The sequence below is a fragment of the Terrapene carolina genome, unplaced genomic scaffold (genome assembly GCF_002925995.2).
Source record: "Terrapene carolina triunguis isolate 2854851 unplaced genomic scaffold, T_m_triunguis-2.0 Scaffold53, whole genome shotgun sequence".
Classification (NCBI taxonomy): domain Eukaryota; kingdom Metazoa; phylum Chordata; order Testudines; family Emydidae; genus Terrapene; species Terrapene triunguis.
Window position 1 is genome coordinate 14,983,711 of NW_020664404.1, and position 144,179 is coordinate 15,127,889.

The window sequence follows — 144,179 nt, forward strand, 5'->3', positions numbered from 1 at the left end:
AATGTATTTATCTTCAACCAGCCCCAGTGAGGTAGTGGAGTGCTACTATCCTCACTCACTTTACAGATGGGGAACTGAGGCACAGAGACGCTAAACAACTTGCCCAAAGTCCCACAGGAAGTCTGTGGTGGAGCCGGGAGTTGAACGTGGATCTCCCAAGTCTCAAGCTAGTGCCTAACTACTGGACCATCACTTTTCTTATAATAGAAACTAAGTAGGTAATTTCGAGGAAATTTTATTTGGGGAAAAATTCATATTCATATTAGTATAGATCAGTTGTGCCATACTCTACCTTGTAATGCTAAAAATTATATTGTTATTGAATGGAGCTGCAGAGAGCTACATGATCATTATGGCATGATTTCTTGACATGGCTGTAATTAGAAAATTGCCCACACCAGAACTCCAGATCTGAGCATCTCTGAACTTTGAAAAGTCATGAGTCTGGATTCACACCCCAACTTTCCTGATAGCTGGACTGAAATCCAAGATCTGAATTAAACCTAACTTTGGGACAGTATAGATACAGGCTCAAACACTGCAGGTCAGGCACTTCTATAATGGTGAAGTTTGCACCTTGACTTTGCCTCAGTGGGGAATGTATGTTTCTTCTTCTTACCTCTTTCTTACTTACTGGTCACAGAGGGGAAGGTTCTTGCCCTCTCCCTTTCTCTTTGGATGCCTGGGGGAACAGGCCTGTAAATTCAAGATTCCCCTCTCTTTTTCCTTGCCATACAGTGATGAGAGTTCTCCTGTGATAAGACATCAGGTTGCTATGATCAAACCTACTGACTTCACAAGAGCTATGTGTGGTGCTCTAAAGAACTGAGCGTGACTTTAGAGCCACAGGCTAAGTATCACTCAATTAGATAATAAAATGTATTTAGAATAGATATACATTATAGGTTTAATAAATATGTATTAGCCTCTTTTTGGTGTAAAATACCTTATCTCTTCATTTAGCAGCCACCGCTTTGATTAGATTTAGTTATTTCTATTTTTCCATGCACATTTATGGTTTCCACCAGCATAGTTTGTGTGCACCTTCTTGCCCCTGATGGAGATCAGTTTCAAAACAAGAGTGCTTTCTCCTAAATGTAATTGTTTTCCTCTGTGGCTTTCATAGTAAAGGTGAATGAGAAAGATTCAGCATCTAAAAGAAGATACAGACCATTGTGAATGTTTTTATTTATTTGTTAAATACTTATAATATTTTAGATTATATTATTTTATATTAAATATCAAAATATGTTTGAATTATACTGACACTTGGACCTAAAAGTACATTACGTCCTGTATGGAAAATAATTCTACAAAGAATACTTTGTAGAAATGTATAAACTTTCCATAGGTGCTTTGAATTAGCTTATATAATTTAATATAGAAGCATAGTACTCTGGTACAATCATTTAAAAACTATAAAAAGGATCACTTGCTTAAATTCTGTAACAAAATTTCTATAGAATACAGAATATTATTAAGTATCTGTAGAACCCACTCAATTTTATAGAAATCTTCCATATGGGATTGATGGAATCAACTTCTAATTTGTATATGTCCATCCAGTTTAAATACCACTAAACTTTATTTTTTTAATATGGTATAATACATACCTAAAGTGATTTAAGAAACCTTGTGCCAAATTTCCAGACCTGAGTTAATATTTACAACCAAACTTAAGACCCTTCTGAAAGAGGGTTTATACAAACTGGGGCTTGGGGGGAGGGGAATAATTGCATTAGGAGGAGGTTATTGTTTCCTGTAACAAATTGCATTGCAAAATTTTATGACAAAATCACATACAATGCTCTGTGTTGGTATGATGGGCTACATCAGCAAGTCAGTGAAGTTGGAAGTGAATTACAGTAGGTAAAATCTCCCCCTTACTGGCAGCGCTACATAAATGTTGTCTGTAAAACAGTGCAGTGCTGGCCGCACATCAGTGTCAAGTATTCTGGCACCACAGGACAGAATGGCTGAGGGCAGTCAGCCGCACCATGCAGAGAAAAGCACACAGCTATTCCTTTGGAAGAGATCAAAGTTCCTTCTTAGTATGTCGTAGAGGACAGTATATGCACTGTCCTAGGTGAAGGAGCTTGTTCTTGTCCTTTAGCTGGCAGGCCAGCCCCTTAGGATGATGGTACACTGACAGACGCACATTCTATACTCCTTCTAGAGTACTGAGTTGAAACAGGGCCTTTCAGTTGTATGGGAGAAATGGGGGAAGCCTCTTCATGTGCTGTTTTCTCTATGTACATCCACACAACAGTGGGCAGGGTTTAGTCCTGTAGGTTTGTTATAAAATTACCAGCTTCGCACCCTTGGGAACTTGGTATTGGTTCTACAATAAGAAGATAATTTCTCATCTGGAAGTTAAATGAAAAGTGAGGGAAGAAATCATAACAAAAATGACTATTTTTACAAGGATTGAGGACCAGCTGATGTGGAGTTCCACAACCTGGTATCGTTCCACTATGTTCCCCTTCTGCCCCAATGTCATCCTCTCTGTCTTAAAGATTAACTCAAGCTGCTTCTGAGTGAGTTGCAGCATAGTGCCTCATTGTTGCTGCTGAGTTGCTATATTCTGAGATATATCTGAAAAACTGCCCATCTCTGTCTCTCACACACTCTCTCTGGAATTAAAAGCTTCTGGATGGGCATTAGAACACACATCAGTTCAGTTGCAAGGCACCAAAATAAGGCTAAACTCAGAAGCATCACGGGGCTGATGATAGGTGTGGATGTTGCTGTGGGATGCCTGGATGCTGTGGGGCAACTAGAGATTGGCTGGAAGTAAAGTTAGTAGTTAGGGGAGGAAGGGATGGGCATCCCCAAACTAACACTTTCCCACATACCAAACTATCATGCTTGGTCCTAGCAACAAGCAGTCTGTGCCCCCCTCCAAACAGCTGAAATAATGTTCCATGCCCTCAGTGACAAAAATGACTAACATGACCCCCAACACACCCTCTTTGGGGTTCCGCAGGGGTCTGTTTTGGGACCGGCTCTGTTCAATATCTTCATCAACGACTTCGATATTGGCATAGAAAGTACGCTTATTAAGTTTGCAGATGATACCAAACTGGGAGGGATTGCAACTGCTTTGGAGGACGGGGTCATAATTCAAAATGATCTGGACAAATTGGAGAAATGGTCTGAGTTAAACAGGATGAAGTTTAACAAAGACAAATGCAAAGTGCTCCACTTAGGAAGGAACAATCAATTTCACACATACAGAATGGGAAGAGACTGTCTAGGAAGGAGTACGGCAGAAAGGGATCTAGGGGTTATAGTTGACCACAAGCTAAATATGAGTCAACAGTGTGATGCTGTTGCAAAAAAAGCAAACATGATTCTGGGATGCATTAACAGGTGTGTTGTGAGCAAGACACGAGAAGTCATTCTTCCGCTCTACTCTGCGCTGGTTAGGCCTCAACTGGAGTATTGTGTCCAGTTCTGGGCATCACATTTCAAGAAAGATGTGGAGAAATTGGAGAGGGTCCAGAGAAGAGCAACTAGAATGATTAAAGGTCTTGAGAACATGACCTATGAAGGAAGGCTGAAAGAATTGGGTTTGTTTAGTCTGGAAAAGAGAAGACTGAGAGGGGACATGATAGCAGTTTTCAGGTATCTAAAAGGGTGTCATAAGGAGGAGGGAGAAAACTTGTTCACCTTAGCTTCTAAGGATAGAACAAGAAGCAATGGGCTTAAACTGCAGAAAGGGAGGTTTAGGTTGGACATTAGGAAAAAGTTCCTAACTGTCAGGGTGGTTAAACACTGGAATAAACTGCCTAGGGAGGTTGTGGAATCTCCATCTCTGGAGATATTTAAGAGTAGGTTAGATAAATGTCTGTCAGGGATGGTCTAGACAGTATTTGGTCCTGCCATGAGGGCAGGGGACTGGACTTGATGACCTCTCGAGGTCCCTTCCAGTCCTAGAATCTATGAATCTATGGTCAATAGCAATTCTTGTTCTGCTGTAAGGGATAATAAAGTGATTCAAATGCAATCTAAGTGGCTGTGAGTAAATCTAACAGAAAATTGAAGGACAAAACCCTAATGAACGGCACTATTATCATTTTACACCCACCAGAAAATCCGCAAATCGGGGTTCATGCAGGCTCACTTTACACAGCTTGTCATTCTGCCGTAAGAGGAAAAGAAATACTTTGCACATCAGCTCTAAAAGCAAGTGCATTTGGAGCATGAATAGGGTAAATTAATATGTTATGACTAGAGCTGTGCAGAATTTCAAGGCAAAATGAACAATAACTGGAAATGTACCTATTTTTTGAGTCCATGGGGCTATCATAAAAATCTATTTACTGCTGAAGAGTATCACATCTGCAGAAACATAATTGAAGCTGGACAAGAAGCTTTTTTACTCTTTGGATTTCTGTGAAATTATAGTGAAGATGCAAATCCCAATTTGCCCATAGCTGGAGGTTCTGGTTTCAGACCCATCTCTAGTTTAAGACACGATTAATCAGAGGAAACTTGGAAAGTGTAATATATTCCATATACTGACAGGCCATTATTCAATAACCAAACATGGAACCACCTCCCTTCCTCTCAGCTCTAGTATGTACTTAGCTGAACATACGTTGTGTTTTGCTGTTCCTTTGGGCCTAGAAATCATCTTTACCCCAATAGTGACCTCAATATTTCCTTTTGATTAACTGTTGTATATAAAATACACACACACACGCTACTAACTTGCTTTATTCTCTGAAAAATTGCTGGTGCCACCCTCCTATCCAGAATGCACAACTGCCTTCTTCTTCTTCTTCTTCTAAGAGTTGGCTGAATTATTTCATACTTTGAAATTTCAAGAAAAGGGGGAAAATTGAATTGTTTCTGATTTCCACACACATACACCCTTTAGTGCATTCTCTCAATTCTCCCCTCCCCCACCCAATGGAGAAGAAAACTGCTAAGAGAAGCTTCTCTATGTAGTTCTTGTAGGTTTCAGTTTTGCTCTGTTCAGGTCAATGGTAAAACCCCCCATTGATTTCAGTGGCACAGGACTGGGCCCATACATCCAAGTCCTGTGTTAGTTAGGATGCATCCTGAAGTCGGGAGTTAAAATAAGGGGAAAGCATGGGACAACACAGCTTCACTCCTCTGGTAAAAATAGAGTGTAGAGATCCCTCTTCTTGGCTGATATGGTGAGGACATATGAGGCAAGGGAATCTAAAGACACAACAGGAAAAGCTGGTGCCTGATTTTGGAGTTTATGGGGTTCCTAGTCTTCCCAAGGTATTGCAGGTGGGGCAGCAGCACCTATCATGGAAGAAGAGATGTCTTACCAGAATTATCTAATCCACTTTTCTCCTCTAACAGACAATCAATCTGTCTCTTCCACCAATTTATTTTCTCTCCATTTAAATAAGTGACATTAAGATCAATGGCAACATCTATGTACGGACGTGGGGACTAAAACCTGTAGCTTCAGAGCCTGGACCAGCTAATATTTCCCACAGGAGGAAGCACTTCCTCAGGAACTCTGAGTGACAGTACCCTGAGGCCAACCATCCTATTTAACCCTGGAGGATGCCCCAGGAAGTTTTCTGGCCAACAACACAGACTTTGAGTCTGCTGTGACTCCAGACCTCACCTCGTGTCCTGACCTTTGATCTCCGATCCTAGCCTGACTCTTGGCTGATCTCCAGTCTCTACCTCTTGAATGACTCTGACCCTGATTCCAGCCTGGTACTACCTCTTATCTCCAGTCTCTGACCCAGGCTTGATTTTGACCCCGACTCTTTCTTACTTAATCAGTCTCTAGCAATTCCTCAGACCCCTGCTCAAAGACTGCTGTCCCTGATGTGTGGACCCCAATCCAGCTGTGACTGCTAGGCCAGACTGCCCACTCCCCAGTCCCTTACAGTTTGCGCAGCTCCAATTCTGAACCCCTCCTCGGGCACATCTTAACAGGGATATGGAAAAGAAGTGTCTACCATCACCAACTGGACCCAATGAGGTACCAGATTTGGAGGAGTGGATTGCACAACTCCAAACCAAGAGTCATCTGCTGAGGTCCCAAATGTTGCAACTCCTAATGGAAAACCAGATACTCAGCTTGCAGCTACCATGGTCCCAAGAAGAGAATTCCATGCTCCAGGATTGAGTTGGGCCACTGTCCTCTGAACAGGGCCTCATAGTACCCTCACAATCTGAATGTTTTGATGAGAACCACCAGAAGTTCAGGGGGTTCCTGAACCAATCTCCTTTTCCTGCTATGACCTCAAATGTATCCTACTGACCAGGCTCCATGGTGGAACTAGTGATCAGTTTGCTAGCTGAAGAAGAGCTGGACTGGGCCTCCCCCAGGCTGGACTAGGACAGCCCAGTGTTAGTGGGCTGGAATGTCTTCCTGAAAGCATTTTCCACAATTTTTTATGACCCTCATTGCACTTGTTCAGTGGAAGCCACATTACAAAGGCTCCAGCAAGGGCAATGCCCAGCTGCCTCATACGCTGCCCAGTTCTGTTGACTCGCGGACGACATTGAGTGGAATGAGGCAGCTTAACTGCATCATTTTTGATGTAGACTCAGTGAGGAAGTAAGGGATGAGCTAGCCCTCACTGAGACCATGACCCACTTGGATGCTTTCACTAACTTCTCTTCTGCACTGACAACCGTCTGTGTGAGTGAAAGGAGGAGAGGAGGGGCATCCTGCCACCGTTTCACCCACACTCTACACCAAAACCCCCAGGGCCCCACCATGAACCAATGCAGGCTAATTTGGGCCACTGATGCTTGACCCTGGAAGAAAAGGAGTGGCAATGGCACAATAACCTATGCTTTTATTGTGTAGCACCAGGATGTGCCATTGCTCTTGCCGGTTGTGGACCTTGACCCACAAGGAATTGGGAAATGAGTAAGCCCGGACTGTGGGCGGGAAGGGGGGCAGTCAGAGCAGCATCAGGGCACTACACTATGGAACTTCCCCCCAGCCCTGGAAAGAAATTTGATCTAGGAGTTGCAGGTCCTCCCACACTTACAAGTATGAAAAAAGTTATGTTCCATGGATGGGGCCAAGATGATTCCCCCTCAGTGGGCACTGGTTAATTCCAGGGCTATAGATAACTTCATAGATGCTAAAGCTGCTCAAACGCTACACATCTCCCTCCATTGAAAGCCTACATCAGTTCTCATGGAGACAATACATGGGTCCCTCCTGATCTTGGGGCCAGTAATGCAGGAAACAGAACTCCTAAAGGCTGTAATCCAGGAAAGTGTTACATTGGGAAGTGTTACAGTTCAGTGTGATCCATTCTCCACACTTCCTCCTAATTCTCAGCATCACTTGGCTGGAGCAGCATGATTCTTGCATCTCCTCCTGTGAAAAGAGGATCATCTTCCCTTCTGAACGTTGCCAGTTGGTCCGCATGTGTGCAGCTGGTCCCATCCCTCTGGTGCTGGCTCTTTCAGCCGATCAGAAGCAACAGTGCCTGTGGGGGAACACCAGATGGTGTTGGCTAGCCAAAAGGAGTCACTCCCAAGCCTGAGCCCCCATATCCTTGGAAAGTATTGGAAATATGGGGACATTTTTTAAATGAAAAATGCAGACACAGTACAGCATGACTATGACTGCCCCATAGACCTGCAACTGAGAGTGAAGGTCCATATGGATGTATTTATGTGATGTCCAAACCATAACTAGCAGCCCTTCTTGCGTACATCCAGGGAAACCTGGCCCAGGGCTTCATCCAGCACTCCACCTTCCCTCTCCGGTCCTTTTCATTAAGAAGGACTGAAAACTTCACTGTTGCGTAGACTATCAGGCCGTAAACCAAGTGACAGTCCAAAATCAATATCCCCCACCCTTAATCTCAGAGTTACTAGATTGTATGCGGTCTACCGGAATTTTAATCAAACTGGACCTTCAGAGTACTGACAGGGTGCATCAGGGCAGGAGAGGAATGGAAGACTGCCTTTTGAACCTGCTATGGACACTTTGAATATTTAGTAATGCCATTCAGGCTGACCAAAGATCCTGTGACCTTTCAAAACTTTGTGAGCAATGTATTTAGAGATATTCTGGATCTGTATGTAGTCCTCTATCTTCATGACATACTTGAGTTTTCCTGAGCACCATTGTTTCCACATTTTTTCTATCTGGAAAGACTATGGAAGTATGGTGTGTTTGTGAAATTGGAAAAAATGTGCCTTTGACCTGTCCTCCACAAAATTCTTGGGTTGCATTCTTTCCCTAAAGGGTGTCAAGATGGATCCCAGAAGGCAGAGGCCATTTGCAGGTGGGAGTGCCCAGGACCCCCGGGGAGTTACAGAACGCCTCTGGGCTTTGTGAATTTTTACCAACAGTTCATTCCAGTCCACTCAGGGCATATAACCTTGGTGAACAACCTCCTCCATGAAGCTGTCAAATTTGTTTGGATACCTGAAGTTCACCGCTCCCATTGTAGCACATCTGGCCCTAGCCCAGGCAATGCCTCCTATGTAGCTATTGGAGCCATAGTATCTCAGAAGCATGGTCAAAGTGTTGCACCCCCGTGTCTACTACTGCTGAAAACTTAGCCCTGCCAAATAGAAATATGAGATGTTAGATAAGGAACTACTCATAATTAAATCAGCCTTTGAAGAGTGGCCCATCATCTTGAGGGAATCTGACACCCAGGTAAAGTCTTTTCTGACCATAAGAACCTTGAATACTGAGTGAGGCTCAAGTCTTGAATCAAAGACAGCCCAGGTGGACATTATTCTTCTCTTGGTTTTATTTTGTCATCACCTATTGCCCGGGAACTGGGAGTGGGAAAGGTGATGCCCTATTCCAGAAGAGAGAATACTATCAAGAGGGTGAGGAGACCTAACTAAGAACCACCCTGTCTCCTAAAATGTCAAAACTTCCTTAGTGCTAGAATACACCAAGTCCTGCTTGATCTAATCCCATCCACTTTATGGGGTGACCTGTTAGTCCAGGAGATGATGGAAGAGCCTGAGTAAACAAGATCTAGAATAAAAATAGACTGTTCCACACAGGATGGGATTACCTACCTTGATGGGTGCATGTATGTTCCACCAAGGCACCCCTAGCTAGAAGTGCTTCATCTCTGTCTTGGCACTTAGTTGCAGGCCACTTTGGCTGCCTTAATACTTTTTGCATGGCTTCCTGTTTCTTCAGTGGCCCTGTATCTGAGCCAAAGTCCACATTCACTCTTGAAACTTGTGTGCATGCATGCACGCCCCATGCTAAGCTCCCCAAAGCCTTAATATCCCTGAAGACCCCACCTGGACCCTGGGCCTCTATCACCCTGGCCTTTGTACTGGAACTCTTTGAGTCTGATGGCCACACAGTAGTCTTGAATGTTGTAGACCAACTGACCAAAACACAGCCTGCCCTCTGCTGCAACAATAGCTCAACTTCTAGTGGTTCATGTGATCTGTCTTCATGGGCTTCCAGACCATATCACCTCAGACCAAGGCCAGCAGTTCTGGCATGAACTACTCTGGCTAATTGTTTGTGCTTTTATCTCCTCCATGTACCACCATCAGGTAGATGGGCAGAGAGTGAACCAAGAATTAGAGCAATACATATGGTGCTTTTGTCAACTATCACCAAGATAACTGGTTCCCCCTCCTTCCTTATGCCAAGTTCTCATACAATAATGCCGACCACACCTCCGTGGGGCAGAGTCCCTTCTTCGCAAATTATGGAGTCCACTCTCACTTCCACCCAGCCTTGCCCACAGCATCCCTGAACCCAGCAGCTGCTGACTGGATCCAATGAATTCACCATATACAGGAGGAACTTAAGACATGAATTGGGACTACAAGCGATATGCAGACGGTCAATGCCTGGAAGCCCAAGCTCTCACTGTAGGTCAAAAGGTCTAGATCGCAGCAAAACACCTCCGTACAAACAGGCTGTCCCTTGAGTTAGACTACCAGTTCTTTGCACCATTCCAGATTTGTCAGCAAATCAACCCTATCAGCAAATCAACCCTTGCTTTAAATTGCAGCTCCCTCGATCCCTTAAGGTATATCCTGTTTTCCATGTATCCCTCCTGAAGCCTTGCATAGAGGACCCCTTTCCTGATTGGTTCCAACAGCCTCCCATGCCAGTCCAGGTCCAAGGGCATGAGGTATTTATAGTCCTTGCTATCCTCATCTCTAAAGTACAGAGTGGGAGACTCTACTACCTAATTGAGTGGGAGAGCTATAGGCCTGAAGAATGATCCTGGGAACCCACTGCTAATGTCCATGTCCATGCCCCATACCTGGTAACAAGGTTTCATCAACAACACCTGGATAAACCAGGCCCAGTGCCCGCCAGGAGGAAGGATGTGCTTGGAGAGGGGAGTAATGTAAGGATATAGGGATTAGAAGCTGGGTCTGCAGAGCTTGGGATGGCTGACTTTCCTACAGTGCCACCCGAAGGCCATGCAGAGTCACAGCCAGGGAGAATAAGCAACAGGTGCCACAAGTACTTCTGTTCTTTTTACAGGAAATATCATCCAAGGGACCCAGACTTGACAGTACCCTGCAGCCTTCTGATTGGCCAACCATCCTATTTAACTCTGGAGGGTGCCCCCAGAAGTTGTCTGGGCAGCAAGACAGACTTTGCACCTACTGCGACTCCAGACCTCACCTCATCTCCTGATCTCTGGTCTCCGATCCCATCATGACCCTGACTCTTACCTCCTGACTCTAGCCTGCTACTACCTCTGATCTCTGGTCTCTGATCACAGCCTGATTTTGACCCTAACTCTTGCTTATTGAACCCAGCTATAGCAATTCCTCCAAGCCCTGCACAGAGACTACTGTCGCTGACATGTGGACCTCAGCTCAGCTGTGACCGCTAGGCAATACTGCCAATGTCCTGCTCCCTTACAGTAAGACAAAACTGATGAGCTCTCCATTTTATTTTTGATCTACTTTAAGCACTGACAGGTAAGATTTCCTTCAAAGTCAATGGGAGTTTTTCTTGAGCAAAGTGTTCAGACTTGATACAAACAAAATCTTTCTCTAGTGACTTAAATTTGCTTTGCGATACGTAGCACCAACACAAAATCTTTAAAATCCTGGAGACTAGAAGTTAAGGGGAAAACATCCTGTATTCCTTGCTAATTCCATATTGCTTATACTCCAACTTTATGCTTTCATTTCCCTTTCCAGTAGATACTGAAAAGTAATGTGTACCCCAACTTCATCAAATTGACTATGAAACTCAACACTGACCTCTTATGCCAACAGATGTGGTTCTCTCGTTCCATGCCTTTGGGAAGTTATTCTGCCTTAATGTTGCCGTGGTTGCCTTTACAGTTTTACATCTAAATGTAAGTTTGATGAATTTGGAGTATATAGTGCTACTCCATGCCACTATAACAGTCCCTCCATATGAGTCATCAGCAGGATTTGAATGCTGCAATTTCTGATCTACCAGTCCCGTCTTTAGCATTTGAGCCACAGGAGTAACCTTAATGTAGAACAGCCACTAATGTGCACTTGACACATACTTCCCTATGGATTACACAGTTATTTGCTGAATAGAAGCAGAAAAATGGAGATTAGGGATCCTGGATTCTATCCCTCGATATGGGAGCGGAATACAGTGTAGTGGTTACAGATATGATAACCAAATCATGCACATTTTGGAACAAAGACTCTGAAAAGCAACATGGCTGAGTAAATAAAATTTGGGTCTGGATTCTGTTTGCAGCTGTTCCTGAAGTGACTCTGTGTAATCTTATTGTTAACATACTTGTGTAACGGGTGGGTAGATGCAGCAATGGCACATACTTGACTCCCTTCTAGGTTGGGGTTCATAGTCTTGGTCAGTATGAGGGTGGTGAAATATAAATGAGGGTGGTGAAATGAGTGCACAGAAATATAAATGGGAGAAAAGAGATTTGAACTTCTGGCCTGACAGTCCAGAGAATTTCCCTGAAGTGACAGCAGTAGTTGGTGAGGTTCTCTGGCACGTCAAAGTTCTACATGTTAATCTGTATGACAACAGCAGTTCTGTCTTCAATGCAGGCTTGTTTTGGTGCATATATTTGCAGCTATTTTCAAATGTTCAAAATAAACTCTGTGCAAAAATGCTATCTATCTACATATAATACTCTGGAAATTGTCACATGTGAAGCAAAGCCCAGAGGGCTTCAAATTTCTTGGAAAAGAAGTCCAAAAATAAACGGAGGCATTCCATTGAAAATTTAAAAACACAGTGATTTTGGAACTCTTAGTACTTTCTCTGTATATACTCACAAATCATCAAATCATGTTGAAAAATTCAAATGCTACACAAAGTTTACATTCTTTGTTTTGCTTTTTGCCATTTTATGATTTTTTTTTTAATGAAGTGAAGGTGTAAAACTCTTTCTAAATTGAAACCTTTGCTGCAACCTTAATTAGTGTGTTGCAACCAGTTCCACCCTAATATAAGGCCATGTCATCCTGTGATGTCAATGAAAAATCTCCATTGCTTAAAAACTGATTGCACAGTATTATCCATAGATGTATGAAATGCGTAAATGTGTTCCAGGTGGTAAAAATGTATTCCATGCAATTTGCTATGGTATTTTATCTGAAGGAAAACTACACTAAAATCTTTTAAAACTATTAAGGTTTTTTTTCTTCTTCTTCCTGTTAACTGCCCTTCGGTTTTAAAAAAAGCATTATTAGCTTAAAAAAAGAGAAAGAGAGAGAGAGGGGAAAAAAAAAAAAAGATTAGCTTGCAGCAGACTTTCCTGGATTGCTAACATTTGCTTTCTCATCAAAATATAAAAAGCACAGTAATTTTTTTTTGCCTGAATAGCATACCTACTGGAACAAACCTTCATGGTTTCTTCAATCCTCTGTAATTCATGCATTTAATCCTTTTATTGGCCAACTGCCAGTAAATGGGGATGCGGGAGGGGTGGAATCAACAGTGAAACTATATGCTGATGCCTTTGAACAGTCCAAGTTGAAGGCAGACTACATTTATTATAATTGCCTGTATTTGGACTTACCCAGAAAATTTGCTTTTTATTTTTTTCTACACTGTACCTCTGTCAAAGAGAAACCCATTCATGTATTTTTTCTTCTCTTCATTTTACAGTACAGCCATTTCTGATGTAAAGACATTATTTTGAAAAAAAATCCATACAGCATACGATTCCTCCTGTTCAGTAATTTATGAGTGGCAAAGTAAATGAAATAATGTTTTTATAAATACTAATTTATTTAATAAAAATACAAAAATATAATATACATATATAAAAATATCCTGATGAATCAACACAGACATTCTTTAACTCAATAAATATGGCAGTAATATTAATTCCTTTTTTTAAGGTATACTTTTTTCAGATTATGTTACAACACAGGTGCACAATCTCCCAGCTAGTAATAAATGTGATGCAAAGCAATTAAAAAAAAAAGTATAAGTTTTCCATCTATTTATTATTAAAGGCACAAAAAGCCTTTTTTTAGTGTCTTCTCATTGTCGGTGAGAATCTTCCTTCAGGGGTTTTTAGGCAGAGAGGGTGAAGTACAGATTTTATTTTTATATTTAAATCAATCATATTAATTTACGTTGACTTATTTATTAAGCAAACTCTTACTAAGACAACACCTATTTTTTGTATTTTTTTCCAAGTAAGAGAGTGTAGGCCACTTTATCTATTAACATAGACATTACCTCCACTAACACTGACCAAGTCACAGATTACTTTCTCAGTCTCCGTCACTGTCATCTCCACCATACATGTCTGCCAGCTTTTTAAATCGAGGTCCCCAGTCACTGAGGTAATCATAATCTTGGTTGCCATCCATAGTAAGTGATTCCAAAGAGCTAAGTGAATTTGCTATAGAATCATTCCCTTCATAGGCGTATGTCGCTAGTGAATCGTAAGGGGGTGCGGTTGGGTCTAAATCATTTTCCTTTAGCTTTCGTTGAATAAAATCTTGGACATCAATGTTTTCCCACAGAGGTGCAGTCCTCCTTATCTGAAATATAGTTTCTGGGATAACATCTCTTCTCATCTTACTTTCTTCTCTTGCTTCTGGATTCCTTAGTGTTCCAATGTCAAAAGCCTGGGTATCCTCTTCCCCACCTCCTTCATCGTTGTAAGTCACAATATTGTCCCGGACATCATCCTTTGAGATGATCAAGGGCTCTTTCTTTCTCTGCCTCTTCAATGCTGCAAACAGCACAACTAAAACTGAAAACAAATAGATGATGAGCTGCAGTGTAGCCTAAATAATGAGATGGACAAGATAGTTAGCACTGAAATGGAGTTAATGCATATTTGCAATGGACAAATAATTTTATAACTGAGAGAGGATGTTTGGAAAATAGGGAAAAGCTACTATTGAACAATAATAAAGTGAATGTTGATTCAGATATAAGAATTACAAATACCTAATTTTAAAGTTAGGTTAAAGTTAAGGAAATGTATTATTGATTAGGATTTGCATTTTCAGTGTCAAGCAAAATCCTGTTCCTAATGTTTGTCATTTTGTGGTTCCACACTGGAGAGGAGGTTTCTTTGACCATAGTCCCTAATAATGTTTAGTTTGTTTCATTTCTGTTTTGTGCTGCTTGCCATGCAGACATTAGGGGTAACATTTTCATAAGTGAGGGTATGGCTACACCTGTGCTTCTGTAGTACTATAGTATAGTACAGCAATGGAATCACTGTAGTAAATGCACCCCCTTGAGAGGCAGTAGGTAGGTTGATAGAAGAACAAATGGATGTAAACTGGCCATGAACAAATTCAGGATGGAAATTAGAAGAAAGTTTCTAACAATCAGAGGAGTGAGGTTCTGGAACAACCTCCCAATAGGAGTTGTGGGGTCAAACAACTTAATTTAGTTTTAGGAGAAAGCTGGACAATTATGAGTGTGATTGTATAATGGATTGCTTGTGATGGTAGGGGTCAGGGATCAACAGCTCTGGGACTCACATCCAGTTTGACTTACATTCCCAAAATCTCATGCTTCAGGGTTTCAGCCAGCCATCTGCAGGGGTCAGGAAGGGATTTTTTCCTCCAATATATTATGGGAGGTTTTATTATTTTTTTAATCTCCTTCCTCTGAAGCATCAAAGATGCCCATTGCTGGAGATGGAACATTGGATGTGGAGGGAAGTGCTCTGAGGTGGCACCAAGCATTTTCTCTCTCACATGCTTGATTGGCTGGTTCTTGCTCATATGCTCTGTGTCTAACTATGTCTAATCACCATATGTAGAGTTGAGAAGGAATTTTCCCCAAGGTCAGAATGGCAGGGGCCTTAGAGGTTTTTCACCTTCCTCTGCAGCATGTAAGTGCAAGTGACTTTCCTGCATTATCTAGGTATAACTCATGTAATCATTTCCCTGTTATTGTGGGGGCCTCAGGCACTGGTGCACCTTGGTCCCTCCTGTTCTCTGCCTTTGGCACATCATAATCTAGTCTCCTGTGGGCTATAATGCTTTGGTCTCATTTCAGTTGTTGGGTTTGATGTGCAGGTGCTGGGTGGTGGTGGAGGCCTGTGATATACAGGAGGAAAGACTAGATGATCTGGTGGTCCGTTCTGGCATTAAACTCTATGACCTAGTGTTGTCTATACCGGTGCTTAAGTCAGCTTAACTAAGTCTCTCCGGGGCACCTACATTTTTAGTGTAGGTCAAGCTTTATGTTCCTAAGGCCCCATTTTCAAAAGTGACAGGCATGCTATAATACAGCTTCTGCTGGCATAGCTATGTTGGTCAGGGGTATGAATAGGTGCCATCTCTGACAGGTATAGCTGTGCTGACAAAAGACACAAAAAGGCTGTTATACTGGCAAAGATCACACTTTTTGCTGGTATAGCTTATTTCACTTTGGAGATGGGGACTGAAAAAAGCTACACCAGTAAAAGTGTGGTTACTCTGGTGTAGCTGTGTCCACACTGGGAGCGTTTTGTTGGGATAGTATGCTGGTATACCTATACCGGCAAAGCTCTCCTTGTTTATACATGGCCTAAGTCCCATTGACTTTCAGTGAGACTTAGGGCTTGTCTTCACAATGGAGCTAAATTGGTGCTGCTGCAATCGATGCAACGGCATCAATTTAGAGGGTCTAGTGAAGACATGCTCAATTGACGGGAGAGCGCTCTCCCATCGATTTCTGTACTCCTGCGCAATGAGAGGCTGAAGCAATGTCGGCAGGAGAGCATTTCCCATCAATGTAGCGTAGTGTGGACCCTGCAGTAAGTGGAACCGAGCTACGTCAACTTGAGTTAGGCTAATGTAACTCAAATTGCTTAGCTTACATCGACCGGCAGCTGTAATGTAGACCAGCCCTTAGGGTCCTAGGTGCCTAATTCACTTTTGAAAATAGGACTTAGGAGCCTAAGTCACTTAGACTTAAAAAAAAATTGCCCTAAGAACCTACAGTCATGAATACCAAAACTTTTATTGACTTCAGTGGCTTCAGGACTTGGAATCTAGGTCTGTACTAACAGCCACTTATTTAAACAACTGATCCTGCTGCAAGAAATACTAGTATAGCAATTTTCACCTTTGGATGAAGTGATTGAAGCCGAAGTGTGAGCCTCTACAGCAGGAGCTAAAGGACTAAGACCAGTAGCTAGGAGTTACAGCACAGTTAAGTCATCTGTGGATCAGATGTAGAAATGGATGCCTAACTCATGCTAAGAAATAGGTTTCACTTGTGCTCAGCGATATGAGCCAACTTATACATGAGCACTGGTGAGCAATAACTTGAACACTGGTGACTAAAGGGAAGAGAGGGCATGCTGAGGACAGAGAGAACATGAACAGGAGCTATATGCTTAAATGTGATTCACTGAATGGCGATGGTTCTACAGTTCTGTTCTACATAGTTTCTTTGTGTGTGCAGCAGCCATTTTTAGATTTTTTTTTCAGTTTTCCCCTGTTGTCAGCCAGGAATACTGGCTTACTCAAGTATGCTTAAGTACGTCACTGAAAAGATCCAGAGGCATTTATGAGGGCAGACCCCTTATTGATATGCTTCCAAAGGTTGCCGTGAATTAGTATCTTTCACAGTCAGGTGCTCAGTGCCTCTTACATAAGCTGTGCATGGCATTCATGCTGATTTACCAGCTTCCTGTGCCTCCTTCCTCAGCACTTTCTCCAGTTGTCAAACCTAGCAGCCGCCCTCCTCATCTCCCCAACCCTCCCTCACCAGTCTTCATCCTAAATCCCTGCATATCTCCTGATGTCCTTGAGGTTGTCCCTTCACTCTCTCCCTGTTCTTCTCCCTTCCACGCCCACCAGTCACCTGCCCCACCCCCTTCCACTTGCAAATGTTTGAAAGTTAGTATATATATAGCTCCTCCATTATATTTTCTATCGAGATGTTTTTAAAATATAGAAAATATAAATGACTTAATAACTGGTGTAATTGTTAATTTTTAATTATTAGGAGCCAGATTCTGTCATCTGTACTCCTGTTGAGTGGTACATTACTCAACTTCATTAAATGGGGGACTACTTGTCAAGTAAGATAATACTCTGCCTGAGTAAGGGTAACAGAATCCAGTCCTACGTTACTATTTGCCTCATATCACATCTTAGTAAAACAGTGACATTCTCATCCCGGTTTTCAGCTTTCTTTTGAGTAGTTGTAATGACTTACAGTCCACATTCAAACCCCCCTATTACAAGGTAGTTAGTGTGGAAAATGGCCATATTAAGGGCTTTTCTCTAGTCACCTGAATCAAGGGCTTTGTAGAGTGACAGCAGACAATAAAGCAGTGACTAGCACGTGTGTATTAAATTACATATAGGTCACAAGGATCACTTACCTAACAGTATAATGATGCAGAGGAGAATGGCAATCAAAGCACCCGTGCTGAGGCCAGCTGAAAGGAGCAAAGCCTCAGCATTACAGGACTGCATATTCCCCCGGCTATCGCAGGTACACACTCGAATTGTCAGCGTGCCGGTGCTACTCTGGATTGGATAGTCATTGTCGAATATTAAGACTGGCAGGAGATAGGTACTCATTTTACTGCGGCTATATCCATTTCTTCTAGTCAGAATCCCTGCTGTGTTATCTGAAATGGAGGAGCAGAATAACTGTGTGTGACAGTGTGATGTGGTCTCTGGCATGGGGGGAAAACAGTGAGATGGCATGCTAGAGTTGCCAACCCTCCAGGATTGCCCTGGAGACGCCAGGAATTAAAGATTAATCTTTAATTAAAGATAATATCATGTGATGAAACCTCCAGGAATTCATCCAACCAAAGTTGGCAAGCCTATGACATGCAGGAGCAGAGTTGTTTACCTTTGTTGTCGACAACAGAGAAGTTGGGATGAACTGCAAATTCTGGCACCAACTCAAAGAAGAATTTGTGGCCTCGAGGAGGCTCATCTTTGTCCACAGCACTAACAGTCTGTACCAGCTATAAGGAAAACAAGGTATTATGTGCTTAATGTTTTGTTTTTGTTGTTATTTTTTTTAAAATAAGACAGCATTTTCTGATAGCATATGTAAAATACCCAATGCAATTTATTTGAAGAAGCCACCCAGTGCCCAAGAGTTAGTGTGCTATATGGTGGTCTCATGTTAACACAAGGAGAGCTTCTGTTAAACAAATCAGCTCTTTCATTTTTAACTTCACATCCACCTAACAGCACACAAACAAGGGCCTGCTCCTGGCTGCTGCAGGCAGCTCTCTGTTCTGATTAGTTCTGAGTGCCCTGTGTTGCTGTGTGAAGGGTGCCCCTCTGACCAATCCAGCCTCCTCCCATGCCCTTACACAACATTAGCAGCTTCTTCACACACTGTGCTCTGCAAGTGGGAAACTTGGGTTCAGTTCCTAGTCCACATCTTTTTCTCCTGGAGATAAAGTTAGAATATTGCAGAAGCAGAATTCTCAGCTGTTGGGGGTAGGGAGGAGGAGAAGGTGGAGAAATGCCTTGCATCACCCTAAATGGACACCTCTGGTTGTGGAATGGCACTGGTGGAAAATGGAGGGCAGTCAAGTCCAGTTGTGAGGGGAAGATAGTAGCACTGTCATAGGGCCATGGGAGCCAGCATGCATAAAGAGGAGGAAAATGTTAAGGGTTCCTTCTGGAATGCAGAAGATTCCCCTGCAGAGCTGGTACTAACACATTGGAGGCCCTAAACAGGAATATTTTGCCCTCCCCCAATACTAAAATAGGAAAGTTCTTATAATAAAAAGCAAATAGGGGGTCCCTTGAGCTGCTCGGGGCTCTAAGCAATTGCTTAGTCTGTTTATGCCTAGCACCAGATCTGCGGCCCTGCCACATTAAAAATAATTTTAAAAAAAGAAACAAGTACTCTAGTATTTTTCAGACTAATTTAAGATGTTGATTGCATTTATATGGCTAAAGAAGGTAAAGTTGCTAAAACTGGGAAAGCAAACACAGTAAGGAAGAGTGAGTTCAGTACCGATATTATATTAAGCATTGTGCAGTTATAAAGTGATGTCATTACATTTACTATGCTATAAACTGTGATAATTCATATGTACAGTAAAAATGACTACTGGGTTGTTCACATTCACTAACTATTGTAGTACCACAGAAATCCAGCATGTTTTGCACTTTCCTGCTGCCGGAGTTGTGGCTGTATCCAAAAGAAGAGGCTTTGGGCTTAATCAGGTGTCAGGATAGCTCAGTGGCATGAGTGAGTGGGTGGGTTTCCCAGAGAAAGGATTTGTGTCTGGAGTCCAGAATAAGTCTCAGCAGAGAACTCTCCTTACCACTTCTTTACTCATGAGCAGAGAGCTCCTCTAGCACCTGCTGTGAAGATGGACCTGCTTTTTATGATATTGCGGTGTGCTGAATGCCTCATTTGAAGCGCTAAATGTCTCCACTGTCCTGGGCATCTTCCGCTTCCCCTGACTTCAAAGGGGTTTGTTATCAAAAGGTTTATGCATGCAGCTTGTTTCGCTGAGATTTCCAGAGGACATGCATAGCATTAACTGTCCAAGCAAAAGCAGTAACTGCTAAATAACAACATTATCTTGAGTTAAGGACAGTTCCCTTAAAACACCTTTCTGAATATTAATTTCAATGAGAATTGAACACACTCATTCAATATTCTATATAGTTATTCTGCACCTCTCATGTTTGGGACCGATCTTAGACACTCCTGAGAATACAGCAACAAAATATAGTAAAACACTAGATGAATAGTTGGATCTGGAGTAATTTAATTATAGTCAGTAGGTTAAATTAGGTGTAAATGAGAATTTGGCTCATCAACTTCCTTGGCATTATTCCTCATTTACACCAATGTTGGGGAGATCAGAATCAGGGTCTTTATGGTTTCCTGTCATCTGAACAGAATCTGTGAGGGAATTCATGAATGTCATCTTCCTTCATGATGAACAGAATATAGTTAAAGCAGGATTACGCAATATTTCTTAAAATTAATGAGGTTCTCAAGTACACATTAAGATCTCTACATTTTGAAAGTAAGAAGGATCCTGACACTTGGGAAACTTTTTAAATACATTTGGCCAAGTTCACACTCTTTGCAAAGGAGCTCTGTTGGCATGTCACTGTACCTGTAATTCCACTAGCACTTTTTTCTCTAAATATTCCCAGTGTTGGTACCACTGCCACTGGCAGTAGCAATGGTGGATGTGATAGTACAGGCATGGATTTAGATAGCTACAACATTTTAAGCCCCATGTCGCCAAAGTCTACAATTCCAGTGCCATTATAGCAGAAATTACTTATGGTGGAAGGCTAGCAGAGCATCAAATAGACTGGAAAAAAAATTTCCTCCTGCATTTTTGTAGAGGTCTGAAGGACAATGTGAGAATAAGAACATCCGGTAGAAGAGAGAGAATTAGAATATTTGCGGATATTTGTCCAAGTGTTGCTAGGAAACATCCAGGGAGAAAATACCCAGCTAAAATAGCTACCAAAGCATTGTAGCTGAGTATCCTGTGGCTTTTTGAGATGTAATCAGTGAGATGTTTGTAAGATCCACATATGATTCCTTTCAGGTGCAAATAATATGAAGAGTGGACAATTGTGGCAGAAACAGAGGAACCTAATTACACTGAAAATTTATTGTGAGAATAAGGCTGCAGAAATGAAAAAAAACAAACAAACCCTTATTACCTGTTAAAGGTATTGGCTGTCTTGAAAAGATGGAAGAATAAAGGGGAAAAAAATGAAGAAAAATATTGCTGGCACAGTTTTCCAAAGGGTGAATAAATCAAAACAAAAACCAAGCAAAGAAAAAAATAGAAACTATTTTTAGCTTTTGTAGATCTAAAAATCATGAATAAAAGAAACTAAAGTCAATCCTAGATGTAGAAATTAAAGAGACTTAGCCATTCTGATTTTTGGTATGGTAGGGGTACTGTAAAAACTAGGGCAAAATGTTTTGCTATTTAAAGTTTGTGGTGTCAAATGAAATACATACTTTTCCATTTTGAAACAGTTCTGAATTAGGAGTTGTACTCACGCTTCACAGAGACTTCAGAGAGATGCCTGACATTGTAAGATTTATGAGAGATTTTTTTTTTCAAGAAAGTGACTTTTACTCAAATCAAATGTGATTTCAAGCATATCAGACCTATTGAAAAAATACATTCCTTTTCGTTTAGATGCCCTTGTGAATGAACTCAGATTGAAAAATTCAGCATTACTGTCAGTAATTCTACCTTTCTTAGGAGAAACAGTGTGAGATAGCTCATTGGGATTTATAGGATAAATTCCCATTCTTGAGGGGATCACTCAGCTTTTCAAGTGCTGATAATGTAAACCCGGAGTGTCCATACAAATACTTCACTTTTATATCCAACACAGAGTAGTTTTATAGCTGTTTAAACAATGTAGGCCGAGCCGTGCAACCTTTCTTCATGTCGGTGAGCACTTAGGCCCAGATCCTTGAAGGTATTTAGGTCTCTATGTGATTTCATAACTTTGAGGATCTGGGTCTTACTCCCACTGAAGTCAGAGGGACACCCCATGAGTGAATGCTCGCAGACGTGAGGTGGGGTTCCACAGTTGCATAGGTGCTGGAACTAGGAGTGCTGGGGGGCTACACCACCCCCTGCCTTGAAGTGGTTTCCATTATATACAGGATTTAGAGTTTGGTTCAATGGCTCTCAGCACCCCAACAATACAGATTGTTCCAGCACCCCTGTACATTCAGCCCCTGTTTATGTATCAGAGGGGTAGACGTGTTAGTCTGGATCTGTAAAAAGCAACAAAGAGTCCTGTGGCACCTTATGTTAGATCTGTTAGTCTATAAGGTGCCACAGGACTCTTTGTAGCCCCTGTTTATGTATCTTTCACAGAGTGCCATCTCTTTCTCAGATACTGCAGATGATTTGGATGCTACGGTGTTTTCTCCTCATTGCTCCAGACTGCTGATTTGTAAGTCACTCAGCATGCTTTAGAAGATTCTCTTAAAGGCAGAACTGAAAGTTTCTTTATAAAAGTCCAAGTAAGTCTTTTGTATGAATCTTCATGAAGGGAATGGGATGGGACAGAAGATATCGCAAAATGTTTGGGGAAAATATATTTACAATGATATTTTAACAAAAACTTGAAACAACCAATACGTCCATGAGATGCTTGGAAATCTGCCACACACACTCCTTTTCAATATGTCACTGTCAATATATATTGATTGTCATTATAAAACATGACACCTTTCTCTGAAAACGGCAGTTTTCATTCTCTTTGATAAGGCAGCTGTGATGTCACTTGCTATGAAACCAGGAAGATTCCTGAGGAATTCAGGGAGGCTAATTTGTTTAAACAGTCCCTTCTTTGGAGTTTTCAAACAACACAATTAACGTACAGCATAAGTTTTTGTACTTTGCAATAATGATAATGTATTGTTAACCTGGGGATGTTTAACTGTCATGGCTTCAGAATTTTGCTTTTGTTCTGCTGCAGAACAAGCTGATTGGAGTGTAGCCTTGAATTCAGTTGAATGATTTGAGCTTTAAGTTCTGGTAATTTGTGACTTCCCTGAAATAAACATAGATATTGCATAACGCTAGATGGCTTTTCAAATGTCTACACTATTGTTTGTTTCACTCATTGACTGTGTGTGAGATATCAAACATCAAAAATGTTACTAGTCCCCCGATTGAGCAATTTTTTATTTACTTCAGTCTAGGGCTATGTCTATACTTACAGTGGCATATAAAGTACACACACTGCCTGCCTTCCTAGCACGGGTATAAATAGCAGTGTGGATGGTGAGACACTGCTTAGGTGAGTAAAAACATGCCAGAGCCATAGGGTATATACCCGACATGGCTCTCTACATGCCCAAGCAGTGCCTCCCACATCTACAGTGCTATTTTTAGCAATGTAGGTTCCCACTACCACCTTGTTGACAAAGACTTTCCCTGCTGTCTCCCACCACCACCACCATAGCCTTTCACTGGCACGTTGTCACTACAGAGTGCAGTGTGCACACAGCTCGCTTTTCATCGTGTCATGTGGTTACATGTACCCTGGATGTCACCACTAGTGTAGACAAGGCCTAGGAGTGAATATCACAAATCACAAACCTTAGATCACTGTATTATCATTTCCTGAAATCTGTTCGTCTAGTTATGTGCTGCACATATTTTATCAAGGGGCTTCCGCAAAAATCTCCCCCTAAATCCATGATAAACTATGAAAAATATGCTGAGAGGGAGATTGTCATTGGACTTTGCTGAATGCATAGGAAGGAGGGCACAAAGAGACTTTCCTACCATGCTCCCCTTGGGATGATGTGACTCCACTATCCCCTACAAAGGGGTAAGTGTTAAAGGAACAATCTGAGTATATCAATGATCAATCACAATGGTAGGTGGGAAAGATGCAGATGTAGAAGAATCTGGGAGGGACTGTCCTTCTTAGGAAATCTTTCTAAAATATCTGCCCTTTGATGAAGTTTGATGCATTCTGAAGGCAAATGGTTTACTCATCAGAAGTTGGCTCATACCCCAGAGATAATTACCAGCATGTGAGAGGTCAGAAAATCTTTCTCCTCTTCCTCTGTTTAAAAGGATTACAGAATTTTAATATATCACTCTACTAAGCCAATGGATGCCTACCCATAATTCAGCTACAGGTCTGTACAACAATGCATGATCAATATTTATCAATGGTGTCATGACAATTATGCCTTTCCCTGCTCCTTCCCAGTCTGTGGAGAAAATACAGAAAAATTAAAGGAAAAATTATCATCTTCCCAAATAAGATGAGCTCTATCCATGCTCTGATGCTTGGGAGCTCATAAATGGTAAGAGAGAATATAGCACCAATGAGCAAAACAGTCTAGTTATTGATCATTATTGTTAATGTGGTCTCAGCAAATATAGAGAGTTGGATGAGTTGATATCCTAGAATTGAATTTTGCAGTCATTGATTCATGCTCTATTAAGGTAAAACTCCCTGGCTTCCATGGAGAGAATTGCCTGACTCTGCCCCTAGTTCAGCTCAGGGTCATGCACTGCTCTTAATGAGCTCATAGAACAAGGTTGTGAGAGACCCTTGCACAAGAGCCTTCCACAATAGCAGTCCTTGTGCTTCTGGAGCTCCATCGCAGAGAGAGCGACACTTAAAAGAGGACAAAGATGAGTTGGGGCCAGGACCCTGCTGCTCCCACCATAGCCCACATTACAAGTCTATGGAACAGATCTGGAACCCAACCTAATGGATGAAGCAGAGGGTATATTTCCATGTGAAAAAAGCATTTATAGAGATGATGCCCTTCCTCAATAGACTCTCTCATCACTGCCGCCCCTGGGATATTGCAACTCTGTACTGCTCTCCCCATCTCCCCACACAGCTGCATGATAAATGCCACAATCTACCCTTTAATATTTGCTGACATTGAACACAGGTATTGTAAGTTGGCAGTGGGGAGGAATAATTGATATTTCTGGCTGCTTCCTGATGTGAATGAGATTTAGAAAGTGGTGTGATTAATAGCTAAGCTCAATTAAAAGAAAATCTTAAAATTAACTAAATATATTTATCTTCTCTGTCTAGCCCTCATGCTGTGATCATCAGCGTTAAATGCACTGATGTGACGCAACGGAAAGCAATTATAATTCTAACAGGTTGGCTGCTTTAGGTGAGCTCTAAAATAAGGTGGAATAGTATGAAATGAATAATAGTATATTGTACATTATGCGCTATCGTACAATAATAGAATTGTACAGTACATTAAAATAGGCAACAAAACTGGAGCCTATTTGGAATATAAATACTATATGTCCAAAATGTTCACATATGTGCATTTAAATCCATAATTATATTCAGACATCTAATTAAAAGTGACTTGATTTTTAAAGGTGTTGAGCACTTGCAGCTCCCAATGAAGCCAACTTTACATAAATGCCTAAATATGAATTTGGGTGCCTAATTTTACATCCATGTTTGAAATTTTTTACTTGAATCTCCTACTTGCCTGCAGCCACAGAAATCTGCAAATATCACATCCCTGCATATGTAACAAGTAGGAGGCAGTACTTCAGGGAATGATATTTGATGCAGATAATGTCTGTAACATTAGTACTGAATTTGCCATTTGGGGAAAATAATTTCTGGAATTATATCATATAATTGCTGAGCTCATGCTATTTGGAAGGAGCATCTGAATAGCTAAATACCAGACTAACTAATGGGCCTCTGTCAGCTACATTTTTTAAATGCACGTTTTCTCTAAACCTGCTTTCTTCATTTTTAGCAAAGTAAAATTTGGTGGGGATGTAATGGGAAGAATGTTGACTAACTAGATTCCACACAGATGTTACCCAAAGCCAAGTCAAATCTTTGAGCACTTAAATATAAATAATATAGAAAGGGGCCAAAAACAAAATGGAGGAAATAATAAAATAATAAAACAAAAGTATATACAAGGGATAAAAGTATCTATGTAGATACATCTTGGGTGACGCTGCTTTAATCCTTTGTGCTCCTTGAGAATCACATTGTCTCAAAATTTCTCATTGTTGTTAATCAGGTGATGCAGGGGCAGAGTTAAGATTGTTTGAATGATATTAAATGAGCTTTATTGTACTTTCTAATACATTGAACATATTATATTTTGGGGGGAGGGCAAGGTAAGTAGTGCCTCAAATTAGAATATCTAGATTTTCTAACACTTGTGTTTGTGGACAAAACGGCAAATTCAAAACTGCCTTCTCTTTGAAGGCTTAAACTTTTTGTTAAGTGATAAATTACGTTCAACCTTTACTCCAGTTTATCGAAGGTTTCTGAAGAGGAGTGATCAAGTAGATAAATCAACTGCAAAATGCAAAATATTTGTCTCTAAAGTATTATTGCAGAATATGAACTTGAAGAATCAAAAGGCAAATGAAAATGTAGGCAGTTAGTCAACTAACTCCCATGGAAAGTCAGCAGGAGTTGGACACCTAAGTCCCATAGGTCGCTTTGAAGATCCCAGCCCTAATTTACACCCAAAGAATGGGAAGGTGTCGTGAATTACACATACACAGTTAGTTGGGAAGCTAAATTGTAATTTGTGCATTATTGAGTATTCCATATATTTGAAATGCCACAGAATATATAGGACTACACAGAGTTTGGAAAGGTATCATTTAAGAGGAGATGACAAGTAGCCAGTCTGGGTGGAACCTGTTTGTGATCATACCCCCAAATTTGAGTTCCCTCACTCAAAATATTACATATGCTTAATCTTGCGTTGCTTTGCCCAATTCTATTAAAGCTTTTACCATGACTCACTTTGATATCAATCACTGAACTGAGATTCTAAAAATTATTTGTCCACAATCTTGTACTATGCAAAGAGGTTTTGTTGCACAGACAGAAATTTGGTCGTATACCAGCAATCCAGACTTGCTGGCCAGGATTATCTGAATGTATTTCTGTTGAAAAAGTAATTAATAAATTATAAAATAAAACTACCAGAGTACAATAAACAGTAATTGGATGAAATTTCTAAGCTCATTACATAGGTCTCAAACCTTAGTTACACATTAAATTTATGTCACAGTAGTGAAGACATTGTATCCTAATTATAAACATCACATTAATTTGTGACAAGGTGCTCCATTAGTCTTAGAGTTTCATGTGTTTATTTCATTATCTGTTATAATTCCTACCGCTATTTTCATTTCATTTAGTATTGCTGTTACTGTATATATTATGAGATAACTGGCTCTGTGGATGAGGGGAAAGCAGTGGACGTGTTATTCCTTGACTTTAGCAAAGCTTTCGATATGGTCTCCCACAGTATTCATGCCAGCAAGTTAAAGAAGTATGGGCTGGATAAATGGACTATAAGGTGGATAGAAAGCTGGCTAGATCGTCGGGCTCAACAGATAGTGATCAATGGCTCCATGTCTAGTTGGCAGCCGGTATCAAGTGGAGTGCCCCAAGGGTCGGTCCTGGGGCCGGTTTTGTTCAATATCTTCATTAATGATCTGGAGGATGGCGTGGACTGCACCCTCAACAAGTTTGCAGATGAGACTAAACTGGGAGGAGTGGTAGATACGCTGGAAGGTAGGGATACGATACAGAGGGACCTCGACAAATTAGAGGATTGGGCCAAAAGAAATCTGATGAGGTTCAACAAGGACAAGTGCAGAGTCCTGTGCTTAGGATGGAAGAATCCCATGCACTGCTACAGACTAGGGACTGAATGGCTAGGCAGCAGTTCTGCAGAAAAGGACCTAGGGGTTACAGTGGATGAGAAGCTGAATATGAGTCAACAGTGTGCCTTTGTTGCCAAGAAGCCTAATGGCATTTTGGGCTGCATAAGTAGGAGCATTGCCAGCAGATCGAGGGACGTGATCATTCCCCTCTATTTGACATTGGTGAGGCCTCATCTGGAGTACTCTGTCCAGTTTTGGGCCCCACATTACAAGAAGGATGTGGAAAAATTGGAAAGAGTCCAGCGGAGGGCAACAAAAATGATTAGGGGGCTGGAGCACATGACTTATGAGGAGAGGCTGAGGGAACTGGGATTGTTTAGTCTGAAGAAGAGAAGAATGAGGGGGGATTTGATAGGTGCTTTCAACTACCTATCAAATGGGGGTTCCAAAGAGGATGGATCTAGACTGTTCTCAGTAGTAGCAGATGACAGAACAAGGAGTAATGGTCTCAAGTTGCAGTGGGGGAGGTTTAGGTTGGATATTAGGAAAAGCTTTTTCACTAGGACGGTGGTGAAGCACTGGAATGGGTTACCTAGGGAGGTGGTGGAATCTCCTTCCTTAGAGATTTTTAAGGCCCGGCTTGACAAAGCCCTGGCTGGGATGATTTAGTTGGGGATTGGTCCTGCTTTGAGCAGGGGGTTGGACTAGATGACCTCCTGAGGTCCCTTCCAACCCTGATATTCTATGAGTCTATGATTATGATTCTATGATTTGACTGTATTATGTGCATCAAAAGTAATGAAAAGATGTGTATGAAAAAGAATCATATTGGCAGTGAGGTCCTTTTATACAAACCAAGGCAATTCCAGTCAAAGTATGTTATATTATCTTTCCAACTCATGGACTGGCTCATACAATTGGTGACACTGGGTGAATAGAGTGAACAGAATGTGACTCAGTTGCACCATTGGCTGCACTCTGCCACCTCTTTTTTTTCTTTCCTTTTCCAAAATAACATTCAAATGTGCTTTGTGTTTCAATTGCTACTTTACACTCGAACTGTACTTCCTGGAATTCCCTAGTTTATAAGGGGAAACCTACACATACAGTTCTTCCCCAAGAGGGCTCTACACTTTTTCTATGGTGGGCTTCTGCCTCTGGATAGTCTAGCCCTTAAATTTTAATTCCTTAGAAATCCATTCCATACTGAGATACTTTTAATGCAATGTTTCCACACAGAGTGAATGTTTATAGTGAAGGCGTAACTCTGTGAACAAAAGTGTGAAAACTGAAATGTCAATTGACCCCATGATAAATAGAGAGACAAGATGGGTGAGGTAATATCTTTTATTGGACCAACTTCTGTTTTGAAAATTGTTTTAGTTTCCTTGAATGATCATGGGGTATGTTTCCTGATTTTTTTTCTTCTTTGTAATACGTGGCAGTGTGTGATGAAATTGGTCCAATAAAAAATAGTACCTTACTCACCTTGTCTCACTAATGTCTTGGGAGCAACACAACTACAACACTTCAAGATAATGAATTTTGCCATCTGAAATGACGATAAAGGAAGCAAAACTTAGCAATGACATCTACTTCATGAGTAAATGCAAGAAACAAAACATCATCCCCAAAGGACTCACATCTATAACTCTCTGACCATTACATAAACATAGAAGTTGATGCAATAAAAGATACCTCACCCACATTCTCCTATTATCCTGAGACCACCATAGCTACAACAATGCTGGAAACATCCATAATAAATAGAAGATTGTAATATTTACAATAGTAATAGAATATTTCAGTATATCCATGATATGTGTATTTTGCTGCACTATGTACCTGGAACTTTTCTTCTCTTTTCTCCAAGCTAGTAAATTACTTCTTCTTTAAATCTGTTTTAGTTTATCAAAAGAATGTGTGGATTCAGTTGGCATAAAGCAAGAGCCATCCTGGACCTTTTCACAAATTCAAATCTAACCCAAACTGAATCTTAACCAAGGTCTGAGAAAGTTGACATATCTTTCTAGCTTTAAAATTATAGTTCCATATCACAATTTCTTGATTCTGGCAAGGACCAGAAACATGTGAGATTTCCAAAATTGGGTTTTTGCATATTTCAAGTTATCAACAGATCGTATAATGCTTTGGTAAGCATGCAGACAAGGAGAATTAGCTAAACATATGAAATTTTAGTGACTTATCCATGACTCCTTCTATAAAAGAGTTTTGTGATGAAGACTATTAAATCATTACCTAAAAATAAAATATTGTGTATTTATTATATTAGAGCTAAATCCTGCATTCCTTATCCACCTGAAACTTCTATTGAATTTGGAAATACAATAGGAGGATTTATTATTTATTATTTTTCATCCGTGCAAATCAAGATTGTCATGGAGATGTTAGCCTCCCTTGTGAGTAACTCTAGAAATGAATAAAAAACAGCAACAGAAGACACAGGCATAAATTTGCTGGTAGAGTAAATATGCATTTACCTGTCCTGCTTTTGCATTTTCACAAACAAAAGTTTCATAATATTTGGCAAATTCTGGTGCATGATCATTTATGTCTAAAATCCTGATGAAGACAGGTATCTGGCTACTTTGCTTAGGATTATCTGGAACAAGAAAATAATTTATAATTTAGCTAAGGAATATAAGGACTGGAAAGATTTACAGTTCATGTAAGAGAAGTGAAATTATCAAGCATATTTTATCTACTTCCCCTCCATCCTCAAAACATATAAGAAATGCTCATATCTTTACAATTATGTTCAGTTTTCTACTGGTATATAATTTAATATAGTTAAGACTCATATTTACATTTGAAACCCATTACATTATTTTAAAAAGAAAAATGTTATATTAAGGCAAAACTATCTCAGTCTAAATTGATTTGCAGTTGAAAACAGAATTTTAAATTATCCAAGGTGTCTGGTTTGTCAATGTATTCCAATCAGCAGTGAGTGTATACGTGCTTATTTTCTGCGATCTGTGTCCTAAAATGGAGTTGTTGAAGGTAATCCAGGAGGGATAGATAAATTTTCTGGATCAATTCACAGCCCTGTCTAACTACAAAGGCAGGAAGAATTTATCTGACACCTTTATCGTTAATGTGCCACTGCATTGTGCCTAGGCCAAACCATAGCCAATGGGATGAATAAAGTGAAGGAAATATTGGCAGTTGGGTCAGGATTTGGAGAAAATAGCTTTCTTAAAGAAAAAATGGTGTGGCTCTTTCTAAAAGATGGTCTGTGTATCCTATATGCTCATCACAGCCCACACAATGTCAATCTCACTGCTTCCCAAAGTGAAGGAAGAAGTTGTAAGGAGGAGAAAAATAGTGTCATAGAGCCCATCGCCTAATCAACTATGGTGTGCCCCTATGGCAGATACAAGGTCAGATTTTCTTTTCTGCCTGGGGGGAAGGGTAATATACTAACTTCACAGGCCTCCGGTTGTGCCTGGGGCTGGATTGATCCCTGGCGTAAATTAGAGCAGCCTGAAGGCCAATCTAATGTCTGGCCCTGGCCCCAAAGGACCATTCTGACAGTCTGGGATTGCTGGAATGCTCTAACCATGCCCTCATTTTCTTATACATTTCCCCTTTCCTAGAGCCTGAGGGAGCAATGTAGAATCACTATGTTGGCTCTGTACCAATTTATGCAAGGGAAATCCTCAGGAAGCCAGTTATGTTGGCTTTGTGCTGCTCTATACTGCTGAAGTGGACCTGAGAATTTTTTTTTTTTTTTTACTATGGGAAAAAGTAAGTAAATCATGAAATAATAAGTTTTTTATTAAAAGTTACCCCTGTTGAGTTTTCTGGCTTGTAGTTAGCAAATGATATGCTTGGCTGTAATTTTTAAAGACAGACAAAGGTGAATCTGGTAAAAACATTTAAAACAGAAATTTGTTATAGAATTTCCCAATTTTCGTGTTCTAACATTCTCTTCAGATAAGCCATCTCCAACTCACTGATTTCAGTTGCTATAACAGTGATATTGTGCCAGGGGGTTTCTTCCCGATCAAGTGGCTTTGAGATGAATATCGACCCATTTCCTGAGTGGATGTTGAATATTCTGTCGAGGTCAGTGTGTCGATCCACAGAATATCTGTCAAGATATAATACAAGTGTGTATCACCTTCTTCTATTATATTTTCCAGTTTTGCTTACTAACCACCATTAAATGCTTCCAGTTTTACCTTAGGTAAGGCTACCTTAAAATTTGCAGTACGGTATTACCTAAGGTTCCCGGTACTTACTATAGGGAATAACTAGTGCAAAGTACTGTAAATGCCAAGTTAAAGTTATTTAAGACTTTGGCTCTTTCTGAAAGATGGGGTGTAAACTCCACATGCTTAGCATAGCCCATACAATGTAAGTTTCATGACACTGGTCTTAAATAGGATAGAAAGGTAGCACATCTGTATAGGCAGCTATTCAGTATGAGTCATTTTACAAAATATATTTTAGGCCAGAAATGTCACAAATTCTGGAATGATAGTGAGTTAACTCGGACTGAATTGTCTTTGTTAAGATTTTCACGAATGATTAGAGATTTTGGATGCTTCAGTTTTTTGGGTGCTCAACCTCAGATACCATCATAGGGACTTAATTTCAGTAACCATTGAGCATCCGCTCTCTGAAGACCAGGCACCTTTGATTTTTCTCAGGATGGGCAGAAAATCACTAGAAAATATTTTTTTTAAATTTTGGCTTTTAGGTCTGAAAATGCAACAAGACTATAACCCAGTTTTAATGATACATTGCATTTGTTGAGCTCTCTTTTCCTTCCAAAAAGAGTAACTTACATTTATAATCATCCTCTGATCTAGTGAGCTAGTGACCATTAACCACAAACCAGTTGAATGAAGAGTGTATGCGCAGTTTGCTTGATGACATTATTTCCCCCTAAAATGCACACTTTGAGAAAGTAGATCATTCAGAGTTATCTCACTTTCAATCAGAAATGTAGCTGAAGCAGGTTTCACAATCATTGACATGGTCTATGCACTAATGTATAAATGGTCAGTGTTATGCATCTCAGTTTAGCCAATAATAGCAGATGCGCTAACAGTTATGTCAGTAGCACAGCACCAAACATTTACCTCCTAATTGTTATGACTTTCTCACAGTAGTTTCTTATTTAATATGCTGTACAAATGTTGATCATTAAATATTTAAGAAGTAGAACATGGTAGACGGTGTATCTCTAGGGGATTGTTTCATTCATTGAGCCTGTTGCAAGGTGTGATGCAGGATGCTGAGTGCCATTGACCAGCAGAGATGCACATTCATCCAATAGAAATACACTGTCTTGAACATCTTATATAAGCTTGCCAATAGGGACAAATAAGGTAAAATAGCATTGCCCTGCGAATGATATAACTGAGAGTTCTGCAAAGCAATGTGTGTTTGTTATAATCAGGCTTATACATTTCCTTTTGCCTAACCCCCATACTTTTCCATCTGAAAAGACATACTGTGATGTATTAATTCTGCTTGCCGTCACCAGTTCTCCACAGATATTTGATTGCTCAATTTATTTCCACTTGATCATTGTAGGCCTGATCCTGTAATGTGCTCAGTGCCCTTAACTGTCACTGAGCTCATTTGGAATTAAAGCTGCTATTTACTGCTCAGGATCAGACCCTATGCCATTTGCTTTACTAAATTTTGAGAGAAAGATGAAATGAGCATCTACATCTAATGCATTTTACACTGTGCATGAACTGATATTTACTTTATTGCATTCTTGGTGGTATCTGGGTCTTGCGCTATCACTTGCCCGATGATAGTTCCCTCCTTGGCATCTTCATCTACTTCTATTAAATAAGAGCTCCTGCTGAACATTGGAGGTTCGTCTACGTCTTCCACAGAAACTTTGATGAGAGCTGTGTCCTTAAATGGCCCCAAGTGGAAAAAGCGTGGGTCAGGATGAGTGTTGGCTGCCTCCACTCTTAAGGAGTACAGCATCTTGGTCTCAAAATCCAACTGCTAGAGAGCAAATAATAAAAAAGTGGGGTCAGTTTACAAGACATGGAAAAAAAATTACAGCACTAAAATAATAGGGACGGGAGTTATCAGGGACCGCATTAGCAGCCTTCATCCTATCTGAGAGACCGCACAGGGTTCCTACATGCACATACGCAATTCATCAGTCACAGCAATATAGAGCCAATTATAGATGACTAAGGTACAGGACAGGGGATTCTTCATCTTATTATGCAAAATGTAGCTTAGTAATAGTGATTAGGAAGTTGGTAAAGTCACTTTCTCCTTTCATAGAACTGGAAGGGACCTCGAGACGTCATCTAGTCCTGTCCCCTGCACTTGTTGCAGGACCAATTATCTAGACCATTCCTGACAGGTGTTAGTCTAACCTGCTCTTAAAAATCTCCAATGATGGATATTCCACAACCTCCCTAGGCAATTTATTCCAGTGCTTAACCACCATGACTGTTTGGAAGTTTTTCCTAATGTCCAACCTAAACCTCCCTTGCTGCAATTTAAGCCCATTGCTTGTTGTCCTATCCTCAGAGGTTAAGAAAAACAATTTTTCTTCCTCCTCCTTTTAACAACCTTTGATGTACTTGAAAACTGTTATCATGTTTCAAAGCAATTAAAATCTGCTATACTCTACACACACAATAATGAACATATTCCATATTGAAATCTAGCAAAGGGGATTAATACTAGTGATGGCCAAATCTCAAAGGTATCCTTATTTGGGATAAGCTTCCAAAGGCTTGGATGTTCAGCCTAAATTTATATAAAATTCTTTTTTGGAACAATCGATCCAGAATATTAGAGCTAGAGCTTTCTCATGAGTGTATTTTTGAATTTCCTTATTATGATCAGTGTTAAAAATACCATGGGAAAAAGCTTTTCTAATGGCAATCTGGTACATCGAATTTGAGATGAAACTTGGAAGAAGGGCAGAAAAAGGAAGGAAAAAGGTTTTAGTATGATTGATGTGGGTTTTCTTAAAAGGTTTTGTTTGTTTGCCAAACGTTAGGTTGGTTTAGCTAGGAGAATAACTAGTGTGCCCATCAATAATTACATAACTATGACAGTGGTTAGCTTGGTTTTACCATTTATATTCTATTCTGTATTTCATCTCTTACAAAGATGTATATAATTTTTATAGGATTCTAATGCAAATATCCCCCATAAACATGATTTATAAAACTGTATTTATAATCTAGTACTGGCTCAATCAGAAGCGGAATAGAATGAACTATGTGGGTCTGAGTTTTTTGTAGATCTTGACTATGATATCCAGCATATTGTTGTATCAAAATAAAATAAGAACAAGTTGTTCTAGCTCCAGTTTTAACTTTGAATCACATATTTGTTATATTAAAAAAAAACATTAAAATAAGTTAAGGTTGCAAAGTGAAGCACTCAAAAATTTAGGAAGTACCGGAATTAAAGTAGCCCAGGCCACATGCGTTCAGCCCTATTTTGCATAAAAATATGAAAATAACTCATAATTTTTCCATTTTTTTTCAATTGATTTTATTTTCAAAATGGGATTGCCAATTTTTTATCAGAACCACTTTGCAAAGGTTCTCAGCTGATGAAGCTTAAATAAGTTTGGATTTACGTTCATATCTAATTCTGTACCTGCATGCAAGGTTTGGGTTTTACAGTTTTATTCATATTTGCAGGGGTTCACATGTCAGTAGAAAAAGAATTGAGGCTAATGGCTGTAATGGAAAGTATCATGAGTTACCCCATATGATGTGTCTCAAGGACAAACCCAAAACAGTGTGAACTGTAGCCTAAAATGGGTATTCAGATAACATCAAAATACTGTAGTTTTCAATATGCTTATCTGGCCAATTTTAAGCCCTAAAGAATCACAGATTGTCTATGAATTCAAGTTCTGTATATTCCTTTTATCTGAGGGCACCTATTGACATGTCATGTAACTGTCAAAGTATGATGGAAACAGGGCAGATTTTAAGTAGGCTGGAGGTTTGAGTTGAAGCTCTAGAAAAGAGACTCCCCAGTGGAGGGACAGGAAGGCTACAGGAGAATAGGCTATCTATAGTGGGTTAGTTCTCTTTAGAGGTGTGAGTTCATCAAACTCAGACCTTCAGGCATACCTACAACATTTTGTTCACCTCAACCCCTTGTGAACCACACTGCAGAGTTCAGATGATGAACCCCTCCAGGTTTTCATGGCTCTACTTCAAAACTATTGTTTGTGAGCATGTGTCTTTGATAGACAGCAGCTGTTGAGAATATTGCTTTATCTGAAGTGACATGCCAAGTAAATTCCCCCAAGCCTTGGGAATAACAATAGCTGATGAAGAAAGAGGACAACAAAACTAATACAGCTTCTCAGCAGGTGATCCCATGTGAGACTTTCCTTTGCCCTCCTCCTTGAGGAAAGAAAAAACCCACCTGGAGTGCTAAGTGTAATAAAAAGAGAGGGAGCAAAAATAAACCTTTTTGATGGTTATAATCCCTTCCTGTGTGTCCTTATCAGTGATGATATCAAACATGTCTGATCCATCCCCGTTGGAAATGCTATACTCAATCGCAGCATTTTCACCCACATCAAGGTCATTGGCTTTTATTCTGCCGAGGGGAGTCCCAAGTGATGCGGACTCAGGAGAGCTGAATTGGTAAGTACCTGGAAAAGTTAAATCAAACTTTTTTTTAGTCTTTCATCTTTCTAAATAATAAATGCCATTTGTTTCCCCTAGATTATTTTTTAAAGTTGCCTTGAAAGTTGAAACATTCTAAGAAAAGTGCTCTTAGTCATCAGGAGTAAACTTTAAAACAAAGACGACTTGACTGTCAATGAAAAGTTTTGCTGTTTTTTTAAATGAAAGTGTGACACTTCAAAGGCACTTAGTACTGTATTCTTTATACACTTTTTCTTTTGTACTTCAGATGAAAGGAACATAGATAGAAGCACAATAATACAGCAGTGATTATGACCCTGAGTAGTTAATGGTTTTATTTATTTTGTCTATCTTCTACAGATTTTTTCAGTGATACCTACAGTTATTATTTTTTTCTCTAGGAACCACAGTTTATAAAACAGAATAGATCTGAGGAAGAAACTAAAATACAATAGACAAGGTTTTCTATTTTGAAATTGCCTTGAACAGCTTTAAGTGTGTTTTATGTGAGAGAGAAGTTTTTCATGGAAACACATAATACAATATATTGCAAAAAACATTTGAGATATGTAATATTTAATATTCCTGCTAACTGCTTGAACTGTATGAAAGTTGTACAGATGTGTTCAGATTTTTGAATTAATTCACTTTGGACACATTTGTTTTCATGCCTGATTTCTGTTAATGCTTGTGGAATCAGGTTTTACTAGCCTGGATGCTATTGACAAAGGAATTTTAACCTTGCACATCTTAGTACAGAAGGTAAATTTTAAATTTATCTTTTCCCAGCATGTGCACCAAAAGACTAACTATAAAGTTATGCTCCTGCAGAACAGGAATAATATTACATGAGTCTCTTGACCAATCACAATCAGGAAATATAACTTGAACGTCAATTCACAAGATATGGGGTTAAAATAATTGTTAAAACAGTATTGGCAAATACTTACTAGTAACAAGTAGGTATGAGAAGTTTGCAGACATTTTGCATGCCAATTTGTTGAATATTTGTTATCTGTCATTTGTACAGCTCACTTAGTTACTAGCATCATGCCATTTGTAGCAATTATAAACTGGTACCCATGTAGGATATATTGTGAAGCCATGCCTGACCAAGACAACCTTGGGGAAGGCAGTGTGTCTGAAGAAGGTACAATCCATATTTGAGTGGTTTAATGAACAGACAGACTGTACAAGCTACACCAGCCTATAGCAGGTGCAACCTATGTCACTTGATGTGACTAGTTCTTCCCTCATGTATCCATGTCCCTTCTCCACCCTCTCATCCATTTTGGGGCACACTGAGAGAGCAGTTTCTGAGTTTTCCCAAGTACACTGATCATAACAGATCCTTGTGTGGGCTAAAGAAGGTTGAGTGAGTCTCTATCCCCAGTGTCATACACCTAAATCACAGTCTCTGACTATTGGAAATGTCTTATCTTTAGAGATTTGTGAAAAAATGAGTGATATAGTATGATGGTGAACTGTATTTGCTGTTAGAAAGTCAACCCTATAATTGAAAAATTAGCGGTGGGCTTCAAACCAGTGAGGCTGCAAAATTCATGTTACTCTCTTACAACAGGCTGAAAACTGTTTAGAAGTTAGACCTTATGACAACCAGCCTTCAAAAGGCTGACCTTTTCCGTTTGTAGGCTTATCTAAACTTTTCATCCTGGCAATTGAGCCAGAAATCCTATAAGCACAAACTTAGTCATGACACTTCAATTTTTCCCTGATGTGGGAAGTCCAGAAATACCAGGGGAACACCTCCTTTGGGTGAGTTTTATTCTGAAAGCTGTCACTGTAATTGAGATGATGTCAGTGACCTGCATATTGTCAGCATATAAACTAATCAGCATGGTTTAGCGTATAATTCAGTTCCCGAAGTGTCCATTTTTTCATGAGCATATGGTACAATTCTGTAAAGCTCTTGCCCTTCCTATTATTTATATTGTGCTTGGCTCAGGTCTACTAGTTGTGTGGGGGCCACTGTACCTTTTTAAAAACCATTCCTTACATACTTAGTCCAAGTCACAGTGGCTTCCCACTAGAATCTGTCAATTTCCCTTCTTTCTAGCCCCTTAAATAAATCAAATTATTCTTCAATATTTTGGAGTTCATTCCTGTCTCTTTCACATGCAACTTCTTCCTCCCCTTTGGGCCTAATTTCCCCGTATCCTATAGCCTCACATAAAGGGAAGAAAGGGAGGTAATTGGGTACAGAAGGAGCAGATTTTCAGAATCAGTGTCCTTGGAAACGTGTTCCAGTTCATGACTGTGTGAGGAGGAATGAAAACCTGTAGATTTTCCATTCATGTCTTGCTTTGTAGGAGGAGCAGGAAACCAGCATCCTGGGAAGCAAGGCAAGAAAGGGGACTGGTCATTAGCAATGTTACAATCACCCCAGTGTGTCCAGCCCAGATAAGGCCTTCCATATCACCTTCTGTGCTTCAGTGAAGTTTAAGCAGTGCACTGCATAGGGCCTTGTATGTGGCCTCTTCACTGGTCTAACTTTCACTCTAATTAAGAGCCTGATCCAAAGCCCATTCAAGTAAGCATAAAGACTCCCACTGATTTCAATAGACTTTGGACTGGTCCTTTATTAACCTTGCAGACTACCAGCAGGAACAAAGGCTCCAGGATTTCAGATGTCAGAGTTACATTACAGCTATTTACTATTACGTAGCCTTTATTTTTAGATTGCAACTCCATGTCCAAGTGTGTAATTCAGTGAAAAGAACTATACCTCATCTTTGGGTTCAACATCTCCAGTCTGATAAAACATCATGGACCATATTATGCTATTGTGGTTTTTTTTTTTTTTTTAGCAGAACTCCCTGTTGACGTCAAATGGGAGTGTTCTGTTTAGAAATAAGTGGCCTGAGCTTGCTCTGTGAAGCTGGTCATTAGGTAAGCAAACTCACAAGATAATAATCCATTCTGGATTGGGTGACTAGTTATTTTGCCTCTATTCATCACCATGGTATCTGAGTGCCTTACAAGTTTCCATAAATCCAGAAATGTGGCCTCTAAATCAGTCCTGATGTTTGTTCAGTCTTTGGTGTGTCTGATGAGAGTGCAAGCAAGGATCCCAATCAGAGCCAAAGGCAATAGTAATTGAATAATGGGGATATTTTCCTAGCAGATACTGAACTGAAACTATGAATTCTTTTCATATAGCCTACCAAGCAGTCATCAAGTGCTGCTTTTAACAACTTTTGATTGCTAATCAGTTTGGGATCAGATTTAAACAAGTAGTCTAGGATTAAAGGGTCAACATCACATTGCACATCCCCTGTACCATCCCACTTTTCCTTGGTTGCCAGTTTTGCAGCCTAAAGGATTTTCTTTCAAAAATATAATCATGTAAAATATGGGCCAGATTATCAAAATTACTCAGCACATTCAACTAGGGCCAGATTTTTGGTATGCCCATTATGAGGTTTGGAAAACCAGGCCACTTATTTAGGTGCCCAAGTGAGTTCGATACTGAGCTATTCTGAAAAGCTGACCTTGTATTTTACAATATATTTCTGTACTTGGCTACCTTGATTATCACTTCAAAAGTTTTTTTTCTCTTACTTAATTGGCCTCTCAGAGTTGGTAAGACAACTCCCACCTGTTCATGCTCTCTGTATGTGTGTATATATATCTCCTCGATATATGTTTCACTCAATATGCATCCGAAGAAGTGGGTTGTAGCCCACGAAAGCTTATGCTCTAATAAATTTGTTAGTCTCTAAGGTGCCACAAGTACTCCTGTTCTTTTTGCGGATACAGACTAACACGGCTGCTACTCTGAAACCTGTCAATATATTTACTGTAACTATAAATTGTTTCACGTATAACACTACAATTACCATGGGTTATTGGCTCCTGTTGAAATTAATTTAAGGGTTTGGGAAGTAAGTTTATTCTGCTAAGGAAGTTTGTTTGTCTTTTTTTTTTTTTAAAGTGGACTCCCATGTGCTTTGACAAAGCTGCAGCATAAGCAGACACAGCAGTACAGCTGTAGATGTGAAAAAAATATCCTAGATGGTGATGGTTAAACAATTTTAAAGAAGCTTTTTGAAACACAGCAGAACTATTAAAGGCTTCATACTCTGGGGGAATCGAGGCGGATTGTCATTGACATCAGTCAGTGTGATGTTCACCGTAGTGGTCCCTGATAATCCTCCCATCTGGCCTCCCATGTCCTTGGCCTGGATGACCACTTGGTACTGCTCCCTGTTTTCTCTGCTCATGTCTGGTAAAGCAGTTTTGATTATTCCTTGGATAAAAGAATAAGAGGGGAGAAAAAAAACAACACTTTAATCCCTGAGTTTTAAAATGGATTTATGTAAAATATATTGTACAAATGTTAATCCCAGGCAAACAAATAAAATTGAAGGTGTATTCAAATAAGGCTTTTAATCCATGACCGATTTAATGTGATTGCAAGAAAAGAGAGAAATATAGTAGTGCAATGATTCAGTGTTTGGACTGTGCTAAATCCGTGTAATTATCCTTTTGATGACAAAAAAAATGTTAAGTTTGTCACATTAATGAAAGCTATTCAGCTAGTTTCCCTGGCTATTATTTTGATAAGGTTATTAGCTCCAATCCTGGAGTGACGTCTGCATTATACCACTTTTTCATTAACAGGGCAGAATTCTGTGTTATCGTGGATTCACTATTTCAAACTTCAATAGATTCATAGATTTTAACTTCAGAAGGGACCACTGAGGTCATCTAGTTTGACCTCCTGCATAACACAAGTCACTAGATTTCTATAAATTAATTTCCATTTTAGGTCCACTAGCTGTGGCAGAACTAGAACATAACTTCTAGAATCTTCTAGTTAAAGATTTTTTTGAGGGAGAACCAACCACAACTCTTGATAAATTGTTCTGTTAGTAAATTACCTTCAGTATTAATTTTTGTGCCATATTTCCAGTCTGAATTTGTTTAGCTTCAACTTTCAGCCACTGGATCCTATTATACCTTTGTCTGCTAGATTGACAAGCCCTCTATTATCAGATTTCTGACCCCAAGTAGATAAGTATAGACTGTGATCAAGTCACCCCTTAACCTTCTCTCTGTTAAGCTAAATACATTGAGTTCCTTGAGTCTTTCACTATAAGTTATGTTTCCCAATCTTGCCATTTGCAGGGCTCTTCTCTAAACCCTCTCCAGTGTATCAACGTGGACCCCAGAACTGGACACAGTATTCCAGTAGTGGTCTCACCCGTGCCAAAAACAGGTATAAAATAACCTCCCTACTCCTACTACTTTAAGAAAATAAAACTTACATTTTATGGTGCTGCAGGTTCACTGCCTTAATAATATGGGGCCATATCACGCCATCAGTTTTCAAGCAGAAATCAAGGGGGTCTTCTGCTTAAAACCAGATAGATAGTCCATGTTCATTCTGAGTTTTGGACAAATATTAAACAGTACTTGAACAATTTAATTAGCATTTTTATAAAACTGGGTATAAATACTTGAGTGAGAAGGATTTTGATCCCTGTGTGTATTTCTGTAATTATGACAAGTAAGACAGAAAGGGTTGCTGACCTGTCTCTGGGTCCACTGAGAAATATGGTTGTCCCTGGAGGATGCTATACACTACTTTGGCACTGTTTCCATAGCTGGCATCATCAGCATCTATTGCTGTCACTTGGATAACAGAAGTTCCTGAATAGGAACAAAACAAGGAATCTATCATATGAAAAGAGATAATTTAGATCATAAGACTGATGTACACATTTTTTTCTATTTATAAAATATATTTAATGACCAGATGCTTAGAACAATCAAAACCTGCACAGAATACATCAGACTATTCCAGTTTGTTGTCAGCAAAATAATTCCTTCACCATGCAAAATTAAAATAAAATTTAAAACAACACATTTTACTCAGAATTAAAACAAAACAAAATAAGCCTCCCTTAAGCCCATCCTTCAGAAAAAGCCTGGGTAAACAGATAGGCCTTGATGCATGATCTGAAAGACCAACACATCATGAGTTTATTGATCAAGGGGGCAGCAAATCCAAGATCTGAGGATTGTCTTCTGAAAACACTCTGCTCTCAAATGGAACATCTCAGCTGATCTCAAGTGGTGGCCACAATGATGAGGCGGTCCTTGAGATTCATGCCATTTATTCATGCCATAAATAGCTTTATACAACCAATACATTGAACTGGACACAGATTAAGATTTAAAAGCCTGTGAAACCCAGATATAAAGTGGCTTCTGTGCAAAGCACTGCTAAGTACTATAAAAGAGAAATAATGTTTGGCCCTAGCTGTTGTTTCTGAGCAGATCAGTAATCCTTTTGGGTGTTCGGGGGGGGGGGGGGGGGGGGGGATGGGAAGGATGGGGGTGGCGACAAAAGCATGGATAAATGCAGTGAGTCCAAAATCATAAAGTAAATCATTAACTCTTTGCCAACTGCAGATGGAGAAAAACACCCTTTTGGCCACATCTTCTTTCTGGATATCTTGTATGGTCTCCAGATCCTGAATAATAAAAGGTGTAGGCATACTCCATCCATGGAAGGGGAGATATCACCTCTCTCATTTCCTTTAGTTGTTTCCCCCCATCTTCTGTCTCATCTAGATTGAGCTTTAGTCAGCTACCTTCCAGCAAAGCACCCATCTTGACTAGACACTGGGAAAACAATTGTCCACATTATCTGGGATTGATGGAACAGAGGTGTTTTATAAATCCTTTCAGGGCTTCACATATGCATTAAGCAAAGGGAATGACAGAGCAGAACCCTATGGTACACCTATGGTACCCCCATATGGGAAGGCAAGCAGGACAGATACTACTATTGGGTCTTGTAAGGTGCAACTCTGTTTACCATTTGTGATTTGGCAACAGTACCTACTGGTTAGGGCATTGTGGGTGACATGGTAGAAGACAGGGGATATTTCTTCTGCAACAAAACCAAGTAGTAAAATTATAAAAATGCTTTATGTCACAATCAGTCAAATTCTGAGGAGAATTTCTGCCCCACGCTCTTTATATTTCTCTTTACCTGCTTAATCTGTCAAAGGTCATCTGTAAACCAAGGTGAGCTGTAAGAATAATGCAGAGGTAGGGGGCATTTAAGGATAACTGTATCAGTAAAGGACAGAAGATAATGATAGCATCCAAACAGTCTGTGGATCAAGTAATCCACAAGGTGAACAATAGTCTTTCACATATGTAGAACGTAACTGGTCTCATTAGATGCTGAGTTGAACAACTAAAATAAGGCCTCTGCTGCCACAGGAGCTAATATGACCCTTTGTTGAAGGAAGTTTGGTGCTTTACCCCTACCCACCTCCTCCTGCCCCAGTTATGAGGTAAGATCCAGATCTCAGTTCAGGCTGTGTGTATAGAACCCATTCCCAATTATCAACTGATCTGCATACCTATATGCTTGCTACTGTGGCATCTAGGAGTTAAATAAGAACTGCAGAAAACAAAAACCCTGTTCAGGAGGATGAATAATTCTCTGATGTACTTTGTGTTAAATTGTAGTCAGAAACTTTAAACACATATTTACCTTGTTCATCAAATTTGGGTATTTGGGGAATCTTTGGTGAAAAGGTGAACCTTGGAGTATAGCTTGAAGATGATTTCTTTAGAGAAGGTGATCCAGAGGTGAGGTCTGGCTTGTGTTGAGAAACCTCGACGTTATATCTCTTTTGAATTTATCTTTGCTCTCTCGGTCATTGGGACATTCACAGACAGACAGGGGAAGTTGCAGAAGGAAGTGTAACCCTATTGTAGTCAGAGCTTTGTAGACCAGTATCAGAACCTTGAATCGGATCTGACACAGAATGGGGTTCTAGTGCAGTTTGTGGAATACTGGTGAAATATGCTTTCTTTGACTTGTACCATTGTGCAGACTGGCCACTGCTCAATGTATCAGCTACTGCTTCCTTGTGAACTAATTGTCTAATTAGGAAAAGTGAGTTACGATATCCCAGACTGGAGGGCTGAGTGGCCTCTACAGCAGCCAGAAAGCGAAAAAATAAAATAAAAATCCTAAAACAGAATAAAACCTTTCTTGTGAAAATGTTTGTATCTTTGACATTTTGACCCATTTTGGGACATTTCTTTTATTCAAAACTGCACATTGTGTGGCAAAAAGGGATTCCCCTTTTTTGGGTCAGCTCTAATCAGGACCCACATGCAAAACATAAGTAACCACTGCACAGTACAACCCTGCCTCCCGTCACAAAAGCAACCCACTTTCCCCCGCAAAACCTATAATCCATTCTAATAGCATAAATCTCCTACCACTACTATGGAGGCAGTATTGTGTATATATACATACATTTTGTAAATGTAAGGATGATATAATTCTCGTCCTTTCTAGCATATGCTAGGTGTTTTCATTTTTCTTTTTTTCTCCCCAAAGCTTTCTTTTGAATGGTGAAATGAAATGCTATCCTCGATTGCATTACTAGGACTTGTACTGAAGGACCATAAGGCAATCTTACTACATAGACAGATGTAATATGACTAAACTGCTGTATATTTAATCTGTCTGAAATACTGTGTGAAGTAAATGCTCTTGCCACTAAATATAATGAATTTACTATGGTAAAATAATGCTATAAAGTCTAACTGAGAAAGAATGTCTAAAACTGAATAACACTCCTAACCCTTGCCTTCCTGCTGTTCAGTACTTTGGTACAATAACTTTAGTTTTTGTTTGGTGGCAATTATGCATCTGATGCCCTGCTGGAGAATTTGAAAAACAATATGGAGGGAACAAAGAGCTGGAAAAAACAGAGTGATGTAGTTTGAAATGTTGGTGTGTGTACATGTCCATGTGTGTTTATCCTTTCTGGAGACTGGCTCCCCATCCCTGTCCTCCCAGTAGGTACAGCCTAGGAAGCACTTCTAGCATAACCCATACCATACCAATGATGAGACAATCAGAGAAGGAAAGTAGTCAGATTAAAGCATGGCATTTGGGCCTTTTTTCAGTAATTAAAGAGAGACAATATAAAATGATGGGTCTTCCATAAAAAAAATTAACTATAACTATATGATTATTTCTTTTTCATTTTTGTTCAATGTGCTGTAAATATTTACAAGCAGACGAGATGCGGCTCTAAGTTACACTAGCTGCTAATGGTCCCAATGGACTGAAATAGCAACTGGCAATCAGCATAGTGATGGGTTTCTTGCAATGTCATCTTTACTCTGGCTGCACCCTCTGTGCAGGCAGCAGTGAGGTGTGTGTGGTGGAGCCCATAGGGATATTCATGGTCTGTTGCCAAAATCTGCCATTAGTGGGGCATGAAGTGCAGCGACTATATCCTTTGTATATACTTGAGGGTGCAGATAGCCTCAAAAGGAGCCAAGAGGATGAGACTATGACTAGATAAAAATGTTTGGACAAAATATTTTTTGTCCAAATTATTTCAATAGAATAACAAAACAAAACAAAAACTAAATGCAAAACAAAACCTTTAAAGAAAAAAAAATCAAAATGTTCCATTTTGACACGTTCTAAAGAAAATGTTTCCCTTTTTTCAATTTGAAATGAATTTTTGTGTTGAAAATTTCCTTCTGTTTTATTTTTTTAAATTAAATCTTTAAAAGATCCAAATAATAATGAACAAACACTGTGTTTCATTTGTCACAAAATTATTTTTTGTACTTTTCAGTTTGCCGAAAAGTTTCCCTTTAGGTCTGCCCAAAAGAATTTCTTCCAATGTTTTTGGAAATGCCAGCAAACCAAAAAAACCAGTTCTAATTATAACCCCTTCCTTCCCCATGCCAGCCCAAAGAATGGGCCTGATGCAGTGGGGAGCAGGCTACACCTTGTGCACTGAGGAACTTGAGAAGGAATTGTTCCTTCTTGACTGTTCTTGATGAGATGCAATTGTGGGAAAGTGCCTAAATGCTACCATATGGCTCTTTATCAGTAACAATTCTGATTCATAAAAGGGAGAGTATCCAAATCTAATTTCAACTAAGTTTTTAGGAGAAATTATAATTTTCAAGAAAATGCTCAAGCCAAGAGCAGCAGTCATAGCTGTGTAATATCTAGACAATCCCACAACACTGCATTTTTTTGTGTCTCTGGCAGAGCCCTGAGGATCTCTCTTTTTTGCACAGTTGCTTCTCCTCATCTTCAAAGCTCCCCATTGTGTCCAGTTTGTTTGACTAACAAAGACTATATGGAAGCTTTTTGGTGACCCATAGTTCCTTCACTTACATCAACAAAAAGGGTCACTATTGAGAGAATAGGATGCAGAAAACCCCTTCCATCCCAGGACTTGGATGCTTAGTCCCTGAGAAGGAAAGCAGCATAGTCCAGGCTGGGACTGTGCCCTAGACAGGAACTGTGTTCTACTCCTGATTCTATCACAGACCTGTTGTATGACCTTGGGAAAGACAGTTTTCCTCTCTGTGCCTGTTGCTCCTCTTATCCTTTGTCTTATTCCTCTATTTAGACTGTGAAGACTGACAGATTGTTGATTCCTTCTATGTGTTTGAAAAGCAGCTAGTACAATAGCGCCTCAATCTTCATTGTAGCCTCTAGAGTCTACTATAATAAGAATAAATAATGATCTCTGCAGTGCCCCCAGCCTTTAGCAACCCAGGATACGACACACTGTAATCAGAAATCAGCCCTGAATCTCTAACATGACAGTGCAAATATAGTGCACTGTTATTAGGACACCAGACTGACCTTACATTTGTTTGATGTGAGGACATTTTAGGCCGCTGAGAAAACTCATGTTTGTGTGTTGATAAAGCCTGGTTCTGTAAACATTAATATAACTGTGGCAAATAGTCATTTTCTATGTGACAGCTGTAAATAAAGATATTATTGGTAACTAAAATTTACATTAATTTAATGTGTGATTCATGAAAGCATTTTGCTGCTGTAATAGTTAGATACTGTGGACTTTGTCTGTGGAAAAGATAATAAAGAGCTGTAATTTGAAAGGAAATCCAAAGTCTGAAGCAGAAGGCGATGCAGCAAATTCCAGGGTTATCCTGGTCATATGCATTGTGAAATTATACCGGTCACATTAAGGTTTGTTTTTTTAAAACAACAAAATAGTTAGCTACTATTGAGCCTAGATGATTGGAATAGAATTTTAAGTAAGCAATCACTCTAAGAACTCACTCTATTATTAGATGTAGACATTTTATCATCAAAAGTCTTTACAAACTTTGGGTTCAGTCTTGCTGATGGTCCACATATATAATCTCCCACTAGGAGATGGGGGTGCTCAGTACATAAGCAAATCAAGCCACCTATTGATTGTGGGACTGGCAATCCTGCCATAAAACTGCTGAATGGGCTTGAATACGTTATTTCATCTCTGGTTTCCATCTCACCATTCATCTGTCTTGTTTATTTAGGCTATAAACTCTTTGAGGCAAAGACCTCTCGTCCTTTGTGTTTCTACAGTGTCTAGCACAATAGGGGCCCAGTCTTGGTTGTGGCCTCTAGGCACTACCATATTATAAATAATGAAAATCTTGTTTAGGTACTAACATTTGAAAATGTTGGTCTAATAGATTTACCAAAGGGCACTTAGTGAATCAGTGTCAGAATCAAGAGCTGGGTAACGTTTTTCAAAAGTGCCTAAATGTAATTTTTAACAGTCACTTTAAAACTTAGGACTCTAATGCTACGTGTGCGCTATGAGGCAGGAATGTGATGCCCAGCTCATGTACACATACTTGCGCTAGCTGTCATTGAGTTAATGAAAGGGTATGTACAAGAGCTGGGAATCACACCACAACTCATACTGTAGACATAGTCTAAAAGTATGTCTAGATAGAGCTGGAAGTGTAATTTCCAGCTTGGATAGACATACCAGAGCTAGCTCCAATCAAGCTAGCATGCTAAAAATTGCAGTGTAGCCATGGCTGCATGGGCAGCAGGGACAGGATAGCTGCCCTGAATACATACCTAGGGTTTCAAATGGGCTACACTGCTATTTTTAGTACATTTGCTTGGTTAAAGTTAGCACTGGTCTGTCTACCGAAGTTGGAAATTACATTTACAGCTCCTGTGTAGACATACAGTATGTCTCATTGAAAGTCTGTGAGACTTTTGCTCTTAGTGCCTTAGTCACTTTGAAAATAGGACATAGTCCCTTAAATCATTTAGGCTCTTTTGAAAATGTCATCCATGAGCTCATGAGTTCCTGGTTTCCCAGTCCTGTGCTTGAACTATAAAGACTCTTCCTGTGCTGCACTGCCCTCACCCAATCTGCTATATTAAAGAGGTTTGGATTATTATATGGGTGTTATGAGGCAATAAACCTTCTGATTTGCTTCTCCAGTACATTGCACTATTTGTCATGCACTATTTAACATTTGCCATAGGACTGAGTGAAGTAGTTATCATTGGGGAAGCCTTGTGACAGGAAGGACTTGGAAATCTGTGAATTACTGGCAACCTTAATATTTTATGCACTGCATTTGCATGCATCCATGAATGCTTTAATGAACAACAAGTTGGCAGGTATTTTGACAAAACTGATTAGATGTGGGTGGCAGGTATTTTAAATGTTTTAATACACACACAACTATTGTACAATGAGCAATATTCTTATTCCCAAAGGGCTTGATCACACTTGTTCTTAATCTCAAAGCACCTTTTATATATATATAGATAGGAGGTTAATAGAGACAGGTGGCTGAAAAGCGATTTGAGAAATATTTTGATATGAGGTCACATAGTAAACTAATTATGAGCTTGGAGATTGCCATCATTGTGAAAAAAGCCATTACTATTCTTGGATTCAGAGATAGGGTGAGCACATGAAAGCCAGCAATGTCACAATCAGAGCTGTATGGGAACACGAATTTCCATTTTGAAGGAAATTCCACAATTTTGAAATTTGTGTTAATTCTGAATTGGAACAAATCAAAGAATTTTTAAATTTTCTGCAAAATGAATTTTGTGTGTGTTTGTTTTGGGTCAATTGAAATATTTAGTTTTGAGAAAATCAAAATGTTTTGTTAGGTTTTTGACTTTTTTATTTTCAGTTATAATGTATAATATAATATAAATAATCTAATCTAAAATAAATTTTGAAACAAAAAGTTATTTCAATGCATAAATTAAAATGTTTTGTTGCAATAAGTTCGATAAGCTCTAACCAGAAACAGAATGGAACATCTAGACCTTATCAGAACAGTTTGTTTAGATAGTTTTAAATGAAGTTTCATCAAAATCAACATGTTCCCACAGAATTTTTTGATTTCAATGAATTCAGCATTTTCTGACAGAGAAAAAAATTCCCATTGACATTTTTTCCATCAGCTCTAGTAATAATGCTGCTCTAGATAGGCTTGATGCAACCTCAGTTGGAATTTTGGTCATGTAGAGCTATTATGTACTGTTATATGAGCCATTTCGGTCCCATGTTATAAGAACAGTATAGAAAAACTAAAGAAAATAAAATTTCTGCCAACAAAGCAGATACAAGGATGAAATTGCAGACACTAATTATTTAGGATCAGATTAATTCCTGATGTGACTATATAAATATCAATGGAGTTGGGATGAATTTGACGCATGGTCTCAAAAAGAGAAAACTCAAGGGAGAACATGATTATAGAGTGTAAACAATATAAATGAAGAAATAGAATTTATTCAGAACTGTAAGAGATGGGAACATTAAGCTGTGCAAACAAGTGGTTCTTGGGCTTAATCCTGAGATGTTTTGAGTAGAGATTGCATTTTTCGGATTGTGGGCCTTTCAAAAAAAAAAAAATCCTTTTGTGTTGTCCCCAAAATTGGGGGGGGGGAATGTATTTCAGGTTGAATGAAATGTTGTGTTTGACCCAAACCAAAATGTTCCATGTTTATTTTTAAGATAGATTTGCAGTAAATTTTGGAATGAAAAGTCACTTTGAGTCGGAAAATCAAATGTTTTATTTTGAAAATGTCACCAAAAAAAATTTGATTTTTTTGGGGAAGGGCATTTTTTGATTATAAAATTCAGCAAAAGTGACTCAGAGCAATCAAATCTGCTTTTTTGGGGCAAAATGTTTTGGGCAAAAAGTTTTACTCGGATTTAGTACTGAGCGCTTGAATTTCCTACAGATTTTATAGGGAGTTTCAGATGCCCAGCACCTCTGTGTCTGCCCTGTTAAGTGTGAAAGATACAGGCCCCTTGAATGAACTGCCAAAAGAAATGGTGGAAGCACTCTTACTGCAGATACTCAGGAACAGGATAGTTAAAACATTACTGGGAATAATATAGCAAGTACTCCGTCAAATAAGCTAGGGGGGGTCAGACCAGATGACCCAAGTCAGCCCTTTTTTACCTTTCTGTCTCTGATTCTGTGAAGACAGTGCACCATACTATAGACAAGGGGGAAATTTCACTGTCTTATGGAACGCATGCTGAATCACCATCACTAACAGACCATAGAAGCATACTCGTGCAATAATTATTTTGCTGTGTTCCTACAATCTATTTACTAAATTGACTCCTATTATTGGTTTTGTCTCTGTGCGCTTCATTGTGGAAAACTATTATATTAAATAAAATTAAACAGTGTGCTAAACGAAAACTGTTTTTAAAATTAAAGCAGGCTAATCTAGCAACAGAAAACCCAGTAATGTACAGACTTTCAGATTTCCCCCCTTACTTTCAAAGCCATTTTAATGTCTGCATTAGGAAAAAGAGCAAGATGGACTATGGGGAGAGATTTTCCTTTCTGATGCTTACTACTGTTAGGTCAGCATGGTTTTGCTGCAGCAGACCTGCTGCCAGATTCTGACACCATCACTAAAATCACATAGCACCTTACTCTCTGAGTAGCAATCAATGGGACTGCTATTGAAAAAACATTCTACTCAACTTAAGTGAGGATGTCAGAATCTTGGCTCTTTGTTTCTATACTGTGATTAGTCTATTTGATGTGTCCTTTATCATCACTGAACACTGAACATTGTGTTCAAAGCATCTTTGTCTATGCTGTGTTGTGTGTGATGCTTCATTATGTTAATTTATATTGTATTCAAATAAGTTGCAGCATATTGTTTTGCGCTGCACTAAAAAACGGATTTTATTTGCACACTTTGGAAATACTCTAATTGTAGGGGAAGTCTGGTGGAAGGAGATTGCCTTTGTATTCTGCTTACAAAACAGACACATTTGATATGCTTCATTTTAACATGCTGTTAGACAATAGGCCTGACATTTTCAAACTTGGATACCTAAAGTTAGCCACTGAAATTCATACTCAGGCACCCAAAATAAGTGGCATTATTTTTCAAAATGGCTGAGCAACTTTAGTTTCCATTTGACTCCAGTGGAAGTTTTGCCTAAGTAAGGACTGCAAGATTTGCCCCAGGCTTTGAAGGATGGGGAATAAAATGTGAAATATAATATAATGAATTAATATATACACACACACGTGTGTGTGTGTGTGTGTGTATACCTAATATAAATGTGTTTTATCTTTTTTTGGAATTAGTTTTTGTATTCAAATATATTTAAAATTGGACTAATCAATTCCAGTTTGTGCCAGAAACCTACTACCAACTGCTGCTGAGCCAAAATGCAGGGAGCCCCATGCAGAAAGGAATGTTTCCAAAGTAAACTCTGAAGCAGGTTAGAATTTAGTTTCATAAAGTGTTTTTCTGTCCTCTTGGGCTAAATTATGAATTTATGTGGTGTGGAGTACTAGGAAAGGGGAGGACTCTGCTCCAATACAGCAGAGAGGGAGACATTTTGTTATTGGTGTAATATTTCCAAGTGCCCCTAGACAGCATGGTGTCTTTCTATCCTGTTGCAAAGGTATTTCTTGAATGGTCCTGTTGTTGTTGTTGGATGGGGTATGACTCACATATGCCTCTCTCAGACATGAGTGATTAGCACTGCAGGCAGTGGTAACTGATCCCAACCATTGCAATCTCCAGCATCTGCAGCCCAGTAATGGCTGTTCCCTGCATGGTTACATTGCATTGGGAATAGGTAAATTGCTCCTTACACTCTCACCCCTCTGGCATATATCTTCCCATGAACAAGCTTAATTGGAACCATTATTTGAAACGCCTTGTGAAACAATGGGTTAGCTAGTTGAAGTGCAGTTATTATATAAGGAAAACCATATTTGTTATGATGCTGATAACAGGTCACAATCTTGGACCTTAAAACGTGTCTATAGTGCAAGAGAAAATATTAGCCAGAACAATGAATCTGTCCCTTACTATTTCCAGAGTACCTATGGGATTTTTACCTGCGTATCAATCAGAAAGGGAGAGAAGGAACCTTGATTTAACATCTTATCCAAAGGACGGCATTGCTAACAGTGCAGAACGTATCCCCTAGTATCCCCCTGCAGTGTCAGCATTAGATGTGAGCGAAAAGTAAAAGGGAGGAAAATGGATACATCAAACAATTTCTGAGTATAAGTATGATAAAAGCACTTTTAACATGAATGTAAAGATCTGAGCTAGTCAGCTGCAGAAACACTTTCTCTTTTATATGCAGAAATAATTGGAAATAAAATGGACCCAATAAGATATCCACACAAATGGTATTACAATATATTATATGGGGGAGATAAAGAGGGAAACCACACATTTGCCATCAATCATGGTTGGAAATTTGTACACTTGCTAGGATTGAATCTATCTTAGTATGTGAGGACCTCACAGTCTGCAATGTATTAATTCTCACAACACTGCTGTGAGTTAGGGAAGTTCTATTGGAAGCTGAGGCGCAGAGAGGGTAAGTGCCTTGCCCAAGTTTACACAGGACATCTGTAGTGAAGCAGGGACTTGAACTCTAGTCTCCCAAATTCTAAGCTAGTTCCCTGACCTTTGGAACAGATTACAAATGCCATTTAAACACACTGGAAAGGAAGGGTTACAAGGTTATATTTTTCTCACATCCTTCTGGTTTCATGGAATAAGTTATTAGGGGAAAGTTTTCATCATGGCACAAAGTGATACTACTAAGTGCCTCTCACTAAGATCAGCTGGGATGTGCTGATGAGCACCTAACTCCCTGGGCACTTCTTTGAAATCTACCCTGCTTTATGGGAATGACACCTGGTTATTAGTTACCATACTTCAACTCCTGTGTCCCCTCACCTGCTAAGCTGTTAGCATCCCCTCCTACAGGTGGCTTAGAGATTCTGAGTTTCAGGTCTGAATGACTTGGATTAGTTAGAACCAGTGATTTGAATCTCAGGAGTGTCGACTTGGCCCTTTATCTTACTGAGGGATATAGAATGGGCACTGTGCACTGTGTTCTTTCAAATAAGACGTTATAAAAACTAAGGTCCTGTACTTCTGTGCACAAGTGGGTTTACTCCAATATTACTAGCCAAGTTCCATCCCCCCTCCTCTGCTGTACTAGTTTTCCATATGGTTGCTGTCTTTCTACATCAGAGATGCTTACAATCCAATGGTGGGTGAAATGATTCATGTTTATATAAAATTAGTAAAGTTCTACAAGAAGAAAGGTGCCACAGAAATGAAATATATTATTTTAATATTATATATGTGTTATATGTTGGGGTTCATGTGTATATATATTTGTTAGAAGTAGAGCTATGCAATAATAATCATACCCCCAAAGAAACTGGTAAAATTATTACTAGTACTCTTTGGTACCAGATAGAAAAAAAAATACTTGAGTCATTTTTGGTCAATTTCACCCTCAAGGAAAATCAGTTTTCAGACAGAAAATAGGCAATTGCCATTTTTTTCACTTTCTAAAGCTCCTATCTGTCTGTCTATCGAGTTGCAAGTAAAGGTCAGATTTGAACATACTGTAACTTCTTCTGCCACTTGGTCTCAATCCAAATCTTACACAGAGATCTTTACTAAAATGAAGGATTGCTGGCAGGAGAGGGAATGTCTCTTGCACAATGGTGGTAAAGGTTAATCAAAGAAAATAGCAAATATATTAAATAAATATCAAAGATGTACATAAAAATCAAAGAAAATCAATAGAAATTAATCACGTTCAGCTAAATGCTCCAGTTTCCTTTTGGGAATGTAAATACTAGTTAAAGGGATAAGTACAAGAAAGGGGTAAAGAAGCATTTATTGTATAAGGGTTTGTCTTCACCACGGGGAGATCAACACTGCTGCAATAGATGCAGCAGATATCGATTTAGAGGTCTAGTTAAGACCCACTAAATCAACAGTAGAGCGCTCTCTGGTCAACCCTGGTTTTACAGCTCTCTGAGGCTACGTCTACACTACCCGCCTGAATCGGCGGGTAGAAATCAATCTCTCAGGGATCGAATTATCGCGTCTCGTCGGGACGCGACATTTGATCCCCGAATTGACGCTTGTACTCCACCAGGGGAGGTAGGAGTAAGCGCCGTCGATGGGGGAGCCGCGGAGGTCGATTTGCTGCTGTCCTCACAGCGGGGTAAGTCGGCTCTGATACGTTGAATTCAGCTACGCTATTTGCGTAGCTGAATTTGCGTATCTTAAATTGACCCCCCCCCCCGTAGTGAGGACGTAGCCTGAGAAGAGTAAAGGAAGTCAACCAGAGAGCGTCTCCTGTCAATGGAGCGCAGTGAAGACTCTAGGGTAAGTTGATCTAAGCTACGTTGACTCCAGCTACATTATTCACATAGCAGGAGTAGCGTAACTTAGGTCAATTTTCCACTGTAGTGAAGACATGCCCTAAGTCTCTACCCCCAAAACCTGCAAAAGTTCCTGTATGTGAAAAATGCATAGTCAGTGCTCGACCAATTTGAGCTTCTCTGGCTTCCCAAGCTATCAATATATGTCCAGACAGTTATGTGATTGGTCGGTGAATGTAAGTGTTATATAATTTGAGAACCATGACCTCAGGCCCTTCCATGTGTCAGTAGTTCCTTGGGATGCGATAATTTGGGAATTGTTGTAAATCTACCTTCTCGTGGGTTTTCCCATGTGTGGCATGATCTGTCTCCTAATAGCCCCAAATCCTCCATTTTTATATCATGTAGTATGTCTAATTATTGTAGCTCTAAAGCCCTTTTGGTGTTTCAGTAGGAAAAAAAGATAGGCATAAGTGTACATAAAATCTGTACAAAGAATTAAGACCTTGTCCGTACTATCAAATCCGTGCAGGAGGATCTTTACGCCTGCACAAAATCCCACTAAATTCAATGGAAAAGAGTCTGTCTGCACAGAACCTACAGGATCAAAGCCCGAGGCTATAAGCTCCTTATGGCAGAGACATGTCATTTTGTCAGTAAAGCGCTATTCACATTGCATATGTCACTGTATAAATTATTTAAAATAATTATAATTCAGGAAGAAATAAGCATAATTTGAGAATACAAATGGGACTAGAGAAGTGAATAATAAGGCCTCAGTGGATTTTTCCCAGTAAAATGAAAAAACATAACCTGAAAAATGGATATTTTCCCAACTAAGAATATTCTTCATCAAATTTAGTACATAATATTAGCAATGAGTCCCATATAAATTACTGATGAACATGAAGTATTAGGTATCAGAGGGGTAGCCGTGTTAGTCTGAATCTGTAAAAAGCAACAGAGGGTCCTGTGGCACCTTTAAGACTAACAGAAGTATTGGGAGCATAAGCTTTCGTGGGTAAGAACCTCACTTCTTCAGATGCAAGTAATGGAAATTTCCAGAAGAAGTGAGGTTCTTACCAACGAAAGCTTATGCTCCCAATACTTCTGTTAGTCTTAAAGGTGCCACAGGACCCTATGAAGTATTAGGTTATTGTGTGGAAAGAGTTACTCCTAGAGCTGTATCAATACCAAAAAGTACTCAGATCCCTGGAAAAAAAACACATTTTACTTGTTTTGCACATTTATGAAAATGGAAATATTTTGCTTTCTTACCTTGATTTTTTTTTTAAATATTGAGCACAGAACTGTCATTTTGCTTCAAATATTTTTCTGTGAAAATGTTAAAATTTCTCTCTAAGAAAGATTTGTATATGAATACTAAAGATTCCTTAATTTAAAAAACAGAAAAAAATTAAATATACATATATTACATACACACAATTGAGGAAACTACAGATTTTGACACTATATAGTGAATTTGAAACTCATTTAAAGTTGCAAATACCAACTGAAACCTAATTCTCACAAAATGGGTCATAGTACTGTACAAAATATTCTATGTATAGTATCTATACTATGCGTTGTGAGTGTTTGGAGTGCAAAGGTTATATCTGACAACAGAATGTGGTATATCACTGTATGAAAAAATCATTGTTTGTCGGCTCTCTGGTTGCTTTTCTTTTCATGCTAACTCAAAGCTAAGCACACTTTAATTTCCCCTTTAACCAGAGCATATTCTGTCAACTAACACTCCCAGATTCTTAATGTAATAGAAGCGGGTTTTGTAGAGCATAACAAGGCCATGAGGCTCATCCTTATTCCTTGCCCTTATCTGAGTCAGGGGAAAAAGTGTTCCATGTAGCATAAAAATATAAATATTCCTTGATGGAATTTCAAAGATGAGATGCAATCCTATGCTAAATTTTACACAAATCCTTAAATTAATTCTTATTGACTATTAAGCAAACTCAGAAATAGAAAACATGAGGTTTATCATATGCAAAGTCTGTTGTCACTGTAGCTTTTCCTGTAAGAGTTTCAGATGTGAAATAACCAGTGTCCCCTGAGTTATCGGTAGCTATGATGACACAATGCAGAAGAAAGCTGATGAGAATACTCTGAAGCAAACATTTCAGTTTAGTCTCATTGAAAGCCATTAGGGTGCATGGTATTTAGGCTTTGTCTACACTGGCAAGTGAAAGACAAAACTTTTGTCATTCAGAGGTGTTAAAAAACCACCCTCCTGAAAGACAAAAGGTTTGCCCACAAAAAGCGATATTGTAAACATCATTTTGTCCACAGGAGCACTCTCCTGCCAACAAAGCTAACGCCTCTTGTTGGGGATGGAATTTTTTGTTGGCAGAAGAGTTCTCTCCTGCCGACAAACGGGCTACACTGTGTGCCTTTTAGAGGCACAGCCATAGCGGCACAGCCGTGTCGCTAAAAGCTTAGTAGTGTAGACATAAAGTCTGTCTTTCCAAGGAGGTTATGAAGTGGTGAACAGTGATAATACTATTTTTAAAACAATCATCCCTCCTGTTTATCTGAGTGTGTGTGTGGCTGTAGCACATGCGTGTAAAAAGAGAGAGCACGCAGCCCTCAGTTGAATCTGTTCAATCTGACTGAAACTAGGGGTTGACGGATAAATGAATGCGGTTTGACTTTATATTACACCTATTCTTATTATGAAAATGAAGTCAATTTGAAGATTAACTAAATATATTGTGAAGGATGTTTACCAACTGTATATTGGAGATTGGTGAATGAGGGAAGACTAGAAAACCTTTCCTGCTGACATTAATGGGGCAGGTAGAGAAGCGTGTAATATTGACCTAGTTCAAGACAGATTTGTTTCCAACCACTTTACTGCTTCTACTACTAACTTGTCTTTTCACAACTTCCTTCAAATTTAACACTTTCTTTTAAAACTTCAGAAAAGTCACTTTCATGCTGGCCTTTCCTTTGATAAACATAACTTTTATCTGTGATCGTGAAAGGTAAGGAGATAGTAGACTAGATATAAATATATACACCAGTATAACATACATTTTACCTTTTCCTTTATAGATTGTTCCTGAAAAGTCTCAGTTGAAATGATGTTGCTGAGTTTATTTTCAGTTTATCAATGTGTATTTAATAAACCCTTTGATTATTCAGGTTGGAAGGTACTACAGATTTTTTTAAATCTTTGGATGCTTCACATGATACTTTTCTTGTAATATTTCCATTTTCCAATGTAGTGCAAAGAATAATCACCTCCTTCTATGTAGGAGCTGAATACTTCATCCTAAAAAGGACAACATCAGTCCTTTGTGTCCTTTGGAATATAGGAATTGCCATACGAGATCAGGCAATTGTTCTTTCCAGTCTCGTGTACTATCTCTGACAGCAGCCAGTAGTCAGTGGTTCAGAGCAAGGTGCAAAAATCCCCATAATGGACAACTACGGAATACATATCCTTAGGGGAAGTTTCTTACCAGCACCTATAAGCCACTGGTGCCCAGTGGATTCCACAGTTTAATTCTAATCTGTTCAAATAAATATATATTCCTCTTATCCTTTACGTTTCTTCCTTTCAATTTATGTTTCCCTTTGCTTTTGTATTATGAGAAAGGTTAAATAGCATCACTCAATTTGTCTCCTCTAAGTCATTCATTATTTCATATACATTCAGCATCTACTATATAAACTGAACAGTTCTAGTGTGAAGTCCTGTCCCCATTGGAGATACAATCTTTTCAGTTTCTCTACATGTAGAAGTATCTCCAAGCCTCTGATCATTTTCATCACCCATCTCTGAATTCTTCTTTCTGCAGTAGTCTCTACTGAGACTGGCTGATCAGAATAGAATATTCTAGGGATGAAATCATGGCCCTATTGAAATCAATGGAAAAACTCCCTTTGACTTCCTTGCGACCAAAAATTAATCCTTACTGTTTTGACAACCATTGATTTATAGTATGATTATGATAAATTTTTCAGAGCTTCAGTTTTCATTTTCTGTCCCATTACTTATGTATCCAAGCATTTTGTTTTGATTTGCCTTTACCGAAACTGGCTAACGTGTCCCTATTGCATCATGTTAGACTAGGTGTTTTATAACTCTTTTAAATTCTTATTTGAACGCATTTACATAGTACTGGAGGAAGACTCACTGGTCTGTAATTCCTATACTCCATCCTAATACTATTTAAAAATATAGTTACAACACTTATTGCCCTCCAGTCCTTCAGTATAGAAGTTGATTTCAATGAGAAATTGCTCTTTGAGTTTATGTTTTTGACTAACTTACTCATTTATAAAATGTACCTCTGTGATGATCTCATCTTGTTTCTCCTCCATATCAGCTATATTTTCTATCCTCCTCTTTACTATCTGAGGCAGAGTTACCTTAGTAATATTGGCATCCCTAACTGATCTCTGTCTGACTTGAGTGTTCCTTGATAGTTGGTGTTTTCCCCCCACTTCTTAGTTTACACAACCATTTTCCCTCAAAACTTTAGCATTATCTCTGCCACAAAGTTCCCAGATCAGTGCCTGATAAATTCAAACATCGTCTTCTCACCAACACACTGTGACTTTGAATTTGGCTGTATACTTGGAACCAGACACATTTCAAACAAAGCTACAGCAGAGGCCCTGGACTTCAGCCTACTTTCTAATCTAAATTTAGCATTCAAGACTTCTCTTCTACGCTTCTCTAATTCACTGATATCCAGGATGTACCACAGCTAGTTGAGATATTGAATGTGAGGCATAAATTAACTCAAATGTATATGGATAATACAAATAGTGTTTTGCTGTGATTATGACAAATGTTATTTCAAGAATAAAATTGATTGGTCTGCATAGAGAGAGAGAAAAAAGGAAAGAATATAGGTGACCAGTAAATCCTAGACATTGAATTGCAAAGAGGTCATTCCTACTTAAATGGTATTTCCATAATGCACTAGTCACTCAGTTCAGCTCACATGCAATATAGATCCTAGCCATATAGGTGGGATCTGTGCCATTTCTAGTTGCACAGCCAGTTTTCATGTATTCATGTATTAACATACCTTCTATATTTTGGCTATGCTTTCTGTCATTATCCCTTGTTTGTTTGTTTTTTCTTATGCCTTTTCTGTCTGTGCACTATTAATTGGCTTAAATTTATGTAACTTTGATTTAACTAGATAGGAACATAGGACTGAGAGGGACTTCTGGGGTCCTCAAGATCAGTCTCCTGCCATCTCAGACAACCATATCATATAATCCCATTCATAAACTTATTAAGCTCCATCTTAAAACAAGTTATACTGTTTGCCCCCACTACAGCTACCGGGAGGCTGTTCCAGAATCTCACTCCTCTGATGGTTAGGACCTTCTAATTTCCAGCCTAAATGTATTCACGGACAGTTTATACTCATTTGTTCTTATGCCAGCTTAGTCCTTTAGCTTAAATAGTTCCTTTCCCTCCCTGGTGCTTACCTCCATGACGTTTTTATGGAAAGCAATCATCATCCTTTTCAGCCTTGTTTTTGCTAAGCTAAACAACCCAAGTTCTTTCAAAAGATTCATTACTTTCACACCTAATATGCTATTCACTGAATGGTTTTCATGATCTCCACATAGCCTGCTGACAGTATTTTGAGTTATCACATTCCATACCGTCACAGCCTGTCTAAATCTCACAAGTGTACTCCAGTCTTCTGGAACGCATATCCCATCTAAGGAAGTGTACCCATTCAACCCACATTGGTCCTTTCTCAATCTGCCATCTGCTTTCTGAGCAAGAGAAATAGAGAAAACTGTTCTAAGTTGTGCTTTGCCTAGGGTGTTTCTGTTCAGTGTCTTCAGAATCTGGCCTCTGTCTGTACATCCCATCAATCAGCTCTGGGCTCAAGATGCCGTACAGTAGTGGGGCTCTAAGGGCCAGGGTCTGCTTAGACCAGTCATACACGTATGTCATTTGGACACAAGTCAAGTGGTCAGGCATTCTGCACAATGAACTGTTTGTCTGTTTTGAACTGATTTTACTTCTGTCTACAAACAACTAATTAAGCAACCTACTACCCTTACTGCCAAACTCCCCTGTGCTCATTCTGTCAGAGCCACTCTCTGAGCTCTAGCTACTGTAGCCATATACATTCACCACCATAGTCTCTGGACATTTCATAGGCAGCAGCCTCCACTGCCAAGAAACTGGATCCAATTCTGTTCTCTAACATTCCCTACTGACTCTAATGGGGCTGTACTGATGTACATGAGATCAGAACTGGGCACTTTGTTTTTGATGCCAAACTATTCCAGTGCAGTTCTTTCTTTAGAAATAAACTTTAAATGAAAACTATAGCTACATTCTCAAAACCTTTTTCTTTACCGACTTTTATCAAAATAAACTTCACTTCACAATTTTAAATAATCCCTATTTTCCATATCTCTTTAAGAGAACCATTATTTGTATTCTTTATAGCTCATAAACTAATGCAGGAATTCCCCTTTCATGTCAACAAAATGAAGTTTGGTGTAATGTTTTCATACTTGTGCTACTGCTGCCAAGGACAGTGGTGAGTTTCTTGACGTTATTTTGAGAACATATGTATCTGTCAGAAATGCGTATTGGTACTTTATTGTCACTCTCACCAATGCCATTTTGCAGAGCTGATACAGCAGATCATAACATTAAATCACAGTGATTAAGTAACGGATAAATCCACAACAACCAGTTGTCCCACTTCGCATGTGTGCTTTATATCCACCCATCTCTGTTGGAGAGACCATTTCTATTCGAGAAACAATTAGACTCTTAGGTAATTATGACAGCTTCTGATGAATGCTTATAGTGGCATGCTGGTCGATAATAGCTAAAGCATTACATTACACAAACAAAGAACAGAGAATAATTTTCCTTTGAGAACATATTCCTCACCCTACTACTTACAAGCACTTCATGTTTTGCTTTTCAATGCTGCCATTGTGAATAGCTGTAAAACATTTATTGCATTTAGAAAAATCTCCTTAGACTGAAATGGTCATTCTTTCCTTTATCCCTCCCCCCTCCCATATGTTTTATATCTCGAGAGAGAGAGCCAGGTGGAATGTTTTTGTGGGGGTGGGAATGAGCAAAATGAGGTTGAGGTATTAATAAGAACACATTTTGATACATAAATGATTTCTTTACTTATATATTTATAGATTGTTTTGTGTAAAGATGCAGAAATGTCCAATTGATTGGAATGCTAATATTCCTGTACAAACACTAGTTGGACATGTTACAGAAGTGGTATTTTGAAGTGTTGCAAAAGTAGCTGGTAGTAACTGATAAGACCATTGTGTATACATTCCCATTTGGCTGTGACGAGTTTAAAACAGCCATACAGAAGCCCAGGGTGTGGAAAAAGGCATAAAAAGTGGATGAAAATGAAACAAATAAGCAAAACCAGGTTTCTGATCAGTAGTGATATGTTCCTGGCCACAGGAGTTATTGAATGGATAGTCACAGGAGCTTGTACTACTATTTAAACACACCAAATAATAACCTCTCAGTTCTCCTCAGAAGGAGTGACTTTTATTCTTGAATCCCCAAAAGCCCTTTTATAGTTTATATAAGGATAAGTTATACCTACCAACTCCAGACATTTCAGGAACACTGGCAGTGTACATGTCCTTTGTAAATTTTGGTTCATTGTCATTGATATCATGGATTTTAATGATAAATTCAGATTCCGGCTCCACTTGTCTTCCAGTCTTTCTGTCTATAGCCTTGGCACGTAGCACATACAGGGACTTTTCTTCTCGGTCCAATTTCTTTGCAGCATGAATATCTCCTGTATTTTCATCTATAATGAACAGACTGCCAGCCCCATCTCCTGTTAATATGTATTTTAAATTTCCATCTTCTTTATCTTGGTCAGTGTGTAGCTTCAGGGAGGTAGAAAAGAAGAATTCTATAAATATATGTATTGTTATTACAGACCAAATCATTCAGCACATATGAATAAGTCTGTACAAATCTTGACTGTAATTGGGGTGAGCAGTGGTTATCTTCTGTCTCACTGTTGGAAAAATTACAAATTTGAGACTCAGTCACACATAAAATATCTCTAAACAAATTCATAAGGACACAAGGGGATGTAGAAGATAATACAGTAACATTTATAATAACCCAATGATAATAAAAATGATGTGTCTTTCAACAGTCTGTCCAGAAACCCAGAGAAGTCTCCTTATTGAAGATAAGAGACATCTAAAAATCTCAAGTCCTTTTTGTAAGATAAAATAAGTATTTATGTGTAGAATAGAACCAGTTGCTTTATACCAGTGATGAACCGATCGGATTAGAGCTTTCTGAAATTCCCAAAAGCACATGTAAAAGTTCTAACTGAAGAACCTTACAGTTCTATTCCAATTTTTTCTATCTCAGTTAATGATTTACTCCCTCCCCCCGCCCTCTGGTCCCCTCTATATACAAGAAACAATTTTCAAGAACACTAGGGGGTAAACTTTCAGAGCATTGCATGGAGTTTAGCAGCTCTTTTCCTGTTAAAATTAAAGGGATGCCACATGGCTACATTTTTTATTCTTATTCTTCTCATCCTCATAATTCAGCACACATGGAAATACATTTCCTTTTTAAGGACATCTGTGAGGTGTAATCAGCACAGTTTTCATCATCAAGAAATCCCAACTATGTTCCATCCTACTGGCATCTGACCAGGATTTGATAACTTGATGCGCCATGATATTATTTTGGTTAGACAAAGCCACATTAAAAGAAAGATTCCTTCTGTCCATTTTTAAACAGGCACTCATCAACCTAAAAAACCCACTATATGTTATAAGTAGGTGTTCTTCAAGATCTAGTTCCAGAAAATTTCCTCAATACCATTTATTTTTCTGCTAGTATGTTCATGCTACCACTCTTGCTCTAATAGTTTCTATCGCTGCATCTTGTGCTGTTACACCTTCTTAATACTCTGACTGGCTGGGTTCTTGCCAAAATGAGGAATAAAATATTAAATGCTAAAAGATGGCGTTACTGATATAAAAGGGTCACTGTACTGAATTCTGCATTAAGTACCTATTCCCCCCCCCCCCTTCCAAGGGCCAAAACCTGTTCATTTTACTCATATTATCAGTGTGGCCTTGTTTACTGTAGGACAACTAGATGAAATAGTTACGGTGTGAGGACAATGCTAATGCCACCTGTATCTGATCTATACTATACTTCAAACCACTGGTTGCACTACTGTAGTTAATGACTACTAACATTCCTAAGGTTTACACAGGATAGAGTGAAATCTTCGCCCGACTAAAATCAATGAAAGTTTTACCATTGACATCCATGGGGCCAGGATTGCACCCATAGTGCCTGATCCTGCAATTACATCAAGGGAAGTATGATTCGGTCTGTATAATGGGACATCTTACATGAGCAAATCAAGCAGGATATGAGCTATAGTATAAATGTAGCATTGGCTCAATGCTGAAACCTATATATACACACAACATACAGTATCTCAAAATACCAATATGGTATTTGGACTTTGTGCCTGCGTACTGGCTCTTGCCGGTATGTCGGACCGGACCGGACCGGCTTACTTTCACCTCTGGAGCTCCCACTGACTTCAAAAGGAGTTCTACCTGTGAAAGGCTTTCAAGTCAGGGATGAAATCCTGGCCCTATTAAAGTCAATGCAAGTTTTGCTGTTGAATTTAGTGGAAACAGTATTTCACCCTAGGCTTTCATTAAGCTTACATGCTTTGTGCTTTTCAAATTATTATTTTCACTGTTATTTTTTTAGTTAAGGACAATTATTTTAATTACATCACTGATGAATCCTCATGATCCTTAGGGCCAAATTCAACCCTGATATAAGTGAATGCAATCCCACTGAAGTCAATAAACTCACTGAAGTCATTTCAATCTTCTGTGCTGCCCGGCTGCATCTGGCAATTATATCACCACGTCAATGCAAGCTTGAATTCTTATTCAAAGATCTAAATAGTAAGATTTTCTACACAGTATATGCTCTTCATTTGAAGAGTCCTTTCAGCGTGGCTTAAGCATTTTTTATCTTTGCATGTTTTGTCAAATAACTCTGCTTTCAGTCACTTTTTAAATAATTCAGATTAAAAAAAAGTTTGTACTGTATCTTGCCTTGTAAATGTTTTAAGTGAAGCTAATAACAATAAAAACTCAAATTTACAAAATGCTTTTCATTACAGTCCTGTTCAAACAGGAAGTGATATACAATCTTGATACTGAAAGTTTGCTTCACCCACCTCCTGCATTGAATATCTGCAGCTGTTAAATTAGTGGACAATGACACTGTATAACAGCATATGAACTAGAGAATGCCCACTTTCATCTTCATATCTTCTATGTTGTTTTCTACCCTGGGAATCCACTCCTTTTGCCTGGGCACCATTCAACTCCCTCTAAAGTCAATGGAAAGTCAGAGTTGGATTTGGCCCATTGTTCTCCATGTGACTTTCCTGTCCTCATTCACATCCCTTCTTGACATACATTTCTTTCGTGACTCCTTTCTTTGATGATCCACCAGTGGTAAATTAATTTTCAATTAAAAACAAAAAACAAAATAGAAGGGACAGTGCATAGAGCCCACTTGATGTTTTGACCATCGGTCTTTGTAGAAGGTATATTGCACTGTTTTGCCTGTATCTAATTGAGACTGTAAGGCTCCTGGAGAAGGGATTGTTTTCCTCTATGTTTGCATAAAGCTCAACACATTGTTCACACTAAATAAATGCCAATTTGCCAAATTGAAACTGATGGACACCTGCATGGATTCTGATCCACTAATCCACCTATTTAGTGTCTTGGCAGACCTTGTGGAGTGGAGGTTGGGAGCTGGTGGGTCCTGTGCTTCCAGAGTCCTTATCTTCTCGGCTACCTGCCTGGCAGGATACTGAGAAGCTGAGAAGCCCGGGAGCTCCAGTTACTAAAATCCTGCGGAGCATGGAAACCCAGAGAGCATGTGTCATTTTGGAAACATCAAAATGTTTCCGCCGTGGGAAGGTTTTAGTGTTCCTAAAATAAAATATTATGGACTTACAGGTCCACACAAAAAAAAGTTTTTAGAGATTTGTACCAATTTGGAAAAACAAATTTTCCAAAAACATGACTTTTTTTGTGGAACTGGAAGTCTCTTTCCCAGGCAGCTCTACAAATAAAACATCCCTCTGAGACTGGATGGGGTATTTAAATAGAGAGAATGCAATTACCCAATTGCAGATTTTATTGATTTAATATTCCTCTTCTTGTAAAAAGTATCATGGAGTTTTTAATGGCCCGATGTGATCTGAATCTCAGCCTTACACCTTGCATAAAATACAGCACATCCAGTAACACTGGACTCTGCAACAGTATCACCACATCAGGGAGCAACGAAGTATTTTTTAGGGGTCTTCCATTCCAATCTTGAACCCTCCTTAATAGATAAAATCTAAAGGGGGTCACAGCAGAACGTAATATGCAGGCAAAATATTAGTTTCTCGATCTTCAGGTGCTCTGTATAGATCATTATTGTGAGAATGCTAGCCTACTTCTAGAGAAGGAAGAAATTTAGATAGTTTGTATATACTTTGTATAAAAATCCATGGACTCTTGGATGATTACATCACACCTCAACTGAGAACCTTTTCGAGGATTGCTCATCACTTCTTTAAACTTTTCTTATGGAGCATAGGAACTTGATGCTAAAATTCAGAAACTCAGTGACATATTTCTAGGAAACAGTAAGATAGTTTTATTTTCAGTAAAAAGCCCCAAAAGCAAAACAGTTTTACCTGGTTGTACATTTTATTTTTTATGTTTCTTATAGCTCTAATTATGAGCTGTTATGTAATTTGTATAGTAGTTCCATAATGTTCCAACAGCATATTTTTCCATTGAAAAATGCCATTTACTTGAAATATATATTTTTTGTGGGAATGTGTTAACTTCAACGATTTTGTTTAGAAAAAATAATTTGAATAAGTTGAAAATGTTCTATTTCAACCTTATCAGAATGGAATGTTTTGATTTTTCATTTCAAATGAGATTTTTTTTGAAATTTTTATTTAAATGTTGCATTTCAATACAATCAAAATGTTTCATTCTAATTTTGAATATTATAAAATATTGTTGAATAATCTATACTTTTTATTTTATATTATACTATCTGAAATCTGAATGAAACATTTTGATTGTACTGAAATAGAATGTTTTGACCTGAAACAAACAGACACACAATTTGAACAATATATTTTGCAGGAATTTTTGTTTTGTTTTGTTTTGCTTGTTTTTGTTTTCATTATAATTGCAAATGAAAACAAATTTGGAAATGTCAGAATTTCCGACAGAATAGAAATTCCAGATTTCAGCCAGCTCTGTTTATTTTATGATTCAGCTCTTGGAAATATCACATGAAGTATTTACAACAAACTAAACTTTTCAATAGTCAAAAGCATTATTTAAGGAAAGATGAAATGAAATTAACTATTCCTTTGCAAAAAGCCCATCTTAAAACAACAACTGGAGCATTCCAACTCCCCTCCACCCTTTTAAACCTAATCCAATGTTCATGAAAGTTTTGGCCATCCTGGAGGGTAAAGTCCTCTATCTATTCTTTTATCACTTATAGCATTGACAGTGACTTTTAAAGTTTGCTCATGCTGCCTCTTCAATGTACTTTAACCTCTCCATAACAGTTAAGTATCCTTGACCTCCCGTCTGAAACTAGTCACAAAGCTGTCAATCTGTTTCAATAGTGATTTTGGTTTTAGAGACCACCTGCCCACTAGGAATTGTGTGGAGACAATCTGCTCATTTCATGTCGACTACCAGGCAGTATTTGAAGTCCAGACATTACTGATTGTGGGCTATGTTTGAACTGGCAGCCTGTGATAAAAGGTTCCATATTCCGTTGGCATTGCTCTGTCAGTAACACTGTTGGAAGTATAATCTGCAACACTATCACAACATAGTGCATCCTTGTTTTCTAGCAAATGTACAAATCTTTCTACTTGTATTAAAAACTGCAGGGAAATTCATTTGCCTATGATATAATACATAGGAAACTTGCAGTATGATAGTTTTAGACATTGCCATTGTGTTGTTTTTATTTAGCAGTTTTCTGGTTTCCTCACTGAAATAAAATACTTACTTTGTAAAATGGAGCAGTGGCAACATTATCATCTAAATGCAAAATGTACTGCATTATTTTTTTAGAGTGGTTGCATATAGTATTGCACATCTTTATAGCCAAATGAATCTAGTTATAAATACAATTATACCAATGTCCTATAATTTAATTTTCACTAATCCACTATCACACTATTGCTTCTCTTCTACAAAAGTATTTAGATATTTAAAATTTGAAATTGAAAATACTTCTACAACATTTCAAGATTCATTTACGCCAAAGGAAGCCCACAGTGGGTCACATACAAATATGATTTGAAATATGTATGTGTTACAGACACAATATATTGTCAAGCTATTATTAAGATATGGATTTATTACTAAAACCAAGTAATAATAATAATAAGAAAATAATTAGCCCAATCCTGCTCCCATTTATGTCAACAAGAGTAGTATTGAGCCCAAGGCAAATGTCATCCCAGATATACATGCGTATAATTCAGAAACTTTTGCAAATTTGGGAGTGTGTGGGATGTTCATAAAAAACAAACAAAAAAGGGCCCCTAATACATTCAAACTAGTATTTTTTTTAAGTAACTAACATTTGATAAAATATTCAGCTCTGCCATTTATCAGCAGTAGAAATTCCTCCCTGTAGGAATATATAGCTTTATTTACTTCTACATGCTCCTTTTTCACTAGTCAGTGTTTTTAGTAATTGAAAACACCATATTGACTAATAATTTAATTGCCAGATGTCTAACTTTTAAAGTCATAAGCTGTAGGTTTTAGAATCTCTGTGACTAACTTTCAGTTCTGCAGGGAGCTTCAAAATACTTAAAAAGAAAACAGATATGTCAAATTGCAGGGTAGATAACATTCACTCCTGATACCAAATGTCTTTACCAATTTTTTAATATGCAACACACTGTCTGAAATATGTCTGAATTTGAAATATATCCGAATAAAGACATAGCTCAGACAATACACTTTAAGGATCCTGTTCTGTCTCTATTAATATTATTCTTACTCTTATACAAATATTTTTCTGTAGGTGTCCTACATGGCTACTTGGATGAATCCTCAATGTGATTTCTCTTGATGATTGTTACACACAAAGACATTTGTGGTGGTGGGAATTAGCTGAGAGAATAATTGAGCATGCTTTGAAAATATGGAAATGGAAATTCCCCCTGAAACTACACCCAGTCCCCATTTAAAGGGGATAAGCATACATTTCAAATTATATTTTCTATTCTATCTATTCTGCAACATGGCAAATTCATGTGCCATTCTAATATATATAAAAAGTTGTTGCTTCCAGAAAAAATCTATATGTAGCTGACCCCAGTCAGTATCATCTTACTAGGGATATTACTATTTCTAATATAAATTTGAGCAGAAAGATCTCAGCAGTTGGCCTCATATTAATGCCACATTCCCTCTATATAAACTGCTAATTGCATTAGTTATATGGCCTTTAAGAGTCTGGACACCAGCAATATTTATGGTTATTTTCCCTGTGTGTATTGTTAGTATGCAAGAATTAAAAAAAAAATACTTTCCTTACAATGGGTGGATAAAAAAGGGTGTTGACATTGTTGAAGGAGGAGAAGTAATCCTAGTGTGCTGTAGGCATGATATGGCAGAAGGAGAAGTCAGGGTGTAGAAAGTAAAAGACAGCAATATGGCTACAGAAGGTTGCTGCTGAAGAGGAAACAGTCCAATTAGAGGAGAGCAAGGAGGTATTCTGCCTGTTTTCCCCTTACTGAAATTTCACCCTCCATATTTCAGATGTATCGAAACTGTACAGTAAGGACCTGATTATCAGCTCATTTATGTCTGTGTAACTGAGGAGTAACTCATGGAGTTATGCTGGCATAAAATCAATACAAGTGACAGGAGAACCAGGATCTAGGCTTCTACTAGACACAGACAAATTATATAACTAGATTTGCAAATACTTACCTGAATCTGAACATGTCATCTGCAATTCATTTCTGTTCAACTCCTGTCACAGCTGAAAAGGGAAAGAAAGATCCAACCCATCCAAAGGAACCACTTGTGGCTAAAGACGTTGTCATGGACAAATAGAGAGAGAGAGTCTAGTCATGGGAGTTTAGAAGAGAGACCTGATCTTTTGTGAAATGAGGTGAGAAGCAGAAATCTTGATGCTGCTGAAGGAAAGAAGGGGGAGGAGGGTGCACAAAGGAGGGTGCACAAAGTAGACATATCCTGCATGGTGGCAGATATTGCAGTAAAGTATACAACTGGTTTTGAAAGCTTTGCACTCTGCCTGCATACAGTAATGATTTTAAAATATGCTATTCTTGCATTGTCTTCATCCTAGGCCCTAATTTTGGATCCTCCGGGCCCCACCTCATTTGCTTCCACCCATACAGCTGTCCCCCACCCCCCAACCCCCAGGCTGCCCCACTCCATTCACACTCTGCCCCTATTTGCTATTAGATGCTTTTTAGAAGGTGTTATGGTGGCCTTCATCCTCTCCATGCTCCCAGGCTCTCTGGGATTTGCTGAACCCATACGGTTCTCTCATGAACCTGTTGATTTCTTTAGCAATGTTCACGGTAGAGCAGTGATGGGTGCAACTGAGAAAATACTGTGCTGCCTTATGGGGAAAGGAGGAGCCTATGATCCCCTCTGCTCAACTTTATGGTTGGGGAAGAGTATGATTCCTTTCATCTCCCTACCATACAGTAGGAGGAAGCTGCCAAAGAGGGATCAAGAGGTTGAAAACCGCCATGATTCCCTTTCCAAAGATGATGAGTGGTGAGTCAGTCTGGGGAACTTTGTTGGCAGGGAGGGAAGATACTTAGGGGATTCCGGGCTTAGGTTGGACTGGAGAGAGTACTGGGTTAGATACAGATCTAAGTGGATGTCAAGATGCTTTTAGAGATCCAGGGTGATATAAGAATAAGCTAGAAATAAAGCCAGTTTACTACATGTCCAAAAATGCATTTTTGTTAATATGGGCAGATGGTTTATCACCTTTTCCTCTCTTTATATTGTTAGTACTGTGGACTGATTTTCTGTGTGATCCTACACTCCCTGGATGCTCCTTTTTGTGTTTCAGCAATGGTTAGGGCTTGTCTACCTTTACCACCTGCTTCTCAATGTATAACAGTAATGCTTGCGGCTTCCCTAAGAAAAAACAAATTCAGTAGCTTGTAATAGAAAGCTACAACTTTTCCACAGTTTTTATTTATTGTACAAAATTATTGAGGGAACTATAACCCTTCTGTAGTGCTCTACAGGAGAGTTACGAGATCCTTTCAAGAGGGCATCACTCCCTATTGAATTCTTTAGTTTTGTAGAGTAATTTCAATGGAGCCTTATTACTTTCATCTCTGTTATGTTCCACTGTATTTTACCATAAAATCTGGTTTGCTGTATGATTTTACCCTTATTTGCCCAATGCGGAGGGTAAGCTTTTGTGTGTTCTGACATATAGTTTAACATAAGGGCAGGCTTGGATGGTCTTTTTATGCATTCTGGCAGTTCTGGGTGTGTTTCATTGTGTGCTCTGATAAGATCATTTGTGAGAAGGAGCTTGCGGTTTGCATGCAGTTTATTTTATTCTCTTCCTGGTCATGGAAGCAAAGCAATAAATAATTGAAGCGTAAAAGGAGATTATTATTTTGGGTTGAATCTATCACATGTCAGTAGGGGAAACTTGGAAACTGAAAAATATACTGTGAAAAATGAAGCTAAAGCCCAAACCACTGATGGATTTGGTTTTGTCTTTTCATACAAAGTATACCAGTAATTTAGGTATTGCTGAACCCTCAACTCAGTCATCTCAGCACATCTCTGCTCATTTATACTTCATGTACAATTTATGTATTTGAAAGAGGCCAGGCAATTCAGATGAAAAACTGTTTATTTCCCCCCAAAACGCATTATATTCAGCCTCCTAGTTCCCGGTACATTTAAGGTTCAGTTCGTAAATCAATTCTTTAGCATACAAACTTTTCTGCATTGCTGTGGAGGATGTTTTAGGCTTGGTGTACACTGAACAATTATATTGGCATAGCTATGTCAGTCAGGAGTGTGAAAAACACACTCCTGACCAGTGTAATGTCATGAAGTCAGCTGGCTCCAGGTCAGGTTGCCTAGCAACACAATGAGCTCAGGTGGCCCCAATAAATCCTTACTATGAGGCTGTGCTCCCTGATTTGACAGAAGGGCCAACCCCCCCGCCCCACCATTTAAGCATTGTAGCAACAGCAGCACAGTGGCTACTTAATTCATCCTACGACCACAGCTGTGCCAGACCTGCTTCCTGACCAGCTCTTGCTCCAACCCTTGTCTGCTGTGCTCTAGCCAAAGTCCCTACCTTCCTCAGAACTTCTGTCTCCTACCATTGGCTTCTCTCCTGACCGTGCCTCTGGTTCTGCCCTCTTATTTTGCTCTGCTGCTAGGCCAGTCTCTTGTTCTAATCACTAGGTTACACCACCTGCATCTCTGTGTGTGACGTGTAACTATGTCAACATAACTCACAGTGTATATGCAGCTATGTCAACGTAAGAGGGTTTCCTTTGACATAGCTAATTTCATTCAAGGATGTGGTGTTCCTACACAGAGAGGGAAAAAAAAACCTTCTACATTGCATGGCTAAGCTGGTATAGGTATGCATATATAGCCATGCCAGTATAGTCTCCACTGTGTAGGCATACCCTTATTCTACCTTTATAATTCTGCTTTCCTTGTGGTTTAGGGCAAAAGAGTTATGATAAGTATATAGTTCCAGATTTAAAACTTTGTTTAGTATAGTTAAGATATAGAAATTCATTTAATATGAAATTATATTAGATCATCTGAAAGCCAAGACATTTAGTGTTGTGGATGTAGGGGGAAAAAAGGCAGCTAAGCAGAGTGCATTTGGTGTTCACCAGTCCAGGATAGCCCTAAAGCCATGGACTCTATAGTGTCTTCATATTCAAACCACAAAGGGGTTATTTGGAGATGGGAACTGCAATCAAGTGGTGTGGTCAATGAGTTTAGTGTGGATGCTCCCTAGCACAGATTTTCAAACAAGTTCATATATTTTTGCATTGGTGAGAGACTAGATGGTCCCCAAGGATCACAACTCTCAGTCCTGCGACATAACCACTACCCAATACTCCTCTCTGGTTGTTCACATTCTTATTTTCAGGGTAAATCTGCACATGAACATGACAGAGAAGGTGGTGAAATCATGAGAAATTAATTAAATCATGAGAAATCATGAGAAATTAATTAAATTGCCATCACAAATACAGATAACATACAGTTGATCAACATATAGTTGAAATAATAGTTTGTGATCCCACAGCCAATCCAGAGACCTCACAGAAAATAGCCAGTGTTCCCACTGTAAGATTTTATAACTGCCCTTGAAATTTAAAGCGGACAATGATACTGCAGCAGCAGCCACTATTCTACTACATTAACATTTTAACTAATTTAAAAGTCTAAAGACAGCTTAATAACTGCAGTATGTCTTCAGTCTGGATTACAGCGGCAATATCTGGTTTGGTTTAATTTCCTATTCCTATGTGTTTAAGCAAAAGTTTTATGTATGTACTAAACGGTAATATATTTACCTGATCTGAATTTGTGACATCAGCACTAACTTCTTAATTAAACATCTCTAGTCTGTGTGTGATGGTAACCTAAGTGACTGTATATTAAAAAAAAGGAAATGACATTTACTTTTCTTATCTTCTGTTTTCCAGCATATGGTTCTTGTGTACAGCATTCCATTGTTACAAATTCTCTAGAGTACTGTACTGTGAAATGTGCTGGCAATTCCTACTTGAAGGTGCCAGTGGTGGTGATGCTGCTGGGGAGGGGTAAATTGCCATTCTATTAGGACTGGCTGAAGGGCCTACTCAGTAACTTCTGAGTTCTTCTGATGTCCACAACATTTGGTGAACTCACTTGCTGAGGCCACTTTCTCCTTTCTACACTCTGGGGATGGGATTCTGGAGATCAGGATTTTCCTTCGCCTCCAGCTTCCCCATTCAGCTGGCCCTCTCCTGTCACCTGCACTCCAGGTTGCAGGGCCTCTGGGCCAACTCTGGTGATGTGGCTGGCTCGTTGCTTTTCCCTACACTCTGAGAATTGGATCCTAAAGCACAGGGTTTTCTCCTCTTTAATCTATTCCATGGATACATCCCTGGGTTGTGGTCCCCGAACCTACTGTACTAACCCATCACAGTGTTTTGTGAGACAGTATAGATTTTGATCTGCTTGCCCCAAGTCTTTGAATCCAGGCTTACCAGACATCAGAATAGTCCCCAGGTAGTTCTGAAATAATCACATCATGACACAGCATCAAACAGTCACTTTAATCAATGATTGAAACAGGTAACTAAGGGGTGTGGTAAATTCATCATCACATGGACATTTTAAATTGAGAGCATTTAAAATGTCTTTCTAAAACATCCCTTCAATGCAGGAATTACTGGGTGAAATTCTACAGCCTGTGTTATTCTGGGGGCCAGACTAAAAGTCCACAGTGGTCCCTGGTGGCATTCAAATATATGAATCATAAGGGTTCTATGAAGGACTTCATTACTGAGGGCAAACTGTACAAGTGTGTGTGTGTGTGTGTGGAGTGGGGGGTAACTTTAACTCTTCAAATCAAGACTAGGTATCTTTCTGGAAGATATGTTTAGTTAAACACAAGTTATTGAGCTCGATACATGCGTGAAATTCTATGGCCTCAGATATACAGCAGGTTAGACTAGACGATCCCTTCTGGTTTTACAATCTGAGACTCTGAATATTAATCTATGTCTTCTGAACCAAACATGTATCATATTTACATTTAGCTCAGAAGATTCTAATTCAGATTATTTCCAAACCATCCACCCACTCCTACTTTTCTATGAATGACCAAAATGTCCACAGATGCTCTAAATTAAATATTCATTGAAGCACTGATTTGAATTTGCATCTCCCAAATGCCAGGTGAGTGCTCTAAGCACAGGGCTAGAGAATCATTCTCACTCTCTGATCCAATGATTATTCAACCATTTTGTACAGCGTGGAAGTTTGAGAGAAGCTCTCACCAGACTATGCACATCAGAGTGTCCTATAATACAGTGTTAGGATACATTTAGGAGGGAGACTCAAGTTCAAATCACTTCTTCACAGCAGGCAGAGGTGAGAATTAAACATAGGCCTCCCAAATCCTGGGTGAGAATGAGTGCCCTAACCACTTGTCTAAAAGTTATAAGGAGGGCACTCCCTCTTCCCCCCATTATGTGAACAGTGCCAAAATCCCCTTGGAATCTAGCTGAGGAAAAAATGGTTGAAACTATTTGGTGAATTTGCATCCATTTCACAAATAGTTTCAGGTCAACCAAAATTGCAGTTTTTGGCAAATAAACTAGTCATCCAAAAAATGTCACAGAGCTCTAGCAGTTAGCCAACCATGAAATATTTTTCATGTATTTTTCTTCCAGCGTGGCTCTATCCTGAAAACCGGCCCCAAAGTGATGCGATTGGGGTCTATATTTATTGATTCTCAATGATTTCCATATCAAACATGCTCAATTGATAACTAAGGGGATTTTTTCCCCTGAACTACTAGCTCTGCAAACTGAAAATAAGTTTTTAATATAGTTTAATCCAATTAGCCCTGCAGAGCCAAAACACCCAAGAGAGTGAACTGGATTGTGTTTTTTCTTGTGCATCATCAGCAGACTTGTTTACTGTGTTTCAATGAGTTTCACTTTTCAAATCTATTATTGGCACTGAAGGCCTAACCAAACTGAGTTCTTTCCTTCCCGTTCTTCATCACCAGTACTAAAGGTTCTGCAGGTCATATTTGGCCTTCAGTGTCACTCATGTAAACTGACTGCCAATAATAGGTTTGCACAGGTGTAACTGATTGAAACAGAGTAAACAACTCCATCAAAGTTGCATAAGGAGGAATAGAATCTAGATTAAACTGCTTTAAAAAGTATTCTAACAGCAGCAGACCCGATAGTTAAGAATATGCCATTTTTATATAGTCCCAGTTAACAGAACATTATATATTATACAAGAGTTTCTGAGTGAAAAATACAGTGATTGCTTTAAAAAACAAATCAAAACAATGTTCCGCTATAACATCTGGGACAGCTCACCAGTGCTAGTGGAAGAGAGAGAGAGAGAGAGAGAGCACTTGATGTGTGGTGTTGGTATTTTTTTTATTGAACCCTCTACTTATGGACTATAATGATATAACAAAAAACAATGGAAAATAATAATTTCCCAAAACAGATGCACAAATCAAGGAACAGACTGTCAACTAAATGAAGAAAACAGAGAAAGCGTTAGAAAAACCACAGTTTCCTAGTCACTCACCAAGCCCAGAGTAAGGGTGTTATTCGGTGCTCCCCGTGCAATAGACAAACCCTCAAAACATTTTGAAGTGTTGTTCACTAAAGATTTTTTAAATAGTGCTTTGCAAATAAAACTACATAAAAGATTTGCTATTCTTACTGCCTACTTTTTCCCTCAGTGCTCTCAGGTCACTGATGAGGGAATCAGACATTTCAGCCACACCATCTCAGATGCACTCTCTTGCTTTATTCTCCTCCTAGAACCCCTCCCTAGCTGGACTACCCTTAGAAGTTTGGACAAGACAGCCCACTAAATCTAAAGCCATGAACATGTCATGGAGACTGGTGTGCTGAATTTGCAGTCTTTCAAACATTTACAATGTTCTTAGGGATTTTCCAGCTGAAGCGAGTCTCAGATTCTTTCAACCATAACTGTGTGCTAATTATGACTTTTGCCTGGGATTCAGTTTCTTTAACAGGTTCTGTTAGATGACTTTGCCTTTCACAGAGCAGTATTAATATATGGAACAACTTAAGAATTCTTTGACAGCTTGGTATTTAGGGATATATGGTCTCGGAATATCTCATAAAGACATGCTACCCAGGAGAACATCTGTGCTTTACAGGCATATCTTGCTGCCTCTATTAGCAGGGGTACAATGTGGGGGAGGTAGGGGACCCCACTTGGCCCCTGAGGGGAGCTATAAATTTGGCCTAGCTGCCTCGCCATCATGGGTGTTATGAGCCCATGCACTTGCTTGCCCCCCCTCTACGGCCCACACCTTTGCATTCCTTCTGATGCCCATGGGAACCTGGCAGCCCCAGCCTCCAGGGAGAAGCAAACAATGGGGTACCAGAAAACCCCAGTCCGCAGGAGGGTTGGAGGATTGGATCCAAGCTTATGGTGTTTCCTAGGGAAGTGGAGATGCAGGAGGAGGAGGAGGTCTGGGACTCCCAGAACTGCCGGCCCCTGGCAGGGATGGTGCTCTTCAGCCTGACCACCTCTCTGGTAAGAGCTTGGGATTTTGGGTGGATGTAGAGGGGGTAGAGGGAGGACAGCTCAGAGCTGAGTGCAGGGCAATACCAGGGGACGAACACTTTAATTTTCAGTGACTTATTGATTTTGCCCCATGTTGAGAAACTTAGAGCCTGATTTCTTGAGTACTTAGCATCTTGTAGGTGCACACATCATTACTATTCCATTGAGGTGGATGAGTAAGTAGTAGTATCCTCAGTTTACTGGTGAGAAAACTGAGACAGAGAGATAGTGACTTGTCCGATGTCAGACATTGAATCAGTGGTAGAGCTAGAATTAGAACTCTGGACATCTTGACTCCCAAGACAGTGCACATTTCTCCAGACTACACTGACTTACTGCTAGAAGTGCTGAGTATCCATCCACAGCTCTCATTCACTTCAGCTGTCATTGCAAGGGCTCACAATTTCTAAAATTTAGGGCCCAAGGATCTCAAGTTCGGCACCCTGAAAATGAGGAACATGCAATTTGTGTTGAAAACGGTGACTTGTTCAGCCTCACAGAGGAACTGTGTGATACAGGTAGGAACAGAAAAGCATTATCTTAGGTGGCATTCACCTGCCTTAACCACAAGATTATCCCTGCTGTTGCTGCCGTCTCTTTCTTTACAGCTACCTCAATTTCTAGAGTGAATAAGGAATTGATCCTAAAGAAAATAGCTTCATTCACTGCACAAACTTGATTCATTTCCTAAGCACTGAATGAGGGAAGGATCCTGTGGAAAAAGTCGTTTGTGATCATGTATCATGAGGCATATGCAGAAAAAGACCAACATAAGATTTCACAGACAACCTTAAATCCTTCATTTCCTAACTTTTGAGTGCTCAGTTTTACAATTTGAATAATTTTATTTTAACATAGTTTTTGTTTGTAATTTCTTAGGGTTCTTTTTTTGAAAAAGAAAAAAAGTCAAAACCAAATTGGATTAGGTGCAACAGTAATACACCCATCCTTCCAATCAATATGCATCAGGAACCCTGAAGGGTTTGAACCCTAAATCTGAACACTGCAGCATAAGCCTCTGCTTGAGCTAAAAAGGACTAACATTATGTAACTCAGCTCAAACAGAGGATTTATGGGAGTCCAGCAAAAGGTACCTCTTTGACCCCAGGACTACCCTGATGCCAAATTTCAAAGTCATCCTTAAAATTATGGATCTGTAAGAGCTTTTCCAAATAAGTTTGCAAGTTTTTTTTTTTAATGGAAACTGTTAGACAATGTAAATCTATAAGTTGATGCCATTTCCCCTACAGTTGAAATTTATGCATGTAAATGGAGAACACGTAAAGAAAGTTGATGCAGAGTTAAGGCTGAAACTCAGTTTCCATTATAATCCTGACATTAGCCCCCTCTCTCAAATCACACACACACACACAAAAAATGGAATCTTTGCTTCCATATTAGTATATGAGCTCTAATTTTGAGGTTGAGTTTTTCCATGAGATCTGAAGTAAATTAAGCAAGGGAGGGGCTCATGACTAATGGCATGTTAAAAATATATCTGTTTATGAGAGGTTAAAGCGTTTTCTAACTCATTTTGCCACTATGTAGTATGAAAACAGAAAGGAGAGACTAAAGCAGTTTCTTCAATTTGAACCGGTGTAACTGAAATATAATTTTGCTCACACTAAATCTGTTTGCCATTGCAATACATATAAATAGGTTTGGGAGGATTAGATTTTTTGTGGTAAATGTTGGTAAATGTCAATTTCACTGTAAATCCTCCCGCACTAAAAAAAGACAACTTTTTTCCATCAATGATAATCGAAAATTACCAGATAGGCAAAGTAAGAAAAATGTTGCTTGAGAACTTATTAGATTTGGATTTAAGGATATTTACTATGTATATATTTATAGGTGTGTGGTTGATAGTTTGTGTTGTAATGACTATAAAGCTTTGTCTACTGTCATTAAATAATTATTGTCTCACTTCCCCTGTTGTCTGATTCACTCCATAATTTCCCCCACTGTGGAAATTTACATCAATAAAAAAAAAATAAAAAGCTTAAAATCCATAATGTTGCATAACTGTGAAAATTTAAATCGATAAACAAAAAAGCTTAAAAATAAACATCCATTTTATCCGTTGAAATTATAAAAAAAAAATGAATTCTGCCAAGTCTACATATAAAGCAACGCTTTGACTGTAGCAATGCATACCTATAAGAATTGATTAGAGATTACAGATTGCTCTGCTGATTGGTGTACAGTATAGTGTTAAACTGACAGATTATCTTGGCTAGACATATCATATCATTCTTTGAGGCTCACTACGTTTCTGTTTTTTGTGCACTGATTCATACAGTGGACAGGATTTGATGTATCAAACGTGTACAGGGAGGCAAAGAAAAGATTTTATATTCTTGACAGTTGCTTGTTGACAGCTCTCCTTTTTTCCCTTCAAGGTGACTATACATAAAGCCTTCCTGGGAGAGACAAGAAGTTGCACAATACCACCAGCTGATGCAGACAGTTAAATTGCCCTTTCTAGGTAGTTACATATTGATTTGCTCTGATGGGTTTCGCACTCATTTTATCACTAGATTGGCAGATAGTAGGAAACGACAATACAGTCAAAATGCTTCCCCCTTTCAGCATCTCTACGATGATGTAATCAATGTGATTAAATATAATGCAATGTGGAAAGCATCTCAGGAAATGCCTTTTGCCCCCTTTTTTTTACATGGCATATGAGTGCCTGATAAGAGGCAAATGATACATCTGGAAATTTCCGGCGTCTAACTCTCATTTCCAGTGGCTTAAACTTGCAGGAATAAGTGATAAAGCTGGGGCATTTTTATGGAAAGAAAATCTGGTCGAAGACAGAGTGTGACCCATATGAGGCCTCTGGTGAGTGTAATTATTTAGGGAAAATTCCACATTTTTTGAGTGGAAAGGGGGAAACTTTTCTGGGGTGTATTGATTTTTTTTCTTTAAAGGTGGCCGGCTATAGCTGCCCAGGGACTTGGACTATTAGAATAAGCCCCAGGGGAGATGGAATGGTGGGCAGAGCACAGGAGGGACATCAAAATTGCATGATAAATTTGTTTATCTCATGTGCAGTTTATATCATGTATATGGATAAAGATGGTGATATCAGTCTTGCAAAATTCTTAAGAAAACTTACCAGACTAGACACACATCTTCCTTCCCCACACCACCCAGATATCAATACAACTGTGCATACAGACACATATCCCTGGGTTTCTCTCATACACATACACCTTTACATTATTATCATTTCTTATTTCTATTGCAGTAGTACCCAGGAGCCCCAGCCATGGATCAGGAACTCATTGTGCTAGGTGCAGTGCAAACAGATAAGAAAAAGTTGGTGTCTGCCTGGGTCTTACAATTTAAGTAAAATATCCCTGTCTTGCTTGGGAATATGAAAGTGTTTAAGAAGGAGGCTGGGTTGAGCAACAATTGAGTTGTCTTCTTTTCTTTTCTTTTGCTGTACATTTGTTTAATTACATTTTTTTTCTTCTGTAATATTTTTGGGGTTTCTTTTGTTTCCCATGTGTGGTTTAGTGGACTTTCCTTCCAATCTTGCAAACACATAAGTATCTAACTTACATACTTATCACCCCAACACCCGCAAGGAAGGGGGCCCCTAAAAGTGGCAAAATAAATACCGCATTCCAGTTTCTGCATTGTAAGGGGCCCCGCCCGGACATATGTTCGGAGGGGGCCACCGTTCGGAGGGGGCCACGTTCTTTGTTGCTACGGCCCTGCTCATGGTATTTAATGTATTTATCCTCACAGTACCCTGATGATGTAGGGAAGCACTATTAACCCCATTGTACAGACAGGGAACTGAGGCACAGAGAGACTAAATTACTTACCCAAGGTCACCTAGGAAGTCTGTGGCAGAGCAGGAAATTGAACTCAAGTCTCCCTAATTCTAGCCTGGTTCCCTAGCCAATGGACATGCTCATCTTTATGCATGTGAATAGTCCCATTGAAGGCAATGAGATAACCCATGAGTATGAAGTTAAGAACGTGCATAAATACATGAATGGTAGGGACTAAACCACTTCAAACATTTTCAGGTTTTTTGAAATGTAGATAAAATTACTTTTGCAAAACAATAATAATAATAAATATTTATTTGGTTTAGTGAAAAATTGTTTGTTTGTTTGTAACATGCTTATCAAGGGATTGGAATTTTTATAAAATGTTCTATTTAAAAAAAAATCAACCAGCTGTTATCTGGATTTTAGTTTTCAACTCCTGGCCATTCTGGCAGTCAGGGAAAGCCACCATTTTTGAATGAAAGCCCTAAGATTTGGAGCACAGCTGTGGTTTTAAAGACCTTGCTTCCAGGAAATGTTTCAATGAAGTGTTGTCTGTAGAAAACCCAGCTCACTATCAATAAATAAATACATATGCTCTAAGATTTTTGAGCAATCATGATTCTCAAATGAGCAAACCTGTTCATGGTTTGTTGAGTTTAGCTAATAAAGTAATTGAGAAGGAGAATGTTGCAAACTAACATTCCTTTGTTCATGGTCTACCTTTTTCCATATCACTTGTTAAGGTAAGTATTTCCAAGTTCCAGCGTAGCACCATTTGGGAGGTAATTACCAGCAGGCTGTTGATCTGGCTAGTTATGGTGAGGCTAACTGCTCACTTAAAAACAGAACAAGTTGAAAAAGAAAATAAAAAATTCAAATATTTTGAAGACATATTTGTACTGCACCTTTTTAAATAGAACTATGTTTTCATTTTTATTTTTTATGAAAAACAGTGACAATTTTCATTTTCATCCCTTTTCCCTGTGCCTATTCCCCTGCCTTTTCCCCACTCTTTTTCTTCCACCCATGACTTCTATTTCTTTTTCCTTTTTTGGCACTGCATGCAATATAGCATGAACGATACTTTGCTTGTTTAATCTTTCCAGCTATACTCTTAGCCCAGCAGAAGAGTCTGTCCTATCTCAGGGCCTCTCCTTTTGTCCCTCCAGACCCACGAACATGATACAGTTCTGAGTGACCTAGAATCCTACTTTCAACGTCTCCGACTCAAAGAATATTTCCAACATAAGTCTGAACAGCATACTAACCCACAGAATCCTCCCTATCAGCACTACAAAAAAAAAAGGATTCTGCGTGGACTCCTCCAGATGGTCAAAACAACAGACTGGACTTCTTTATAGATTGCTTCCGTCAACGTGCAAAGGCTGAAATTGTGGAAAAGCAACATCACTTGCCCCATAACCTCAGCCATGCTGAACACAACGCCATCTACAGCCTCAGAAACAACTCTGACATCATAATCAAAAAGGCTGACAAAGGAGGTGCTGTCGTCATCATGAATAAATTGGAATATGACCAAGAGGCTGCTAGACAGCTCTCTAACACCACATTCTACGGGCCATTATCCTCTGATCCCACTGAGGATTACCTAAAGAAACTACACCATCTGCTAAAAAAACTCCCTGACAAAGCACAGGAACAAATCTGTACAGACACATGCCTAGAACCCCGACCAGGGGTATTCTCTTTGCTACCCAAGACCCATAATCCTGGAAATCCTGGACGCCCCATCATCTCAGGTATTGGCAACCTAACATCAGGATTGTCTGGCTATGTGGACTCTCTCCTCAGGCCCTATGCTACCAGCACTCCCAGCTATCTTCGAGACACCACTGACTTCCTGAGGAAACTACAGTCCATCGGTGATCTTCCAGAAAACACCATCCTGGCCACTATGGATGTAGAAGCCCTCTACACCAATATTCCACACAAAGATGGACTACAAGCTATCAGGAACAGTATCCTCGATAATGTGACAGCTAACCTGGTGGCTGAACTTTGTGACTTTGTCCTCACCCACAACTATTTCACATTTGGGGACAATATATACCTTCAAGTCAGTGGCACTGCTATGGGTACCCGCATGGCCCCCCAGTATGCCAACATTTTTATGGCTGACTTAGAACAATGCTTCCTTAGCTCTCGTCCCCTAATGCCCCTACTGTACTTGCGCTACATTGATGACATCTTCATAATCTGGACCCATGGAAAAGAAGCCCTTGAGGAATTCCACCATGATTTCAATAATTTCCATCCCACTATCAACCTCAGCCTAGATCAATCCACAAAGCGGTCCATTTCCTGGACACTACTGTACTAATAAGTGATGGTCACATAAATGCCACCCTATACCGGAAACCAACTGACTGCTATACTTACCTACATGCCTCCAGCTTCCATCCAGGACACACCACACGATCCATTGTCTACAGCCAAGCTCTAAGATACAACTGCATTTGCTCCAATCCCTCAGACAGAGACAAGCACCTACAAGATCTCTATCAAGCATTCTTAAAACTACAATACCCACCTGCTGAAGTGAAAAAACAGATTGACAGAGCCAGATGAGTACCCAGAAGTCACCTCCTACAAGACAGGCCCAACAAAGAAAATAACAGAACACCACTAGCTGTCACCTTCAGCCCCCAACTAAAACCTCTCCAGAACATCATCAAAGATCTACAACCTATCCTGAAAGATGATAACTCACTCTCACAGATCTTGGGAGACAGACCTGTGCTCGCTTACAGACAACCCCCCAACCTGAAGCAAATACTCAGCAGCAACCACACACCACTGAACAAAAACACTGACCCAGGAACTTATCCTTGCAACAAAGCCCGATGCCAACTCTGTCCACATATCTATTCAAGTGACATCATCATAAGACCTAATCACATCAGCCATGCAATCAGGGACTCGTTCACCTGCACATCTACCAATGTGATATATGCCATCATGTGCCAGCAATGCCCCTCTGCCATGTACATTGGCCAAACCGGACAGTCTACGCAAAAGAATAAATGGACACAAATCTGACATCAGGAATCATAACATGCAAAAACCAGTAGGAGACCACTTTAACCTGTCTGGTCACTCAATAACAGACTTGGGGGTGGCAATTTTGCAACAGAAAAGCTTCAAAAACAGACTCCAATGAGAAACTGCTGAACTTGAATTGATATGCAAACTAGATACAATCAATTTAGGCTTGAATAGAGACTGGGAATGGCTGAGCCATTACAAACATTGAATCTATCTCCCCATGTAAGTATTCTCACACTTCTTATCAAAGTTATCATAAGTGCTACTATAGTAATCCATCTTACTTGTGGATCTCTGAATGCTAACAAGTGCAGAGACGTAAAGTAAAGAATGGTTGTGTCTGAATATCTGTTGCAAAAGAAAGTTAATTTCTAAGGGGGTTATTATGTTTTGTTTTTAAACAAGGGACACATGCAAATGTCATGAATCAAAATGACTGGTTAACTGAATGAAGAGAAGAGGATTTTCTTAGCCAGGGATTCAGTATAAGTGTTGGTTGGGTTGATATTTTATTTTAAGGAAAAGTGAAGTCTGATTCATCCATTGCCATGAAAGTTGTTAAGGACAGGTCATTCATGGTTTGGGATAGTTTGATCAACATTTTGAGTGACATTTATCTCTACAATGGAGAAGAAGAAAGGATTCTTCTTTAAAAACCTGAGTGGATTTTTATCAGACTGCCCATCTTATAATAGATTTTAGGGGGTGATTTTAATTGTACAGTTTATGAGGGTTCTAATAGAAATCATCAAGAACCTCACCCATTATCTGCTAAGTAGCTGTCTTTTATTTTTCAAGCCAATGTCCTTGATCTATTAAGGTATTTTAACTCTCAAGTTGAGACAATATAGTTGGTTGAGCATCAATACAAGCAGTGTCCTTAACAAGACTGGACATGTTTTATGCCTTTGAAAAAATCACGGAAATGTATTGCTAGTGACTGTAACAGAGTGGCTTGCCCCTGGACTGGAGAGCCTGGGGCTAACCCATTGGAGTCAGGAAATTCCCTGTGAAGGGCAGCATGTGACTGCAGTAAGGGGGGGAGAGAGGGGAAGGAAAGGGGAAAATGGAAATGAACATGAAAATTTAGGAAATTGCAGGTAGTAAGAAAGGCTCCTGCAGGGATGACTGTGATACCAGAGGGTCTAGAAGTCAGGGTCAGAAACTTGAGACTCCATCCAGGGAGTGGCCTGCCAAAACAGGAAAGGCCTGATGCAAGAAGGCCTGGAAATAGGGTGACTTGGAGACTGCTGGAAGGAAACAGGCTCCAGCAGGAAGACCTGGGTCATGGGGTTTCCCTACAGATACGAGTGACCCAACAAGAGGGTAAAACTTATGGATTTTGATTTGAGACTTTGAGTTCTATTTCAGAGCTTTATTTATGTGAATAAATTCTGAGAAAGGGTGGTGAATGGACAAGACAAGCCTGCACTGAGTTTCTGTATGGAGCCTTTTGAGGGTATGTCTGCACTGAAGTTAAAAACCCGCGGCTGGCCCATGCCGGCTGACTTGGGCTAAGGAGCTGTTTAATTGCTGTGTAGATGTTTGGCTTCAGGCTGGAGCCTGGGCCTAGGATCCTGTGAGGTGGGAAGGTCTCAGAGCTCAAGCCTGAGCTGCAGGAGCCTGAGTCAGCTGGCACAGGTCAGCTGCAGGTGTCTAATGGCAGTGTAGACATACCCTGAGGGAGAAGTTATTAGCAAGGCACTGCAGAGTGACCTCTAGCCACAAGGCGGTGCTCAGGACGCAGCTGCCTTGGCTACTGTGAGTCATAATAGACAAAATTTCGAGAACTACTAGTGGCTTTCATTGTTGGAATGTTTGGCCACCTAGAGGCTCCTTTATTAGGGGCTTGATATTTAAGAGGTTGGGTCCCCATAACTTTATGAAAATCAGGCCCATTTAAGGGCTGTGTAGTTGGCCGCCCAAAAACTGAGGAACCTGAATTCAGTATTGTCTTTAGAAAATGTAGGTAATTGTCACTAACAGGCTATCTGATCATAACCTGGTTTCATTTACTTTAGCTTTGCCTTTTCTGAAAGAATATAGTCCTTACGGGCACTTTATTTTTTTTATTGGATGCATGCTTTGGGGTTTGTTTTAATGTTTTCTGGGGAGATTTGGCTAAATCTAGACATCTTCTTCTTCTCTTAGGCAGTAGTGGATGGTGGGTAAAGTTCACATGAAATGCTTTTGGCAGCAATATGTGCAGCAGATAAATTGAACCTACCCCAGAGCATGAAAGAGTTAGTGAAAGAAAGAATAGAAACTAATACATCATTTTATAATCAATATGTTGTTAGGCTACGTGTGAGCCCAAATTATAGAAAACTGCTCTCGATAGACCTTTTGGATAGCAGGGTCCAAGCAGGGCTGCCCAGAGGATTCAGGGGGCCCGGGGCAAAGCAATTTTGGGGGACCCTTCCATAAAAAAAAGTTGCAATACTATAGAATACTATATTCTCGTGGGGGCCCCTGTGGGGCCCGGGTCCTGGGGCAAATTGCCCCACTTGCCCCCCCCCCGGGCAGCTCTGGGTCCAAGCTGCACAAGTTAGAGCTAGATTTCAGAGGCCTAATGAAGTGCCTGCACCTACTCAATATTCCTTTGGACTGTAAGAGAAAAATACTGATTAGAAGATAATTAGCCACTTAAAAATATTATTGAGGTGAGAGCTATATGATCTTGTAGAAATCCAGAGATTTGTAGTGGGGATTTACTCACTGCAGAGGCTGAACATTGGACTGAAACAAAGCAGTTTATGGAGGAAACTGCATGGGCCTCAAGTCTTTCCCGGATGGTGATGCCTCACCTCTCCTCCTGGCTATTTCACTTTCTTTATGAACATGTTGTTTAGAATTTAATAGAGAATGTGATTCTTTCTCTAGGTTCTTTTTGTCTACCCTATGAGACTTATGTCTCATGGAATTCTATAGAATGGTTAAAAATCCACTATAGAACAGATCTGATTCTCTATTAAATTCTGTAGGTTTCAGAGTAAATTCTATAGAACCCTATCAATTTGATCCTTGCTAAATTATATAGGACTTCATAATAGTAGCAGTGCAATTTCCATAGTCCCTGCAGAGAAGTCAGGGGATCTGCTCTATCCCTACCCTTGCATATAGATAGGGTGTGGGGATGTGGAACTGAGTTTTGGGAATATTTGGTCCTTCCCTGTAGAGGGGAAAGGAGACCTTGGGACCTGTGGACCCAATGGGTGTGATTTGTATTCAATATTTTTATTGTCCCCAGAATAACTCACAAAAAATTATTGACCCCCTCGCTTCTAAAGGTGTTTGTGTTAGGATTCTTACAAGGAAATCTATACACATAGCTCGGTGAATAACTCTTTGTGAACAATTCATTACTATTGTGTTTGAGAATTGTCAAATGAATTTGACAGCTTTGCTCATTATTCACAAGTATTTAACAAATTTAAGATTGTGGATTACTCAGATGAATAATGAGATTATTCATCTTGGTATTAGATACTAGTTAGTCATTCTGTGTGACTGGTCACTTTAAGTGACATGTTAATGTTTCTATTCCCAGTTTGGATGGCCTAGCCTTTAATCAGCTCTGTGACTCTGCTTGCCTTACCTTTGCCTATTTAGATTGTAAATTCTTTGGGGGGAAAAGCTGTCTCTCCCTATATGTTTATACGCTGCCTAGCACAATGAGGCCCAGCAGCAGCAGCCGCCTCTAGGCACTACCGTAATATAATTGAGATGAAGAAGAATACAGAGAAGGGCAAGGTTAGTTTAGTCTGCCTTTGATCTTTTCAAGGGCAAAGGAATGGGAAGCTCAGGAGAGAAAGTGAGAGAGGAGTGAGCCTAGAGAATTTTAGGACATTCTAAACTTTTCTTTTTTTGTCAATGGACAAGTGTTATATTTGGCTAAATATGTAGATCCCAGATTGAAAAAAATACATGGATCCTTTTCTGACCAAGTGTGTGGGAAAAGGGAGAGAGACACATGGCAGATATATTGACTGTTCTGAAGATTTACATTCAATTTTCTCTTGTCAATTGATACAAAATAATTGCATGTGGCATATATGTTCTACTTGTGAAAGATACACTATGGTCTGTGTCTCCTATCTTGTTAATTACCCAGTGCCCTGGTTTTGGCCAACTATATTAAATATGATATATATGTATCCTTTTTCAACAATATTTCCTATATCTGCCAAGTGTGTTAACTGAATTTACTGATCTTTTTCTATCACATATTACCGTTCTCCACTGTCATTGACAAAAGCAATATAATAATAATTGGTAGGACATGCATGATCTGTTAGCATACCATTATCTTAATTAATAGCCTCAGGACTAGGCTTAAGGACAGGGAAATTTGGGTAATTGTTGTGTTTGTGATCCATCCTATAAACAACATTACATAGGACAAGTATGTTGACTGAATTGACTCATACCTGTTTTCTGTCACTGCAGTCAAGATTTAACATAGTTATTGTTACAAACAGCTTGTAATAATTGTGTTCTTGCTTGGTTCTAACCGCCAAGTGTATTGTCAGATCTCTGTAATAACTTGGGATTCCCCTGCTGTATTAATATTAAACAGTGTCCCATTAGCAACTACATTTCCTGGTTACCAGTGTACACAGTGAACAAGAGAGGTTCTCATAGCTCTGAAGTAGCAAGTGGTCTGCATGAGCCAAGAATGTATGATTAAGCCACATGCATTTGCTATGAAGTAGACATAAGAAGGACCCCACCAACACAGATTCTGTGTGCCTGTATGTTAGTGGCAAACCACAGTGCTGTACAGAAATATCAGTATAATTAATACATTTTGAGTGGCAAAAACAGGATTGGGACGGGAGGATTTTGAATACAGAGGATGCAGTGAATGCTCTTGACTGGTCACAGGATGGTGGAGAGGAGGGTTCATATGTTTTTGTCATGCTTGTATGAGTGACATATTGCTGCTAATACTCCTGTTGCTTTTGGCAGAGTTCTTGTCCTGAATCCTCTTACATGACATTGCATAATATGGGATCCATCTTTCACGTACTGGAGTCAATAGCAACATTCCCATTAACTTCAGTGAGTGAAGGATTAGGCCTGATTCTTGTGTGATATGATGTGATGCCTTCTATGTGATGTGGCAAATAATAACACGGCTTCTGATTCTGTTACATAACTTGCATATATTCACTGCAGTGCCTGTGTGAAGAGATGGGTTTGACTATATTTTGCTTTAGTGTAGCAGTTGTAGCCAATGACTTTAGTTTATTGTTAATTTATTGTGTGATGTTATGATTAACTCACATGTTATGTCATATATAATCATTGTGTGCTAAATAGAGTTAAATTGTAAGATTATAGAAGTATAAGATTGATCAGTAGTTAGAAGGGATAATTATGTAGAAGGTATCTAAGTAAGGAAGGCTGAAACAAAGACCTGTAAGCTGAGGCCTGTAAGATTTTAGCTTAGCTATTTTAGGCCTTACAGATAAGAAATGCTGAGATAAGTAAGTGACCGAAGAATAATTCTATACCATAAAATTATGGGAAAAGATCTACCAAGGGGCAATATTGGGGGGGAAAAAAACCCACAGTGAGAGTAACTGTTTTGCTTACAAGATACCCAGCAGTCACGTTTCTCTAATGCATGCCCTAACTGCAGGGTACAATATGTTTGTAAATGCTAATGAGGTATAGTCAGACCCACATTATAAAAAGAAGGTGCCCAGATTAGGAAAATTGAGCTCCCTATTGAAAATTCCAGCAGGAACCATCCCTCTACAAATGATCAATTAGCAATGCATCCATCAGACCTTAAGAATATCGTTATGGATGTGAGCATAACTATATTTGTAACTTGTTCATAGGGCTTTATAGGATTTCTATATGCATGAGTAATCATAACTTTAACTGTAACTTTAATAAAAGTTGTAAAAACAGACTAGACCTTATACTTGTGAAATGTATGTGTAGTCACCATCCTTGGTTTTTATGTGTTCTTAGAGACTCTAAATCTGAAGCGAGTAGCAGAGGTGACTTTCACTCTGTTGAAACTGTAGCTGAACCCACGGTGGTGTAACACCACATTACAAAATTCACTTAAATAATATAAAAGGCTACACAGTGTACAATGCACATGGGTGCGTATGCGCATACACACACACACACACACACACACACACACTCTGCAGACAGATCCTGGGAAGTACTGCTACCCTGTGGAAGCTGCAGCTGCTGCTGGAGATAGGGAATGATAAGGATGATTGCTTATTTCCTCCCGCCCCCACAATTACGACCAACTCTTCCACCTTCTCATGGATACTGTTGATTTTATTTTATTGTTCTTCCTACTTCTCTGCCAAAACCTCCCTCCTTCCTTTTCCAACTCCCAAGCCACATATGGCTTTTAGGAGATGGCCGTTGAAGCACTTCTGATGTGACTCCTTAATGCAAATAGAGCTTCATACCAGTACTCATAGCATATTTTCTCTTTGCAAGCCTTCTTGTGAACAAACGCTCTCTCATCACTTTTAAAGAAGTGGCACGAGAAGTTCCATGTGTTCCAGAGGAATCCCAGTAATTGAGACTCCATGAGGCACTTGAAAGTTTCTGTGGAATATGGTGCAAGTGTGTTCAGAAGTGATGACACAAAATTGGTGTTAGTTGGTGCTGCACTAAAAGTAAATGGGAATCCACAGCTAGAAGTCAGGTCAAAATTTTAAGTGACATCAAAGCATAATGCCCACCTATGTGTGATGTATTAAACATTAAATGTATAGACATCTTTCACATGCAAGCAGGTAGTACAGCCAAGTAATCCAGTCCCAGCCAATTCCTACTAACACATTGTTATGTCATAGGCAAAATACACTAATGTAGTTCTACATTACTCAGTGGGACTTATCAGAAATTGAATCCACTATAGAGCAAAATAAATACTAATTTTTGTCAACTATCTGATCCTCTAGCAAGTGTACTTACAATAAGAGTTTCTGAATTCATTTCATTCTCTTTCTAGTACAACATTATTATATTACTCTAAGAGTCCTTCAGTTTGTGTCTGTCCATATTAAAGAAGGGCTGGCTAGGAATTCTTGCTACTCACTCATCCCCATGAGTCTGAATAAAAGTGTTCTCTCCTCACATGTAACACAATTTGCTAATTGCCATCAGTTTCAGATAGAGAATACTAAACTGAGACTTAGGCTTTTCTCAAAACAGATATTGCTTTCTGAGTTGTTTAAAAAAAGGAAAAAAAAAAACCAAAAAAACCCTTAGATGACTTTCCTGTTTATCACACTTTGGGCCTGCTACACCTCTCACACCATTTTTATGATAACATAACTGACTGAAATGGAATTATCCCATTTTACACTGAGAGCAGAATCATGTACATTGTCAGATCATGAAACAATCTCAGGTCTTAAGGCTAATACATAGTATGGGGTGTGTCTTTATGGGTCCGGTAGTGCATTCCTGAAAGTCAGTGGGAATTTTGGGCATTGAAAGAATGCATGACTGGGTGAGGTGGGCATACCATCTGCTGTAGATTCAACAAAGTTGTCCCTTTCTTCATAGATACATTTTCTTTTTTAAAAAGAGAGAGAGAGATTCAGATTCTGATCTCAGTTATTCCAGATTTATACTGTCATAACTTTATCGAAGTCAATCAAATTACTTTGGATCCACACCTGTCTGACTGAGGTCAGAATTTGCTGCAGTTTCCTACTTACTGGTTTTCTAAATGGTTTTCCAAGACACAGATTTCTGTTTTTGTGAAGGCCTTGCCAGAAAACAGGGAACATCAGGGCAGATGGTGAGGCACAGCAAAGACTGTAAATCTGAGACTCCTTGATATAAGTATCACCAGGAAAGGCAAGAGGCCAACTTGGAATCACAAAGATGCAGTTAGAATTCAGGGATGCTGTTGGAGCTAACAGCTGGAAGATGACTCACTTTTTTTTCAGACCGTTAAGTAAAGATTAGAGTTTGTTTGCTGGAAAAAGGCTGAAGATCTTTTCTTTTCTCAACCACCATTCTTAATAATATAATGTCTCCACTGTGCATGGATAAAATTTTCATTATTAACAAATGGAATTTTGTGTGCATCTAGTGGAGAATATATCTCTGCATAATTGCAAATATCACAAAACATTGGCTGTCATTGAGGAACCTATCTTTTAATTCTCTCTTGTAATATTTATCCTTGACAACTGAACATGGACTTGAAATGATACAGTGATTGAAACACCCCTACAAATGTGTGTTTGTCTAACCAGGAATTAGTAATGTTTAGGCTGAAGTGTTCCCGTTTCATCACTACATCCCGCCTCCCAGTTCCTAACCCTTCTTGCTCAAATTATAATACATTATGTGTGCTTTGCTTTAGTGCTGTTGAGAAAATAAGACCACCTGTTTTATATAAGAAATCAAGTAAGAAGAACTGTGCAAAGCATCACTTGTCAGATTTGTCAACTGTCTGTGGTCTTTTAAATGCAAAGCTTACCTTGCCCACATACTGAGTATCTGAACCTGTGTACTCCTCCAGCAAGAAAAACTGATTCCACATCCAGCCACGTTTGCTGCGGTGCAGGGTTTTCCCATCGTCCTGTGACAACCCCAGTATTCTTCCATTTTGTGAATACTTGATAGTCCTTTTGGGGGATGGTGTCATGTGAACCACATGAAGCATAGAGGTCCAGAACAGAAATGACAAGCAGTAGCAAGTCCTCATTGTTTGTGGCTTTAGCAAGGACGCTGCTCGGGTCGACGTCTCTCCTGTTTCACCAGAACAAAACTCTTGAAAGGTTGTATTCCTATTTGAAAGGACCTGTGAAATGGACAAAACTTTCTGGGTGAATTGTAATCATCTCTAGGTCAATATACTGTGTTAGAATATATTTACAGCCTGGTTGTTAAAATTGCATTCCTAACTTGCACATGCGGTTGCCACAGCTGCGCTTGCAAATCAGAAAACTTCACACACAAAAGGCCAGTACAGCAAACAGGCCAATCATTTGTACAACCACTGGATTTTAGTTTGTTACTGAGGTAATCATACATACAACTTAATCTAATTTTAATATCAGGCTCTTGAAGTCTTCTCTATCCTCCTTTCTCTCCCTCTTTTTCCCCAGTATATGATTTCATGCACAAATAATTATTGAATCAGGTGATATGTTTCTTGATCTTAAAACTTAATCAGTCTCTGGTTATTTAGGTACAATGTTTAGCCGGGTTCTAAATAACAGAGCCAGTCCCTAGCTGCTACTATGATGTCGAGGGAGAAGCCACACAGAAACAAAGATTTCAATTTACTCAATCACATGGCTCACCTTGGCTTTGCCCCTACCTGCCCTTACCTACTATCCCCACCTTCCCCCTCTGCACAGCGGTTCCAGAGAAGCTAAGATTTGCGGTGGACAGAGACGCATGCCTCCTGTGTACCCACCGCCTAAATCCTGCCTTTGCTTATAAAGTTCCTCTGCCAAGGGACTTACTGTGATATACAGCTGCATGCAGGATTTGTTCAGAAGAACCTAAATGAAGCAAAGGGCCTCCTGCAGGTCCCCTGAACTGGGATGAATTATATTTACTAGATGAATTCTGTAAGATATCTATGCCCGAAAAGCCCACTGGAGTCATTTTGCATTTGGAGTAAAGCTGATCTGAAAATGTCTCTCCCAACACCCTCCATGGAGAAACAAAATAAAAAAAGAGGAAAAAGTCGCTTTTGTTTAATTTTTCTACAGAAAACCCTAAAAATCTGGCCAAAAGCTGAAATTTTTCAGTTGAAGGCCAAAATGTTTGATTTGCAAATGCCACTGAGGTGCCTCATGGGAGTTCTCCTTCGGATGACCCACGGCGTCATTCTCTTCCATGGGCTGGGCTCCCTAGCTGGACTACAACTCCCATGCAGCTATATGGTTTTTATTTTTTCTGAACAGCTGCACTCCATTATGAGAGTTCCTTGACAATGATGCATCATGGGAGATGTGGTCTGGCTGGGGACCCTGCCCCAAAGAGGAGAAAGGCACCTGAACTGCAGTGGCACCAATTCTGAATCAAAGTTGTGGTTTTCAGCCATAATTTATTTTGTTTGTTTTGTTTTTAAGAAGGTAAAATGTTCTGCAGAAAGTAGACACTTTTCACAAAACAATGAATTTAGTTGAAAACAAACTTTCTGTCAACAAACAGTTTCAGTGGAAAATTTGGAGACCTTAATGATTAGAAAGTTAGACTTGATTCTTCACCATGCCTGGCTAATACAGATCCTTGCATCTGTGGGAAGTCCAGTTTATGTCAGTGAGCCTCTGCATGGGCACAAGGATCCTAAAGCAGGATCAAAGCTTTGGTGTATTTTAGTAACTTCAATCAGAGATTTATCTGAGAAAGAAGTGAAAGCTTGGAATATTTATCACTCTTTAGCATCATGTTTTAAAAACAAAAATAAAACATTTTAATAGTTGTCTAATTTATGCAGAAAATTATAGCTATAATGCAGGAAAATTCTCATTTTCTTCATTTCTTTTTTTGATTGAAGAATTAAAGCACACAGTGAATGAACTCTGATTTGCATAAAACCGTGCATGGACGTAGATCTTGGCATAAATTAGAGACCACGTTTTGTTTGAATTCTCTAGGTATATTCAATATCTCATTTTTTCTCCTGTTATTCTCAGTATGTTCCTGTTGAGTTCAGAGAACCATGGAAGAGCTCTCCTGTGGCTAATTTAACACCTGTAAATTCCCAACTTGTTAAGTGAAGAATGTGTCCTGTAATAGATAGTGTGTTACCTTATAATTCAGACTCACCTGACTCAAATCTAATGGAGTTTATTTATTTTGTTTTAAGTGACAAACTCATCTAAGTTTAGTTTTAGTTATCAGCAACTAGAGCTGGTTTGAATTTTTTCAATGAAACTGTATCTCATCAGAAAATCCCAATTTATTGAAACCACGAAACTTTGCAAGAAATGTTTCATTTTGTTGAAACTTTCATTGGGAGGGTTTCTCAGGTCCAGGATGCACTTTTTGGGGGGATCAAAACAACTGAGCCCAGATTAGCCAATAGGCCAGTGCATAGGGCACTCACCTGGGAAGTGGGCAATCCATATTCCTCTTTCTGTTTTGAAGCAGGGACTTAAGCCTGAGTCTCTCACATCACAGCCGAGTCCCCCAATCACTGGGCTATTTGCTAGTCTGGAGTGGGTCTGTCTTGTTTTTCACAATTTTTTATTTTTTTAAATTCTCAGTTTCATCCTGATGTGCAGCAGGACATTTATTGAACTCTCAAAAGTGTTTTCAGGAAGGGCAAATTGTTTCCCACCTAGCTCCGTGAGCAACTCCAAATACTCTGCAGTGAAAATATATATTTGAATGTATCTTCATTAAGCAACAAGAGCAATATACAACATTAAATTTGTTTGTGATCAACTTTTGAACAAAAGTGTTCTTGACAAAATCTAGGGAGTACATTTTACCTTCTGCTATGTCTTACTTACAATGCTTAATTATTTTTTTCATTTGTTTGCAGTGTTGTTGTAGCAATGTTGTTCCCAGAATATTAGGGAGACAAGGTGGCTGAGGAAATATCTTTTACTGGAAAAATTTAGTGAAAGAGACAAGCTTTTGAGCTACACAGAGCTCTTCTTCAGCCTTCCCAGAGCTGAAGAAAGCTCTGTTTAGCTTGAAAGCTGGCCCAGAAGTTGATCCAATAAAATATATTGCTTCATCCACCTTGTGTCTTTATTTTTTCATGTCTTTCTCAATATACTTTATTATATTTGTGGAATATATGGGCTTTTTCCTGTTGTTAATTGAACCCCCATACATTCACATCTCTGACAACAGAATCTGCCTTCGGTTTAATTAGCAGGTTCAAGGCTTCTAGGATTGCATAATCATTCCTCCCAAATCCACATACTATATGCTCAAGAAAGCACTAGAAACTGGGCATCAGCCAATACACTCTATTTCCAAGGCAGAACCATGGGCCAATGGACATGTCTAACCCACTCAGCTAGCTAGTGTGTAGGTTGAAGTCAACAGCAAGCTCTACCCAAGAGCAAGGCTAAAGGCAGCAGCTTTAGGAATTTCTGCAATGAGGAATTCTATCCTGCTAAGCAGTAATTCTTTAACAGAGGATATACTGGAAAGACTGTCTGCTCCCACATTTTATTCCAATCAGGGCAGGAGTTAAATGCTGTAGTGAACTGGCTTTCTACGTGGTGCTGCCCCCTAGTGAGTGGTTCACTGGGCTTGCTTACTGGGCGATAGGTCTTGTACTGAAGCCAAACTCTTTCATCTCAATCGGTAAAGAGGCTTGTGTTTTGGGAGCTAATGAACCATGGATCTAACTTTTCCCATTGTGTGTGATAATATTGTAGATGTATGCATTGTCTGTAGAGTTAAATTTGTTATAATGATGGGATCAATCCTGTCCCCACTGAAAACAATGGCAAAACCCTCTTTGATTTTCAATAGGAGCAGTGAGGCATGGACTGAGACTGGAAGAAAAGGTTTTGTTTGTTTTCTTTCTAATTTGTGAAATGTATTGGGTCAGATACTATATTACAGCATATATCCAGCATCTGTTGCTTGGGCCTTCCCCACCATCAAGTCAATCTAGTCTATCTAGCCTTCCTTTTACACAATGGAAAACACATTATTTCCTTAGTTACATATGAGTTAAAGAACTTATTTAGGACACCATATTCATATAAACACTTGATTGCACATATTGTGACCTGCATCCTTTCCTCAGGTTGCAAACCAGTTACGTCTGATGATCTTGAATGATAGAAAATGAATGCTTTTTGCTGTTTGAGAGGTCTGTGGAAGTAACCTGAAATCATTAAAATCTTCCACTGCAGTGAGTGAGTCTGCTATCAAGTCCTAAGGGAGTTCCAGGTAAATGAATTACTTTCATATGAAAGTCATAATTCTCCTTAATACATTAGCAATTGAAAAAATGGTATTTCTTAAAGCCTTTTGAATGTAAAACATTCTATTTAGATTCTTGAGGTGTACTGTGAAATAAGGCCTGCTGAGATCAATAGCAGGGATTTGTTAGCAATGATGCCAATTTAAATGTTACTATAGCAATCACCATGGTAATGTATTTAATTAGTGCTGCACAGTCACTCACAAGCATGATATGCGTCTATTGTAACCTTTGGCAACTTTACAATAGAGCATGCAGAATAGTTTGTTTAATTTGTTGACACTGAAATAAAGTTCCATTCCAAATGAAAAGATAATAATAGAATGTAGATGCATAAGTATGGTCCATCATATCTCAACTGACTAAAAGTGGGGCATGTTTATCTGCAGTAGAAGCACTAGACATGTCTCTCCTAAGTCTTTACATAAAAATGATGCACTTTTTGTTCTTAAAGGTTCAAAGAACCTACAAAGCTGGGGCGCACATTTTATACAGGATACACTGCAGTGTGGGCCTTATTTTGTAGCCCTTACTCATGTGTGAGTAGTCCCTGGCTTTGACTTCAGTGAAACAACTAACATGAGTAAAGGCTGCAGAATTAGATCTGAGATCAGTATTACTTTTAAAGAGCAAGATATTTGTAGATTTCATGTGGAGTGTGTGTCCTATCTTTTTTTTTTCTTTTCTCCAAAATATAAAGGATGGGGAAAATACTAAAAAGAACAAAAAGGGGGAAAAATTAATCAATTAAAGTGTGTGCACTAAGAAGCCTAGCCGATGTGAGCCAAATCTAATGGCATTAGCAGAATACTTTGGGGGGTTTAGGGAGACACAAAAGTAGAATTTAAATAGATTTAATGGTAGTTATCACAGACGGTGAGTATTAATGAGCTAGTGTTATACCCAGTGGGGTTAGTGGAAATATTGCCGTTTACTTCAGTGGGAACAGGATTAATGAACAAATGATTCCAAATAATTAAGGACCAGATTTTCAAGTGCTCAGCACCTACAATTGAGGCCAGCTTTTCAGAAGAGCTCTGATCTATTTAGGTACCTCAACAAGGGCCAGATTTTTAAGAACAATCAGCATCAATAGCACCCTTTGTGACAAGAGTTGGTCAGTAATTTTCTGACAATACAGTTTTTCTTCAGCAAATGCCAATTCATCAAAAAACAAAAATGTTTTAAGAGTGTGAGACCTTCCCTGATAGCTAAGTACTTCCTTGGGAGATGCAGGGACTTGAACTTGGGCTATAGAGCCAATCCTTCTCTCTGGCCCAGGGGCTATTTAATTAGTTATATAAAGTGGAAGAGCTTCAACAGGAGAGACTGAGAGTCCTGACCCTGATAGTCTACTGGTTAGGACACTCAGCTGGGATATGGTAGACCTGGTTCAAGCTTGTGCTGCAGAGCAGGGATGTGACACTGGGTCTTACATGTGCTATGTTGCTCTGAGGTGAGAGGAATATCTCACTCTTTAATTGTGACACTTTGGGCCAGGTTTTCAAAGGAGTTCAGCACTCCATGTGCTGCTGAACTGTTTTAAATAGATGTCCCCTTACTTTGGTACTTAAATGGGAGATTAACTCTTTTTTGAAAAATCTGCCCTCTATTGTGAATGCAGCACTGTGTTGAAATATTAGAAAGTCTATTGAATATGTCTATATCCACATCTATAGGCAAATAAATCTATGATGAATGGGGTATTAAAATAAATATTTATCTTATTATTGACATTAGAGAGAGTTAGCATTATATTTAAAAATACCACAAGTCCCAGAGACACTCTAGGTGGAGATACTGGGCTAGGTTCAGCCATAGAATATGCTGACTTCTTTTTGCTTATCCAAGGTTTCAGACCCTTGCTGATAGAAAGTCCACCAATCCCTGCTCCACTGAGCCACTACAGCCCCATATGTGAGTAAAGATGGCAGGAGGATATGCTGATTCATATCTGAATAGTTGCCAGGGGTAAGGGCTTGCTGTCCACTGGCATAATCCCTAGTAGAGTGTTGAGGTGAAAACACCATCTTCCCTCCCCAATAGTGAATCCCTTTTGAGGAGTGGGAGGGTACAGTTTTACCCCACTCTGAGAGTGTTAGTGAATGAAACCCACAGTAGTTACTGACACAGACTTTACAGAGCTCCACTGTGTGAGAGACGGGGTTACATTAAGTTAAAAAGAATAATTTAAAGTAACTGTTCTTGAGGCAGCAGCCTGCTGAATCACAGAAGGGAGGCCCTCATTTCTTTAAAAAAGACCCTTAACTCCCATTAGCAATCCTTTTTACAGGGTCTTTTTTCCATCAACATGAGGGGAAATAAGAAATGTACCACTTTTAAACTCTTAAGGCAAGGCCTTTTGACTGTCCTCCTTTGATCTTTCAGTGTCAATTAAACTCCACAGGGAACACATTTCACTCTTATCATATAATTAGGCAGCCCTACATTCATATACCATACTTTATTTACAAATTCAACAGCTTTATTGTGTTTACAGAACAGTCTTCAAAACGAAGAGGAAAAAGAAATGTTGCATCAACAGAAGAGGTTCCTCCCCCATCCTCTTCTTATTGCTTCCTCTTTAGAAATATCACTTTTATTTGACATGACAGGTCTTATCACTCATAAGCTGGTTGTCTGCACTTTGATATTGATACCCTGCATTATGTAAGGCATTTTTGTGCCTAACAAACAGCATGGCTTGAAATTTGCAAATCTGTGGCTATCTGCTTTATATCCACGGATATCCGCAGACCGTGTTGGCGGATCCCAGATCAATTGTGGATATAAATTTTGCATCTGTGCAGTGATCTAATCATAACATTCTATCTGCCAAAACACAAAACAGAGCAGCATCTAGGTACAGAGCACTATTTTCCAGATCTGTCTGTCCAAGTCAGCCTGTGTGCATAAAACAGTAAGTGTCATCTATGGCAACATTGTACTTTAGGAGCTCAAGTGTTGTTAAAATGTTACTAAATTTCTTTCGGGGTGTGTGTGTGTTATTTGAATAGATAGTGGTTCAGATCTTGACACCCATTCTTCCCCACCTTAGTCTAGTCCCTTTACACCATTCTGGTGATACAAATGTGCAGGAAAGTAGCCCTATCTCCTGCCTTCCAGTCTGGAATATAGATTTGGTGAAGCTGGCTCTGTGCCATCCTCTCCACTGGCATATAGTGTGACCAGAGAATGCTGGGTAATTATAGGCTGTCAACCTGCCACTGATCCCAAGCAAAATAATGGAACAGCTGGTAAAGGACTCAATCAATAAAAAATTAAAGGAGGGTAATATAATTAATGCCAATCAACATGGGTTTGGGGAACATAGATCTTGTCAAACTCACTTGATAGCTTTTTTGGTTGAGATTACATGTTTAGTTGATAATAGTGCTTATGTAACATACTTACACTTCTTTGAGGCATTTGGACTTGGGACCACATAACATTTTGATTGAGAAACCAGATTAATACAAAATCAACATGGTATACATTACATGGATTAAAAGCTGACTAAATGACAGGTCTCAAACATTGTAAAGGGGGAATCATCGAATAGGTGTGTTCCTTGTGGGATGGGAAAGGTTCTTGGTCCTATGCTATTTAACATTTTTATCAATGACTAAGAAAAAAATTAAATCTTTACTGATAAAGTTTGCAGATGACACAAATATTGGGGCAGTGGTAAATAATGAGGAGGACAGGTCATTGATATAGAGTGAGCAATCTGGATTGCTTGGTAAACTGGGCCCAAGCAAGTAATGTGTTTTTCAGTATGACCAAATGTAAAGTCATACATCTAGGAACAAAGAATGTAGGCCACATTTAGTGGATGGTGGACTGTATCCTGGGAAGAAGATACTCTGAAAAAGACACAGGGATCAATGTTGGATCATCAGCTGAACATGAGCTCCTGATGCAACATTATGGTCAAAGGGGCTAATGTGATTATTGGAAGTATAAACAGGGTAATCTTGAGCAGGAATAAGGAGGTTATATTACCTCTGTATTTCACACTGTTGTCACCTTTATCAAAACTGTGTGTCAAGTTCTGGGTGTTCACAATTCAAGAATATTTTTAATAAATTAGGGAAGAATCAGAAAAGAGCCCTGAGAATGATTAAAGGATGGAAATCTTGCCTTATTGTGAAAGATGTAAGGAGCTCAATATATTTAGCTTAACAAAGAGACGTTAAAGAGGTGACGTGTTCATAGTCCATAAATTCTTACATGAGGTTGCTCTAAGCTGTGCCTGGAGCTGACTTGGCCTCGGGCAGTCCCATGTGTTTAAAGCTACCTTTGTCCCCAGTTGCCTCATGTATTCTAATAGACATCTGCCAAAGTGGAAGATTTGGCCCTATAGTTCCAAGAACCCAACACACTTATTGACACTTACAGCAATAGTGTAGGGAATGTCAATATAAATATGAGGTTGAGATTTTGTGTGTCCTTATGTTTGTCTGGAATGAATCTTTATCATAACTCCCTTCCATATTCAAATGCGAATTAAATCATCTTCATAATAATTGTTTTGATGACTTGTGCATTTTCTTTGCTTTGTTAAAAGCGAGTTACAAAGAAGAAAACTTGTAAAAGCCTACAACTATCACCGACGGTAGTTCATAAAAGAAAATTACAGTACCTCAGCAAATCCTTATCACAGACAGTGTTAATAATAGTACTGCTTGTACTCCTGTGGTACAGGTTGTTTCAGCTTTTCTCACACTCCCTGCTGCCAGCTTTTATAATTCAGCTATACAAGTTCAGATGTTTGTTTAAGCTAGTTCCTACTAAAAGTGCCAAATTGGTAACTCTGAACAATTAAGGTCTCTATTTAGCCACAGGCATAGCACGGGTCCCACTAGTGCAAGCTTCTTCCACTGCCCCATCAATTCCTCATATGTCACAGTGATGGATGACCTTATAAAAACCTGTATAGAGAGTTATGCTCTAACTCTGGCCAGGTGGGATTAATTCTAGGGGTGAGGCAATATATCAGTCTTCTTATCCATTTAATCCTTGGCCTCGCTGCTGAGACTGCATTTAATTGTACTGATATCTTTTTTTATGATTTGGACATTTGTTCACTAGCAGCGGGACTGAGACCACTACCTCTTTCATCTAGACCACCAAATAGGCTTTACATGACAACTGAAAACAAATTTTGGCCATTGCCTTCCTGGACCAGATTTGAACTGGTGACCTAGAGGAAGAAGGTTCCGTACTTCAGTCTGAACTCCCAGCTCAGGTTCTGATCTCCACTACACTATTATAGAACTTCTGATCTGTTTTGCCAGTATGAATCCAGAGTACCGCCACTAATTTAATGGTGTCACTCAAGATTTATCTGTCTTCCTGCCTCTCACTGCCCTTCAGAGTCAAATACAATAAAAAACAAAGGAAATGACTGCATTAAACCTGTTTGATTTCTCTGACACACTTTGGAAAACATAGGACCACATTCCTGAATGCAGTGCAGCTGCTTTGCTCCATCTCACCAGCATGATTGAGCCCCAGAACCATCTTAATTCACCCAGAGAGGATCAAAGTCAGGGTGATCTACCAGTGATGAAGAGCAGTTACACAACACAGCATTCTCCCCAGACTACGTGCATTCACACATCCACCGATCACCAGCATAGCAGGCTAAAGGCATCATGTCAGAATCCTGCTCCATCACACTAATCCTCAGCGGTGGTTTTGGCCCCTTGGCTACTCTCAGGGCATGTCTACGCTATAGCCGCTACAGTGGCACAGCTATGATGCTGCCGCTGTGGCACCATAGCGTAGACTCTTCCTACATCATGAAGGGTTTTTCCATCAATGTAGTTAAGCCACCTCTCCGAGACATGATAGCTTGGTAGGCCAGGGGTTAGGTCGACCTGAGTGTGAAATTTTTCACATCCCTGACCACTGTGTCTAGGTTGCTAGAGTTGTTAAGTGTAGACCAGGCCTAAAACATCATAGAGTAATTAGCCCTGTACAAAGAAATAGCAGTATCAGGGGAATGCATAGGTAAGTACTAGAGACAATTATGTTAAGGCAGATTATCTCTTTCCTTGCTTTCCGTGGGAAGGGATATTTTTATGTGCAGTACCTGGGTGATGTCCCCATCCTCTGTGACATCCTAACCATTTCTACTGCATCAAATTGTGATGTCACTATAGAATATAATGATTTCAGGCAGGGGTTAAGCAGTAGAATCTATTGAAATGCTTTTACTGCAGCTGTCCCAAAAGAGCGTTAATTGTTCCTAAATAGGAGTCTCCAAGCTGAGGGCTAAAGGACTTGAGTGAACTAACTGGAGGCAGCTGTTCATGGCAGAGAAAATACCTTAAACTGCCTGATCACAATCGTGACATTTTGTAATAAATATTACTATTAGATAATTAGTAATAAATAATAAAGTATATTGAAATGTTATTGCCCTGTTGGCTAACATTTCGTGAATTATTAATGCAATAAAGTGAAGGTAATGATATAGTGACATAATCATAATGATGTAATGTTGTAAAAGTAAAAGATATAAATCTATAACATTCTTTAATAATATGACCTTTAAATGTTCAATGGAGCAGTAGTGTGATCTGATGTCTGGATAATAAAGGGTGCTACACAAGCCTTTTCACATGCTGTAGAGAAAGTGTGTCTTTTTATGTGCATGCACACATATAAGAATAATCAGAAAGCAGAAGTGGAAAAGTTCAAAGAGAAAGTAACGCCAATATTTTAGTTGACACTCAAGCTGGTTGAAACTTTTGATGAGAAACAAGGTCAAATTTTTCATATAATTTTTGCCAAAAAAAATTCACATTCCTAGTTGACACACTGCACAAGAAAGTCAGAAATTTAGAAAATTGAATCTAGTGAACCATCTTAAATGTGGAACTGTGTCTAGATATTTATTGCAGGAGACTGGTGGTGTGCTGCAAAGCCTAGGAACCCAAAATGCAAGTTAAGGATCAAATATAGACCCTTTTATTTCCATGCTTTGGTAGTTTGTATCACAATATTAGGGTGAAGACTTGAAGTAAATGGGAGCTTGGATTCTTACTTCACTGAGACCAGAAATTGGCCCTTAGTTTAAATTATTAAGTTCTAACTTCATTTTGACTTTTTTTTCTCTCTAAATGGCCATTTATTTTACAATAATAAGTATTTGTGCTAAGTAGCAAGCAGTCTTTTAAAGTAATTCTTCAAGGGACTGATTCAAAACTCTTTGAAACTTCCAGTGGCCTTTGGATCTGGCCACATTTTATCAAACCTGTATTAGCCCCCTTCCCCTTGCCCCCAAAAAATCTACAGTTGATTTATGTTTTAGTGATGTAGCTGAAGACAAAATATTAAGAGAGGGAGAAAATTTGCCTTTTTTAATAGATTTATATATATTGGTCTGAAAGGTAAGCTAGTGAAAAATGTTTCCCCATATATATTCCCTTGATACTCTTATTTTGAAATACAACACATAACTCGTTGCAAAAATAGGATCTGTTACTTTTCAGTTTTTACAGTTGCTACCATGCACTAATATTTTAAAACATTTCATGGCAAATGTAGTCAAAACATGAAGTGGCAAAAGCATGTCTATTTTTAGACAGTGCCCAAATTCTGTGTGCATTATGATTACATTTTACAAGAAACTGTTATGAAAACACATGTTTTATTCACTCTGTCTTCCACAGTCGTTAAATAGTATCTCAGGAACACTTAGATGCTTGTATAATGTTTTGGTGCTGAGAATATACAGAGTTTTCTTACAAATAAATACTAGATATCTGCTATCCAAAAGAGGGAGCCATAGCATTGTGCTTTATTTTTCAATTTTATGTGCCTGTATACTTGCATACCGTTTTCATTGTATTTTCAGTGTAAACATGCATTTTGCTTTGACGTTTTTGTTCTTATGTATTTATATACACAAACAACACAGTACTAATAATTTAACCAGTTAATTGATCTAGTAGTTTTAACTAGAATTGTGTGAAAAAGTCACATTGAATGTCAAGCACACTTGAATGAGAGGAAAAAATATCCATTATCTTGTTATAAGACAGAGGACTGGGAGTCAGGAGCTCTTTCTGGTTTTCTTGACTCTGCCAGACTCTTCTTATGTGACTTTGAAAAAGTCACTTTGTCTCTTTCTGCCTCAGTTCCCCTTCTATGAAATGGAGAAAAATAACACAAGGGGTGGTGGTGTTTGTGGGCCAAAATATATATATATATATCAGGCGTTGGCAACCTCTGGCACGTGGCTCTCCAGGGTAAGCACCCTGGCGGGCCGGGCCAGTTTGTTTACCTGCTGCGTCGGCTGGTTTGGCCGATTGCAACTCCCACTGGCCGCGGTTCGCCGTCCCAGGCCAATGGGGGTGGCGGGAAGCAGCGCGGGCCGAGGGATGTGCTGGCCATGGCTTCCCGCCGCCCCCATTAGCCTGGAGCAGCGAACCGCGGCCAGTGGGAGCCATAATCGGCCGAACCTGCTGACGCTGCAGGTAAACAAACTGGCCTGGCCCGCCAGGGTGCTTACCCTGGAGAGCCGCGTGCCAGAGATTGCCGACCCCTGATATATATATTTGCAGAGCACGGTTAGATTTTTTTTGGATGGATGGTGCTATAGAAGTATCAAGTATTATTATTTGCAAAGTGAGACTTTACTTTGAGGCAAATTGTATTCACAAATCTCTTCCCATACTCTGACAAACTTACCAAACATGGGCCAGGATTGTTCTCTCAGCTGGGATGCCAGTAAACAAAGGTGTCTGCCTTTTAGGAATACAATAGAGAAGTAGATAGATGTATAGTACTTTTCTAACTTCTTCAGGAGATTCCCTTTGTTCCCTCCCAACAGCTACTCCTACTTTCAGTGACCTCCAGAATATCCCTATAGATAAGAAGAGGTATCCTGCAACTTTTGACAAAAGAGGGGGTGGTGAGAGGATGGACCCTTGAGTTGTCAAAAGGGGGAGTTTGGTTCCCCCTTATGAAAACTGATGAATTACAATATAGGTTTGGTTTGAAAATTTCTTTGAAACTCTGGCTGGTTTGTATATCACCCATTCCTGATGCTCTTACAATATTTTTACATATCACTTTAAAGGTCTTCCGTGGTGCTGCACTGTGTGTTTGGAAGAAACAACAGTACACAGACAAACAACGAGGAGTCCGTGTGGCACCTTAGAGACTAACAAATTTATTTGGGCATAAGCTTTCGTGGGCTAGAACCCACTTCATCAGATGCATGGAGTGGAAAATACAGGAACAGGTATAAATATATGAAAAGATGGGGGTTGCTTTACCAAGTGTGAAGTCAGTCTAATGAGATAAATCAATTAACAGCAGGATACCAAGGGAGGAAAAAGAACTTTTGAAGTGGTAAGAGAGTGGCCCATTACAGACAGTTGACAAGGAAGTGTGAGTAATAATAGGGATAAATTAGTATTGGGGAAATTAGGTTTAGGTTTTGTAATAACCCAACCATTCCCAGTCTTTATTCAGGTCTAATCTGATGGTATCTAGTTTGCAAATTAATTCCAGTTCTGCAGCTTCACGTTGGAGTCTGTTTTTGAAGTTTTTTGTTGAAGAATTGCCACTTTTAGGTCTGTTATTGAGTGACCAGATAGATTGAAGTGTTCTCCTACTGGTTTTTGAATGTTATGATTCCTGATGTCAGATTTATGTCCATTTATTCTTTTGTGTAGAGACTGTCCAGTTTGGCCAGTGTACATGGCAGAGGGGCATTGCTGGCACATGATGGCATATATCACATGGGTAGATGTGCAGGTGAACTAGCCCCGGATGGTGTGGCTGATGTGGTTATGTCCTATGATGGTGTCCCTTGAATAGATATGTAGACAGAGTTGGCACTGGGGTTTGTTGCAGGGTTTGGTTCCTGTGTTGGTGTTTTTGTTGTGTCGTGTGTAGTTGCTGGTGAGTATTTGCTTCAGGCTGTCTGTAAGCGAGGACTGGCCTGTTTCCCTAGGTCTGTGAGAGTGAGGGATCGTCCTTCAGGATAGGTTTTAGATCCTTGATGATGCGCTAGAGAGGTTTTAGTTGGGGGCTATAGGTGACGGCTAGTGGCGTTCTGTTACTTTCTTTGTTGGGCCTGTCTTGTAGTAGGTGACTTCTCGGTACCCTTCCGGCTCGGTCAATCTGTTTCTTCACTTCAGCACGTGGGTATTGTAGTTTTAAGAATGCTTGATAGAGATCCTATAGGTGTTTGTCTCTGTCTGAGGGATCGGAGCAAATGCGGTTGTATCTTAGAGCTTGGCTGTAGACAATGGATCGTGTGATGTGGTCTCGATGAAAGCTGGAGGCATGTAGGTAACTATAGCGATCAATAGGTTTCTGGTATAGGGTGGTGCTTATGTGACCATCGCTTATTAGCACTGTAGTGTCTCAGAAGTGGACCTTTTGTGTGGACTGGTCAAGACTGAGGTTGATGGTAGGGTGGAAATTGTTGAAATCTTGGTGGAATTCCTGAAGGGCCTCCTTCCCATGGATCCAGATGTTGAAGATGTCATCAATGTAGCACAAATAGAGTAGGGTGTAAGGGGACAAGAGCTGAGGAAGCGTTGTTCTAAGTCAGCCATAAAAAATGTTGGCGTACTGAGGGGCCATGCGGGTACCCATAGCAGTCCTGCTGACTTGAAGGTATAAATCGTCCCCAAATCTGAAATAGTTGTGGGTGAGGACAAAGTCACAAATTTCAGCCCCCAGGTTTGCTGTGATGGTATCGGGGATGCTATTCCTGGTAGCTTGTAGTCCATCTTTGTGTGGAATGTTGGTGTAGAGGGCTTCTACGTCCATAGTAGTTAGAATGGTGTTTTCTGGAAGATCACCAAAGGATTGTATTTTCCTCAGGAAGTCAGTAGTGTCTCAAAGATAGCTGGGAGTTCTGGTAGCATAGGGTCTGAGGAGAGAGTCTATATAGCCAGATAATCCTGCTGTCAGGGTGCCAATGCCAGAGATGATAGGGTGTCCAGGATTCCCAGGTTTATGGATTTTGGGTAGCAGGTAGAATACCCCTGGTCGGGGCTCTAGGGGTGTGTCAGTGTAGATTTGTTCTTGTGCTTCTTTAGGGAGTTTCTTGAGCAGATGGTGTAGTTTCTTTTGGTAATCCTCAGTGGGGTCAAAGGGTAATGGCCTGTAGAATGTGGTGTCAGAGAGTTGTCTAACAGTCTCTTGTTCATATTCCAACCTATTCATCATGACTACAGCACCTCCGTTGTCAGCTTTTTTTATTATGATGTCAGAGTTGTTTCTGAGGCTGTGGATGGCATTGTGTTCTGTACGGCTGAGGTTATAGGGCAAGTGATGCTGCTTTTCCACAATTTCAGCTCGTGCATGTCGGCGGAAGCACTCTATGTAGAAGTCCAGTCTGTTGTTTCAACCTTCAGGAGGAGTCCACATAGAATCCTTCTTTTTGTAGTGTTGGTAGGAAGCTTCAAAACTTCAAAAACAGACTCCAATGTGAAGCTTGCAGAACTGGAATTAATTTGCAAACTGGACACCATCGGATTAGGCCTGCATAAAGACTGGGAGTGGTTGGGTCATTACAAAATCTAAACCTAATTTCCCCAATACTAATTTATCCCTACTGTTACTCACACCTTGTTGTCAACTGTCTGTAATGGGCCACTCTCTTACCACTTCAAAAGTTCTTTTTCCTCCCCTGGTATCCTGCTGTTAATTGATTTATCTCATTAGACTGACCTCACACTTGGTAAAGCAACCCCCATCCTTTCATGTATTTATACATGCTCCTGTATTTTCCACTCCATTCATATGATGAAGTGGGTTCTAGCCCATGAAAGCTTATGCCCAAATAAATTTGTTAGTCTCTAAGGTGCCACAAGGACTCCTCGTTGTTTCTGCTGATACAGACTAACACGGCTACCGCTCTGAAACAGTACACAGCCAGGAGAGTTGGATAACTATGGTATTACAGAGTGGCCATGTTAAAGGAGAAAATGGGTCCAAACCAAAACCTCAGTTTATAAAACCCTTAAATCTTGGGGGATATTTTCATACAGACATAGGCCGAGATCTGGGTATAAATCCAAATTTTGTGCCTAAAGCCAAACTCTCTAGTTAAATATTTATACATCACAGCCATATGAAATGGGCTTTAAAGGGTAGTTTTTACTGTCCCTCCTTGTTATTAATTAGCAATAGATATTGAAATAAAAATTTATGATGAAAAAGACAGTACATGGTACAAATCTTGTAGTTTTTTTTTCACTAATACTAATTCAAAGCTTCTAATTGTCAGCTGGGGTAGGTAAGAGCAGTGTGTTGGGTTGTGCACCCAATACCAGCCCTGGTACAGTTAATGAGTACCTTAGAGACTAATTAGATTATCTGGTTTTACCTGACAGAGGTAGAGCCAGGGTTAATTGAGAGGGGAGTCCAGTTGGGGAAGGTCTGGGACAGTACTATAAAGCCAGGGAGCTGTAGAAGAAGGAGTCTGCTGTCACTCCCTAGGATGAGGGAGATTGCCAAGGACAAGAAGGAAATCCAGGGGAAGAACAAGCCATGAGATCCTGCCCTGGAGTAAGGAGTTTAGCAAGAGTCTAGGAAAGGTTGAAGTAGCGATGGGCAATAAAGTAAGCTCCTATGATAAACCCAGAAACTGGCAAGGGAAGGGAAAAATTCTGGGTAGTCAGGAGCCCAGGGACACAGCAAGAGAGACAGGCACTGAGCGGAAGAGGACTGCTGGTTCATAGGGTTCCTGGGCCAGAATCAAGTACAGCAGGTGGACCTGGGTTCCCCTACCAAACACTGGCACAGAGTTTGGCTGACCACTATCTAGAGATGGCATTTGGACAGTGGTCTTGTTGGACTCTGTAACCCCAGAAGTGGTGGGCTAAATGGGGACCTGGCCAGCAGGCCAAGTTACCAGAAGAAAGGCTATTGCAGAATGAGCAACATAACAAGTAACATTCCACATGGCAGAAACTCTCATATTAACATGATGCAATATTGCATCCCCTCTTAAAAATCAGAACAGCAAGCTGACCACATCCATCAGTGCCATTCATCTCTCTGAGGCGGCTCATACCCCACTAGATACATATGAAGAGGGGGGCCTTCACATGCATATCTTCTTTTTATTTGGAAACTAGTGAAACCCTTAATGAATGCCTGGGATCTGCATTGTTGGAGGGGAAGGAGTAGATGGGATGAGGTTGGGAGTGGTGACACATGTTGTCAGTCCTCTAGTTATGTGTGTACCTCACCTAAAAAAGATATTAGCCCCCTCTCCCCCAGTTTTACTACCTTTCAATTGTAGGGGGAGGCTGCTACAGCCTAGGAAGAGTCCCTGAAGGTGGAGCTTCATTGCCAGGGAAGTGGAGATCCCTGCCGGGAGCCCAAACCAGGGTAGAAACACATGGCCTTTACATTGATGGTCATGGCTTCCCACAGATGCACAAGGTTTGGGCTGAGGTACCCCACCCTTTTCTTGGGTGAAGACAGAAGCCGTGCCTCTCTTCCCCAAAGGACAATGTGAGGGATCCCCATGAGGAAATACTTACAGAAATTTCCCTTACGGGGCTCATTCCTCTGCCCTTTATCCTGAGAGGGGACGATCTGGCCCTAAGTGTGGAAGGTCTCCTGATTATTTTACCACTATAGAGTGGATTACGTCACTGAATTAACTGTTTCAGCATAGTAGAATGCACCAGATTTGTTTTATCACGACACACACCACTGTCTCATCTTTCTCATGGTGTGGCTTCTACATCAATGCATTTCATTATATATTTCAGGTGTATGTCCCACATATGTTACTGAAACAAGTTTTTTTTCTCATTTCCTTCTTAACTTATTATGTATTTGTATTACCATAGCCCCTAAGACCCCTAATCCTGTAACAGGACCCCATTGTGCTAGGTGATGTACGAACACAGAACAAAACCACAGTACCTGCTCCAAAGAACTTATGATCCAAGTATAAGACAAAAGAAAATAGATGGGTACAGACAGACAGGGCAGTACAAGGGAACAACAAGACAATATTGGTCAGCATGATAAGCTGTGGTCTCTCTGCACAATAGTAGCCTAACTGTTGTCAATTTTTTGTAGGCATAAGTAATAGCAATTGTTTTTAAGTACATCAGAAGCAGGAAGCCTGCTAAACAACCTGTGGGGCCACTGGACAATAAAGATGCTAAAGGAGCACTCAAGGACGATAAGGCCATTGAGGAGAAACTAAATGAATTCTTTGCATCGGTCTTCACAGCTGAGGATGTGAGGGAGATTCCCAAATCTGAGACATTCTTTTTAGGTGACAAATCTGAGGAACTGTCCCAGATGGAGGTGTCATTATAGGAGATTTTGGAACAAATTGATAAACTAAACAGTAATAAGTCACCAGGACCAGATGATATTCACCATAGAGTTCTGAAGGAACTCAAATGTGAAATTGCAGAACTACTAACTGTAGTTTGTAACCTATCATTTAAATCAACTTCCATACCAAATGACTGGAAGATAGCTAATGTGACGCCAATTTTTAAAAAGGGCTTCAGAGGTGACCCCGGCAATTAGAGGCTAGTAAGCCTAGCTTCAATACCAAGCAAACTGGTTGAAACTATAGTAAAGAACAAAATGGTCAGACACATAGATGGACATAATTTGTTGGGGAAGAGTCAACAGGATTTTTGTAAAGGGAAATCACGCCTCACCAATCTACTAGAATTCTTTGAAGGGGTCAACAAGCATGTGGATAAGGGGATCCAGTGGATATACTGTACTTAGATTTCAGAAAGCCTTTGACCAGATGCCTCACCAAAGGCTCTTAAGCAAAGTAAGCTGTCATGGGATAAGCAGAAAGGTCCTCTCATGGATTGGTAACTGGCTAAAAGATAGGAAACAAAGGGTATGAATAAATGGTCAGTTTTCAGAATGGAGAGAGGTAAAAAGTGGTGTCCCCCAGGGTCTGTACTGGTCCCAGTCCTATTCAACATATTCATAAATGATCTGGAAAAAGGGGTAAATAGTGAGGTGGTAAAATTTGCAGATGATACAAAACTACTCAAGATAGTTGAGTCCCAGGAAGACTGAGAAGAGCTACAAAAGGATCTCTCAAAACTGGGTGACTGGGCAACAAAATGGCAGATGAAATTCCATGTTGATAAATGCAAAGTAATGCACATTGTAAAACATAATCCCAACTATACGTATAAAATGATGGGGTCTAAATTATCTGTTCCTACTCAAGAAAGAGATCTTTGAGTCATTGTGGATAGTTCTCTGAAAACATCCACTCAATGTGCAGTGGCAGTCAAAAAAGTGAACATAATGTTGGGAATCATTAAGAAAGGGATAGATAATAAGACAGAAAATATCATATTGCCTCTACATAAATCCGTGGTACACCCACATCTTGAATACTGCATGCAGATGTGGTCGCTCCAGCTCAAAAAAGGTATATTGGAATTGGAAAAGGTTCAGAAAAGGGCAACAAAAATGATTAAGGGTATGGAACGGCTTCCGTATGAGGAGAGATTAATAAGACTGGGACTTTTCAGCTTGGAAAAGAGATGACTAAGGGGGGGATATGATTGAGGTCTATAAAATCATGACTGGTGTGTAAAAAGTAAATAAGGAAGTGTTATTTACTCCTTCTCATAACACAAGAACTAGGGGTCACCAAATGGAATTAATAGACAGCAGGTTTAAAACAAACAAACAAAAATTATTTCTTCACACAACACACAGTGAATCTGTGAAACTCTTTGCCAGAGGATGTTGTGAAGGCCAAGACTATAAGAGCATTCAAAAAGGAACTAGATAAATTCATGGAGGATAGAGCCATCAATGGCTATTAGCCAGGATGGGCAAGGATGGTGTCTCTGGCCTCTGTTTTCCAGAAGCTGGGAATGAGCGGCAGGAAATGGATCACTTGATGATTACTTGTTCATTCCCTCTGGGGTACCTGGCATTGGCCGCTGTAGGAAGACAGGATACTTGGCTAGATGGACGTTTGGTCTGACCCAGTATGGCCGTTCTTATGTTCTTATGTAGGCTTCATGGCAAAGGAGAGTTTTGAGGAGGGATTTCAAGATCATTAGTGAGGTAGCTTTGTGGATGTTTATGGGAAACACGTCCCAAACTTGTGAGACATCATGGGAGAAAGCATCAAGGTACTTATTTGAAAATTTAACAAGTGGGGAATGGAGGCTGACATCATGGGTACAATCAGAGGCGATCGTTGATAACTGGATAGCAAATGAGAGGTGAGGGGGAGTATGGGGATTGACACTGAAGGGCCTTGAAAGTGAAAACAAGTAGGTTATGTTTGATGCAGCAGAGAAGGAGGCATCAGTGGAGGAATTTAAAGAGAGGGGTAATATGGTCAAAGTGACTTGTATGTCCTTTAGGTGGTTGCTTCTCATCTGCAGACCAGGAGATTATTCTTTGAGCAGTACTTGTGAAGATCCCTGCTTGCCTCTTTGTCACATTCTCACTGGGTTATTCACATCCCAAGAGGCAAATGGGTTTGCTGTCCAGTTGTAATAGCTTTTCTGCATCATCTATTTGAGGATCATGATCTGAAAACACTTGATCAGAAATCCTGCATCACAGAGATAAATTTCATATGATGAATCATTGTTTCATTAAGAAAATTTCAACATAAAGGCTCTATAGTACTTGGTGAAGATGTAAAAGTCCTTTAAACTGTTGTGATCAATATGTGTGACATACTGAATATTTCATAGACATATCTGCAATCTGTTTGTTCATATGAACTCATTAATGTATTCCTCTGGTTCTCTCTTGCATAAGCCCACACCCAAATGGCCTTCATGGATGAGGTGTGCATTCTTTTCCTTATGCTACATGGAAGTTAATTTAATTAATTTTAAAATTACATTATCAACCACCATTAAGCCAATATGAAATTATGATGATCATCACTAGAAATTTTTATTTCTTTCTTTGCCTCCAGCTATCCCTCAGGTATCATCCTTTTGAGAAATTCTAGTTCTGCAAGTTTGGGGGGAGGAAATAAGCAAATACATTTTGAACAATAGCTTATCAGTGTTTATCTTCACATTGTAAATCTTATTGCATAGCAAATGTACTTTACCTGAAACTTTTGGATGCTTTCCTCTGTTGAAAGCTGCAAATGCTTTTTGGTGCTATTTTGCTTCTTTGTATGTAGACAATTTTTTCCCCTATTATCCACTATTACATGACCCTAGTTATTTCTTTCACTGATTGATTTAATAATTTTAAATTCATCAAATATACTTACGCCTGAAGAACTTGGTCTTTCGGTGTAACTAGATTCCCCCCTCCCCCCCCCTTCAGGGAGTAATACCTGGGATTTCCTCATGATTTAAACAAATCTGTTGTGTGTCTTTGGTGCAACTGATTTAGTAAAACAAATCTTTGAATTGTTCTAGTTTATTATTTATATTTTGATTATATGAGATAAGACCTGCAGTATACATTTAATCGCCTATAATTTTTCACAAATTTTAATCCCTAATTCAGGCTGTTACCATACTCTGAGCAGTAAAACCAAGTGGTCTCACTGTGCATTTTTATATTCACTTAACACTTGATAATGATAATCCCAGTTACTAGCAGTTTCTCTCTGATGTAAATTCCTAAAATTTTACTTTTATTTTCTCTACCTCAGATTTATTCCTGATTTTCTGGTACACTTTTTCTGGCAACACATTATCTTGAGCACTCTATCAAGTTTAACAGTGACAGGAGCTTCATAGAGTTCCAAACATTATTTTCTTTCCCATATTATTGAAAAAGGATACTCTTTCAAAAATCTATTAATCTAATGCTGCACTTGCATCATCATATTTTTAAAAATACACTTTATTTGCTTTGAACATTACTTGCAAAATAATTTGTTCTTTTGTGTGTGTAGTTTTTCCTGATATGCAGAACTTTTAGAGTCTTTTTCACAGCCCATTAAAGTGTGTGGAAAGCCACCTATTGACATCAGTGTCTTTGAGTTGGGACATTATTGTATTTGTGTAATTTTCATTACAGTGTCTTCCTTTACCTACTGTTAAGTGCTCACTGTCTGTTTGTCTTTTAATGAAATACACTGTTTCTAGGTGTTGAACTTTTTTGAATGACACTCACATCAGTGGCTTCATTGTCTGACTATACCAGTGGTGGGCAACCTGCAGCCCACGGTCCGCATGCAGCCCATCAGGGTTATCCGCTGGTGGACCATCAGACCATGTATTTACATTTGCACGGCCTCCCGCAGCTCCCAGTGGCCACGGTTCGCCATTGCAGGCCAATGGGAGCTGTGGAAAGTGGCAGCCAGGCCCGCGCCGCTTCCTGCAGCTCCCATTGGCCAGGAACAGCTTTGGATCAGGTCCTTTATCTTCATTAGTAAAGGGGGGGGGCGATAATATGTACCCACTGTAAACAAGTCTGATCGAAAGTTTATTGAAGAGAAGAAGGAAGTCCATGGAAAGAACTCCTTAGAAATCACTGAGCTTTGAACCAGTCTTTCAGGGCATTATTATTATTTATTGTTTGCCAGTTGCTTACACTTTACTGTTACCACAAAACACTTTTAAATGTAGCACTGTGTCATGTTACAAATTTCTAAAGGTACCAATTTACCTGAAGTAATGTAGCATGTACCATCTTTCAAATTTGATCACCATGGAATGAGAACGTACCATTACAATGAAGTGATACTATTTTTCTAATTAAAATGATTTTTTGTTTTAAAAAATAGCCCTACAATTCCTCTCTCCAGCTGTGATTTCCATTAAATTAAAAGGGTATTTTGTCTGGATAAAGCAAAACGACTTTAGGATTTGGCCCTATTTGGGCATTTCTGCTGTAACAGTGAGTAACAACAACTGTCAATATGTGATAGCAAATTTCTGTATGTCAGATTCTTGTATGGGGCCTGGTCTTGTGCCAACTGAAGTCAATGGCAAAACTTCCATTGCTTTCAGTGGTGCAGAGTGATGTCACACAGAGCTAATAAAAATGGTTCTTGATCTTAACTCGTTGCACGTATTGTTGTTAGCTTTGGACTTCATCCTACCATATAAATCTAAGAATTACCTGCATATGCTGTATTTGTGCTTTTTCTCCTTACAGCTTACCTAGATGAATCAAAACCATTTTTGACAATTTCTACTTTGAATAAAACCTCCATTCCCAGGGCCTTTCCACAACCCCACCCCCATTTGAAGTTGCTAATTTTCCTACGAGTCAAATACAAGTACACTTAGGCAGCTCCATGTGTCAGACAGTAGAAGGTGTTACCTCAAATGTGTGAAAATACTAAGGGCCTAACTCTGATCTCATTGGTATCAGATTTGCTTTCACTGATCATTTCCTATTACTTTGGTGGAATTGCACCAGATTTACACCATTCTAGCAGAAAAGGGCTCTCTAGCTTTATTTCCCAATGTATAAAAGTCAATTACTTTTGATTTCAAGAAAGGGCAATGCTTTTGATATTAGAGGATTAGAGTAATATTATTTTTTACCAGGCAGTTATTCTCAGTGGGGATAAATGCCACATGGTAGAAGCTTGCTTATCTACACTTTGACAAACCATGCTCTTTACAACCAGCAGAAAACACCTGGTGATCCTCACAACCTACACCACCCACCTCCATCTCTCAGCACAGATTTAATAGCAGATGCTGTAATTATGTTTTATATTGCTAACACTTCACTATTTTTACAAAATAGGCTTTATAACTCATATGTGCCTGTTCCTAAATGGCACAATATTTAGGAAATGTATTGACCCAGGGGGAGTTCAGTAAAGATCAGTCCCTCCATGAGTTGCTGGATGTGTGTGGGGGTGTGTGCAGACTGCTCCTCATTGTGTATGTGGCCCTGCTGTGGGGTCAGCCGAAGGACAGGGGTATGGCATTGTTCCTGGACCTCAACACTTCTTTGGGGTGATGTGTTCCCTTCCCGGCATATACAAAGGACCCATCCTGTGAGAAACTGAGTACAGTGTATGGTCTATAGGGAGCATGACTCTTCACTCTTATGTCAACTTATTCTCCTCTTTGACATTTTCATTTAATGGGTTTTTTAATGTATGGATGCAGTTCTATTTAACCTGTGCATATTTTTTCGCATGAGTTTTGTTTGGATTTGTTTTACAAGTAGTTTTAGAGAATATTAAGCAGATGAACAATGAACATCTGCTCACAAAAAGGTGACGAGCAATGGAGCAATGAAAACCAACAATTGTTGTTTACTGAATTTTAAAAGACATAAGCAGAGGGCTTCAGGAGCTTTTGCTAGATTTCATGAATATGGTAATAGGTGAAATCATTTCCACTATCAGGCACAATGATTTACAGTAAGAAATAATGAGATTCTACCTTTGAAATAATTATGAAGTTTTATATATGCTACAATTCCTCCAAAGAGAAATTTTGCCATATTTACAGAATTGTCACTGTTTTTCAAAGCAAAAAATGTTCCTTTTTATTTGCTTATAGAAATGACAATCTTCTTTTGTGTAGAAGACTGAAAAATTGGGGTGGAATCATAAACAAATTTACTTTCTGTGAAACTACTAAAGACATCCCTTTTGGTTTTGCCACGTGTGCAAGAAAGAAGGGGCTTTGAGGGCTTGTGAGGTGGGTGCATATATGAAGGATTCTCACTTTTCTGGGGTTTTCTACTTCCTGTATTCATTCAAATATTTTTTATATCTTTGACTGAGGAATGTGTGATTGTCTTTTAGCTGCACATAAGAAAATAACTGTTGATAAATGCAGATGGTAATGGATAGCTTTTTATTATTAATGCCTATAATCCTCTATTTACCCAGAGAACGAGATATAGTATAGCATAGATACCAGCTTTAATAGCTTCCTACACTATTCATCATGTGTCAGTCTTGATCTCTGTGGACCAGTTTTTGGAGGCCTATTTGTGTATTGATCTCTGCTGATATTCCCACAGCCTAGTGGTGTGTTTTGTGATGAAAACATTTGCCAAATAGGAACACAATTAATGTCACCTGCCTTGTTTTTATTACACAGAAAAATCTAATTGCAATTAATTGGGAGGGTCATAGAAAAATAAAATAAATTATATAAAAAAACCCCAACTTTGCATGGGCTACTATACTCCCTCCTTTCTTCCCAGGACCACCAAAATATTAGAGATTGTCTTGGTCATTTGCTAACACTTGCATTCAGATTTTAAAAGGGCATTTCAGTAGAAAATAGCACAGACATTTCTGGCTCTGGGTGCACCAAGGTGAAGGCAGTAGACTTGTCATTCACCACAAGAAGAGACGAGGGTGCCTGACTGGCCCCTCAAGGAAAAGAAGTGGAAGGAATTCACTCTTCTTCAGATAGGGGTTTAGCCATGACCGGCTCCAGGCACCAGCGCAGCAAGCAGGTGCTTGGGGCAGCCAATGGAGAGGGGCTGCATGTCCGGCTCTTTGGCGGGAATTCAGCTGTGGGTCTCTCAGTCCCTCTCGGAGGGAAGGACCTGCCGCTGAATTGCCGCCGAAGAAGAATGAAGCAGCAGCGGTAGAGCTGCCGCTGAAGTGCCGTCGATCGCGACTTTTTTTTTTCTTATTTTTTTTTCGCCGCTGGGGGCGGCAAAAATGCTGGAGCCGGCCCTGGGTTTTAGCAAACACCTGTTGTTTGGAGTAGATGATATGAGATTGGAGAATTAACGGATGTTTATCTCTGAAACTTTTCAGGTATATCCATACTGCATCATTGTTCTTTAGGGTGAGCCAGAGTCACTGGTACCTCTCCCAAGAAACAGAAGATTCAGAACAAACCTATTGGTTGGAGTAGATGATGTGCTGGCTGTGATGAGTCAGGGTACATTCAATCCAATTACTGACCAAGCAGTATGGCATAATGGATACAGTACTGGACTGGCAGAAGACTGGGTTCTATTCCTAGCTCTAGCACTTGGTCTACTATATTTTTGGGGGCAAGTTGCCTTTCTGGGCCTCAGTTTCTGTGATAGTGATTCCCAGACCTGTGAGCCACTGTGTTGCCACCCCAGCAAGTGACAGCTTTGCTGTTGCTACACTATGTATCAGTTCCCTGACACACCATCTTGTCTGCCTTGCCAGAAAACTCTTCAGGACTCTGCCCATCAAAACCTTGCCTAGCAGGTAACAGACAGGGAACTCCAATTCACAAATTTCCCAGACATCTGTTTGCAGTACTCAGCCTCTCTCACAAAACTCTATCAAATTTGCAGCACCCTTAAAGAGACAGTACACAGCAGTTTATTAGCTGGGATTCACAAACCTTCCACTTCAAACAAAACACTGAGCTGGTTTATCGTAAAAGTAAAACAAGTTCATTAACAAAAGGGCATAGGATTAAGTGATACCACATAGAAAGAATAAAAATAAAAATGGTTACAAACAAACAAAACTAAAATGTGCTTCTAAGACTAAAACTTAACTTAATCAGCTCTAGTTCTTGTTCAAGATGGCTTCCCTACTTACAGCAACGTCTCCAGCATGGCTGGCTATTCCAGCTGGGATCCACCCTTACAGAATGATAGTGCTGGTTTCTTTGTTCCCTCAAGAGATAGCTAACTCTAGGGCAGGGCTTCCCAAACTTGGTTAGCGGCTTGTTCAGGGTAAGCCCCTGTCAAGCCGCGAGACGCTTTGTTTAACTGAGTGCCCACAGGTACGGCCGCTCGTGGCTCCCAGTGGCTGCAGTTCACCATTCCCGGCCAATGGGAGCTGTGGGAAGTGGTGGCCCGGCCCGCGCCGCTTCCCGCAGCTCCCATTGGCCGGGAACAGCAAACCGTGCACTATTGGGAGCTGCGAGCGGCCATAGCTGCGGACGCTCAGGTAAACAAAGTGTCTTGCAGCCTGCCAGGGGCTTACCCTGAACAAACCGCAAACCAAGTTTGGGAACCCCTCTTCTAGGGGGTTGCGCGCTCTCTCTCTCTCTCTTTATAGTCCAGTAAACCTTTAAAATGTATTCTTCTGAGGTATTGGCCTCTTTTATTTGGCTGGAGAAAATCTAATTATCAGCCCACTATCCCCCAAAGTGCCAGGTTTAAAAACATTTTAGTCTCATATTTCCAGCACATCTGTAAAGATTTTTGTGGGTTAACCATACATACATCACACACGAATATTAATAATCAGTGAGTTATTAGTTTATACATGATATATTACATACCACCTTTTGGGTAAATATCATGACAACAGTACCATCTGGCATTGAGGTGCTCTTAGGGACACAGTTTCCCCATCTATGAAATGGGGATCATAATCCTGACCTTCTTTGTAAAGGGCTTTGAGATCTACTGATGAAAAGTGCTATATAAAAGCTAGGTATTATTACTAACAAATTGTTTTATTAATCTTTTAAACTTTCTCCTTTTGCACTGACAGTGTGTGCAGAGCAGCTATTCCCCTGGGATTTCCTCTTTGATATTTATTAGTCTGGGTTTGCTGCTCAAGGCTGCACACCTGAGGTAGCCAGCAGATTTTTCCCTTAGCCCAAAACATCTAGCCATCTCACCGTAGTCTGATCCTGGCTAGGATATATTCCATAGGGATTTTGTCATGCCAGTGGATTATGATGCGAGTACATGCATGATTTACATGCTATGCATACATTACAAACATATTTTTACCATAGTCACCGGAAGTTCAGGATTGATTTCTTTCCTACTAACTGATCAGGCTGACTAGCATGAAATTTAATTTGTGCTAATCAACTTGAGGTGAGGGGAGCAGAAAATTTATGTGGCTCATTTATTTTCCATTACTGCAGCAATCTCCCCCTACTTATATCCCTTAATAGAATGTTTTATATAGCAGCTTTCATACTTTATAAAGCAGAGGCTCAAGCACTACTGATGCAAACACTGTGTAGGCAAACTGTGTAGCTGTTATGCTTTCAACAGTGACTCACTTAGCTCCTGCAATGGTGCAGCATTCCATAGTACTGCACTGAAATCAGGGCTGGATTAAGGTAATCCAGGACCATAGGCACATGACAATTTGAGGTCTCCTGTGGCTTCACCCCTGCAGGGCTGCTCTCATAGCCTTGGAGTGGAAGTGCGAAGGTGCCCATTTCCTTCCCAAGAGACAGTGGCATGGTACTCTCCTGTCCCTTTAGGAGAGGTACCAGGGCCCCTTCCTCCCCTTGTGAATGGAAGAGGTGGGCCTCTTATTATTTACTGAAGTAGCCTGGATGTATATGTTTGGGTGGGTGAGGAAGTACCCAATGCACTCTTCTCCTCCTGCCCCGTGTAGAGTCCCCTGCGGGGACAGTGCTGGCATGGCCCTCCAGGGCAGTAGATCTTGGAGATAACACCCTATTGAGATATGTGGGTCAGTTCACACTTCTCAGAGCTGTTGTTTCAGGCTGTCTGCAGTCTAAGCAGATGTTACTGCATTGGTTACACTTGGTTCATATTTTTCAGGTTTTTCTTCAAAACCATGAAGCAAGTAATTTACTTTAAACAGAAAAAAAAAAAAAAGAAATGCAAGACTCTCATTTTTCATCATAAGAAATAGGACTTTAGGCTTGGGCCTATAGTGCCTATGCCTTAATTCAATCCCAGACAAAATGTAAACTTTGAGCATAAATACTGCTCTTGGTTAAGAATTTAAAAACCATGCAGATGCCTCTATCACTGTTTTCCATCTGCAAGGAAGTGTTTAGGATCATTACAGTACTAATTTTGTCTTTATAACTTGAGAACATCACTAACATGGTGCTATCAGCCATCGTTGTGCAGCTTTGCAAGGGGTTAAAGATAGCCGATAACCTGTGTTAGAGTACAATGGACTATCTGGAGAGCCATTGGGTAAATTTCAACCTACAAGTAATTTTTAAACAAATCATTTAAATATCAATGGGTTTCAGGGGAAACTTGTTATCTAGAATTGGTGTGTCCATCTAGCCACAAAAACCTTGAGTAGCATATGCAATATGGGGCTGCTAACTAGTGTGTAGGCTCTTATTTGGGACATATTTGCATTAAAATGTAGCCATTAATTTGTGTTTTGTAAAAGGGGAAAGTAGCAGTGACTAGAGATGATGTTGGCAGGGGTTTGCACTCGAATGCCAAGGTATTTCAGTCCTGATTTATAGCAACTTTGATAGTCCACTCCTGAGCTATTATTTACTTAGATTCATCTTTTTAAGAATTACGTCAAATTGTGTGGCATTTTGGTAATGTGCTAATGCCCACTAGTTATTAGGATATGCCATAATTTGGTCTCAATCATTGATCTCCAGATGGGAAAGGATAATTCACTAATGTGTGTGTAGACTGGTGATTGTGATGTGGTGTAGGGTATATGGTGAGACAAGACAGAATGTAGTGCTTGTTAGGTTTTGTAATGATTCTTGAATGGCATATTTGCATTAATGTTCGTTAATATTTTAATTAATGGCAAAGGGTGCCTAGAACCCAAGACAAGCATCCTTTTGTTGTATTGAATTCCAAATAACTAATGAATATGTGGTGCTGACAAACCCCTTCTCATCAACCTTTCAACCCCCAGGGACACTTTTGCCATTACTGAACAATCACATTAAAGCAGAAGTTCTCAAACTGTGGTCTCTTGTTCTCAGGTGGGTCATGGAGCACTTGTAGGTGCTTTGCAGAAAGTTGCCTGCTCACATGTGACTGGTGCTCCCTGTCCTTATTTCCAGATTCTAAATTACATTAAAAGGCAGCTAAAAGTATATTAAATACTTTTGTTAACATTCCTTTGCCATGTCAACAGTTGCGTGTTTGCCACAGGGATGTTATGATACCATGGATAGGAAGGAGGTACCTGGGGGATTGTGAATGGAAGGTTAGGTGATGCCTGAGGCAATCTCTGTATTAAAATGTGATCCATGCTATGAAAATGTTTGAGACCCACTGTTTTAAAGTGATGTGTGTTCCTTGTCTTGTTAATAATAATAATTAATAATAATAATTAATAATAGATATCTAGCTTTTTCTAACATGCTATGCCCATAGAGTTCAAATTGTTTTACAAAAGAAATAAATATCATTATCTTCATTTTACAGATGAGGAAATTTAACTGCAGGGATGGGGTCACACAGTAAGGCAGTGACAAGGTTGGGAATCCACTGGGCCACACTGCCTTCTATAGAAAAGATATAAATGTCATCCAAAAATGTGTCTTAGTCATGAAACGTGAGGTGTGTCACATAGATTGTAAACTCTTTGGGGCAGAGGACCTAGCACAATAGTGTCTTGCTCCATGACTTGGGCTCCTACGCACTACCACAATATAGAGTCTAAATAATACTAATAATTAAAATAATAAAAAGGATCAGAAATAAACATTAATGTCTAACATTGATTATTTCCTTCAGGCTCATATAATTTGTGGATTATTTATTTTATTTTATTTTGCATAGGGAAATAAAGGTTAAACTTATTTCAGACATTGAAAAAAAGGGGGAAAATATCTTCCACAGTGTGATATTTATTATAACTCCATGTGACAGGATTGTGCAATATTATTGTCAGACAGAGGTCATTTTAAACAGCCAGATTCTGCAACTCTTTCTTACAATTACTGGTGTGTACTCACAAAGGTAATTCTATTGGCTTCAATGGGACTACTCTGATTACTAAATACTACTCAATGCAAGTAAGTGCTGAAGAATCTGGTAGAATCTCTATATTGCCTTCTGATAAATAAGATTATAGAAACCTGCGTTTGAAACAACAGGTTTTACAAGAGGCTATTGGGTAATCCAAGGTCAGATTGATTTCCACAGGTTTCATAGAAGCCACATTCAAATAAACAGACAAAGCACATAGATGAGAAGGAAAGAAAACAAGAAAGTGAGCATGTGTTGATTATATCAAATGGGATATTTGCATTATCACATTATGATGAAGAGCAGCATGAATAAGTAAATAGATTCACTGTCTGACAGAAGTAGCATTGTAAAATACTAAGGAAACCCATTTTAGTCTGGTGCTTGCTTTCACCTACATTTGATTTTTTTAAATCATTCCTTCCATGATGTTGCCTGAACCATACTTGGCTCAATAAGAATGACAATTCCACCCATGAGCTGGGATTACGTTGATTCATTAAATTTATATGTCACCAGTTTACTAGCACCTTCTGATCATATCATAACATGAAAATGCTGGATTTTAAAATAATCCAATTTGCTTTCATAATAGCTAGGCATTATGTCTTTTATCTCAAATCAGATGTAATGGATGAATGGTTTTCACCTCCTCATCAAGAGGTGAATAACATATTGACTGATGGAGGAAGGGGGAAAATGGAAGATATTTACCATGCTGATAATTTGATATGAAGATTTTAGAGTCTGATACAAGGCATGCCTTTTAATTTGCATTTATGAACACTTATACTCTCACACTCACTGATTTTTTATTGTTAAGGCATGCCAAAAAGTGTGTTATTCATTAGCAGAAAATGTGGGGTTTTGGATCAACTCATTACCCGTGAAATTGATTTTCAATTTCCAAAACTAATGGGATAAATGAAATATGCCTGTATAAACTGTCAGATGGCATAGATACTGAGAGGCAGATTCTCAGCTGGTGTAAATTGATGTCAATTGGCTTCAATGGAACTACAATGATTTGTACCAGTTGAGTATTTGCCCCTAAGAATAATAATAAGAAGGTCTACTGGTATAGTTAATGATGACTTCATTTTCCTTTAACAAACATAGATACATTACCCATACTTTTTTCTCTTTCACTGATGCTTTCAGTGGTGTTAGACCACTGTGCAGACTTCAACAGCTCTTCTTCCAGGTGCTTAAATGAGCCATTTAAAAATATTTTCTGTGTCTGAGAGAAAATTTGGGTCTCTGTACAATGACATATGTTTTTTTCTTCCCTTGAGTAAGATCTGTGGGGTCAGAACAACGTGGATAACATTTAATAGCCAACAAATGTACACTCACACATTTGAGTCTTTATGATTTGGCATTTTTGAAATCAGTAGTTTATAACAACAAAGCCACAATGATGCCATGTTTGGGACAGAGAAAATTGGGTCTAAAATGTAAGTTGTCCCTTATATTCTAGATACCCTGTTAGCAAAATGTGTGAAATCTAAATAGGAAGCTGCATTCCACTGGTTTCAGAATACATACTGTGTCATGCATGGGAAGTTGCTGTACATTCCCATATTGCTGCTATAGAAACATTGTTTTGAAATAATAGATTTCATAAGAGATTATTTAATAATTCAAGAGCAGATTTTTATCATGTAAAGGCAGTGTTGTAATGGATAAGATATTGGAGTGGAGATGCTGCTTGTATTCCTAACTCTGCCATTGACTTGCTGTGTAATCTTGAGCAAGTCGCTTTAGCTTCTGGTGTGACAGTCTCCCCACCTGTAACATGGGGATAGTGCTACTTCTCTTGTTTTGTCAGGCCTCATCCTTGAGATACATGGATGAAAAGTGCTATATAAGAGCTAAGTCATTATAATAATAGTATAGTACTTTTCACCAATAGATCTCAATGCACTTCACAATCTGTAAGGTATTTATTCTCACAACAACTCTGTGAGTAGAAAAATGCTACTATCCCCATTGTACAGATGGGGAATTGAGGCACAGAAACTTGCCCGAACTGTCACAGGAAGTCTGTGACAGAGCAGGGAACTGAACCTGGATTTCACAAATCCTAGGCTAGTGTCATAACCACTGAATAATCCTTCCTCCCTATTATTATTAGCAAATGAGACATGCCATTCCTTTCCATACAGGATTGAACAATTATTTGTCTCTAGCACTTTCTCAATCTTGAACTTTCTTCTAAGCTGCACCTATATATACATAGTATTTTCTATGGTCCTTATCCTCCCTTTACTGAAGTCAGCGATAAAATTCTCATTAAATTCCATGGAATTCCAAGGAGCAGCGCTTACGTCCACTAGGAATGACATGAACAGTCATCTGATCAAAATGGTACTTTCTTGTTTAGTCACTCGAGACAAAAATCTAGTGGGCTTCTAATATGAGAGGACTTTAAGTTATCAGATCTTTTTACCATGGTCGATCCCTGAAAGACAACACAATAATCTGCTTTTTTATCCTACAGCAAAATTTTCTGTCAATTTGATATTCGTTTAAATGTGAAAGGAATGACTGCTTCTCCTGGTATTCTGTTTGTTCAGATTTGTGAGTAATTTCCCTTCACTTTATTTCTTCCTTTTGAGGGAATCTGGGTTTTAGTCTCCCAAAATTACTTTTCATAAACTCACACACACAAAATGCAGTCGGCTTCCATTCAGTCATCCCTATTCATGTTCAAATATTTGTGCTTCTCCAGATACCATTTGCATATATCACCTGCTGCAAGCCCTAGAAATTCAGAAGGCACTCTGATGAGAGTAGAAGCATCTTTGTGTAGGTTTTTGTTTCAGCAGCATCCCTACAGTTAAATAGTACACATAGAGGAAATGGGGAATTAATACAATACTATCCCAATTCCAGGCTTGTTCAGCTGATTTTCCATGAGCACAAGATTTCTTCATGAACTGTGAGAATTTGTACACAATGACTCTTTGAACATAACAGAGTGTTCATTTCCAGTAAGGACCTGCCACATCACTGAGCACTTGGCAGAAGCTTGATTAGGAGGAAATAAAGACAGGATAGCCGTTCTGTATTTGAAAACAGCTGCTACATCTTTTGTGTCCTCCTAAAATCAAACCAAAATACCGGAAATAATGTGCCTTTAAGTGTCATATCATGCCAGGTTGTTGGCAGTATTCATCAGATGGAACTGAAATTAATCTACCACATTTCATCTCCTGAACAAACTGATCTTCAGAGGAAATTTTGAACCATATTATTTACCACACCCACATCATACAGTTTTTGCCAGCTGAATACCTGTGACCTAGTGGCTGGCTAGGCTTTCAGAAACCATTTCAATTTTCATAAGATTTCCAAACACAATCAGATGTTACTAGTAAGTTGTTTGGTTCTATTCATAGCCTTATGAATGTGGTCTGAGTTAAGTAATTATTTTCTATTTGGCACCCAAATTGGGGAACTAAATTATTCTCATTGGTTGATCTAATTATCTCAGAGTATTTCTGCCAGTCCAACATAACTAACATCCTTGTTGACAAGCATTCAGACGAAAAGAATATGCACACCTCTATAAATGAGCTGTTATCCTGAAGTCTGGATAACTGGAATTTTGGTCCTTATTAATAATGGCCAATTCACCAGGCAAGTTATAAAGCTTCTATACAGAAAACATGAAGGAGTCTTAACATAAGATGTAGAGAGACTAGGATATTATATTGCCACACTGTATTTTGTCTTTCGGCTTCTTTTTGTACATATATAATACACATTGCATTTTATTAATATCCCTATTATAGCCTTTATCAAAATAATAATAGGTGTTATCCCTTCATGCACTCAAATGTATAACAGTTAACTCTGATTATTGAAATAATATTTGTCTAGTCCAAACATATTAAGAGAAAAACAGAGACATGACAACTATATTGGGTACAACTTTGGTGGTTTACAATACTAAATAAAACAGACATACTTTTTTCATTTAAAATTAACATTATTCATCTTTTAAGGGACATGCTTTTGTTATAATTGTTTGACTGCATAACATGCCTGTTCATGTAAAAGTCTTATGTTATTTCTAATAAAAAATTACAATAGGTGACAATATATTATGTAATCCCACCTTGAATCCAAACTACTAGATTGTAAATCCACATGGCAGTACCATATATTGAAATGCCATATCTCCATGTATAGCAGCAAATGCACATTTATTAAATTTACTATATTCCCTCTGATGGGGTTCTAAATAGCCATAACAAAATGTAAAGCACAAGGTCTAAATGTTTAATTGTATATCTATTCATGTTTAAAATTTAATTAATATCCTTTAGCGGGGGAAAAAAAACCCCACCACCTGTCCTCAACAAACTCCACTACTATGACCAGTATCATTAATAGGGAAGATGTTTGACCCTACTAGCTAAGCTATTTTAAGTGCATGGCTTACCCATGTCATAAGAAACTTGAACTAAAGTACATTGCTATGGGGCATGAACTTGCTCATATTAAAGTCAACTGCAGTTTTGCTACTGACTTTACTAGGAGTAGGATTGGACTCCTGGTTGTAAACTTGTCTGCTGCAAAAGGAAATTACCCTAACCGAGCTCCTATTCTATTATCCTGACTCATTATTTTAAACTGTCTGCAAGAGGATAAATTGGTACAGTATGCACATTGCTACAGTATTCACACTACTACATTATTGCAAGGAATATTGATTTCCTTAACATTAGTATTCATCATTCTTTGTTTGAGACTTGTATGCTCACTGAAATTGAATTGATGTGATTGCATGTTTCTTGTATGTGTAAAAAATGTTGTTTATCAAATAATTGCATTTTGCAGGTTACTTTGAAGTCAAAATATCAACTGTGCCTTTCATTCTTTCTGCCTTGGTTTCTATCCAGTTTGCTGTTTCTAAATATCATGTTGGCTAGGTAGTTAGTTAGCACTTCTGGAAAATAGCCTTATACTTTAAGCTGGCTGTCTTTGACTTACTGCTCAGAATATCCCAAGGAGCATTACCTTTACCTCTCCAGGTCCCTGAACCCTATGCTAACAGTCATTTTAGCTGACTGTCATTTTTTCTCCTGTATCAACTACATACAAAATATGGATTTTTTTTTCTTTTTGCTCTACAAAGATAGGGATTTTTCGCACTCAAATTAATGGCTAAAACTTGCTGTTTGTTTATCCTTTTATCTAGAGTGAATTCTAACTATAACCTTTCAATAAAAATAGAATTCAAAGATAGGGGGGATTGCAGCTAACACTCAGAACAGGAGAGAAAATACACTGCATAAAAATGTTAGGATATACTGTTAAAATGCAAATAAAATAGAACTTACTGTATGTTGACACTGTCTAGTAGCATAAAGCTTCCTAATATACATAAAGCAGTCTCTCTCTCTATATTATAATAGTCAAGGAAATTAACCAGGCATTGCAAGTTTTGTGTTTCAACTTTCAATAGTCTATTACAATATTTTTTATAACATCTTAGCTCCCTCCCCCACCCTTATTCCAGAAAAGAAAATAAACCAAACCTAAACAGAAAAGGTAACAATCAAGGATCACTACTGCTTTGAACAACTTCTTTTAAAGAAAAGTTTCCACTTTTAGCTGCCAGTAATTCCAAGGCTAAAGTAAGTTAATCGTCTTACCTTATTCACCAATGTAAAGTGAATCTAGCTTGGCTCAGTGATGCACTGCTCAATGCTGCTTCTCTGCCTGCTTTCCCTCTGCTGCCTGTTACAGTATCTCCACTGCTGGATGTACTTGCATCTAACTGGGGCTCCCTCTCTCCCAGCATCACTTTTAACTCAGGCAGGCAGGGAGCTGAAGCCAAAGGGACTCTCTATCTGATTGGTTTCCATTCAGTGCCCATGATTAATAAGAAACGTCCCTCACACAGAGAGATATTGCTGCTGATGGAGCCGCAGTGCTCAACATGAGAAGGTTTGGGGCTGGGGGGAGTGCAGGCTTTGCCAGGCATACAGTGATTTGCAAGTGAATGCAGTGGGAGGCTACCGAGAGGAGGGCTTTGTCAAGGACCCCCTTTTGATAGAATGAGCCTCTGGGTTTGAAGTCTCAGTTAATCAGCCCAGTTTAATCTGTTTTCAATTTTAATAATAAAGGTGAAGGCATGTCTGTAACCTGTAAATCATCTGGAGAAAAGATTTACCCGCATTATCTATCGTTGTGATTCAATGCCATTTGTGCACATGCAATCACTGAAGAATTTGATATTATCCGGTGCCAGTGCAGGGACAAAAGATTTGAAGTTGAAAGAAGGAGAAGGTGAAGAAGATCCGCCACCCATTCCCAAGTTTACAGCATTAGATTCATTTACAGAGATTAGTAAATGATGGGAGTGTTATTGTACCTCAAAACGCATAATGCCACATTATTAAGAATGTTTCACTTGTCATGGTTAACAGTTTTAGCACAATTACTGATATATAGTTCTGCCAGCTAAGGGTAAACAAATTTCCTGCTTCACAGTGCAGTCTGATTACCTACAGGGGACAGGAAGGAATCTCTCTTCCCCACTTCCTACCTCCCCCAGTGTATAGCAGTACATGTTTAGCTAGATATGTTCTGATTGGTTTGCACCTACGTCTGAAGCATCAGATAATGGCCTCAATAGACCACAGAACTGATGAAAATATAAATATAAACCCCATCCCTGCATCCAATCTTTTTGCTCCCTTATCCCTTGGGCAGCCTGTGTCTTCAGCCAGAGACAGCTGGGGGTTATTTCAGTCACTGGCATAAGTCATGGTGACCATTAACTTGTAATGACCTCTTAGGGACTGTTACTGGTCAGGATCATTGGTGCAGAATATGGTCCATCCATGCTGCAAATATACGTTTCACTGGGCGTGCGGGGATGATGTAGGGCAACAGCGGAATAACCAAATGTCTATGTGGAGCACCACTAAAACAGTGCAAAGGGCCTATGTTCCTACTCTTTGGCTAATTTAGAAGTGTATTTGTGTTTCAAATGCAGAGATGCAAAAGTACCTCATATGTAGGGCTCTACCAAATTCACAGTCCATTTTGGTCAATTGCATGGTAATAGGAATTTAAAAATCATAAATTTCATGATTTCAGCTATTTAAATCTGAAATTTCATAGTGTTGTGATAGTGGGGTCCTGACCCAAAAAGGATTTGTGTGGGGGTCACAAGGTTATTGTAGGGGGGGTTGCTGTATTGCTATCCTTACTTCTGTGTTGCTGCTGGCAGCAGTGCTGCCTTCAGAGCGGGACCGCTGGAGAGCGGCGGCTGCTGCTGGTTGGGAGCCCATCTCTGAAGGCCGAGCTGTCGCCAGCAGCAGCACAGAAGTAAGGATGGCATGGTATGGTATTGCCACCCTTATTTCTGCACTGCTGCTGGCGGGGTGCTGCCTTCAGAGCTGGGCCCCCGGCCAACAGCCCGCCCCTCTCCGGTCACCAAGCACTGAAGGTAGTGCAGAAGTAAGGGTGGCAATACCGTGACCCCTCTAAAATAATGTTACGACCCCCGTGCAACTCCTTTTCGAGTCAGGACCCCCAATTTGAGAAATGCTGGTCTCATCCATGAAATCTGTATAGTATAGGGTAAAAGCACACAAAAGACCAGATATCACTGGAAGGAGACCAGACTTCATGGTCTGTGACGCGTTTTTCATGGCTGTGAATTTGGTAGGGCCCTACTCATATATAAGTACTGACACCAGTTCATACTTGTGAAATAGTATTAGGGTTATTGGTTTGGATTTTTCAGGGAGAAAAAATCTGCTCATCACTGCAGAGAAACTTTACTAAAACAAAGAGCAGTGTTAAGATGACAATACAGAGGAGGAGCAGAATATTATACAGGGCAAATCTGATGACCTATAGGACTGGAGTAATAGAAATTAAATTAAATTTAATAGCCCAAACTGCAAGGTCATGCATTAAGGGACTAACAATAAGAATTTCTGCTGTAAGCCGGGGGCTCACTGGAGTACAACAGAATGGTACTCAGTTGTACAACTGAGGACCAGAAAGACCTGTGTGTATTAGTAGAACTCAGAATGACTGTGAGGCAACAGTGTGGTGCAGCTGTTTAAAATAATTACATAAATAAGCCAATGCAATCCTAGAATGTATCAGGAGAGGTATTTCCTGTAGATGTAGGGAAGTATTACTGTACAAGGCACTGGTAAGACCTCATTTGGAATATTGTATACAGTTTTGGTCACCCGTGTTCAGGAAAGATGAATTCAAACTGGATCAGGGGCAGAGAATGACTGCTAGGATGATCAGGACAATGGAGTGCCTATCTTATGAGAGGACAGTGGAAGAGCTTGGCTTATTTAGCCTAGCAAAATGAAGGCTATGAGAGAATACGGTTGCTCTCAATAAATATATCAGGGGGTCAACACCAGGGAGGGGGCTGCGCAATTTAAGCTAAAGGACAATGTTGACACAAGAACAAATGGGTATAGACTGGCCATGAATACACTTAGGCTGGGAATGAGAAGGTTTCTAACCATCAGAGGAGTAGGGGTAGTGGGGGCAAACAATCTAACTAGTCTTAAAATGGAACTTGTTAAATCTATGAATAGGATTATATGATGGGGTTGGTATGATAGCAGGGGGCTGAAGTTGATGACCCAGGAGATCCCTTCAGGTCCTATGTCTTATGTTCCTGTGTAGATCAACCAGCCAAATTGAGTGCTTTAAAGAACAAAGAATAATTTACTTATGAATAGATTCTTCCTTAATACCACCCACCTCCCAGTTGATTGAGAATCATCAAGCCTATGTTCACAGCAGGCTGTTTCTAATGACCCATTTCACTGTCAGACATCCCATTTGAAATTCTTAAGGACCTGATCCAATACATATCAAAATCAGGGACAGTCTTTCCACTAATTTCAATGGTAATTGGGCTGGGCCCTAAATTAGCTAATTTCTACTCTGTGATACTATGCACATATACAACTCCACTGAAGTAAGTGCCTGCTGTGTGCAACAGAAGGCAGATTTTGGCCTATTATTTTGAAAGCAAAGGTGAAAACAAAAAACAATTAATGTATCTTGACTAAACATGTAGAAAACAAGGAAAGTTTTAATAAGCACTTTTATCTCATGCTGTGTCTGCTTTAATTAACAGTAGAAATACTGAAAAAAGTTAGGTGATAGGATTCTTGTCTTCACCAGTTACACAGAATTATGTGTTCAGTCAATAGCAAAGCAGAATAGGACATCTTGGCCCCAGTTTGGGGCCATATGCCATGTGCTTTTGATGCTCCACTGGCTCAAGCAGCCTTAAGCCTGGTGGCTCCAGCATGTGTGAGATTTTCCCTGAATACCAGGATGCTTGGAGGTATAGAACCACCATATTGGTTCCTGTGTGACCTCTGTACAGGTTGCCAACAGGGGCATGCCTGGCAAGGGTAGCCAGGGCTGCTTTTTGCCTCAGCATTCTTTATACCTTTTGGGGTATACTAACCTGTGCTAGGAGACTAGCCTCATGCAGAGAAGCCCCAAGGGCATGTCCGTACCCTCCTCCCATTCAACTCCACAAAGTGCTCCTCAGCCCTAGCTGAGGATCTAGTCCCTTGCCTAAAGAGAGCCATAGCCCAACTCAATACCAGGCATGCAGTGCTCAGGTGGGAAAGGCTGGTTCTGCAATGGTGCCATATTTAAGCTCTGAATAAAACAAACAACACTGTTTATATTAGCCTGTTCCTTCTCATATATTTTTATTTTTCAAAATATAGCACAATAACTACTATAGGGAAAAATGCTTTACACTAAAAAAAATAGACAATTTCTAATACAAACATCATACTATGATGATACACATGCTAAAAAGCTTTATAAAATATACCATAAAGGGGATAAACATTAATCAGGAAGAGAAGAAGGAAAAGGTCTTGGAGGGCTTCCATATTGGTATAAAAGAAGAGCAAGCAAGAGCAGAATCTATGTGAGTGCTATAAGTTGTTGAAAGATACCCCAGGAGGCAGAAAAAATAGGTTTCTCCCTGGAAGAGTAGTCAGCGGCAATAGATATGGGAAAGTAGAATGTGTACCAAAGGGTGCAGCAGGATTTGCTTTGATTTTAAGCCAGGCCGTATTTCACAGAAGTTGCTTTGTGAAGCCTTTCTGGAATCAAGCCTTTTTTCTTCTTCTTTTTAAATAGAAAGCATACTGAGCTTTGTTTGTTGGAGACCATAGTAAAACTCATCATAATCCTACTCCTGTGAGGCTCTGAATGTCTCCTGACTTCAGTGGGAGCGGAGAGCACAAAGCACCATGCAGAATCAGGCTGTCTGCTATGTTAAATAGGTTTGTGTTCAATCATTTTTTACTCCTAATGTATTAGTCTCTTGGTGTGTTATTTATATTTACTTGCTTAGGCAAATCTGAATTCAAATTAATGCACCAATTTTACATTTTCCACCAACATGCAGGATATCAGAATAGCCCTATCACATGGTTTCATTAGTTATTTTAATCTCATCATCAGAGAAGCTCTTGGCCATTTCAGCTACAAAAAGAACACATCCCTTTGGGATTTGCCATGATCCCATGGGAAGCAAGGTAAGCTAAGGTATGGCAAGGTATGGTAAGATCCCATGGGAAGCAAGTCTGAGGGGGGAAAAAGTTCAAGAGAGTTGGCAGTTTTTCAAAGAGACATTATTAAGGGCACAAGAACAAAATATCCCACTGCATAGGAAAGGTAGGAAGTATGGCAGGACACCACCCTGGTTTAAACAGGAGATCTTCAATTATCTGAAACCCAAAAGAGAGCCCTACAAAAAATGGAAACTAGGTCAAATTACAAAGGATGAATATAAATAAATAACACAAGTATGTCGGGACAAAATTACAAAGGCGAGGCACAAAACAAAATTAAACTAGCTAGGAAGGATGACAAGAAAATATGCTACAAGTATATTAGAAGCAAGAGGAAGACCAAAACCCGGGTTGGCCCGTTATTCAATGAGGGAAGAGGGGGAAAAATACCAGAAAACGTGGAAATGGCAGAAGTGCTAAATGCTTTTTTTTATTTCAGTTTTCATCAAAAAAGGTTAATTCCGATTGGACATCTAACATAGTGAATGCCAGTGAAAATGAGGTAGGATCAGAGGCTAAAATAGGGAAAGAACAAGTTAAAAATTCCTTAGACAAGATAGATGTCTTCAAGTCAGCAGGGCCTTATGAAATACATCCTAGAATACTCAAGGAGCTGACTGAGGAGATATCTGAGCCATTAGCGGTTATCTTCGAAAAGTCATGGAAGATGACAGAGATTCCAGAGGACTGGAAAAGGGAAAATATAGTGCCAATATATAAAAAGAGAATTAAGGACAATTAAAGACCAGTCAGTTTAACTTCAGTACCTGGAAAGATAATGGGGCAAATAATTAAGCAATCAATTTGCAAACACCTGGAAGATAATAAGGAGATAAGTAACAGTCAGCATGGATTTGTCAAGAACAAATCATGTCAAACCAATGTAGTAGCTTTCTTTGACAGGGTACCCAGCCTTGCAGATGGGTTGAAGCTGTAGATGTGGTATATCTTGACTTTAGTAAAGTTTTTGATACTGTCTCGCATGACCTTCTCATAAACAAGCTAGGGAAATACAACCTAGATGGAGCTACTATAAGGTGCGTGCATAACTTGTTGGAAAACTATTCCCAGAGAGTAGTTATCAGTGGTTCACAGTCAAGCTGGAAGGGCATATAAAGTGGGGTTCAGCAGGGATCAGTTCTGGGTCCAGTTCTCTTTAATATCTTCATCAATGATTTAGATAATGGCATAGAGAGTACATTTATAATGTTTGAGGATGATACCAAGCTGGGAAGGGTAGCAAGTGCTTTGGAGGATAGGATTAAAATTCAAGATGATCTGGACAAACTGGAGAAATGGTTTTAAGTAAATGGGATGAAATTCAATAAGGACAAATGCAAAGTACTCCACTTAGGAAGGAACAATCAGTTGCACATATACAAAATGGGAAATGACTGCCTAGGAAGGAGTACTGCAGAAAGGGATCTCGGGGTCATAGTGGATCATAAGCTAAATATGAGTCAATAGTGTAATGTTGTGTTGCAAAAAAAGCAAACATCATTCTGGGATGTATTAGCAGGAGTGTTGTAAGCAAGACATGAGAAGTAATTCTTCCACTCTGCTATGTGCTGGTTAGGCCTCAACTGGAGTATTGTCTCCAGTTTTGGGTGCCACATTTCAGGAAAGATGTGGACAAATTTGAAGAAAGTCCAGAGAAGAACAACAAATATGATTAAAGGTCTAGAAAACATGATCTATGGGAGAAGATTGAAAAAGTTGGGTTTGTTTAGTCTGGAGAAGAGAAGACTGAGCAGGGACATGATAACAGTTTTCAGTTAAATAAAGGATCATTAAAAGGAGGAGGGAAAAAAATTCTTCTCCTTAACCTCTGAGGATAGGACAAGAAGCAATGGGCTTAAATGGCATCAAGGGCAGTTTAGGTTGGACATTAGGAAAAAACTTCCTAATTGTCAGGGTGGTTAAGCACTGGAATAAATTACCTAGGGAAGTTGTGGAATCTCCATCATTGGAGATTTTTAAGAGCAGGCTAGACAAACATCTATCAGGATGGTCTAGATAATACTTAGTTCTGCCATGATTGCAGGGGACTGGACTAGATGACCTCTCAATGTCCCTTCCAGTCCTACGATTCTATGATGATGAAATGCAAACTTTTTTTTTAAGGGAAGCACCTATTTTAATTCACAGTTCATCCCAGTTGCCAGATCACGCCTTCCTGTATGTAAAGCAACAGAGGAGCACAGTGGGACACATCATGGCCTTGAGACTCAATAGTATTTACTCTAGCTTCCCCTCTGGAATGTTGGACGGGATAACCCATGGAGAGGCAGTGTCCATGGTTCTGCATTCCCACAGTTATCCTGAGATCTGTTGGGAAAATCAGGTTGCTTATTGCTAGTAACATCTTCCCATATATAGGGTGCAGTTCTTGAGCTTTTTAATAGGCTCAGTGTTAGAGATATTGTATAAGGTGTCTCTAATGTTCCTCTAATAAAGGAAAAATTGCAGAAAATTCTGAGAATGGAACAGTTAAGAAGCACATGAATAACAACCTTCTTCAGACTTGCAAGAGCAAAACTGATCAATTTTTTCATTCAAGCACTGTACATTTTGACCAAAGTCCATAAAGCTCTGTGAAGCATAAGGAAACCAGATTGAGTTATTGCCATTAATTTAAAAATGGCATGTAAGCTCTTCCATATAGTCTTCTAGTCAATCATATCAAGAGAAAACAATTAGCTCTTCTCCTAGCTTTTCTCCAAGGCTTCTGCTCTCTTCCTGTAAAAGGCATTAAGTGATTTAGAAATTAAGGGGAACATGACTTCTCCCTCTCTAAGATTGACAGAACACTACTAAATCGGACCTGACAAGTGCTTGATTTTGGCTGGCCCTCTGTGTTGTACTCAAGGGAAGGGAGGGGAGGGGAGGGACAAAAAAAAAGACAAAATAAGAAACCAGCAGACCCCATTGCACATCTATGCAAAAAGCAACTCCCATTCCAGTCTCAGAGTGGGAGTTACAGTACTGAAACTGTCTACAAACTCCCCAAAGTAGCATGATGGGATGGGGAGGAAGCAGGAGCAAGGTCAGATCTTGGTAAGGATGATTACCTAATGTTTGAAAAGTACCATGCAACATTTACCAGTTTAAAACAAAGCAAACATAAAATGTAAATCAGACATAACAATATGCCACAGGACCAGTTGGTTTCAGGCTGGTAAGTCTACAACTGTAATGTATTTGGATTATCAGAGGCACAGCAGTGACTGTAATTGTTAAGATTAAGTTCCAATTTTGATTCCAACAGTTACCCCCCATGTACACATGCATCTTTTGTTGCTCATCATTTTCTTGAGATAAACTAAATCTTCGGGGCCAACATTTCCATCCTCAGTATCAGCCCAGAGATAAATTATTTTGAGATAGTTGGCACACAACTACTTGCCATTTTTTTAGGTACATATGTGTGGAACAAAAATCTTCCCATATGTTCCCATCAGAAACTGTATATCTCAAAAGAAAAAGTTACAAATAGATTTAAAAAAAACCCCATGTATGATATGTAAGTAGGAGCCAATTTTCAACAAACTCAGTAAAGCAGTTTTAAAGTTCCAACTATTTCAAACAGACAGTGGTACAGAGTTTTAAGCAAACTAAACTCTATAATTTCTATGATTTCACTATTATTTATTGTTCCAAAACATGGATGGGAATACAACATGTTGCATGTAGTTGGTGTACTATATTTATGCTATATCAGAAATGACATTGAATGATATGGCAAATATAAAGCTAAAAAGAGAAAGTTAATATAAAGGCATATGCATAAGTATGTAGAGTTCAGACTGAGTTTTCTCTACCTTAACTCTGTATTTACTGACTTTCTGAGAGCTCAGTTTCATTAAAGCTGGATATAATTAGTGCCATTTCATTCCCTGACCTGAGACACCATCAGAAGAGAAAACTGTAAAGACACTTGCTCCTGCTATAGGGCTGAAAGAACTTCATTAAAATGTTATTTGGCATGTACAACATAGTTAATAATATAATTTAATTTGAGGTTTCTGAATCCATTCTCTACTCCAACAAGTCCCATTTTCCTAATGTTCAGGGCATAGTAGGGAGGGACTGTGTAGATACTCAGCAAAGGTCCTGGGCAGTCCAACACAGTATGTGAGATGGTCACTGCTCTCTCATGTAGCCTGCTTTGCTCATTGGAAATCGTGAACCAAATGGTTTGTATCCAAGGTAGGTGAACCACAGTTTTGTGTATCCCAATACATGATCAGGTCTCCCTGGGTATATTAACAACTATATTAACTATAGAACAGAGGGCCAGATTTACAAAAAAAGTATTTAGGAGCCTAAAGATGCAGATATGTACCTAGTGGGATTTAGAAAAAATGACTAAACAGGTTAGGCACTTAATTCCCATTGAAAGTCAATAGGAATTAGTCACCTAACCAGTTTAGGCATCTTTTGTAAATTCCACTAGATGTCTATCTGTATCTTTAGGCTCCTAAATACTTTTGAAAATCTAGTTCAGGGTCCTTATGTTCAGGAATGGTTGAATCCGTTCAAATTTAATTGAATCTGACAATTAGGTTTTAGAGAGACAAGGTAGCTGAGGTAATACCTTTTATTGGACCATCATCTGTTAGTGAGAGTGACAAGCTTTCGAGCTTACCTCACCCACTCTGCGTCTCTATGCTGGGACTGACATGGCAACAACAACATTGCAAACATAAGGTTTATGGAAGTTCAGGAAAAAAGGTTTAGAGATTCAGTTTGGATAAACATTTGAGTACACATAGAAACCTTCATCTGCCATGACTTCATAGTCTTGATCTTGAAAGTCTTCTCTTGGTGTATGTCATGTGACAATGGTAAAGAATGGCCAAAAAAAAAAAAAATGTTTTCGTCTGATATCAAACGAACAAGGAACTTTATCAGACTAAAGGAAACAGTATTATCCCTAAAGTGACTTTGTCTCTGTTTGTATCTCTGCATCACTGCAGACCTGCTGGGCCTGACTCTGCTGTGCTTTGTACAAAGTGCAAATAAAAATGCTACCAAATCAGATTAATAGCATTTAACCCCCACTTTGCTTGGGGGGGGGGGGGAAATAACTACACAAGATTCAATCTAGTGGGGAACCAGGCCCTCTGTCTATTACCTGCCCAGTCCTCTTCTGTCTGGCTTCCGGCTGCTAAAGATGTAAAGAATCAATACAGATGTATAATCTTCCAAGTGCAGAAGGCTGTTTTGCTTCACTACCATTGCAAGTGCAACTCCTCTATGTCAGTAAGAAGATTAGTTAGATGAAGTCCTCCACCCTGCAGTGGTAGTATATGTCAAAACCACTGTTAATTCACTCCCATATCGAGTGTTGCCAACTTTGGTGATTTTATTGTGAGTCTTGTGGCATTTGGTGTTTGTTGTTTTTTTTTTTAAGCCCCTGCTCCTGTGGTCAAATGATTATGCAAAATTTTTTCATATTTTAAGTAAGTTCCTCACCTTCATGGTTGTGAAGAAAAGCTGGAAAATGTGACCCAAATGCACCCTAAAGTCTCAAAAATCAGAAGGGAAATTAAAAAAACCCTGGATGTTTTATTATTTGTTTACAATTTATCATGGTTTTTAAGCCAACCTCAGAATATTTTGGGCCCTGAATCCTGATTTTTGAATGTTTGGGGTTACTAGTATGTTTACTTGAAGGGTACAGAAGGATGAAACATGGAGAGAAAATGAGTTTGTCTGAGGAGACATGGGTTTATGGGTTATCACCAGATGGTAATAAAATACTTTGCTGTGTTTTCCCTTTTCAGAGTTCAGTCCTGACCCATTCAAGCCAAAAGGAGTGTTGCTATTGATTTCACTGTATGGAGTCAATGATCCTTATGACTGAATTCTGCTACGAGGCAGGAGTAACTTGGTGTTTATCTAGGGTCACTCTCATTAATGCAGCTGGGGTAATCCTATGCTCCAATTCTTTCCCATAACATCATTTCTTAAACTTGTGCAGTTCAACGTCCCTGTTTTGCACAGAATCAAGCTCAGTGTAGGGCCCAGTCCTCTCATCTTTACCCCAGCCATCTCCAATTGGCCCTAATAGGTATTTTCCTTAACGAGGGATCAAGCCATATGTAATTAATTTTTGGAACAATAGATGTTTTGAAAGCAATTAATCTAACCCCAGCAGGATAATTTGAGAGGAGATTACCGTACTGGCACCTATTTAATGATGCCGATTATCCTTTATGAATATCAGAATAGTGATTTTATAAATATACTATTGAATTCCAACATATTTGAGACCTGAATATTTTTCAGAAGGTTAATGGAAAATCCAGAACCATTGTAAGTATGAGTGGAACCATACACATATCAAGCTTCCTTAAAGCAAAGTTAATAAAACCACAAACTATTTACTAAAATGCAGTTAAAAACTGTGGTCATATTCTGTCAGCATGTAAGTGCTTTTGAAATTGGAAAGAAGAGGGAAAGAGATTTCAGAAGGGAGGACAATTTAGCAGAGGGGTAAAAATAAAGAGGCGAAGAAGAAAAGTGAGAGTAACTATATTAGGCAATCTAAATCTGGGACTAGATCATCCTGGTCCCAGTCTGAGGTACAGCAGTTTTGTGGTCTGTAACGTACATACAATATAGTGGAAGCAATATAAAATACATCAACAGATGCCAGATCCCAAGAGCCATTGAGCACACACAACTTCCAATGACTGTAATAGGAGCAGATCGTTGTCTTGCATCTCGTAGGAGAAGGGCCAGCTACAGTAGTGCAGTACACTGTTAGTGTGCTCCCAAAGATGGCTGACAGGGACAGCAAAACAACATGGTTGCTTAGCATATAGAAAATCAACCCACAGGTTTGTATGATGCCAGCCATGAACTTTAACATGTTCCTGAATCCTCAGTGCTGACCTTTATTATGATTATTTATTTATACTGGGGTAGCACTGAGAGGCCTCCTCTGACCTGGGGCCATATTGTTCAGGACACTCTAAAAACACAAAGTAGAAGACAGTTCCCATCCCAATGAGCCTAAAGTTTAAATTCACAAGACAGACCAAAGGTGGGAGGGGAAACAGAGATGCAGAGAAGTGAAATTATCTCAAAGGTCATCCAGGAGATCAATGATGGGGCTAGGCAAAGAGGCCAGATCTAGGCTCCCAGCCTAGTTGCTCTATCCAATTGACCATGCTGCTGATCTGAGATCAACCATTGCAAGCTGTCAGCAGCTTAATTGTGGCCACATTGCTCCTGGGACTGGAAGAATGAGAACTGATATGTGCGTTCTGTTCTCTCACACATCAGTCAATACTCCAGCACTGTGCAGCTTGCCAGTTTAATAACAATCCTTTCATCAACAGTAGGATCCAATGGACACCTATACTTACATGCATGAATTTTCCCTAAATGACCACAGAGTTTAGAAAACCCTGTTTTGTTGCCTATGTCAACCATCCATGAGAGACCTCTGGAAATGCTGCAATGTTGTCCTCCAGCACTGCTCTTCTCAGCTTTATATGCAGAGGCCAAATTACTTTGTCTCTTTATTGAGGCTGCTACAGCAATGATAATGCACCCCAGCTGTTTGCATTTTGAAGCACAATTTGGGCAGTTGCAAATCACATTGCCCACAGATGGATGCTCAGACCCTAGTAGTTTCCCCATTTCTTGCCATTTCTGTTGTTTTCATTTTGTGCTGATTATTTATTATTATTTATATTACAATAGCGCCCAGACACTCCCACTGAGGTGAAGGCCCCATAGTCCTTAACATTATACAAATACATAGTAAGAAACAGCCCAAGCCCAAAGAAACTGCAATCTAAATAAACAAGTCTGTAGTATTATTACTGAGCTTATTTGTTCTTCACATCCCTTGTAAAAGACATACAAATGCTTGGGAACAAAATAAAGAACAAGAAAATTTTAGCAAGCTTATGCTCTAATAAATTTGTTAGTCTCTAAGGTGCCACAAGTACTCCTGTTCTTTTTGCGGATACAGACTAACACGGCTGCTACTCTGAAACTTAGCTACATGTGCTATAGCAGTAGGGCGAATTGAAACAAAAAAGCACCTTGCTCAAAAGCTTTGGGTAGCATATAAGAATAGGTGATAGCTAACCCAAAATAACGTGTTACAACAGGGTAGCTGTCAGCAACAATTTTCCCCTCAATTTTTCCACATTTCCTCAGCAATTATTCTAAATATTCCACAAATGATGGAACAACAATTTCTATCATTTGCTACCAGTCCATGCCATTTCTGGGAATTAAGCCTAAAATTTCTAATGCAAAAATATATTGTGGTCAATTCAGTTAAAGATATTAAGCCTTTAAATAAGGATTATTGTTCCTAAATGTTGAATGAGGTCTTTTGTTACTAAGCTTCAATGACAATTTTATCCAGTCACTACCAAGAAACCGTCTTCACGGTTATACATATACATATTATATACATATAATGCAATGTATAAAAATTGTTGCATTGTCTCAGGCATAAACCTAGCCATTTAGTGCATGGGTTGTTAATACAGTGAATTCTTTTCAATTCTCTCAAGCTAAGTCAAGCATAGAGCAGAGGTTGCTGTAGAAAAAAGAAGTCTTCAGGTTAGATTCCCTTGCAGCTTAGCATCTAGGAAACAAAGGATAACTTGTAGTAAGTACAGTGATTCCATTTGAACTACTATAGGCTACTAAAGGCTTGTCAGAATTTCCATTCTAAGCCCTACTTTTGAGAGGTTTCTCTTATAATTCAAAAGTGAAAAAAAATGTGTCTGGTAAAACTTGACTTGCAAGCAAGTTCTGAATTCAAAAGCAAAACAAATGTATATATTTGTTTTTTTGTATGTTTAACTTCTCAAATGTAACAATGCATTAATGTCTGTCTTTGAACAGAATACAATGCAATACAATACACAGATCCAATCATTAGCCCATTTTCACCCCTCACGAGTCTTCCTCTCCTCTTATTGCTTTGTTCTTAGCCTCCTTCCTCTGCAAAATACAGGTGGGCCTTTAAGCGCTTCGCAAGCAGCTAGGCCAGAAGTACCATTTTGCTGGCCTTTTGTGAGTAATTGGAGATTTTATATATGAAAAACAGTTTGTGGGCAGATAAAGAGGAGATCATATGAACAGGGCCACCTCTAGGATTTTTGCCGCCCCAGGCAGAAACAATTTTGGCCGCCCCCCTCCCCCTCGTTTTTTTCTTACCCCACCCCCGGCCCTGCCTCAGCTCCGCCCCTTCCCCAAATCCCCAGCCCTGCCTCCTCCCCCCAGGCTCTCAAGCCTAGGAGGGAGGGGGAGAAGCGGCGCGTGCGCCGCGGCCACTCGGAGTCTCCCCCTCCCTTCCAGGCTTTCAAACCTGGGAGGGAGGGAGGGTGAGCAGCGGCGCGCGAATCAGCTGTTTCACGCGCCGCGGCTGCTCGGGATCTCCCCCTCCCTCCCAGGTTTGAGAGCCTGGGAGGGAGGGCGAGCAGCGGCGCGCGAATCAGCTGTTTCGCGTGCCGCGGCCGCTCGGGATCTCCCCCTCCCTCCCAGGTTTGAGAGCCTGGCAGGGAGGGCGAGCAGTGGCACGCAAATCAGCCCCTAAAAATGTGCCGCCCCAAGCACCAGCTTGTTTTGCTGGTGCCTAGAGCCGGCCCTGCATATGAATTAAAAGAATTTCCTTCATGATCTGCAGTGTGTTGGACTCTGAAGGGTCTGTACTGTAATAGTGACACCTGGTAAGCTATAACTGTTGTGCAGAAGGGTCACTCATGTCTGGAATGATTTGATCATCATTTGTCTGGTAGACATGTTGTCAGAATCCAGTCTGCAATACAAATACAGGGAATATATTTCAAACCACTAATAACTTTCCAAACAGAAACAATTTTTAAAGCCCTCCCACAATGTATCACAGCACTTGAATGCACTGGAGTCCTTTGGAGAAAAACAGTACTGTATATTTT

General features: G+C 39.4%; 1 protein-coding gene across 2 annotated transcripts; it reads right to left on the reverse strand.

The window, feature by feature from the left end:
* Positions 1-13,686: 13,686 nt before the first annotated feature.
* Positions 13,687-92,830, reverse strand: CDH9 (cadherin 9). 2 transcript variants are annotated; one of them, XM_024203418.1, is made up of 11 exons: positions 92,603-92,830; positions 62,353-62,647; positions 41,756-41,875; positions 40,302-40,469; positions 36,017-36,204; positions 33,301-33,554; positions 31,532-31,668; positions 30,053-30,174; positions 18,248-18,365; positions 17,766-18,017; positions 13,687-14,174 (listed from the first exon to the last, which is right to left on the reverse strand). In XM_024203418.1, the coding sequence occupies exons 1-11, from the start codon at positions 92,828-92,830 to the stop codon at positions 13,687-13,689; spliced, it is 2,370 nt and encodes a 789-aa protein (XP_024059186.1). The 2 variants fall into 2 exon arrangements, with proteins under 2 accessions (XP_024059186.1, XP_024059195.1); XM_024203427.1 differs by lacking the exon at positions 41,756-41,875 and having other exon boundaries at positions 92,603-92,671.
* Between the last annotated feature and the right edge of the window lie 51,349 nt (positions 92,831-144,179).

Coding starts and splice junctions, on each gene's coding strand:
- CDH9 (XM_024203418.1), bottom strand. CDS start 92,830: ATGAGGACTTGCTACTGCTTGTCATTTCTGTTCTGGACCTCTATGCTT. Junction 62,648..92,602: donor ATACTCAGTATGTGGGCAAG/GTAAGCTTTGCA, acceptor ACCTCCCTGAAG/CTACACACTGACCAAGATAA. Junction 31,669..33,300: donor ACCACCAAGAATGCAATAAA/GTAAATATCAGT, acceptor ATATCTTGACAG/ATATTCTGTGGATCGACACA.